The sequence below is a fragment of the Lygodium microphyllum genome, chromosome 22, assembly GCF_053477565.2.
Source record: "Lygodium microphyllum isolate KBCC chromosome 22, Lygodium_microphyllum_v1.1.10, whole genome shotgun sequence".
NCBI classification, from domain to species: domain Eukaryota; kingdom Viridiplantae; phylum Streptophyta; class Polypodiopsida; order Schizaeales; family Lygodiaceae; genus Lygodium; species Lygodium microphyllum.
The window spans coordinates 79760672-79904850 of NC_141156.1; the positions used below are offsets into that span (position 1 = coordinate 79760672).

The following is a 144179-nucleotide window of genomic DNA, read 5'->3' on the forward strand; positions in this document are numbered from 1 at the left end:
GATAAGAAATACACGATCGAACATCCATAGGGGGAGGTGCCTCCCCTCCAAATTAGCTTGGAGAGCATGCAAGTGGCACTTGGGCATTTTTCCTAGCATAGATAGGATAATTCATAAGACAAATGGATATTGGAGCTTGGCCATAGTAGGAACCTCCTCATTGGTGACCCTACCACTGAGGAGGATCAACTGAGTGTTAGAGTAGGTAATAGCTCAAACTTATATGAACAAACCACGTGAACATAGGGTATCCCACTAAGTGATACACCTACCAAGACTTGTACCCACAAGCTCACACTTGTAAGCCCAAGTTTTAGCACTAAGTCATCACTTTTGGGATGCTAACCTTGATTTTACAAATGGTACGAGAAAGCTTTTATTAATATGGGACTAAGCTATTCAACCTTTAGAGAAAGTTCATTTGTATGAGGCATGTTCAACCTTTAGGGCTGCAATCAAAGTTTGTAGTTTTTGAGTTGGATACACTTAAGATTCTCTAGCAATGTATACCATTTTTGATTACTTTCGTGCTTATTTGGACTACCAACCTATTTGTTGATGCAAACACTTGTGACCATCTCTATAGATATGTTCATGCAAGTTTTTCGATCAAATGAATGATTGAAAAGTATGACTTTGATAAATAAAATAATAGTTGTGAGCATGGAGAGGTATGAATTTGCATATATGATGAATGAAGTGGCTCATGAATAGTTCCCACATAATAGCATATAAATCATTACATACAAATATTTTCATAATAGTACAAGAATCATTGCAAATAAATATTTTCATGTTGAAGTGGACCACTAATAGTTAGTATATGAATCATTATAGACAAATATTTTCATATTGAAGTTGAGGTATAATCATGTCGGTGTACCTTAGAATCAAGATCTTCAAGAATTCTATTAACCACTACAATAAAATAATTAGTTACACTTTCTTTATTGCTATCATCCCTAATTGTTGCAGCATAAAAGTAGAGACTTAATTTGCTTCTCAAGACAAATGATTGCGTAGACGACCATGAAGGCCACTTCCACTCCTTAAAATCTATGAAGTACTATCTTGACCATGACTACTCAATAACTTTCAAACATATATTTTGCATAAGGAACCGATTTGTATTTAGTCCAATGTGAAGCAAAATGTGGGATGATTCTATTCATTCCATCAATGAGTGTGACCTTTAAAAGGAAAATGGAGAATATTGATTTAAAAAATGGTATGAAAGGTCTTACATGAATTTAAAGCTCTTGAAGGTTTTATGCCCAAGACATTCAACATATTGCCATGGTTAACTTTGTTATTAGGACTCAAGGAAGTGAATAACAATACATGCATCTTTCATTGTTTATGATGAAGTGATGAAATGGAATATCTTATTGATTGTTTAAGAATATGTAAGTATTGCCCTTTTGCAACACAAAATGCAAATATTAGGAGTATCCTTGAAAAGGTAACACAAAGAGTGTGGAAAGCTTGCCAACATATTTGTCCAATCCAGGGTCATTTGTTTGGAATGACATGTGCATGCTAATACATCATGTTACATTTGATTCTAAGATACGCGATGAAGAGGATTTGGCATTCCAATAGGTTGAAACTTTGGGCATGTTTTATGCAATTAAATTCCATTGCTATGCTTATTTTCACAATAAGACTCTCATTTCGATGTGAATTTCACTAGGTCTTGTTTTCAAGGCCAATTCCACTATATCTTGTGCATAATCTCATTAGTTGAAAAGTCACTAGCTAGATAGAGTAATGCATTTGCCATCTATAGAGAGGGCCAAGTTAATTCAATTGCAGTATTTGCGATGTTATGACATCCCCTATAAGTTGTCAAATCTGTCTACATTGGTGCATCCCAATTAGTCATGATATACATATGCAAATTTTTTCAATTGTGGTATTTGCGATGTTATGACATTGACTATACAAAATTATATTACATTACCTATACAAAATTATATCATTTTACTCAAACAAAACAATCATGATCTATTGACACACGACATGTAATATAACACCAATGTGAATAAAAGGTGCGATATTTTTAAATGCAAAAGAACACTATGTGGTATTGTTAGATTCAAAATATAACAACAAAGTATCAAAAAAGAAAGTGCGCAATAAAAATCTAAACTCACTAGTTGATGTGATCAAGATATAAGTCATCCTAGTAGGTGCAACTTAAACAAGAAGTTTTAGTTATTTTCCATGGTGGGAAGGTTTATGTTATTCCCATGTAATATTACCGATTATTATGAGCTTTGGTGAGGAAGTAACTCTATAGTGTGTATGTTGTAGCAAGGGATGACAGATATTGATTGTTCTTGATCTCATTGCAACATTTGATGTGGTAGCCACCTTGTAGATGCTCACAATGATTGCCTAAATTCTCAATGCTTCAAATATGAGAATGCTCATGATGTTGTTTGAATTGCTAGTGCTTTAGGGGCGAGGATACTCAGGCTTGTTACCATCATGCTTACGGATGCCCAAGGGATGAAAAAGCAACCACTTAGGTGGAGCGGAGGATTGGATGATGGCATGTGCTATGCATTCCCATATCTAGTGTGGACATAGTTGGATTGTGTGACGTGCTCCAACTGGACAATGATATCTTGTTTACAATGGGGAGTTCCTTGCTAGCTTGTTTAGGACGGGAGTTCCTTGCCTACACCTCATTTGCAAAGAGATGCGAATAGCTAGATGCTAGGCCAGTGAAAGCTCTCACATTTTTCTTTAAAGAAAAACTTTTCTTTTCAGTGTTGGTTCACCTTTTTAGTTTGGGGGTGCGAATCTGTTAATGATGAGGTAGGTCATTTTTCTCGCCTTATGTTTGGGTAGAGGTTAGGCATGGACCCAATTGTGTGTAAGCACTAGTAGAGGGTGGGCATGGACATGATTGTGTGTAAGCACTAGTAGAGGGTGGCATGGACATGAGTGTGTAAGCACTAGTAGAGCGATTGTGTGTAACCACCGCCCGATGCAGAAAATTGTCGAGAACTTCTTGCGATAGATCATAGAATTCCACGCGAGACCGATGCGAATGCGAGTTTAGGTTCGATTTACGCGAGTGGGGATGGGGCATGCAAACGAGAGTGTGTTTTTGAACCGGAAAGAAGAATCATGAAACACAACGAAACAAAGCAAGTGATCAAAGTGAAAGGAGGAGGAGGAGGAGTGATGATGGTGTACTTGGGGTGTACCCCTTCCCAAACCGCCAAACGCTTTTTAACAGCAGAAACGAAAAAAAAAGGGGATAAAAGAGCGAGAGCGCGAGAGAGAGAGAGAGAGAGAGAGGGAGAAAGCCTTACTGCAAAGAACCTGCTCTCATCAGGAATCAGCGCGCCGTATCCACACGCCCGCAGCAGAAGAAGGAGCTTACTTTACATCGCGGCTATGGCGACGCTCGCCGCAGCAGCAGCTGTATCGGCCCCCCGCTCAAAGACGTGCTGAAGCTTGCGTTTATTGAGGCCCTCGGAGATCTGAGGAAGAAAAAGAAGGAAAGAAACATTTCATATTACGGCTTTTGGCGACTTTTCACCCCCGCTGTTCGTGACCTTTGTCATAAAGAAAGGAGGAAGGAGACGAGGGAGTCTTTCTTTGTGTATTTTTGCTTTCCTCTCCCTCTTTTTCTGCCATCTCCTCTCTCTCTCTCTCTCTCTCTCTCTCTCTTTGTTTTTTTCTTTCTTTTTTCTTTGTTGCTTTTTCCTATCCCTCCCAGGTCGACTCCCCCTCCTGCTGCGCCTCTCCTGGTTTCCTCCGAAGACGCGCCAATTTCTCTCTCCCTTCTGACAATGAATGATTGCTAGGGTTGAACGTTTCTGCGACCCTTCTCCAAGGAAGCAGCAGCTCCTTCATCGTTTCCTTCCTCCCGATTGTCGCCTTCTGCAGATTTTCTCCAGATCTTTATCAGGGAAAGGAAAACGCTTCCATGCAGGGATTGTGATCGAGGCTTGCGGCATTGGATCTGCGTCTCGTATTCTGTTTGACTTTCAGGGGACCTTTGCCGTTTATTCTTGAACTTACTTGAGGTGCAATCACGAATCAGGTCAAAGACCTCGAAAGCGAGAGGCATAACTTACTTGCAATAGCGAGATAGAAGGTCGAGATCTCCCAAAACTTTCTGCATGACGCCTTGAATTGCAAAGTTGACATCCCCCCGCAGCTCAGTTGCCTCGCATGAAAAGAGGGAGAGAAAAGGCGAACAGGGAGTGTAAGAGCTCTTCATTTAATCAATAAAAAGAGAAGCTAACATGACAGTAGCAACAGAGGCGAGAGTTGGATTGTGGTTTTCAAGCCTTGGACTTAGACAAATGTACCCGAGCATTGCTTGTTTCAGCAGGACAGAAGAGTGTCTTCTTCGAAGCGGTGTGCCATCTAAGCAGGATTGCAGGTGCATATTCTCTTGCAGCATGCAAGGTGCAGCACTTGGGAGTTTTTGAGGTTGTGTAATTGAAGCCTAGTAGCACAGGGCAAGGCAGCAGGGCAGACGAAAGCAACAATGGAATCAAGGAAAGGCTCCTTTTCGGATTTGAAAAATGAGAAGAAAATGTATCCTGTGGCAGCTTCTGACTACAGGCTCATGGAGGAGATTGGTAGAGGAGTAAGTGCTGTTGTCTACCGTGCAAAGTGTATACCCCTTGGAGAATATGTTGCAATAAAGTCTTTAGACTTGGAAAGGTGCAATAGCAGCTTGGTACGGAACAATCTCTTCCTCTCTCATCATATTGTGAGCTTTACAAAGTTTTTCTTCCTGCCCTTTGCATGCGTGTGCATGTCTGCTATTTTCAGTATAAGCCTGTAGGATGTTTTCCTGCTTGACAACAAAACAGTTTTTGATTTCATCAAAGTTCTATTTTTCCTGCAAGATCAGTATTATGCGATTATAGGACATTTGAAAGTGTCTTATCAAGCAGCTTGTTTCCTTTTCAAGTAGTGGATCGTGATGGTAGATCATTGGCAGCGACTACCTGTGTTTGGAATATGGGTCGATCTATTGTGTAAAAAGCTGCATGAATATTGACTTCGTCAGGAAAGTCATCATTTTTGTAGGGTAAAGCCTATGTAAGCTTGCAACTTCGTTGGAAGAACTTTTTGAAGTGGGGTTTGTAGAGCACTTCTTAGTTGGTTTAGGTAGACGGTACATAATTTTAGAAAGGATCAGTCAAAGTTGCAATTTTATTTGAAGCTTTAATGTGAACTTGAACTTGGAAAGTTCCTTGGTGGATTATTATACATGTGTTCACCACCTCTAAGTTGGATGTATTGATGCACCAACTGCCAACTTGCTCCTTGTATGTGAATTGAATGCATAGGTCATTATCCTAAATGGAATCTATTGAATATGTATTGTAAATGTTTCTCCTCTTTGGCTAGAAGTCCAAAAGGTGAAATATGATATTACGTGCAGAAGCCTTGACCGGATCTGCATAGTAAACCTGATTCAGTTTAAGATCATTGTAACATGTTTTGACTTTCAACTGCTGAAAATGAATAGAATGAGAGCAGAGAATCAACACTGTATGGTGTTTACTGCAATTGACAAAATGCAGCATATGGATGCAAAATACATCTAGTTGGCGATGTCCCAGTCAATTTGAGCTAGCAATAACTGAAATGGAAGAGACTGAGGTAACAGCAAATGCAGAGGACAAAAAGTCAGAAGATGACTCGACCAGTGAAAGCAATGCTAAATCCTTTCGGAAGCTGCACTTAAGATGCAATAATACATCTGCAGACAGCGGCAATTTGAATTAGGAGCAAGCAAGCTTTCTTCTCTCACATACTAGTGCAGAAGTGCATATGGATACTTGAATCAGACAAATGAATAGTTGATTTTTCAGTCCCACAGATTACAGTGGATTCATCCTAAGGCCTAGCAATGAAGATAGATCTTAACAGTGGGTACCATCAAGTATGATCTTGGAGATAGATAATCATGGCTATTTGTAAACCGAGGGCTTCATATATGTGAGGCCTTTTGAGCTCAATAGTCTGCCAAATAACCTCAATAATAGATGATGAGGCTGTTGTCATTGTAAAGTGTTCTTCAGTTTTGTATGTTTTAGTGTCCTCAGGAGCAAGTGCAGTGGGACATAGAAAAGTACAACAGTGGTATAATTGAAAAATGTCTCTATTGACTTATGATGTTTGTTCATTCTTGGCGTTGTGTCAAGCTCTTAGCACCCATGTTGACTGATTCTGGCATTTCAACCCCTCATAGGCTTGGAGATCAGAACCGTTGGAGGAACCCAAATGTCATTAAGACACTTACACTTATGCTAATTTGTAGGAGTCTTCAGTATCATGAGTGCATGCCAATATGCCTTAAGCTAAATACCCATTTTATGTGAGTTCACTTTGTAGCTCATGTAGCTGCGTTCAAGTGTCTTAGCTTGCCAATATCATTGGAAATTGGCTGTCCCTTTTGTTAGAGCATTATTTCAAAGGTAAAATGGTTCATATCAACGATAGACTTGGAAGCTGGAAGCATTGTAGTAGAGCCACGAGAGAAAGGATACACTGCCAATAGGCCATTTCAATGCTTTGTACATGATGCTTGGATCTTTTACCTGGACAAAATGTATGCATTTGTATGGAATGCGGCGATTGTAGACTAACCCTTTCTCTTTCTCTTGTTTTGTTGATTTTGGCTAGGAAGATTTCCACAGTGCCTATTGGGTTTATCTCCAGTGTGTTTGTGGGAACCTTGTGAAGTCTGATGTAAGATTAAAGACTCAGATACTACATTTGAGACTGCTTGACAACCATTCTAGTTAGCCATAAGTAGATGTGATTTGTTAAGAGTATCAAAATGCCTCATTATAAGAAGGTGGATTGCTAGAGCGGCTTGGATGATGAAGGCATTAGTAGTGGCAAATGCAATTGGCTATTGGCACACTAGTTCTTATATTGGCAAGTATTGTTCCAAACTTGGCAATTGGAAGCATGCATACTCTAACCATGGTTATAGCTCAATTTGACAATATCATGTACCTCAAGTGTAATTCATAAGACAGCTATCTCATCAAGCATGGGTGAGTACAAGAAGAGTAAAGTAGGAAAGCACAAGATAGAAGGCCTACAGGCAATTTCAAGGTAATATTTTGATTTTTTGAAATAAAATCGTCCCTTTTTGGATTGTGGGCATCAGGTTCCTTGGGTTTATAAAACCTTCTTTTGTAAGTTGTACATGTGTGTACCAACTTTGTGAGTCGGCCGCCCAACTGTGAATTTGGTTTAGTTGTTAATATCCAGTAGTAGTGCATATATATCATAGGAGTCTCAATAGCAAGTATATTGGCAACTGTAGTTCCTTGGGTCAAGTCATAAAAGATCATTGAAGGACTTCCAAATGCGTAAAGCATATTTGTGACTAGGGAGTGGAAGGATCTCCCTCTTGAATATCAAGTAATACTATAGACCTTGCCTTTGGTGCACACAAATGAGCTCTTTTACTAGTACGCTTTAACCCAAAAGCTTCAAGGCAAAGCTGCAGAACCCAAGATGAATCGCTAAGTCACCCTTTTCCATTTTCTTCACTTATACGGATGAATAGTTGGGAAACTTAACTAGATGGGAATGTGAAAGTTTATGTCAAACCTTTCTTTCCTTGCATACCAATATCAGCATTGGAATAATTCTTTCCTTGCGTACCAATATCTGCATTGGAATAAGAACTTTGTTAAGCTCTTTTGCGAATAGTGCACCTCATTAGATATATCCTTAGGTACCTCACCTTTAAAAGTTCCAAGTAGGTTCACATGAAAAGCAATGTGAATGCTCCAATGATCCAATAGCTTTAACCTGTAAGCTACCTCATTGATCTTTTTCAAACTTTTATAAGGACCATAACACTTTGTCCGAATTTTCGTTATAGCTGCTCTTTTTTCTCTTTTTCTTGAGTCTTGCCTTCTCAAATCTCAAGAGCAGTGAATACCCAATCGCCTAGCTCAAAAACCAATGAGTGCCTATGATGATCTGTAGCTCTTTTCTATTTTCTCTGAGTTTTCTAGTGTAACAACTTGACCTTCTTATAATATTTTTCCCAAATCTCCATGCATCTTTCAGTCTTAAATATCTTATTCTTTGTGCATAGAATGAGCAGTACCTTCTTTCCCCTCTTTGTGTTTCAGAGGGTAGCTTGCCAATTGAGCTGTGAACAATATTGTTATAAACAAATTCCACTAATGGAGGATAGTGCTGCCACTTCTACTCATCATCCAAAATACAACACTTGAAAAGATCCAACATTGCTGAATTTGCAATCTTGGATTGTCTGTTTGTCTATGGATGAAAGCTTGAAGATGTTTTCATATTCTCGAACAATTTTATCAATCTTGGATTGTGGTCACTTATAACAAAGGAAGGCACCCCATGATACAAAAAGATGTTCGCCATGAAGAACTTCACCATTTGCTTTGCAGTGATCTTATTGTTATTCTAAGTCTGAATCAATAAAGGCTGAAGTACCCTTGGAGTATTTTGCCTCTCAAACTTCACCTTGTGGCAAATAATGCATGATTGACAAATGGATCGCTCGTCAGCATTCTTCCTCAAAGTAAACCAACAAAACAAAGGCCTCTAAAGCTTTCTTTGTCGCCTCAACGCCCCACATGGCTTGAATATAGAAGTACACGTGGATAAGGGAGCATTCACACCAGATCTATAGAGGAACATGATAAGTGTAACAACCCCCCCTCGAGTGAATGATGTGTCCCTACATAGGACAACTTGGTAGATTCGTTTACAAAAGCTCTCTCTAGAGAGATGTTTGAAGCCTTTCGCAAGGCTCTAGGCTTGATACCATTTGGGGATTGATCTGCCTATTCCTTGTATATGAATAGCCCACATACACACACACCTTCACCGTGAACAAGTGAACAACAAGAGCTAGAAGATAAAAAGTGCTCATGGATAAGGGAGTGTTCACAACACAAGAAATACAAAGGAACACGATAAGTGTAACAAACCCCCCTCAAGTGAACGATGTTGTAAACACATTTGCGAAGTTGTCTTGTGTAGGGACATAAACTAAGTCAATCTTCCTTGCATGGAGCCTCTCTCTAACACAATGATAATGCACCTCAATGTGCTTGGTGCAAGCATGAAATATTGGATTCCTTGCAACTGTCATGGCACTTTGACTGCAAGTATAGATAGGGGTGGGTGACTGTTATCTCTCCTGACCAAAAGGTGTCTGAGCCATACACATCCCAATGTAGTTGTAAATGTTGCCTTGTATTCAGCTTCACAACTAGATGTGGCCATTGTAGATAGCTTATTGCTCAGCCAAGAAATACATTAATCATAAAGCATGAAACAATTACTACTAGTGCTTAATGGACACCGATGTGTCAAAACAACTAGCCCAATCACTATCTGTGAATGCATCAAGCAAAGAGAAAGTGTGCCAATGTTTGAGTCCCTTTCAGATAGTGAAAGACACATTTGATTGCTTCCCAGTGTGTAGTACTAGGGTTATGCATAAAGTGTGTCAACCGAGAGACCCCAAACTGAATATTTGGGCATGTATTGCACAAATACAATAGACAACCAATAGCTTGCTGATAAAGAGAAGCATCAAATGGATCTCTTGCATCCTTAAGTGTAAACATGTGGCGTGTCTCAATTGGAGTAGAGATAGACTTGTAGTCTTGCATTTGAAAATGCTCAAGGAATCTCTCAATGTACTTAGATTGCCGCAAAATAATCCTTCTCTCAATTGCAGTAAATTGCATGTCAAGATAGTAGTGCAAGTGGCCAAGATCCGTGACATCAAAAGTATGCTATAATTCAGCTTTAAGGTTGCAACGTGTGTCTCATGAGGTCTAGTCAACAACATATCATTCACATAATGAATGAAAATCATGAGGTTATCTCCATCTTTGTAGTGATAAAGTATGCTTTTAGTGTGTGAATTACTAAAGCCGAGAGCAATCAAATATGCATGTATCTTTTTGTACCATCCCCTAGGTGCCCTCATGGTAGCATTGATCGCTACAAGGCACGCCTTGTTACCCAAGGGTATGCCCAAGAGCATGGGATTGATAATGATGAGATGTTTGCATCCACTTTACGTATGACCACCATTCGCAATGTTGTTCCCTTGGCTGCCCATTTTGATTTGCATGTGCATCAGTTGGAAGTGAAGATTGCTTTTTTGAATGGTGATTTTCATGAGGAGGTTTATCTCACACTACCTCCTACTTTTGTTTAGAAAGGGTGAGAGAGCAACGTGTGTCAATTGCATTGCCATTCTTATGGATAGAGTTCATCTTTGGTTGCATAACTGCCATCCAATGCTCATTCTCTAAAGCATTATGTAAAGAAAAAGGTTCCTCGTTGCATGTAGTAGCTACAAGTGACCGCGTAACCAAGTTACGTGTGTATGGTGATTGGGTTTGCTAGTTCTACCGAGAAGTGGAATGGGTTGTTTGCTATCTCGTAATGTATCTAACAGCCATCTAGGGATTGTTTTAGCTTCCCAAATAGTAGCCCTCACATTTGCCACTTCATTGTCAACAATGCCTTGATCTGGGGTTGTCCATGTTTGATAGCCATCTAGGGATTGTTTTAGCTTTCCGAATAGTAGCCCTCTCATTTGCCACTTCATTGTCAACAATGCCTTGATCTAGGGTTGTCCATGTTTGATGGATAGGACAATCTGTGCCATCGCGTACGACTCGTCCGATTATGTATAATGGTATCACTACATCAGTCAATTGCGATTCAAACTAGCTGTGTGGTGACCATTTCTCGTGCCTTTTTGTCCCATTTTCATCACTAGCTCTCTTCACTACCACTTAGTCTCCAACTCCTCAATTCTATATTCTCTCTCTCTCTCTCTCTCTCGCATGTGACCATTTCATGTGTCTTTTTGTCCCATTTTCATTACTGGCTCTCTCTTCTCTACCACTTAGTCTCCTCCAACAACTCTATTCTATTCTCTCTCTCTCTCTCTAACTAACCTTCCCTCAAATCCCCCCCTCCCCCTCCCCCCCAAAAAAAAAAAAAAAAAAAAAACACCTAAAAGAAAAAAAAAGACACACATACAATACCCCAATTCCAAAACACACAACCTATCCATGGCCATACCTATTTGTCATATACTCATTCTCTCTCTCTCTTACTCTTTCCTTCTCTTTTTGCTTCACACTTTTCCTTCCTCACCAACTCCGAATCCTAAAATACTCTCTCTCTATGAAAGTCTCTCCCTCTCCTCCATCTCATTCATCCTTTGTGGTATCCACTCACTTGACTCTTAAGCTTCCCACACTCTCTACTTCCTCAAGCACTCATGTCCTCAAGCTCTCTACTCTCTCAAGCATTTTCTACTTCCTTAACATCTCTACCTTTCCTACTCCCTCAAGCTCGCTCCACTCTCTTAACCTCTCTTACCCTTTGTAATCTCTACTTCCTTAACCTCTCTACCCTTCTACTTCCCCAATCACTCCACCCTCTATCTTCTTAAGTCTCCAAATCCACCCTCTCTAGTCTCTAGTCTCTACTTTTAAGCTTTGCCTCTCTCCCTTCCCCTCTCTTCATACACCGAATCATCAATGGCAACCCCTCTTCATGAGGCCTTTGCTTTTGTTGTGCCTACTTTAAGTTAGTGAATGAGAAATCCAACACTTGCTAGTGGGAGTGTAAGAATTGTGTAAAAGATCCAAACGTCATCTATCACTGGTTGGCTTATTCACATATATAAATTGGGAGGGGAGGCCACAACAAGTCCTGGCATTATCGATAATGTCTACCAAGAATGTTGTTAGAAATACTTGCCATTGAAGCGGTGTAAAGGTGTTTCAAGGGCAAGTGAGGAGGTAGTGTCTCTCGATCATGAGGTCTTGGATGCAGAAAAGTTTCCTCTCTAATTGTCTTTGTTTTCTTTGTTGGAGGGGCCTTCTCTATCCCAATGAGGAATAGCCATTCAAGTTGTGTACCTAGGCTAAAGAGGCAAGCCATACTTATCCAACCAACGGGCCAGGTATCTAGTCTTTTCTCTTTTTTTAAAAAGAGGCAAAGCTAAGCTGAAATAGAGATTGCATGCATCATAATTGAGTGCAATCTTTCTTTTAACATTATTAAAGTGGATCGATGGAAGTGGATAGTGAAAGCCATTGTCGTCATCAGTCCATATGAGAGATTGTACGGTGTTACATATCATGACATATGTATAAAGAAACCTGAGGAGGAGAGAGAGAGGATTAATAAGTCACTTGAGCTTGTGCGTGCGGGTTGAGGGATGCTCTATTCTATTCAATGGATGGAGTGACTCTTTAGAAAAAAGGTTATTATTAACATCTTTATCTCTTGCCCACTTGGTATGTGATTCGGGTTTTTTACAAACCGGATTTCTACCACAAAATTTGACCAAAATCCCTATCAAGAGCCTTATCCATAGCTTAAACCCTACATCTTATCACTTTAGGTTTACTCTTTAAGCACTAGGTATGCTACATTGGTTCTCGCTTATGATAACTCTAACAAGTGGTGGGAAAACAAGTTCTTAGGAGGGATATCAATGTAAAGGGTAAACGGGATGGGCTATCTTAGTGAAGGTGCAAATGGATTATACCTAGGGGTTGAAGAACTAACCTCCAACTACACTTGGATTTCACTTACATCACTAAGATTTGGGATCTATCACCATCATTAGAGAACCCCTCACCCTTATACACAAGTCAATATCCACATCATGGTGTCATTTGGATCTTACACAAAAGCTTATAAGCGTGTATAAGGAATTAATGTTAAAGCAGCTTTTGAAAGTTGTTTTTAATAATTTTAATAAATCCCAGGGAAAATCGAATTTCAGGAAAATTTCCGCATTGCCCGACCAGTTTCGACCTGCTGGTCTACAAAGTTACAGAAGAATTTTTTTTCAAAATTTTCACCAATTTGAAGTTACGAAGGCATAAACTGTTGGCTGAAGGCAATTTTTTTCTCTCTTTCACCCTTATCACATTAACTTCCCATTTTATTATTCTTGTAATTATATTATAATAATGTGCTTTGGGCATCCATCTCTTGTAATTTAGCTCACTTTCTCTAACTTGTCTACCACCACCCTTGGCTTCTTGCATGATGATCAAGGTGGGGACTTGTCCCACCCACTATTCTTCATATTATCAAAGATGCCATACATAATCTAGGATTATGTTAATCAAGAAGATTAGCTTTAATCTAATCCCTCATGGAGCCTATATAAGGTGCCTATGGAGATGTAAAGAAAGACATTATCACAAGCACATGAGAACACTCTAGATCACCAAGCCTAAAGGGGAGCCACTAAGAACACATTATGCAACACTCTCATGGTAGTTCATCTCTTTGAGATAAGCTATAAGCGAGTCTCTTTTTTTTATATAGCATTCCATGAATACATAATGATAAGCTTCCTCTACCTCTTCTCCTTTTGTCTTCCTTTCTTCTCATCTCTTTTCCTCTCTCATATTCTAATACGACGTCTAGATCATATGGTGTCAAGATCATATGTACTCTTTTCTAATTCTCCCTCTACATTGATACTTGAACTTATTAAGTAAGACTTGTCATATGCTCTATTGGTGGGGAATCCTTATTTTCTCATGTTAGGAAGAAATTAGGAGCCATCACCTCTCTTAACCTTTCATCATCTTCATTTCCCTTAAGATGGGCTACAAATTTTCTCTTGTGATGTTGTGTTTGGTTTTTTCCATTCACTTAGGAAAGGGATGTCCTAGCCCATTCTTCCTTTGGCTAGGTGATGCCCTTCTTTAGCTCTCTTAGTGAGAATTGGAGGTTGGGTGGGTAAGAGAAAACCCACTCATCTTTTCAGCTCTGAGTATGTATTTTGTATGAGTGGTGGATACCGGCACAAGGGAAAGAATAACCATGGGCTCCTTTATGTATCAATACATACAAGAAGCCATCATTGAGGTAATTGATTTATTTACTTGCAACTTTTCGAATTTATTAATTTATTCACTTGTAAATTTTCAAATTTATTGATTCTAACTTGTGATCTTTTAGGTTGGTTTGTAAAATATTGTGCAAGTTGTCATGGAAAATACCTCTAATTGTGCCTCTATGGGATGGAAACTTGAGGCTAAGTTTCCATCCATAGTATGGACACCATGCGCTACAGATTGCGAAAGATATAGGTAAGTTGAAGTTGGTGAAGAGGATTGTGGATGATGCTTGCACAACCATTGGTTTCATCAATATTAAGGTCCAAGTTCTTACCATTTATTGCTCTACTCGGACTTGAAGTTGAAGAAGCCTTTGAAGATACGCTTTGTGGCCAAGTGGCATCTCTATGATATTCACAACAAGCTCCAAACAATGATTGTGTTCAATGAATTCAAGGAGTGGCTTGAAGGATTGACCACATCGAGTCAAGTAGGAGTGGAGGGCGTTGAACGGTTTTTCTTAGATGTGAGGGGCATTGCCATTGTCGTCACTCTTATATACAAGGTGCTTTGCATGAGTAATATAGAGAGGTCTACTACCGGTCTCCTCTATCATCTTATGGTGAAGGCAATAGCGGATATACAAGTGTTGACTATCTTGAATGGGGAGGCTATAAAAAAATGCTCCAAACGCAAAAAAGCATGATGTTGATTGTATGAGACAAAGCATAGACTGATAAACTCAAAGCATAGTTAGGGTAACTCACAGACATTGAATACAATGAATAATAAAGTGAATGAATAATGAATATTGTGTTCTCATGTAACAAACACACTATGTAGTAAATACGGAACCTCGAACTCTTGTATCTTTGGGATCAAGGCAGAGGTTATAAATTGTAGAGTATGTTGTACTTTGAACGGATCCCTAATCACAGCAAAGGCAGCCTTTGAGTGTTGAACATCAGCAAATGCAGCCAAGAAAGGTTGGATTTGATGTAGATGGTAGTGCAAGAGAGAGAAAGACTAAAAATGCAGGTACTTGAGGAGAGAAAAACTAGGTGACAGTTGTTAGGTGCAAATGCAATAGACAGAGCTGAGAAAATATCAAGAGCAACAGTCAGAAATTGCAAACATAGCATTCAGAGGAGAGAGAAGATGACGATGACATCTGCAGTTAGTTGATGGCGACAGCTCGTGGAACCTGACGACAGCTGCAAACATACGAGGAAGGCTAGAATCAGGCGCTAAATGGTAGCAGGTGGCTTTTGGAAGCTGTGATTGTGATGTCCTTTGCGAATGGGTTGTGGGTAGCAGAGTTATGGCCCTTGAAACTTGTAAAAACGAGATTAAGGGAGAGTGGTGGACTGCATGTCTATTTATGGAAAGTTTGGGACACCCAAATTAGAGTTTTGCATGTGGGACACAGTAACTCTGTAGGATCATGTTTAAAAAGAAAATGTTTTCTTCATTAATTAATCATGTTTTGGAGATGTTTAAGTCAAGCTAATGCATTTTTAGCTCAATATCCCTTGAAGCCCAAAATTGAGCTGTGAGAAATAAGTCCTTGACATAAATTTGCTTGTACCGTGAGGCATCCCACCCCAAAGCAACCAGAGCATTGGGCAAAGGGTGTACGTCGGCTGCCTAGTGACCTACCAAGACTACAAAGGCGACGGTTATCTTACCAAGGGAGCCCAAGTGATCACCTCAGAGAGGCTAGGGCATCGGACCAAGGGTGCATGTTGGCTGCCCAAGGGCCTACTAAGTCTTGCAAAGGTCGATGGAATCAACAATGAACTTTTTGGTCTTTTAAAAAAAGGGCCGTTGGTGTGATTTTTTAAAAATAAAAAATTTAGCATTAAGTGATGGTTTCAAATTAATTTTCGTCCTATCCAATCATTGTGTTCCAAGTACGGGAAAATAAGGATGGATAGTGTGATGACCTTTAAAAAAAAGCAAAACAATCCCACACACTACTAGGATAAAGTGTATAGGGATACTTGGGTGTGTGTGTGCGCCAATCATATGGAGAATATGTGGAGAGAAAGGCAAAACGGAAAAGCAAGACAAACAAAGCTAGCATGCAAGCATAGGAAAAATAGCACCTTCAGAGACTGCCATGTGCAATGCCATGATTATGGTTGACGGCCACTTCAAGGGTGACTGAAAAGGGATAAATGCACACAGATGCATGTTTACATTAACCGAATGTTGATGCATGGGATAATGCAAAGGAGGATGTAAATATTCATGCTCATGTAGAATGCGATGCAATGGTGCCACTTGGACAATGCCCTCACAGGGGAATTGTTCACTTACCCAAGCGTCCTTTTACAATCATGTCATCTTGATAGTGCGGATGAAGTTATAAATGTCCATAATATATAATACATAATAAATTAATGTTTGAAAGTAAAATTTTGTAAACATTTGTTAAGAGCAAAGCAATGTGGAAGTGAATGACCAAAACATAGAGTGAACAAAAAGAGAAGAGAGAGAGAGAAAGAGATAGTAAAACACAAAAAATCTATAGTAAAGAATGCTGTACAAGAATGCAGAAATATACATGGATCTAGAGAGAATGTTTGCGTATGTCTCCACCTCGAAGATCTCAGTCTTCGTTGGTTTCGAGGGTAGTCTCCATGGTTTGCAGCCTGAAATTTGGGAGTAAAACGGTGTTGGACTGTAAAAGGCAACGCCAATAAATAGAATAGTAGAAATGATGAGAAATACCAAGTCGGCTGCATTAAATGCAACTGACTGATAGCAATGCTATCCGACCAGCCTATTCGACCTGACTACCATGTGTCACCTGCTTCTGCTGTGCTTGCTATGTGTCATCTACTCCGATTGCTCCTGCTGCTCCTGCCTGTCCAAGGAATGACCAGCTGTCCATCTCTATCATCCACTCTTAGATCCTAGACACGGCAGAAGGCTAAGGGATCTAGAGTGCCGTCAGAGTAAAGCTTGGGGAAGTGCCTTGGTAAACAAGTTTGCAAGATTGTCCGTTGTCTTGCAATAGACCAAGGAAATGGTCTCATCTAGGATCTTTTCCTGAATGAAATGGTTGTGGATCTCAATATGCTTCGTTCGAGCATGAAACACAGGATTCCTAGCCAAGGCAATGCAACTCTCATTGTTGCATTGAAGAACAATAGGACCTATCTGTGGGCAGCCAAGCTCCTCCAAGAGCCTGCGAAGCCACACTGTCTCACAGGTAGTAGAAGACGCTACCCGATACTCCACCTCAGTCTCAAAGAGAGGGCAACCGTGGGTCGCTTCTTGCTGCTCCATGAAACAGCGCCAGCACCAGAGGTAAAGTAATAACTGGTTGTGGACCTCCAATGATCCACATTGCTAGTCCAATTTGAATCACTCCATCCTGTAAGTACCAAGTCTGTAGCACCTGTGCCAACGGAATAATAGATCCCAAGATGAGGAGTCCCTTGTAAGAACCACAAAATCCTTTAAGCAGTCTGCCAATGTACCACCTTGGGTTCACTCATGAACTCAACCAGCACATCTATAGCATAACATAAGTCAACACAAGTATTAAGAAGCCAGATCAAGGAGCTAACCAACTGCCTATAACGGGTAGCATCTGCCAAAGGAGAATCGGAAAGAGTTGTAGCCTTTCAATTCAGGTCCATAGGAGTTGTAAGAGACTTGCATCCCTCCATTTCACATGTTGTCAAGAGCTTCTAGACATACCCTTGGTGGGAAATAAAGATCCCCCTCGTAGTCTAAAATATCTCATGACCTAGAAAGAAGTGAAGAAGTCCCATATCCGTCATCTCAAACTTATCATGAAGTGTTGCCTTTGTTTGCGCGGCCATCTGAGTATGGTCACCCATCACAATCAAGTCGTCCATATAAAGGACAAACAATACATGACCTCTACCTGAGGTGTGTACATAAAGCTGGGGGTCGAATGCCGATACCCCAAATTCTCCTGGAGAAAGGAGTCAATTTTCTCATTCCAAGCATGGAGAGCCTGCTTAAGGCCATAGAGAGCCTTTCTCAACCTGTATACCTTACCATTAGAAGAACCGAAACTTGGAGGTTGCTCAACATAGATCTCCTCCTTTAACTCCCCATTCAAGGAGGCAAACTTCACATCCAGTTGATAGACCGATCATCTCGTATGGCTAGTGAAGGCAAAAATGGCACGAATAGTGGCCATTCGAGCTGTAGGAGCAAAAGTATCATGGAAATCAATGTTTGGACGTTGTGCAAAACCTTTAGCAATAAGGCGGGCCTTGTGCTTGTTTGACATGCCATCATTGCAGTACTTGGTTTTGAAGACCCATTTGACTCCAATGATCTTATGAGGAGGCTTAGGCACAAGATACCAAGTGCCATTCCTCTCAATTGACTCCAACTCTTGCTCCATCGCCTTCCGTCAATGATCATGCTCTAAAGCCTCCTTCACGGAGGTGGGCTCCCGATCCTGCATGATACGAGTCATCAAACAGTAATTAGTATAAACAAGCTCGGTGTGGTGTGCTTGGTTTCTTCGAGAACGCCACGGGCCATCTTGCGGTTGCCACTCCTCGGGGGCCTCCTGAATCCTTGCATCACGAAGAGTGTCACGAGCCCAACGAGGAGGAGGTCGGATTGTCGCTCTTTATCTGTTGAAGTTTCAGGAAGGTCCACCGACGGCGGGTGAGCAATTGGTGAATCTGATGGCTGAGAACTAAACTCCCCATCTGAAGAAGAGTCCTTAAGAGACACATGCTCTAGAGGAATAGCCATTGGCGCCAGGCTATCATTGGAATCTCCAAGAACAGGTTGTTTCTCAACCCCCTCTGAGGTTGGAACTTCCATGAGTCTAACATCACGCCTCGTGTACACATCCGCTTAACGGGATCATACAATCAATAGCCTTGAGATTGCGAGCTGTAACCCACAAATACTCGTGTTTTGGAAGCTGCTTCAAATTTTTCATGTCGTGTCTTCGGGATGTGAACATAGGCATCACACCCAAAAACCTTGAAATAAGAAACATTTGGCTTAGATCCAAAGTATGCCTTATATGGAGTCATTGTAACCAGCCTTCCTTCCGTGGATGGGTGGTAAATCCTTGATTACAACTTAATTACAACAGAAAACAATTAATGCAAATTTGAAAATACAAATTTACCTATTGATCTTGGACAATGTACACCCGATTGGCCCCAAAATTGGTGCCCCTTTTGGTATTTCTTTAGCTTTATTGAAGGAAAAGTTGATTCACAATGGGATTCTCTCGATCCCCTTCGCAATCCAAACTCCTCTTGCTGTCCAAAGTGACCGGCAAGTCTTCAATCTATTTTGCCCCTTGAGTTGGGCACTTAATTTGCCTTCATCCACTTCATAGACGATGGAAGGTCTTCATCCACTTCATAGACAATGGAAATGCCCCAAATTCAATGGTTGGTTAGTCCTCCACTTGAATTTAGTTGAAATTCACCTTCAGCCGTGTTGAATCCAAGCCTTGGAGCTTCCAATTTTTGGCATGCTTCCCAAGGTTGTTGCTAAATCCTAATTTTTGCTGTAAATTAGGGTTTACAGCAGAGAAATTTGCAATTTCTCAACCTCTAAGGGTCCAAATGCTGAGATCTCTAAAGGAAGGTTATGAAATGACTGGGAGATGAGAGAGAAAGCTGTAGAGAGAGAAAATTCAGAGTTTTGTCTCTAAGAATGACTGAAAATCAGTCAAATGTAGCTGCTGCCTTGCCACAACAGCTTGTAGATGCAAAGAAGTGAAAAAAATCAGTCATTTACTGTTGCTGCCCTGTCTCAACAACTTGTAGATGCTATTGATTGGTCTTTTGCCCTTGGCTGCCTCAAAAGGTCCTCCAATGGCTGCAAATCAGACTAGTAGCATCTCCTCCCTCTCTCTTGCAGGCTATATACACTAAAAATGCCTCTCCAATCTCTAAAGACGTTTTTTAGTCTTGTATGGGCATTTTTGACAAGTGGCAGTCTTCCCAAATGGTTTTTCCAGCATTAGCCATAATAAAATATTAATTTTCAGTCTTTAAATACTGAAAATTAATCTAATAATTATTTCGGTGCCTTGAAAAAGGATCTGATTGGCCAATAATTAAATTGGCTAGGAAACTTCCATTCCCGAGTGTCTCTGTGCCATCTTTGACCATTAGATTGGCATTAGGTATCATTAAACGCCACTTCTCTAGTGTCATTAATTAACACTTATGGCCAAATGAATGACCTAGGCCAACAATTGGCACCAGATATCACCATGTACATGTGCGGCATAACTTATAGCAACTTTTGCCTTGACATCTCATGATTTTTTTCGGGTCGCGGGCTCGTAAATTTACTCTAACCCCAATACACCTCACATGTGTAAGATTTACTTAACCATGTGATTAAAAATTAATCCACATATTAAGTGAGGTTTCAAAAATACATATCCTCATGACAATCATACCAACAACAATGGAAGTAGAGGAAAGATTAAGGATGTGAAGTGCAGTAGCCACAGCCTCAGCCCATAGACATTGAGGTGTTTGACTGTGCTCCATCCTGGTATGGGCCATCTAGATCACATTGCGATTCTTCTGCTCCAATATGCCATTCTCTTGAGGGGTTTTTGTATTGGCAAACTCTTAGTGAATACCACGATTTGCAAAAAAATGAGCAAGCTCATTAGAAACAAATTCTCCACCCTCCGATCGTAAGATCTTTAGCTTCCGGCCCGATTGGTTCTTCTCAAAGAGCAACCGATCCTTAAAGTTGAAGAAAGCCTTCGATTTCAGCTTTAGAAAATAACCCCATGGCATCTTGCTGTAATCATCCACAATTAGCATGAAATACAAGCTTCCTCTAAGAGACTCCCTTCTCATTGGTCCACAGAGATTGGTAGAAACAAGCTCCAAGGGTGCTGAAGATCGTCTCGATGCCTTCCTAGGAACAACATCATGAGTTTGCTTTCCACAGATATAGGATACACAAGGCTGCTGGCTCACCACAATATCTGGCAAACCTTGAACAAGCTGTTCCTTTGACGCCTTTCGAAGGTAATCATAATTGAGGTGGCCAAACCGAGCATGCCAAAGCTTGGATTGAGTTTGGAAGGTAAGAAGAAGAGAAGTCAAGGTAGAAGAAGACTGCAACTTGTAGACTCCATTCTTCTCGTAATTTGAAGAAAGAACTTGTCTCGGTCCACAATCAAGAATCCGAAAAGAATCCACATCAAATTCGATTAAAAGGCGAAGGGCATAAATCTTGTGCATAAAAAAGAGATGGTATGCCAAGGCCGGCACATAAAGCACCTCGGATGTATGAGTACCACCTCGTCCATTTGGAATAAGAGGCATGTCTCCCCGTCCCTGTATAGGAATATACGAACTGTCACCAATGAGAATCTGGCCATGCAAAGGTTGCAAATGAGTAACACTTGCTAAAGGAGTCATGTTTCGTGAGGCACCACTGTCAACAATCCACTTCCGAGTACATGGGGCCGTCAACGCAGCATCAAAAGTCGTTAGGGTAGAATCCTCAACCACCTTCAAGTGAAGGAAAGCAGCTGATGAGGGAGCAGCCACTGCTCTGGAATCCTTTGAAGATTTCTCCTTCTTCTCCTTCTCCTTTTTCTCCTTGTCGAGGCAATCCTTCTTCTAGTGACCTGTTTTGCCATAGATGTGACAAGTAGACTCATTTTCTTTGTTCTCTTGGATTTGTCCTCCTCCTTTTGGTCCTTCCCCTTCTTATGAGAGAATTGACCAACCAAGGCCTCATATTGAGAAGCATTGGTCCCTTTCAATTGCTCCTCTTGGTCCAAGACCATAGGAGCCAACTCTTCCCACCAAAGAGTCTTAGATCGCCTTGAAGCAATCTAGGCGGAATAAAAACCACTGAAATGGGGCGGTAATTGTGGAAGAAGTGTTATTGCCACATCTTCAGAAGTGATTACCTTCCCTATGTTCTGAACTCGCATCTTTTGCCTTAGCTTGTTGATATGCTCCCACATAGAAGATGACTTATTAACACTCATGGTCCGCATTTGCACTTCCAAAGAAACTCGCTTCATGACGGTCATCCGATTGTACATCTGTTCAAGCTCTAGCCATAGTCTCTCATGCCACTGTCAAATGCTCAATATGAGAGAGAACATTTGTAGTACATGAGAGAAATAAAAATAAGCGAATGTGAGCATTGAGTTTATCCCAATATGCATGAGCCTTTGCCAACTCCACCTTATCAGTGGAAGAGAGTCTGGACTCATCTTGCGAAGAAGGACGATGAATAGCCTTCGTAACAAGCTCTGCCAAATCATAGGACTCCAAAATGACAAGCATCATTACACGCCAGATGCGGTAATTCTCGCCATTGAGCTTTTGATCTAATGAAAGAGTTGGTAAGGCGGGTATCTTTCAATCCATGATCACCTGAAACTCTTTCTCGACCTTAGAAGACATCTTCACCTACAATGCCTGCATAAAACACAAAAAGCATCCCCCTTGGACTTTGAGAATACAACTTGCTAGGGCATTTGACCGCTCGTCCCACTTCTCCTAGAGGTGATGAAAATATAAAATTTACACTTGAAGGCCCAAAACACAGACTTCTTTCTCCTCTAACAGCAAAAACCAACAACAACTTCAGCAAATCCTCTCCTTTCTCACATGCCCACGCTCACCTCAGCCTTGTTTTGATGCATAACCCTCTTGCTCTCACTCGAATGCTGAAAATGCAGCCTTGTGTCACGCTGAAATCTCCTCTTTATATGGGTCCACCCTACGTTAGCATTTCAATGCTTTGATACCATATTAGAGTGAAGCAATGCGGAAGCGAATGACCAAGACAAAGAATGAACAGAGAGAGAGAGAAAAAGAGAGTGAAACACATAAAATCTGCAGTGAAGAATGCTGTATAAGGATGCATAAATATACATGGGTATAGAGAGAATGTCTGCGTATGTCTCCACCTCGAAGATCTCAGTCTCTGTCAATCCCAAGGGCAATCTCCATAGTTTGCAGCCTGAAAAATAACAGGTTGGCTGCATTAAATGCAGTTGACCGATAACATGGTTGTCCAACTAGCCTGTCCGACCTGACTACTGTTAAGAAGACTGCTAGGGTTTGCACTGAGGACACACAGAGTGTAGACCACGACAGAAACACAAAGACACAGACACAGACACAGAGGGCAAAACTCAAACCCTAAACGCAAAACTCAAAACTCAAACACAAAAACTCAAACACAAACAGAAGAAGGGAGAGAGAGAACACAACTCTGAAGTGAATGAATGCTGTAAATGAATGTAAGAGTGTACAGTGTGCTCAAGGGACAGCAATATCGGAGTGTGACGTCCACCAAAGACGGATCCCAAGTCTGTGACCACTATTCGGAGTGCAGGAGTGCTAAATAGTGAATGGCAGCAGACTGGTCACCAAAACACAGCAGTCTGGAGGCTGGGAACTGGTAAACGTAGGAGTGTACCATCGATCGGGGGCTGGAAATTGTGCACAGTCTGCTGTAAACAGCAGGCTGAAATAGTGTCTGAGGGTGTCAAGGCCTGCAATGCTAAAAACACAGGCTGGCTGACCCTGAGATGATGGACAGCAGGCTGAACAACAGTCTGGGACAGTTTGGAGCAGTCGCCAATTGTTGAGAGCTGTTGCCTACGTCAATGGACACGTTGAAGATGATGTGGCTGCAGTTGATGATGGCTGGACAGCAGATGAAGGCGGGCTGCAGGCTGGAAACTGGGCGCCAACAACAGTAGAGGGTGTGTGGGCTGGTGTAACCTGCAAAACAAGGATGATGCTGAATGGGGGCAGCCTATCTATTTATAGATGTGTAAGGGCGCCCCAAAAATTAGGGTTTCCACTAAACTTTCTCGAACCGCTTCTCGTTTTAGGGTTTCCATTGAACTCTCTCGAACCGCTCCCCGTTTTAGGGTTTTACTCTAAAAGAGCATTTTTAGTGTGTTTTGGGGCTGTTTAAGAGGCTAATTAGCAAGTAATGCATATTTTAGCTCAACATCCCCTCTCAGGCCTAAAATTGAGCCGAAAGGTTAGGCCAGCCATTGTGATGTTGATGTACCCCAGGGCGTCCCATCCCAAAGCAGCCAAGGCATCGGACAAAGGGTGCATGTCGGCTCCCCAGTGGCCTACCAAGACTACAGAGGCTATGGTTATCTTACCAAGGGAATCCAAGTAGTCACCCCAGAGAAGACAGGGCATCGGACAAAGGGTGCACGTTGGCTGCCCCGTGGCGTACCAAGCCCTAGAAAGACAAATGGAACTACATGGAACTTTTGTGTTTTTTTTTTCTTTGAATAAGTGTGGTAAATTTTATGGGATGCGGCTGATTGAGTAATAGTGACCCAGAAGACGGGAGTAGGGAGGGTATACCCAACACATCACAAAGCAGTACAAGCTAACCCATCCACTCAGGGTGTCGATGACAAGGAAAAGTAGGTGATGAGGTATCCATGTGATGAAGAAGGATGGTGGTGTGGTAACAACAGCCGCCGGTGGAAACAGCTTAGGATTCGCTCAAGTGGTACTCTGCACAATGAGATGCAAAGTATGCTACATGCTGAAGAATGCTCATGCAGCAGGTGCCACTTGGACAGTGTCGCTCATGGGAAAATTGTTCACTTGGCCAACGCCCCAGTACAAAGATGATGAAATCATGCAATGCAAAGGGTAAGGTACAACAGGGGGGAGAAGCCGATGCTGAAGACAAAGTGCTGAAGCCTGTAGAATACCAAGAAGGGTAGGAACCCCCTCTCAACCTGGAAACAGCTTAGGATCCGCTCAAGTGGTGCTCTGCACAATGAGATGCAAAGTATGCTACATGCTGAAGAATGCTCATGCAGCAGGTGCCACTTGGACAGTGTCCCTCGTGGGAAAATTGTTCACTTGGCCAACGCCCCAGTACAAAGATGATGAAATCATGCAATGCAAAGGGTAAGGTACAATAGGGGAGAGAAGCCGATGCTGAAGACAAAGTGCTGAAGCCTGTAGAATACCAAGAAGGGTAGGAACCCCCTCTCAACCTGGATGTAGATGCCGAAGAAGGAAGAGGAGCCTGATGTCGGTCTTCTGTGGTGCCGAGAACCATAAGGAATGAAGAGGAGGAGGAAGCATCCCAGCTGGAAGAGCTAGGTAGAAGTCACCGCCATGATAGAATCAAGAGAGATGCTGCACGATCTGCCTCGGGAGGGGAAGTCTCCATGCTGGTAGAAGAGCAAAACTTCAAGGATGATGAAACCATGAAGGAATGGCGCACATCCCAAGTCTCCAGCCCAGGTAGGATTGGGCAAACCTGCATGTTAGCCCTACACTGAAAACAAAATCTGCAAAGGAGATCAAAGTCTGCAATCACAGAGGTCAGTAGTGAGATGCTCCAAAAACAAAACAAAACAAAAATAAAAAGCTAACTGAAGGAACAAGTGCAAAGATGCAAATGTGTATGTGTGTGTGAGTAAATGCAGTGGAAGACTTAAAATGTAGAGATAAAAATCCTATGGGCCCGACTCTAAGAGTGCGAAAACATGAGGAACCCAAGGAGGTGGGATGGGAACACGGGGAGCAGAAGATGGGAATCCTTGCGTAGGTGTAACCCAAGGAGAGTGTGAAGACGCACCATAAGCTGAGGATGGAAACCCTTGCGTATGAGTGGTCATGGGAGATGTGAAGCTGGGGATAGTGAGGGGGATGCCCATCATTGTCGACCCAGGAGTGATGGGTGTGCTCATTTGCTGAAAGGTGAGAGGCACTGTGTTAAAGGGTGGCATTCCCCCTAACGAAGTACCATGGTGCAAAGAGGTAGAGAATGGGGTGGAGAAGGAAAAGGTGCTAGGAGCGGAGATGGGTAGATCCAACCCCTAGGGTGTGTGATGCAGATGTGGAGTATAATCCAAGATTTTGGAAAGATGATGAGAGATGATCAAGGTGTGATATAGAAGAGGGTGGGATGGGAGGGAAGTGAGAAGTGTGTGTCATATGCTCAAATGAAAGAGAAGCTGTAGATGTACCTGAATTTCGTCTGCTTCGTGAGCCCCCTCTATTGAAGTTCACATACGCAAAGCCATCCGGATCCTGTACCTCAAAAGAAAAAACAAGTGAGGGTTTTGATTCATGCAACACAAAAGAATTGTACAAACCTGACATTGGACCTGGCGGAGATGATGAAGATGGATCGCCATACGTTCTGAATGCCGTATGTCCTCCATGATCGAAGAGGTGGCCAACCTCACCAACTGGTCCAAATGTGGTAGCAAAACTGGTAGGAGGGGTGTAAACATCACCGTACTTGTTGCGATAGTACTCCTCAAAGTCCTCCTTTGCCATGTTAGTGAAATTTGGTGAAGGTGGAGTGTCGTCCTCCTCACCGAGTCCATAATGCCGTCTCAGGGCCTCCAATGATGGAGAAGCCTAATAAGACATCATAGGAACTGGAGAAGGTGTCTGGGACATTATGATTCGGTTACGAGTCGTATTGTGTGCCTTGCACAAAGACTAGCTCTCAACAATATCTACAGGATACTCTTTACAATAGCACTGGCCTGATACCATGTTAAGAAGACTGCTAGGGTTCGCATTGAGGACACACAGAGTATACAACCACGACAGAAACACAAAGACACAGACACAGACATAGAGGGCAAAACTCAAACCCTAAACGCAAAACTCAAAACTCAAACACAAAAACTCAAACACAAACAGAAGAAGGGAGAGAGAGAACACAACTCTGAAGTGAATGAATGCTGTAAATGAATGTAAGAGTGTACAGTGTGCTCAAGGGCAGAGCAATGTCAGAGTGTGACGTCCATCGAAGACGGATCCCAAGTCTGTGACCACCAGTTGGAGTATAGGAGTGCTGAATAGTGAATGGCAGCAGGCTGGTCACCAAAACGTAGCAATTTGGAGGCTGGAAATTGGTAAAAGCAGTGTACCACTGATCGGGGGCTGGAAACTGTGCACAGTCTGCTGTAAACAGCAGGCTGAAACAGTGTCTGAGAGTGTTAGGGCCTGCAATGCTGAAAACGCAGGCTGGCTGACCGTGGAGATGATGGACAGCAGGCTGAACAGCAGTCTGGGACAGTTTGGAGCAGTCGCCAGCAGCTGAGAGTTGTCGCCTACAGCAATGAACAGGCTGAAGTTGATGTGGCTGCAGTCGATGATGGCTGGATAGCAGATGGAGGCGGGCTGCAGGCTGGAAACTGGGCACCAACAGCAGTAGAGGGTGTGTGGGCTGGTGTAACCCGCAAAACAAGGATGATGCTGAATGGGGGCAGCCTGTCTATTTATAGATGTGGAAGGGCATCCCAAAAATTAGGGTTTCCACTAAACTTTCTCAAACCACTCCCCGTTTTAGGGTTTCCACTGAACTCTCTTGGACCGCTCCCCATTTTAGGGTTTTACTCTAAAATAGCATTTTTAGTGTGTTTTGGGGCTGTTTAAGAGGCTAATCAGCAAGTAATGCATATTTTAGCTCAACAACTACCACGTATCATTTGGCCTTCTCTCTTCTCACGTACCTCTAGACTCATTTTAGTGCTTGCCTCTTGATTGCGTCATTCATCAAGGGGTTGGCTCCAACCATTTAGTCTGTACTCAACAGAATAGAATCAGAGGGGGGCTTCAATCTTTGGAGGATTCTCTAGCCAATATCTCTTCTACTTCCTTCTTTTCAACATCTCTGAATTCAGCTTTCAAACCACTACAGAGGGGGAGATATTCCGTTTTGAAAGTATCAAAACTAATTCTTCTTAGGATCGTTGTTGTGCCATCGTCATAATAATGTCAGCTTCTGATGGTTTCAACAGTGTATGTTGTAAAGAACACTCTGTCTACCAACTCCTGCTACGCCTGCTGCACTTGACGGCACAAACTCTAGGCGGATGGTACCTAGCTCAACTTGCTCTCTGGTGAAATAGTAGTGAACCGCTATATGCTGTGTTCGAGGGGAGATTATAGAATTCATCGCAAGGGCAATGACACTTTGGTTGTCATAGTAGCTAACTATAGGCGACTTGCAAGGAAACTGAAGTGCAGTCAACAAGTTCCTTAGATAGATGGCCTCTGTTGTGCCATCGAAGAGAGCCCGATCCTCTTCCTCGACCGCGGAAGTTGCTATTGTCTCCTGCTTACGACTAGGCCAAGATATGGGTGTTGTGCCTAAGGTGTAGAGGTAGCCTCCATAAGAACGTTGGGTGTTAGGATCTCCCGCCCAGTCAAAATCATGTACCCTTACAAGTATAAACCATGACTATAGGTTACTCCATCATTATAGATATACCTTAAATATCTTAACATACGAAGATAAGCAATCCAATGAGACATTCTAGGTGTATTAAAATGTTGACTAAGCAAACTAATTGAGAATGTAAGATTTGGCCTAGTATGAATCAACCAAAGTAATTTCCCTACAATAGAATGATAGGTATGAGCATTGAAAGGTGAACTTGAAGTATCCTTACGCAAATGGATAGTGGGATCTAGAGGCGTGGCCATTGGCCTTGTCTAATCGGTGCAATAGTGTTCCGCCAACTGTAGGACGTACTTTTGCTATGACAAAAAAATACTTTTCTCAGATCTAACCATCTCCATCCCCAAGAAATAAGACAACGATCCTAAGTTTGTCATCTCAAAGGTAGTGCAAATGTGTGCCTTAATTTTTGCGAGAGCTACAGAATCTAAGCCAGTGAGTAGTATATCATCAACATAAAGTAGGATATAGCTGACCCTTGTGCTAGTGATGCGCACGTATAGATTTGGATGATAGGGGGTAGAATGGTATCCATGAGTTTGTAAGAACTTGTCCAACTTGTGGTACCAAGACCTTGGCACTTGCTTCAAACCATAAAGAGCTTTTCGCAAGCGAAATACCTTGTCAGTTCGCCGGTTTGCGGCGCAAGAAAAGCCGGGAGGTTGCTCCACATAGACTTTCTCCTCTAAATAACCATTCAGAAAGGCACTTTTGATGTCCAGTTGATAGATCGGCCAACCGTGGTAAGCAGCGAGTGCAATCAACATACGAAATGGTGTCAGCTAAGTAGTAGGTGTGAAGGTTTCTTTATAGTCAATGCCGTGCTTTTGCTTGAAACCTTGCACTACAAGGCGAGCCGTGTATTTGTTTAAAGTACCATCAGCCTTTAGCTTGGTCTGAAAAATCCACTTTGTTTCGATGTCCTTTTTGTGATGAGGACGATCCACTAGGGTCCAAGTCTCATTCTGGTCAATACTATCCAGCTCCTTTTCCATGGCCTCATGCCGTAGAGGGTCCTAGAGAGCGAGCCTCATGGTAACTGTCCGGCTCAGAATATGCAATGTAATCAACTATAAACAACGATGCATATGAAGCATGAGGGGCAAGGTGAGTAAATCTTTCGGGGCTCTCTAGAGTGAGATCCGGTGGAAGGATTCCCGAATCCCGCATGGTCTATTGGTATCAGCGAGGTAATGGGTCTCGGGGAGGAGAACTGGGAGTTGAAGTATATGCAGGAATGTCAGGAGCGGGCAGTAGACCTGGCTTAGTAGGCACAATATGAAACGATGTGAGCGAGACGAGGACGAAGAGTCCAATTCCCTCTCATCAAAGATGACATCCCTCCTAATGATCACCTTGTTTGTCTGAGAATCAATTAAACTATTGACTTTCGCTTCACAAAAATAGCCCACAAAAATCAAGAGATCAGCGTGAGGGGTGAGCTTTCCTATCTTGTCATCAAGAGTGTGCGTATAAGCACAACTACTGAAAACTCTAAAGTGAGAAATAACAGGTTGAGAGCCAAAGAATGCCTTGTACGAAGTCTTTTTAGGGTCTGCCACAGTCGCACATCGGTTGTGTATGTATATTGAAGTGTTAATAGCCTCAACCCAAAGGTGCTCAAGGAGCTTTGCTGCGAACAATATAGAGTGTTCCATGTTTAGGACAATCCAGTTCCTATGCTCTACGACTTCATTTTGTGCAAGGAAGTTGGTAGATGTGAGCTGGTGTGCAATGCCCTGCTCCTTTAGAAACTCACAAAACTCGTGGGAGGTAAACTTGCTACTAGAATCACTCCTCATAGTATCCACACGACGACCAGTCTGTAGTACCTCAGTACTGAAGTAAGTAAAGGTATCGGAATTGTGCTTGAGGAAGTACACCCACATGTATTTGGAAAAATCATCCACTATTAAAAAAAAAAGTATAGTGTGCCATTTAAGGCGGCAGTGGATGTAGGACTACAAAAGATCTACATGAATGAGCTGAACGGGTTCAACAACTCAAGTGAGAGACTATTGAGGAAAAGGTGTATGATGTTGCTTACGTAGTTGACATGCTTTACAGACCTCTCGAGATAGTTTTAGGTGTGGAAGGCCCTCAACCATTTCTTGATGCGACAACTCATAAAGAGAGCTGTAGCCAAGATGTCTGAAGTGAAATGCCAAAAGATGCTCTGAGTTTGTAGGCTCCCGTGTAGTGGCCAAAGCTTGGAAGCGATGGAACTTTGAACCATCAGCAATTGGCTCGGTAAGAAAGCGGATCATATGGTGAAGGCCATTAGGCTGTGCCTTGTTGCGAGCAATCATTAAACTAATCTGAGAGTCTAGGATCTCGACTGTGGTCGTTAAGAAGAAAACTGCTTGCCCGAATTGGCAAAGTTGCTGAACGGACAAGAAGTTCACTCCAAGTTGGGGGACATGATAGATATCATCCAATGAAGCGAGATCTTGACCCAAGTTAGTGAAAAACTAACGTGACTTGGGGCCTGAATCGTGATCAAGAAGTTATTTTCTACACGGATACTCTCAGCTGCAGGGGCTCGGGAAATAAAAATGTTCGCTTTAGGAGTCATGTGATGAGTAGCTTCATTGTCCACAAGCCCAACAAGTATTAATGTACTTGGCTGTGATGAGTGGGCCTTTGCAAGCACCTCATCAAGAGGCAATTCACAGATGTGAATGAGACTCGCATCCGATGTCCCTAAGGAGACAATGTGGGCCTCTGTAGACCAATCAGACAAACCCTTTGGAGTTGACTAGTTCACCGATTGTGATGATGGACCGGTGGCAGTGTGGGTCTGGCCTCTCCACTGCCTCTAGTGAGGGTTGCCACCACCTTGCTTCCCTTGTTGGGGGTTACCCGACAAGGATGCAGGGGTCTGATTCTTGGATTTGGGCTATGTTTTAGATACATTCTACCATTCCGGTTTAAGTGTGGATTGATTGTTTGCTTAGGATTCACTAGCCCTATTTTGATTTTGATTTTGATTTTGTTTTGAGTTTTGTGTGCCCTTGCCTTGTTGCCCCCTTTGAGAATATGCAACAAGAGTCCTCTCTATTGAGGAAGTGTTATGAAGTTGATTGAACAATCATGTATAAGTCAACGACGGTGGATACTCAAACTCATAAAATGTGGGCATTTGAGGCTGTGAAATCACCTCCTGTACAAAACGGAAATATTTTCTTAGCAGCTTGTTAAGGAATAAGGTAACCTAATCATCAGAGGACTTAGGAGCCCAAGTGGTTGAGAACTCGGCAAGGAGATACCGATACTCAGCCAACTTGACTTTCCAGTCATCCTTGTCGGTGATTTTGAAATTTTGGAGCTCATAATCCAAATTGATGTGTTAGGGGTTAGTCAAGTGTATCCAATGCTCGGATGCTAAGTCGAAATGTTGAAGTTGAGAGTGAAATGCAGGCAACAAGCCCTGTATCAACTCGACAATAGTGGAGGCATTACAAGCCTTCCATAAGCGGACGATTTCGTATGGAATAAGGATGGGATCAGGTTGGGGTTCCAACCCTTGCACTTGTGAGAGTGCGCAACGGAAGAAGAAACACAAACACAGAGGGAGAGAAAGAGAAAGCAGAAAATGAATGAAGAAAATCTGCACTGACTGAAATGAATGCTGAATACATTGAAATGGACTGATCAGTCCCTGCATGCAGCCCGAAGCGTCAGTGTGGGCACCAGATCAGGCTGATGATGATGGCAGCACCGAAGATGGAGGAAGATGACGGAGTCGAGTGTGCACCTGCCAAAGAAGGAGGGAAGATGATAATACAACTGACTGGCAAGTGGGAAATGGCTATAAATAGCCAAAAAACCCAAAAACTGGCCGACCTGAAATTTGAGGCCATAAATATGTCCGACCAGCATTTAATGCTGATCCGACCAACATTTAATGCTGGTAAAAATGCCAGGAATGCTCAGAAAAATCCCGGAAAGGATGGACAATGTCCGGCAGGTGAGGCAGGCTGAAGAATGCAGAAACTGCCCTGGGAAATGCACATAAAATCCCGACTGGAGGAGAAAATGCACTGAAATGCAATAAACTGAGTGCTCTAGAATGAGCTACCTCCTTCGTCAAAACAAGTGATAGACAAGTCAGAGCTCCTAAAGTCCTTGTTTGACTCAGACTGAGGCTCACAGGTAGGAGATGACAAGGCATGACAAACATGACTGCTAACACCCCCTCTCAGATCCTGGATGTGGCGGAAGGCCAAGGGAGAAACGGATCCTGGGGTGGCAAGAGGAATGCCAAGGTCGATGAAGTCCGTCAATGAAGATTGCCGATGAAGAAACTCCTTGCGATCCTGGGAAGCCCCCTCTAAAACAGTAGGGGCCAGGAAATCCACAGCAGCATCACCGAGATCGTCCCCCTTTGAAAGGGATGGGGGGTACGAGGGAACCACCAGAGGAGAGGGTGGGGGATGGGAAGGAACCTGTGGAAAAGAGGGTGCACAAGTGGAAACTGGTGTAGCAATAGACAACTGCCTCGGAGGTCCCTGCATAAGAGAAGGGGAATGGAGCCTATAAAGCCCGCTCTCCTGCCAGCCTGTTGCAATAACAGCCCCTGTAGAAGAATCCTCAATACAAACGGCCTGCTCGGTGAAGACAACCCGGGTACCAAGCCTAGTAAGGCCATAGACTGAGAGGAGTGGAAAGCCCAAGTCAAGAACATAAAGAGCCTGGGAAAGGGAGCTCGACGCGCGGTCGGGAAATAAAGGCAAAGTGCCAACACCACAAATAGGCACCGAAACAATGTCACCAATAGTGACTGAACCCTCAGAAGGGCATAGATCCTGCAACAAATCACCTCGAGGAGTCATATGACTAGAAGCTCCACTATCAACCAGCCAATGCCTCTTAGAAGATGAGGCAACCACTGAAGAGGGCTCCTCCAAGTCAACAATATGAAGGAACACTAACTCATGGGTAACCGCTGGAGTAGAGGTAGAAGGCTCAGATGTTTTAGCTCCATCCTTCGCTCCTGGACGAAGGTGAGGGTACTTCTTCCAACATTTCTCCTTTGGATGTGTCCCCTTCCCACAGTATGGGCATTTAGGCTTCTCCGAGTCCGAGTCAGAACCTGAAGAACTCTCCTGTCTTTTAGCGTGTGACTTCCCTTTCTTTTGTGTCCCCCCTCTCGAACTTGCAACAAAAGCTTTAATGGAGGTGGATCCACTGGCTACCTCTTTGGCGCACTCGTCATGCTCCAAAACAAGCGGGGCAAGCTCCTCCCATAGAAGCTTCTCACGGGTCCTCGATGTAAGAAGGCTGGTGTAGAAGACATCAAAACGGGGAGATGGCAGCTAAGTCAAAAGAATCATGGCCATATCCTCGGAAGAGATCATCCTGCGAAGGGACACAAGCTCATCCCTTATGTCTTCCAACTTGTTGATATGATCCTTCATGGAAGACGAATCATCAACAACGAGCATCCGTAATTTCTTCTCGAGAGTAATCCGATGGGCAAAAGTCTTCTGATGGTACAAAGAAGCAAGCTTTGTCCACACTTCTGCTGCTTTTTGCAACCTGCGCACATGCACTAGGACAGAATCCTGTAAGCTCATAAAGAGGAAAGATCGAGCTCGTGAGTTGAGCCGATCCCATAAGGCCGCACGATCCATCGATGATCCAACGGTGGGATCCTCCACTGGACGGAAAATAGGGTGGGTAACAAACTCCCAAAGATCAAAGGTATCAAGGATACACTCCACCTTACACGACCAAAGCGAGTACTTGGAACCATCAAGCCGGTCTTCTTTGGGCAAAGAAGGGAGTACAGGCACCTGTATAGAGGGTGCCATGGAAGGCATCTGAAGGCCAGTAGAACGAGCCTTCTATGAAACATGGAGAGAACGGGGAATAGAGGGATCTCGGTCAAATAGGCTAGGTGACCTCCGGTCATCGCGTGAACTCACACGAAAGTCTCTCCGTCTCTCAGAGGAAGGAATAGAGACCTCATACTCTGAATCAACAAAGAACTGGTGATAAGACATCTTCATATATATCTGCAATCACCAAACAATTTGCAACCAACAGACAATCAAGATGGAGCCGCCTATGTCAAAAAAAGACCAAGAAGATGCTGTCGTGTGCGAGAGGAGAGAGAATGCTGCCGCCTAGAGAGAAAAACTGCCGCCTATCCTCCAGATGACGACGCCTCCTCCTTTGCTGATGTTGACCACCTCCTGTTGGCTGTGTTTGATGCAAACACAGGCTGCAAACACCTAGAAAACTGTCGCCTACTCCTCCTGATGCTGCAAAACAACAAAACGCAGGTATGGAAGGTTGCGTTTCAGCCTGGACAGCACCGCCAAGGGCTGGAAAGGAGGGAAGAAAGGCTGCACTTGATGGTGTCCTCCTCTGCAATGGAAGCTCTCCTCTGTGCTCTCAGTTAGGCGATGATACCATGTGAGAGTGCGCAATGGAAGAAGAAACACAAACACAGAGGGAGAGACAGAGAAAGCAGAAAATGAAGGAAGAAAATCTGCACTGACTGAAATGAATGCTGAATACATTGAAATGGACTGATCAGTCCCTGCACGCAGCTTGAAGCATCAGTGAGGGCACTAGATTAGGCTGATGATGACGGCAGCACCGAAGACGGAGGAAGATGACGGAGTTGGAGTGTGCACCTGCCAAAGGAGGGAAGATGATAATACAACTGCCTGCCAAGTGGGAAATGGCTATAAATAGCCAAAAAACCCAAAAACTGGCCGACCTGAAATTTAAGGCCATAAATATGTCCGACCAGCATTTAATGCTGGTAAAAATGCCAGGAATGCTCAGAAAAATCCCGGAAAGGGTGGACAATGTCCCGCAGGTGAGGCAGGCTGAAGAATGTAGAAACTGCCCCTGGAAATGCACATAAAATCCTGACTGGAGGAGAAAATGCACTGAAATGCAATAAATTGAGTGCTCTAGAATGAGCTACCTCCTTCGTCAAAACAAGTGATAGACAAGTCAGAGCTCCTAAAGTCCTCGTCTGACTCAGACTGAGGCTCACAGGGAGGAGATGACAAGGCATGACAAACATGACTGCTAATAACACTAAATCCCATAGGTTCTGAGAGTCTAAGACATGCCTCATCAAATTCGACCAAGTGGTGTAGTTTGACCCATTGACACGAGTCTTATCATTAAATGCATGCTTGGCGGATGGGGAACTGAAACCATGAGGTGTTTGGGAAGATGGATAGATGAGATAAGATGGTGGTGGTGGTGGATAAGAAGTAGGAGGGGGTAAAGGTAGATAGGCAGAAATAGTCTGCTGATGTCCAATGAGTGCCAATTGCTGTGGAGGTACCAAAACAGACATAGGTCCGTACGATACCATAGGTGTAGGTGGAGGCATTAGGACTTGATAGCCTTGTCTAAGTGTTAGTTGGGGCCCTACAAATTGATTGGATGATCCACTAGATAATGCCATAGAGGGAAATTGCGATACCAAACGATCCACACTCAAAGAATGCCCTGCAGGGAGAAAACTCGAAAGTGTATGTGTGGGAGGATGAGCCTCCGTCACAGGTACACCACCTAGAAACGGGTATGTAGAGGTTCTAAAGATTGTGCCTAAATATGCAGAACCCCTTAGTGTTGTGTGTGGTAGTGGATAATGTGGTGCACTTAATGGAGGCTGAAAAAAATGCGCAATGGAAGATGAGGGATGGATGGGTGGGAGCCCAAATGGATTTGTGATAGATGTTGTTGTGGGAAACATTGTAGGTTCCTTTTGTCCATTAAATGCACTAGATAAAGATGCACCTGCTCCATATTGACCATGAGAAATAAAATCATTGGAAGGAAAAGGAAGGGTAGGAATACTTATAAGTTCTTCTTTTAACTTCTTACCTAGTTTTGAGTTCATGAAGAAATACTTGTCTTTCTCATTACTCACAAACCTAAGCTTGTTTTGAAGAGTCTCTTCTTGATGAGTATCTCCCGATCCAACAAAAAATACAGAATCGGTTGACATAGAATTTGAAATAATAGGGTTCAAGCTTGGCATTGGGAAAAGGAAATAATGTGGAAGTGATGTGTGATTTGTGCCATGTTCCATTTGTGGATGGCCGGTCCATAGTGGAGATTCTGAAGGTCCTACAAGATCATTAGTTCTGTGCACCGAATCTAAAGGAGAAAACTTAGGCTTACCTTCAACCTCCTACTGAGCCCTATGCATAACGATGAGATCATACTCGGCGGTAGAAATTTGATTTGGTATGTGGACTCCATGGTAGTCTGATGGTTCTCTGTCCATGTTAGATTTGGATAGTAGCAAGCTGGGAGGCCCACTCTTGATTGTTTCTGTCCATGTTTGGCTGTGGAGATTGAAGCGGTGTTGTGAATGTGTTTGAAGTCATCAGACCCTTGTGTTGTTCTTGCTTTTACGAATGAGCTTTCCGATCAAAGGCTAAGGTTTCTCACGCTTTGATACCATATGAAGAAATGCTCTAAACGCAAAAAGGCATGAAACTAATTGTACGACAAAGCACAGACAGATAAACTCAAAACACAGTTAGGGTTAGGGTTGGGGTAACTCAGAGACAGTGAACACAATGAATTTAAGTGAATGAATAATGAATATACAGTGCTCATGTTCAAACACACTATGCTGTGAATAGTAAACCTTGAACTCTCGTATCTCTGGGATTAAGATAGAGGTTATGAGCTGTAGAGTATGCTGTACTCCGAATGGATCCCGAATCATAGCAAAGGCAGCCTTTGAGTGTTGAACACCAACAAACGCAGCAAAGGAAGGCTAGATCTGATGCAAACGGCAATGAGGAGAGATAGACTAAAAACGTAGGTACTTGAGGAGAGAAAAACTGGGTGATAGTTGTTGGGTGCAAATGCAGCAGGTAGATGTGAGAGAATGTCAGGGTGGCAGCCAAAAACTGCAAACACAACATTTAAAGGAGAGAGAAGATGAAGACGACAACTGCTAATTGTAGGCGACAACACCTCGCTGATGGTGAGAGCTGCAAACATGTGAGAAAGGCTAGAATTAGGCGCCAAATGGTAGCAGGTGGCTAGTGGAAGCTTTGATTGCGATGTCCTCTACGAACAGTGTGTGGGCAGCAGAGTTATGGCCCTTGAAACCTGCAAAAACGAGATTAAGGGAGAGTGGTGGGCGGCATGCCTATTTATAGAAAGTTTGGGCGCCCAAATTAGGGTTTTGTATATGGGACACAGTCTCTCTCTAGGTTTGCGTTTCTTTTTAAAATAAAAGGTTTTCTTCATTAATTAAGCATGTTTTGGGGCTGTTTATGTCAAGCTAATGCATTTTTAGCTCAACAGAGGCTTCTCCTTCATGGTGATCTTTTTTAATTTCTTTTTCATCATGATTCATGCTCCTTTTAATTTTTAGAATTCACATTGTTTCAGTTTCTCTCTTTTCACCATCCAAGCATGATCTACCCTCCATCTCTCTCTTACACATTTCTAGTGACATATTGGATACCATGACAAAGATAGATGATATTTTCTTTTTGATGAAGAAGAGATGGGAGTGGATGAATTGACGCACATATGTGTTCGTGGCACACTTGCATTTCACATTTAAGAAACCCTCTCTCTTTATGAATACCAATGTCGTCATCGATCATGATGCCTTTCTTCTAAAGGCTTTCGCGGAAGAGCACCATAGTGCCTTCCTCCAAGAGTTCATAAATTATAGTGATCAAAGGGACATCGCTTTTGCTTCCACAATTTGTTGAAAGAGTGATTCATTGGTGAAGCTTTTTTTTTTTTTGGTGAGAGTCGTTTGGTTACAATTGCCCCACCTTCAAAAGGTAGCATTACGCACCCTTGTACAAGTTTGGAACGAAATCTCAAATCTCTTAATTCTTTTAAATGGATTTTAGTTGGAAGTTTGATTTTTGAAGTTTAAACAGTTTTTTTTTCCCAACATGCTTTAGGATTGCTCTTCAGGCGTATGTAAGATGAATTGGTCTACCAATTCTCTCATGCATATCAAAATTTGCAAAACAAACTTAGCATGTAATAGTTGGAGCAACAAATTTATTGTTGCTCCAGTTTATGTATGCTACGTAGCATGCATGAGATGTCTATGGCAAGATAGGTCCATCTTATCTATATACTTGATAGTTTATTCATGAAAGTGAATCATGTAACATGTTAAGAGATGCTTTATTTATTTAGTTATTTATCCACCGGTTGCTTATGGTGATTGTGGGGCCCTTAGGTGCTAATTGAGGTGTGGGAGTGCCTTGAGAGGCACTCCTAGTGTGACACATGAGGATATATCTATCACTACCTTCCATGCATCAAATGTGTATACATCAATATCTCCTTTTCCAAGTAAGCAAAGTGTAGTGGTGAAACTTTGAAGAAACAAGAGAAGCATCATGAATTATCTCATCAATATTTGCAAATTGCTCTATTTTGTCCTTGACACATGTAATGTAGGCTTCCATAGAATCACTCTTTGTTATGTGCTCCATCTCAAATTGTTTGCGCAAATAGGTTACATATGTCTCATTGCACACTTGATACAACGAGGTAAGTTTATCCCAAGCATCCTTGGCTGTTGTGCACGACCTATAGAAACAAGAGAAGCATAATGAATTATCTCATCAATATAAGCAAATTGCTCTATTATGTCCTTGATACGTGTAATGTAGGCTTCCACAGAATCACCCTTTGTTATGTGCTCCATCTCAAGCTGTTTGCGCAAATAGGCTACTTGAGTCTCATTGCATACTTGATACAATGAGGCAAATTTATCCCAAGTATCCTTGGCCGTTCTGTATGACTGAATACGTAGCATAACTTGCCTTTTGCACGAGAGTGCAATCAAAGTATGTGCCTCGGCCTTGTTCTCATCCCATCTCAACTGATCAGCGATGGGAGGTGTAGTAGGCACTAGAGTAGAAGATCCACTAGTGACAGTGGATGAACTATATGAACTTGCAACATTTTGTGTAGTGGGGCTTGTAGGCCCATAGCTGCCAAGAAACTCGTTTCATAAGGTTAGGAAATTCGTTTCATACCTAGGAGTTCACAAACCTATCAAACACCTTTTTTAGATTTCCAACAAGGCCCTATCCTAGAAAATGTGTTTGAACTTTTGTAATCAACATTTGTCATGGATTCATTTGATACTTTGACATGGACATTTACATTGTTTGCAAGTTTCTTTGAGTTGTTGTCTATATGATGCATGTACATATATTAATGACTACTTCTATATTTAAAGCTTTTCATACCTCCCATTTCGGAAACCCTTTGTAGGCTGATTTAGATGGGGCCGAAACTAGTAACACAATATTTTAGGCTTGTGGCTGCTAGTCTGACACACTAGGTTGCCCGTCCTTGCTAGTACCAAGGGAAGCCCTTGATTGATTGTATTACTGCATCCCCGAACAGGCTTCTTGCTTTGTCACATCAGCGTATGTTGTAATGAAGGATCATGAGTTTGTAAAGATATTATGTTACATACCACTTTTTCAACTTACTTTGTCTTATGGTTTTGTTTTCATGTCTATGTTCAATTATTACTTATAGATTTACAGCTTAGTTAGTTATTCATTTTGCAGGATGATATTCGAAGGGAAGCTCAAACAATGAGTTTGATCAGTCATCCTAATGTGGTCAAAGCTTACTGTTCTTTTGTAGTCGACCGAAGTTTGTGGGTTGTCATGCCATACATGGCAGGCGGTTCATGCTTGCATATAATGAAAGCTGCATATCCTGATGGTTTTGAAGAACCAATTATTGCTTCCTTTTTGAAAGAGACCTTGAAGGCCTTAGAGTATCTTCATCATCATGGACATATTCACCGAGATGTCAAGGTTTGGAGCTGCGTTTGTTTGGTACACTTTTTTGCAATTCTCATAACAATGTGATTGCTTAGTTTATCTATGTGATGTCAATCTCTTGTACAGAAAATTTCCAATTTATATCTGTATGAGCAAGTTAATTTCTTTGATGCAGTCTGAGTGCTGTCCCTGTTGAACAGTTTCCTGTAAAAGGAGATGAAATTTGTCTGCTTCCTCAGCATATTGGTCTCTGCTTTGCGTTATACTAATTAGAACACTTTTTTCTGTTTAACATATTTTATCTTGTCAAGGATAGCAGTCATTTAAGATTGGAGATTATGTGGATGTAACTGCTGATATCGGATTTGCAGTATGCATGTTTCTTCCACAGCTTAACGATTGCATAGGGTAATCACCCTTTTAGTTCTAGTTGTAGCCAGTGGGGAAAAGTAGCATGAACAAGCAATCAGTGGCTCATAGATGCTGTTATTGAGTAGTTCTCTATAACAAAGATAGTTATAATTGAATAGATATATTCTACAGCAATCATTGCCATTCTGTATAGTCCATTTGGGATCCTTATGTGGGTGTGAATAGTAGTCCGATGGTAGTGGATGGTTAATTCAGACGAGCTTAATGGCGTATGAGCCACACCTCCATTGTTTTAACTAAGGCTAGTTTACTTTGTTGTAAATTACCATGTGTTGTTTAGTTTATGGATGAAAATCATGAGGTAAATTTTACCCCCTCTGCCACTCTTAAAGAAATAAACCTAAGAGGAGCAGGATCATACTTGAACCAAGATTAGAATGTATTGTATATGGTGTGCTTGCACTCAGAATTACAAGTGTTTGGTGTGATAGTTAACTAGTTGTAGTGTAAATATGACATGTTTAAGCTCTGGATTGTATAATTCTGCTAGGGTGTCTGGAACTTGGGTCCTTCGTTTATTTAGCTGTTTAGTTGATATGATTGAATTGATCGTAGAAAGGGCTTCTTCTATTTGGTAAGTACGTTCTAGTCTATGAACATAGAGAGCTAGAGGCCATTTCCTTGCAGTCTGTCCCTAGACCACAACAATGTGGGTGATGACTAAGATGAGAGCTATGAGATACACATAAAGACAAAAAGGTTTGTCACAGGCATGTAGAAATTACATGGCACAATGGTTTGAATTTGAGCAATGAGTAGAGAACACATAACAAATATGAGAAGAATAGAGACTACTTTAATTTCAAATGAATTGATACAAAGATGGCTCTATCCACCTGTGGGCTTCCAATGTGAAGCTTAGATGGCGATCTAGACAGATGATAGGCAAAAAGCTTAGGGTAGTTGGAAGAACTCTGATTGGGTGAAAGATAGATTAACGATGACTTTAGAGGGGTTTTTTTTTTATAGCTCGAGAAGGTAGTCTGGTCGACAAGTCCGACCATATTATGAACCTTCCCTAGTCAGTGAGGGAATATTTACTTTACCGTCGCGCTGGGGGTGTTGCCCCTAGACTCTCATCAGGGGGGCCACTTCCGCGACCCCTAAACCTCACAATAGGGATCTCTTATAACTCTCACACCCCACAACTTGATGATTTGTGCCTCGAGTTGCTACTAGCATAACTACTCTATCTAACTCAAAGGCTAGATCGACAAACTTCACCTTTTTGCCATCCGGTCACATAGACCTAATCTGACATACAAGTCAAGACCCACCCAATGTTTGTGCTTACACATGGCTTTGCCTCATAATGGGGGCCTTACAACTTATAGCACCATGGATCATTGGTGGCACCTTACGAGGGTAGGGCATTGAGCATATCTAACAAAGCAAGTAGGATTACCTTAGATTGTCATAAAATTATACTTTGAGTTGTTCTGAGGCTTCACATGGTATTGCAAAGTGTTGTGATGAGTGCGCAATGAAGTGCGAGACAGAAATGGAGCAGGAGCAGTGCTGAGAGTGAGATTGAGAGAATTCCAAGACGAGTGTATTGGTTGAGTGATGGTACACAAAGAATGAAATGTATTTATATGTAAGGGTATAAATAAGGACGTGTTCACATTCGTAAGTTTATACACATGGAGATTAAAAAGACTTGACATTTAAAGGGACTTTACACCTAACAACCTTCCACTTAAAGGCTTGTAGTGGTACCTTTAAGCTAGCCAACTCCCACTAATTGGATGCAATGCTCATCCTGAGCCTTTGCAAGACTCTTAGTGAGAACATTTGCAGGATTATCTTGGGATTTAACCTTAGTCAGTGTGACAAGACCATCATCCAAGACCTGTTGAATGAAGTGGTATTGAACATCTATGTGCATTAAACATGGCATTCTTAGCCAGACATACGGCACTCTGGCTATCACAACCAAGCATTGGAGTACGTGAAGAAAAACCAAAATCCTTGACCAAACGACCAATCCAAATAGCTTCCTTAGAAGCTTCTGTGACTGAAATATATTCAGCCTATGTAGTACTCAGTGCTACAAATTTTTGCAACCTTGAACACTGAGAAATAGCCTCACCAGTCAAAGTAAAGACATACCCACTGATAGATTTTCTAGTGTCAAGATCTCTGGCCATGTCCAAATCACAGAATCCTTGTAACTTTTGTGTACCCTTTCCATAGCATATATACTTTTTCCATGTACCTTTTAAGTATCTAAAAATACATTTCACTGCTTTGCAATGTGGCTTGCTAGGGTTAGACATGAATTTACTAACAACTCTCATTGCATGAGCAATGTTAGGATGAGTTGCAACCATGGCATACATCAAAGAACCACAAGCTGATACATAAGATATGCACTTCATAGCAGTAGCAACTGCATCATCTTTTGGGTAATCAGCTTTGCTAAGCTTTGTATGTGGCGGTAAAGGCACACCAAGAGGCTTAGTATCAGCCATACTAAATCTGTCAAGTACTTTACTGATGTACTTGTCCTGTGAGAGAGAAACAACAAGTGTTGCCCTCTATCTCTTTTAACGTGCATACCCAAAATGTGTTCAGTTGCTCCCAAATCTTTCATTGAGAAGGATGAATTCAGCTACCTTTTAAGAGCATTTAAAGTACTCTTATGCTTTCTTGCAATCAGCATGTCATCCACATATAAGACCAACACAATAAAGCTTCCATCATCAGCCTTTTTAGTGTATAAGTAGTGATCTGCATGACTATGTTTAAATCCATGGCTGATCATAAAAGTATCAAACTTTTTATACCACTGTCTAGGGGCTTGTTTCAACCCATATAAGCTGCTTTTCACCTTACAAACTAAATGCTCTTTCCTTGGAATAGCAAAACGTGCGGGCTGTTTCATGTACAGCTCTTCATCCAGGTCACCATGAAGAAAAATAGTCTTCACATCCATCTAACTCTAAATCCAAGGATGCAATGAGAGCAAACAAGATATAGAGCATAGCCATCTTCACCATGGGTGAAAAAACCTCTTGGAAGTCTATGCCTTCCTTCTATGTATTGCCCTTAGCAACCAAACATGCCTTGTACTTGGGCTTCCCATTAATACATTTCCCCTTGTGAACCCATTTATTAGGAATAGCCTATGCCTTCCTTCTGTGTATTGCCCTTAGCAACCAAACATGCCTTGTACTTGGGCTTCCCATCAATACATTTCTCCTTGTGAACCCATTTATTAGGAATAGCTTTTCTATCCTTGGGCAAAGATACAAGCTCCCATGTGTTATTCGCATACGGAGACTTCATCTCTTCCTACATAGCAAGCTCCCACTTTTTCTTGTTTTCGCATGACTGTGCCTCTCTAAATGTTAAAGGCTCACCTTCATCAGTCAATAAAATGCAATCCAAAGATGACTGAAATCTCTGTGGTGGCTGCTTTGTGACACGTGTAGACCTTCTTACCCAACGATTTGTATTGTTAGGCAATGGATGTACATCCTTAGGTATGTGCACACCATCACATGGTGGTTGATTGTCAGCATTTTCCTGCTACTATAACCTGTTTTCAGCATGTTCTTCTTGTTGTCCTATTCCATCTTGTGCATCTATTTGTTGTTCATTATCTTTTGGCTGTAGCACAATAGGTTACTGCTCATTTTCAGCATAAAAGGGAACAGAATCTTCAGCTAATGGTTACTGAATGGTTGGTTGCTCATGCTGAAATTTGATATTCTTGTTGTCAAGGTCACTATGAGTAGCATTTTTCAGCAACTTTGCCTCATTAAACACTACGTCTCGGCTACGTACTATCTTCCTGTCTTGAAGAAAACCAAACTCTATAACCCCTCTCTCCCTCATCTCCATATCCCATGAAGATGCCCTTGATAGAATTCATATCTAGTTTAGTCCTTTAATTTATAAGAACATGCACAAAGGTATCACAACCAAAGATATGCAAATGGTCATATGAAGCAAGTTTGCTAGACTAAACCTCTTCAGGAACGCCATTTTTCAATGCACTATTGGGAGAGCAATTGCATACATGAACTATAGATTTAAGAGCCTCTCCCCAGAACTGTTACAGGAGATTAGCTGTGGATAGTATGCATCTGACTCTCTCACAAAGTGTGCAAGTATATATTTCAGCTACACCATTTGACGTAGGACTCTTAACTTCCTCTTAATGCTATGCATCTCATAAAACTTTTTAAACTCATTAGAAACATACTCTCCCCCATTATCTGTTCTTATGGCTTTTAACTTAAGCCCTCTCTGTATAGTAACAAGGGCATGAAACCTTTTAAAAGCATCCAACACTTTCTTTTTGCTCTTTAACATATATACCCACGACTTTCTACTAAAATCATCAATGCAAGTAACAAAGTACCGTGCATCTCCATGTGAATTAATAGGCATAGTGTACACATTAGAGTATATTAAGTCAAGAGCATTGGACTTTTTAACGGCACAAGAGTAATAAGGAGACTTCACATGTTTTCCATATATGCAATCATTACAAAAGTTGAGACCAGAGCCTGTTACATCAAATCTCCCGAAAGAGGAGAGAATCAAAAGGCCTTTCCGGCTCATATGGTCAAGTCTTTTATGCCAAAGTTCCATCTAATGAATGAACTTCAGCCATAGCCAAAAACTTGCTTTTACAATGCAAATAATACAAAGTCCTCTTTTTGCTGCCTTTAACAATCAGTATAGAGCCCTAGTGGACCTTTCAAGATCCACCATCAAAGGTGGTAAAATATCCTCTTGCATCAAGCTACCCAACTGACAAGAGACTTTTCTTTATGCCACGTACATATCTGACATCTTGCAAAATCAGCTCTTGGTCATTTTCAAGGGCCAAGTGGATAGTATCTACACCCTCTATTTCACATGCATAATTGTTGCCCAAGTAAACCTTTCCTAGGCAACTTGCAGTGTATTCAAAAAATGACTCCAAAGAGGGAGTAACATGAAAAGAGGCACAATTGTTCACTATCCATGATTGGACATGATGAGCTGAAAGTAAGGTATCAATCACCTCCTTTTTGGTGATGTGTATATCACCTCCTGTTGCCATAACATCTACATCATTACATGAGACTACAACAAGTATCTCTCAAGTGTCAGAGAGCTCTTCAATGACCACACTAGATGTAACATTTGCCTTTGCAACTTCTTTTGAGGGAGAGCTGTCATTATCTTTCTTTTTCTTTCCTTGATATTTCTTTCTTTCTTGCTCTTTCTTGTAGTACCGACAATCGGGCTTTTTATGCCCTTTATACCCACATTTATATCAAGTAACATCCTGTTGTTTGCCCTTGCTTTTCCTCCTTCTTTTGCCTTTATTTCTTGCATTACCCCTCTTTTTTGACCTGCCTCTAAGATGATAGGCTGAACCACTGCTTTCTCATTGGACTTTCTTCTGATCTTCTCATTGAGAATAGAGTTCCTAACACCATCAAAGGTTAAAGTAGGGTTGTTGCTTAGTGAAACAACCAAAGACTCCTAGCTATCAGGCAAAATCATCAACAAGAAAATAGCCTTCAATTTATCATTGAAGGGTTGCAACCTAGAGTCTTGCAATTGACTCAAAATCCCTGCGAAAGCACTCAAATGCTCTGATGCTAGCTTAGACTCATCCAACTCCATGCTTACAAGCTTGCGTATATGCACTTGATTTATTGGAGTTGTATTTTCATAAGTGTTCATTAACTTTTTCCGTATGGTATAAACCGTATCAAGACGCTTAATGTTTGTAAGTATATCATTAGATACAACCATTTTAGTGTATGCAATGGCCTTCTTGTTGAGTCTAGCCCAATCCTCATTTGTCATAGCTGCAGGCTTGATTTCCAAGAGAGCATCATCATAGTCCTTGAGAAACAAAATGCCTTGTATCCTGTCCTTCCTCAAGTCAAAGCCAGTGCCGTCAAGCCTCTTGATTTCAAGAAGTGATTTTGTGTCACTGTTGCTAGAAGCATTAGTGGCCATTATTCAGCAAAGTGCCAAGTATCCAATGGTGTATTTTATGATAGTAAATATTAGGCTGAATATTCAGCTAATTTCAGCCCAAAATTTCAGGAGATAAGAGCAAGATTTGATCCAAGTTCATGTACAGTAGTAGAAGGAATGGCTTTCAACAATATAACTGAGATTTAAGTATTAAATCCATGCATACACCACTACAAAGTGACTCCCACTTCAACATATCACCAAAAATACATTTGCAACAATCGCACATCTGCAAATGATCACTAAGACTGCTGCACCATGAATATTCAGCAATATATCAACTCTATGGGAGCTGCCAAACATGTATACTGCATACATATGTGCCCAAAAGCACTTTTGATGCACAGAAACACCAGAATTCTCTGCGATTTCTTCATAATCTCACAAGTGGGAGATAATGAGCTCGAATTTCACTGCCTACAGCACCAAGATTGCTTCAACAATGTCCCCAATGTGCATTTCACACATCAGTTTTGGCAAAATTCACAAAATTCAGAAAAACGCCAAAATTTCATTGACCAATTTGGCCCAATTGCATTAAAATGTGTTCTTGAGAGCATAAAACAAGTAAATTTTGCAAAATTCTGCAAAATTTTGCAAAAGCCCCAAATTTCTCGGGTCCAAAAAGTGCACTAATGTTAGTAAATTTAGCTCAGCTGAGCAAAATTTCATTGATACTTAAAAACCCCAAAATTTTCAAGGCCAATGTACACAATTTCTGTGATTTTTGGGTCCAATGGGCATAAATATGCACAAATCTGGGAGTTGTGTTTATGCGTGTGAATCCCTGTTAATGAGAAAGGGAATAGTCTTCAGGAAATAATGTAAAAAAAATGATGAAAAAGAAGCTGATGAAGCGTGGCACCCGTTGACTTGCCTCATGCCTGCTGGCCTGTTGCGCCACATCAGATCTGTGCTGTCCCCCACTGACCTGCCGCATCAAGCTTGAGCTGTTGTTTGACCTGTTGCTGCGCAGCTGCCCGACCTGTCACCTGCCGTCGTAGCTGCCCAACCTATCACCTGCCATCACAGCTGGTCTCTGTGTGTGCCTGTTGAGTTATGACAGCTGCTGACTGCCTACGCCTGACCAGTTTGGTCAAAACGACAGCTGGCCTGCTGCCGAATGACTGACTGAAAGGCGAACAGTCTGATCCCTCCTTTACTCATGCAGAATTGACTCACAGTGTCCTTGGGAAGTGCGCACACTCTTGCCACAGCTCTGATACTAGTTTATCATGATGAGTGCGCAATGAAGTGCGAGACAGAAATGGAGCACGAGTAGTGCTGAGAGTGAGAGTGAGAGAATCCCAAGATGAGTGTACCAGTTGAGTGATGGTACACAAAGAATGAAATGTATTTATATGTTAGGGTATAAATAAGGGTGTGTTGACACCCGCAAGTTTATACACACGGAGATTAAAGGGACTTTACACTTGGAGGGACTTTACACCCAACACAAAGTGAAGCATAGTTTCTAAAGTTTGTTTTACCTTTTCTTTGTTGTGATTGGACTAAGCTTTCCTCTGCTGAAACACCAAAAAGCAGAGTTGGAAAACTGAGGTTGATGAACCTGTGCCTGAGTCTAGATATACCAAGAAACATGCTTGAAATGAATGTGAAGCAGAAAAGAAAAAGCTCAAACCCTTCTGGAGTTTCGAACCTAAGCGCTTGAAGCTCAGTAATCAGATATAAAGTTCCGAAATTTTGGGATAACAAAAATATTACTTTGTCTCCTTTTCATCAATTTTAATTTCAGGCATTCAAGCAAAACAGTAATATGTGTCTAAAATCTGTTGTTCTGTTGTATGCTTATCTGCTAGTAAGCTGTTTGGTGGTTGTGTTTGACATCTCACATTTACACTTTTTTCTTGGTGCCTGGTATTCATCTAGCAGAAATGATATTCAAGCTAAATTTTGTCTAAAAGTGAAAGCAAGATAGTTCCTTGTATAAAAGCATATTTTTGGTTTAGTGTGTATGCTTCTTGTGCTGTGAGATTGTCAATCCTCAGAAATCATCTTTGTAGGCATCATAATCAAACTGGTTATGAAGTCTATGATCTAAGGTATCTGTACTTCGACTGAAAGGTGTTTGCTTACATGGTTAGAAATGTCTCAATGCAAAAACGTTTTCAGACCATGACTCAAGTGTTTGGTAGATGTTTGGGTTATGTCTTCTTTCTGTTGCTGATTCTTAAACTCTTCTCTATTTTGTAGTTCCATGTAAAACTGGGGTTTATAGGATGGCATGATCATAATTTCATTTTTAGAAAAAGAACTAATAAGTTATTTTTCAGGCAGGGAATATTCTTGTTGATGGAAATGGTGCTGTGAAACTTGGGGACTTTGGTGTTTCTGCTTGCATGTTTGATACTGGTGACAGACAACGATCAAGGAACACTTTCGTTGGAACCCCATGCTGGTGCTTTACTTGTTCCAACTTTTACATGATATTGCCTTGTTTATTTGGAATGTAATTAGCTTTGCTCTAATAGTTGAAATGAGTATGATTGTGAAATGGCTTTGGAGCTTGGATTTTGGAATGCAAAAAGTTGTATTCAGCAATCAAACATGCACAAGGTTTCTGCCATCATATTTCATATTAAGTGATGGCTCCATGGGCTTTTTCATTTTCGTGTATAGGGAGTTTTAAGTGCTGGCTCCCAGGGCTTTTATGTTTTCCGTGTATAGGAGTTCGTCTTTTTGTTCATTCTTCAACACGCCTGAATATTTGCAATTTAGTTAGACATCTTGGTTATTGTCCCAATTGCCTGTGACATTTAACACGCTACAATGAGTGTGATGGAGGATTATGATGGCAAGACGAACATGATACAGGTTGTCATTGGTGACTTATGCGGAGGTAATGGGCAATTTAGGTGGATGTCATGGTTGGCAATGATGAGAAAACGGATTTGCCTGCCCACTTGACCCTTAATGTGTTGGTTGGCAGGGCACCCATTGACCGTAAGCCTCTTCTAAAAGGGAGACCTGCTAATGGAACACATAAGTTGAGTTCAAGTTCCTTTGCACTTGACTCTCTTTTGAAGCCCAAGTCTTTATGAGCAGAGTGACTGCTCATAAAGACTTTAAACAAATTGTACACACTAATTGAATGATTATGGGTCTCTTCCAGAAATCTCTTTATGTTCCTGTACCAATTTTTTTTGTGGGTGTGTTTGTATATACATCCATTAGATGGAACAATCTAGAAGGTGCACACGCTTAAGGCGATAGGATAACTTTGAAGTGCAAGGTAGTATATGTGGTTTGAAGTGCTTTGTAAAAGTGGGCTAGCTGAAGACTCAGTGTCATGACTGATGAGAAAATTAGAGTCACTTTTGAGAAAATCTTTTGTTGCTTCTTTGATGTAAATACTTTACTACAATTGCTATGTGGCGTGATGCATTTGTTTTATGCATCGTCGAAAATGGTTGGAGTGTATTAGTGGGATGGTGAGGTTGGAGACACGAGTCCTTGGGGCAGTGCACTAAACTGATGCTTGTGATTTTGTGGGTAAGATCATTGGGAGAGAGAGGATGAGGCTTGTATGTGCAATTTATGCCTTAAAAGTGCCTTGAAGATATGGAAATGAGGGTGTTGACCTAGATCCAAAGACAATTGCTCATAGAACGGGGATACAATTGATTGTGGGTAGTACTAAAGCAGAGTTTGGACCTCACTTTTAAAGGTTTCTTACAAACGAGAAATATGGAAGATATTGGAGAGGAGGTGCTTGCGAGAGACATAGTATTAGTATTGTTTTGACATAAGCTTTGTAGGGGGTTAGTTGGCTGCTCAAACAAAAGCCTAAGATATAATCACGAACTACTTGGTAAAAGCTATCCTTCAGTTATTTAATGTGAGAGAGGACAGGATCAAAGCTTAGCACAAAAAACCAGTTGACAGTGTGAGAGTGAAGCATGACACCCAATGCAATAGAATAAAAGAGTGTAAACTAAAAGTACAGGGTACAACCCTTAAACCATAGGGTTGAAGGGGGTGTTCACACCCGAATACGGTAAGTGCCTGTAAGTGTGTGTCATAAGCACATACGAAGTAATACCATATGTTTGGGGGGAAAAACCTCTCCTACCGAGAGTAAAAAGTGCCCCAGTGTCCTACTGATTACCTACACTCCTATGTGAGCATAGGCGTAAGTGAGGCGTGAGTGAAATACCCAACAAACCCCCCTGGAGTGAAGAGTGATCATAATCACTAGCCCAATCAGAATCATTGTAAGCATGTAACTGCAGTGGTCCCCCCTTGGCGTAAAGCAATCCAAGAGATCTAGTACCGTGCAAGTAATGAAAGACACGCTTAATAGCTTGCCAATGTGACATGCGTGGCTAATGCATATATCTGCTCAGGGTTGAAACTGCAAACTATATGTCTGGCCAAGTGTTGCATAAGTAAATAAGACATCCAAGTGCTGGAGCATATGTGTGTATATCAAACAAATCACTGTCATCATGTAATGATAGCTTAAGTCCGGTGTATAGACTGGCTTGCAATCTTGTAAGCCAAATCTCTCGAGAAGTTTACCAGTGTATCTTGACTGTGACAACCCAATACCTCTAGCATCATGTATGAACTGAATTGCCCAAGTAATAATTCAAAGACCCCAAGTCTGACATGTCAAAAGTTTGCTGCAAATTTTGTTTAAATGCTGAAATCTGACCAGTATGTGTCCCTGTAAGCAAGAGATCATCAACATATAGACAAATGATTAGTATGGATCCCCCCTCTTTACATACGTAAAGTGTAGACTCAGATGAGCTGTTTATGAACCCTTGGCTAAGCAAAAAAGCATCTATCTTTGCATACCGAGCTCTAGGAGCTTGTTTCAAGCCATATAAAGGTTTTTTCAGCTTGCAAACCAAGTGTTCAGAGCCCTTAATTGCAAAACCAATGGGCTGTTGTACATATACTTTCTCATGAAGTTCCCCATGTACAAATGCAGTTTTAATATCCAACTGATGCACAATCCATCCATAATGAGCAGCCAAAGCAACCATAGACTTGGTGGTCGTCATGCGGGAAGTAGGAGCAAATGTCTCCTCATAGTCAATGCCTTTCTTCTGTGTATAGCCTTTGGCTACAAGCCTTGCCTTGTATTTGTCAATGGATCCATCTGCATTCTGTTTCAGCTTGTAGATCCATTTTGTTCCAATGGCTTTCTTCCCAAATGGCAAAGACACCAAATCCCATGCTTGATTCTTAGTGATAGAATCCAATTCAGCTTTCATTGCTGCCATCCAATGCACACTTTGTTGTGTATCCTCAAAACATTTAGGCTCCTCATCATCAAGGGTGCTTGCTGCCATAACGAACTCCATGGTATGTGCAGTATCATGCATACGAGCTTGCCTTCTAGAACGACCAGCCATGGGTGCATCCAGATGACTATCTTTCATAGTCTGTAAATACCATCTAGGCATTTGTTTTGCCTCCTGACTGTGCATAAGCTCTTGTTGAATTTTAGTTTCATCACTTTGCTGTCAGATCAGCCAATGGTTGATTTTTTGCATTTTCCAAAGAAGCAGCTGGCTGAACATTGAGTTCACTTTACTGAAACTCTAGCTGAATCACCAAATGTAATGGGCAGCAGCCCTTCAAATACATCACGGGCAGCCTGATATGTGTCTAAACCAGCCAAGGACAATTCTGATTTTTCATCAAATAGTACATCCCTACTGACAAACAACTTTTTAGAAACAGGATCATAGAGTCTGTAGCCTTTGCTGTCACTGCTATATCCCACAAGAATGCATTTAACAGCCTTGTTATCAAACTTTTTTCTGAGTACCTTTGGAATATGTGCATATGCAAGGCACCCAAAGGTACGAAAGAGTCCAAGAGAAGGTTTTTGGCTATTCCAAGCCTCAAAAGGTGTAATTTTCTTCAAAGCTTCGGTGGGGCATCTGTTTAAAACATGGCAAGCACACATGATTGCTTCCATCCAAAAACTGTGAGGCAAGCTCTTTGCCTTTAGTATACATCTGGCCATCTCCATGATTGACCGATTCTTCCTCTCTGCAACCCCATTCTGCTGTGGAGTATAAGTAGTAGTGTACTGATGGACAATGCCCTTCTGCTTTAAAAAGAAATTCGGCATAGAGGACATGTATTCCCCCCCTCAATCTAAACGGAGAGTCTTAATTTTACAACTAGACTAGTTTTCAACAAGTGCAATAAAAGCTAAGAATGCATCATACACTTTTGACTTTTTGACCAAAGAGTAGACCCAACAAAATCAAGTAAAGTCATCAATAAAAGTCGCAAAATAGTAACATCCTCCCAATGACTTTGTCTGCACAGGCCCACATACATCTCAATGCACTAACTGCGATTTGGTTGTTGCTCTAAAAGCAACATCATGGGGAAACGAAAAACGATGCATTTTCCCTAAAATACATCCTTTGCACAAGTGCTCAGGAGGTCTCTCTAGTAGAGGTAATCCATCTAGCATCTGCGTACGCTGCAAGAGCTTCAAGCTGCCAAAGTTCACATGCTCCATTCTAGCATGCCATAACTCTACTTGTATAATAGCAAGAGTTAGAGTGGATGTCAAATACGCTGATTGACATTCTTGACTCCTTTTCCTTGGCAACGTGCTTTCTGCACTCAATGATGTAGTGGCATGGCTTCTTGCAATAATGGCATTTGCCCTTTTTGACTTGCGTGCCCGCTTGTTTTTTATCTGCGTGTGATGTGCCAGAAGTCCCAGAACTCTGCGGAGCATTCTTTACTTGGCTACCTTTGCCCTTCTGTCTAGCCATAAAAGCCTGCTCAGAGGCTATAGCATCCACACCACTATTTCTTCTTGTTTGCTCCTCCTCTAGAAGCAAATTGACTAACTGAAGAAAAGTGATTGGCTGTGCGGCAATCCTCATGGTGAGTTTTAAGGCCGTATGAAAAGCCAAGTATGAAGGAGGTAATGAGTTTAAAGTGGTAGATATCATCTATGCATCCGAATAGTACTCATCAACATTCATGAGTTGCTCTCGCAAGTCTTGAATTTTGTTCAAGTGATCCTAAATAGAATCACCTTCATCCATTTTCAATGTTTCTAGCTCTTTCTTTAAGAAAGAGATGTGAGTCTCATTCTTGCCTGCAAACATCTGCTCCAAAGTTAGCCAAGCTTCTCGTGAAGAAGCTGTTGAACGAATGTGGGGGATGATTAATCGCTGAATTGCCAATGCAATCAGCGACAAAGCTTGTGCATCCCGTGTATCCCATGCTTTTTGAGCTGCTATTCTTTGGGGAAATGGCTGAAGTGGAGTAGGCTGAGGTGCCCGCTGTGCACGTCCTCTTGGAGAAAGAGTAGCTGGAGCCACAACTCCAGGTTGAGCTTCTTCTCCACTGACATAATCCCAAAGATTTTTGGCCACAAGTACATTCTTCATCATGAAGGACCAAAGTGGATAGTTATTTCCATCCAATCTGTCCTCTTTGGATACATAGGTGAAGACATCTTCTCCCTAATTTGCCATGATTATCAATTACCAAGAAAAAACAAAAGAGCAATGTTGAAGCAGGACCACACTGGAAATCTGAAAATTTTCAGAAATTGCAGGAAATAACTTTCTGCAATTAGTATATAGAGGTGCACTCTATTAAAACTGTCTTTAATGCACGCAATTCAATGTGCAGTTAGTGTTCAGCAACATTGTACCAGCAAAATCCCCAAAATTTCCTGTCTTAAATTTGTTCAAAACAGTCTTTTTGTGACTGTAACTGCAGTGCATATGCCAATGTCTTTAGAAAACATGAAAGCCCCAAATTTTTTGATGAATGTGTCCAAGAAATTTGCATCCAAAGTGTCCCAGACATGTTTCTGAATGCTGTGCCTGTTGGGTAGGAACCCCTTGCTTTTAGAAATTTATGATGGAATTAAAATTAAAAAAAAAACCTGAAAAATTACGGGTTGACTGGCTGTAGGTGTCAGGTGGATCGACTGGCGCTTTAGACGGGCTGTCTGCGATGACTGATGTGGCGAGGCAGTTTGTTAGGCGGCCGTCTCAAGCAGGTGTCAGGTGGCATGACTGACGGACGGAGTGTGCAGCAGCTGGTGGGATATCGGGCAAGCGGACGAAGATACCATAAGTCTCGGGGGAGGAAATCTCTCCTACCGAGAGTAAAAAGTGCCCTTGTGTCCTACTGAACACCGACACTCCTATGTGAGCGTAGGCGTAAGTGAGATGTGAGTGAAATACCCAACATTTAACTCAACTTGCTTTTCTTTGAAATTAGAAGATGGCTAGTGGGTAATATGTATTATCATAGGTTATAGCGGTCACATATATGACTTGATTAGACATGTGGTACATATATGACTTGATTAGGCATGTGGTTGGGACTCAAGCTTATCAGGGTTATACATATACTCAAAAAGTATCATTGCTTTATACTAGGAGAGAAATTTGCCCAAGGAAGTTTGTCCAAAGTTTTTAGTTTGTGTATGTCTTTTACAAGTCTCAAATTGGGATTTTGATTCCATTTTTCTATTGTACTTTGGAAGAGATGTGATTTGATACCCATATTGGAGGGGTCATTTAAATTTAAGGTGTTCAACTTTGTGACATGTGGGTGGACATCAAGATGTTAGGATTGTAGACTATCTACTAAAAGCTCTTTAGGGGCTTTTAAAGACAAATATCCATGCTTACTTCCCTCAACAAAATGGAGTAGTGGAACAAAGAATGGATCACTAATGGAGATGTCTCGATACATGTCAAAGAGACTTTGCCCAATTCTTTTTGGCTCAATGCTATTCTTTGTGCCACTTATTTTTTGAATAAGTTTTCCACAAGAGCTTTATGCATCGTTACTCCTTATGAGGCATGGATTGGCTCCAAGCCCTCTATCTCTCGTACGAGGACATTTGGTTTATTGGCATATGTTCATGTGCATTGGTGCTTATGGCATGCAAGAAAGAATCCTTATGCTATTAGGATGCTTTTTTCAGACGATCAATAGACGGTGACAATGTAGGTAGAACATGATTTTACCTATCCAAATGACACTTAGGAGCTATCCAACTTGCCTCCAAGCAAGTGCGTAGTAGATACCAAATGGGTTTTCAAAATTATAAGAAAGTTAGATGGTTCCATCGTCAGGTACAAAGTTGCCAAAGGCTATGTCTAGCAACAAGGAATTGACTTTGAGGAGACCTTTGCCCTTACCTCTTGCAATACTACATGAGAAGTATTATTGCCCCTGCTGCCCATTCTCATTGGGAGGTACATTAATTGTACATCAAGATTTTATTTCTCCATGGCTATCTCACATAGTAACATTGGACATGTATTGGGGGATTGGGACGAGAACGGGAATGGGGATAGGAATTTGCATTCCTTGTTACAATGAGAGGGGGCTCTAACATGGGGACATCCGGACATGAGTGAGATGGTAGAGGGACAAGATGAGACTGGGAGGAGATGTTAGAAAATGGCCACCGCATGTTACTAAGCTATCTCACTAAAGAGGTTTATATTTCTTAACCTCTAGGATTTGAGGCTAGAGACTCCAAACACAAAGTTTGTCGTCTCAAGAAGGCTTTGTATAATATAAGAAAGCTCCATGCGCTTGGTAATTATTTTTTTGAGAAAAAAATAATAATTGAATTAATTTTCAGAATTAGTATTCTGAAAATTTAATTTAATTGGGTTGAAAAATTGCTGAAAAATTCAATTAGAAGGGTGCCACATGGCAAAACCTTTCCATGCAAGAGGGCAAAGGGCTGTTAGAGGCTGGTGGAACTTCATTTCAGCATTGTGGAAGTTAGGAGAGGAGGAGAGAGAGCTGTTGCTGTATTTTTCCAGCCACTGGTGATCAGCCCAGCCATTGGAGATCGTGAAAGAGCGGCCTTGAGCTGATTAGGAGGCCATTGGAGTTAGGTGACAGCCCTTGTAGGCTATCTATAGGCAGATGCCAGCCATTTTGGGGCCCACAAGGGCAAGGGATTGCATTGGGTTCTTGTTGATGATGGGCTGCAGTCAACTAGCCATTCGCAGCCAATTTTGTGATGAAACTTTGAAATTTCTCTCTCTCTATTGTTTCAGCCAATCCATAGCTTTCCTCAAGAGATCTCAACCAAATTCAGTGCTAGGAGGGTGGAATTGAAGAATTTATGTTGCTAATTCTAATTTTTAGCAAAAATTAGGGTTTTGCAGCCACCCTAGGAAGAGTGCTCAGAATTCAAGGCCTAGTACTTAAAATTTAGCAGTTGAAATTTGGGGATTTCAGGGAATTTCAAGATGTCAGCTAGCCAATATTAAGTTGGGGGCAGAATTTGTCTTCCAAGGAGCAAATTGAAGGGCAATACCCAAGCAAACCAAGGGGCAAGCTCATTTGAAGACTTGCTGGTTGCTATGGACAGCAAGATGCATTGAAGATGAAAGGAGATTAGGCTGAATCTTTGTGTACTTCAACTTTTAGCTATATAAGTCAAAGAAATACAGCAAGGGGCATCAATTTTAGGGCCAACAAGGTGTTCACTATCCAAAATTAAGTGGTAAAGTGCGTATTTCCAGATTCGTGTATTTTATTGCTTCTTGTAATTAGTGCTTAATCAGGTTATTTATCACCATTGTCAAGAATGAAGGCTGGTTTCACTCGCGTTTTACTCTTTGGGTAGTTGGATGCTTGTGTTTTGATTAGCATTGTGTCCTTGATTCTATTTTGAGAAGTTTGATGACTTTCATTTGTGCATATTATTTGCTCTTCATTTTATGGAGCATCGAGGGGTTTCTAGAAATATGGTACTCATTAATTTTCTCTAGAAATTATCCGATATGGCATCTGTAAGCAACCCTCTTGGCTCTCTTACTGAGCTCATTCTCAAGTCTGCTTGTGCATTTATACATAAGAAACCCTCTTTGCTCTCTTAGTGAGCTCATTCTGAACTTTGAAGTCTTCCTTGTGCGTTTATGTGCATTCAATTATTGATCAAGTTTATACATGAGCCTTTGTATCATCGTCTGCTCTTACTTTATTGGAGATGAAGAGGGACTATTAAATTATTGAGATATTCATACATTATGCACATTGATGGTTCTTTGAATCATTTTCTTCTCTATTGAGCATCAAGAAGGGGTGTTAAAGTATTAACAATGTGTACATTACTCATTGAAGGGCTTTAGATTGGGCTTCTCTAGGGAGGTATTGGTAGGGAGGCCTCTCTTTTTTTGCATGAATGAAGACTCTCAATCTTGTGCATTTTGATTGGAGTTGTGTGGTATAGGCGTATAACAAGCTTGCGTCATGTGTGTGTGCTTAAGCACACAATTAAGGCCACCACCCAAACACACTGCACCTACATGCAAGTGTGTTCTTTTGGCTCACCATCATTCTTGTAAACACCTTGTGGGTGGGCTTTGAATTCATTGGTAACAATTAAATTAAAATGGATGGATTTGATTGGCGAACTATAGTATTTGCTTATTTTCGAGATTTAACAAGTTGAGAAAACAGAAAGAATGAACAATTATCTAGAAGATCATAGCTACGAAGGAATGTATTTTTACTCAATCCCAAGTCCCTTGGGGAGTAGCTTAGCTACAATCAAGTTGAGATTGAGTCGTAGTTCTCACTAGAGAATGATGGAGTGTAGGAATAATGATGGAGAGGTTTGGGGCCAATTTTGGGCTATCTTGAATTGCTGTTATACATGGGTTTACAACCAACAAAATTGATGTGGAATAATGGGAAACAAGCTCTTTTTATAGAAGAAAGGGGAAAGTTAATATAAAAAGAAAAATGGAGTAGCACATGACAAGTATCTAGCCACATGTTGTGAGGTGTGACAAGTGATGGACAGACACATGTGGGATGGAACTGGCTGACAAAACATGGTTAATAGAGGACCCATCAACTACAAGAGGATAGAGGCTGCCAACCTTGGCACCTCGAGCAAGCACAAGTTTTCCACGTGTGATCTTCCAGGTAAAATTCCCAAATGATACATGAAACCCAGCATCATCAAGCTACCCTGCAGACATAAGACTGCGTGTAAGCATAGGTACATGACGTACATCTTGTAACAGAAAAGTACTGCCACTAGAGAACTACAGTCGTACATCCCCAATGCCAACAATAGCAAATGACCTGTCATCACCCAAGTGAATTGAACTAGAGATAGCTCGGTAGGAATGGAACCACTCATTGTGAGAAGTGTTCTGACACTTGGTGTCTTCTTTATGGCTTTGCTTTTTGGGCTGAAAACTATCATGAATAGAAATAATCAAATTCAGTAAGTAGTGCTAAAACACAAAACCTCTATTTTTAGAACGCTATCCCTATTCTTTAGGACTAGAATTTCTAGGCCAATCCGATGCTCCTAAAATTTAGGGACCCTTCCAATATGGGTGTCATATGAAAGCTCTTTCCAAGTAGGTCCACTATGACTTGTGACCACTCATCATTGGTAGCCGGCTCTAATGCACTTTCTAGATATCTAGTAATTACAAAGGAACCAAATTTACTAATCGATTGACTATGCAGCAAATATATTAAAAAGGATACAAGTTTTCTTTATGTTGTGTTGTGATAATTTCACATGTATGTACATGGGTCATGTGCATATCATTTAGAATCTCTACTGTCTATCTTTTATTCATCACATGACACTTGTACTTGTGTTGCTAGAAGATTCTAAATGTTGAGAAATGCTTGTATCCTTAATTTCTGTACAACTCAGTCTAAGCATTATATTCTCTTTAGCTAGCCAAGTGGCAACATGAAAAAACAAAGAAACGTGTACCCATAACAATGTAATTAAGTGAGAGTGGGTGACATGACTTTTAGTGAGGTTGGAATAAAGGTAAGTAGATGACTAGAATGCTTTTTGTTTGGTAAAATTATTGTGTACATTCTAAGAGCATTTACAAGAGTGATCAAACTAGTCCATGTTAAATGCAAACAGAAATACAAAACCTCTGCAACATGGCTCAATGTAGTAAATATGCAAGTATCTTTTTCTTTCTTCATCTGCCTTAATATGTAGTCCAAAAGGTACTTTATGCTAGTGCTAAAGCAAGTGATACCTTGATATTGAGGCATGTTCTCGCAAGTTTGTGTGTGTGTGTGTGCGCGCGCGCGTGTATGTCCACACTGGTCTACTACCCCAAGTCAACTCAACCTAGACGACTATCTATCCATGCTGATCTAGTTTTGTGGCTTGACTGTAAGGTCCACACTAGTCTAGTCTGGTGTTGGTGTGACTCTCTCGCCACCCCCCATGTCAGCCTGCTAATTGTTGCCAGCCCATTGACTCAATGATTTCAAGTTAATTTGACGCTTATGTACTTTAAAGGTGATTTGTATTATTTAAGTGTAAATATGATTAAATGATTATGTTTCTATTTAAGGGTGACCAATGGCCAGAGCACCCTATAATTATACTCGGGTTGCAATTGATGAGATGCCCAAGAGAAATTAAAAGTTTAGTCAGGCAGGTAGATTGACCAGAAAGCTCAGATGACTAAGACTTTTATACTCACATAGTAACATTAACTAAAAGCCCATATAATTCAAGTGTTACCAAGACATGTTGGCTCAATGGTTTCAAATTAATTTGATGCTCATGTATTTTGAAAGGTGATTTGTATTTTTTAAGTGTTTTAAAATATGATTAAATGTTCATATTTCTATTTAAGGGTGGCCAATGGCCAGAAGGCCCTATAATTATACTTGGGTCATCATTGACGAGATGTCTAAGAGTAATTAAAAGTTTAGTCGGATAGTCAGATTGATCAAAAAGCTCAGATGACTAAGACTTTTAAACTCAAATAGTTACATTGACTAGAAGCCCATATAATGAGTGGTTTCAGAAAGTAAAATCAGATGCTCATGATTCAAGAAAGAATGAACCTATACAATGAAGCTCTCTAGAAGCCAAATTTGATGACTCTTAAAATTTAGAAGGTAACTATTTTTGGAAGTAGGCCAAATGAAAATTGTATTCGCATCAAAGGCTTGGGAAGTTTACAAGGAAGAATTTTGTCTTTAGTAACTATCTCAAATTCTTAATCATTTGAGATATTTTTAAAATAGAAGGTTTTGAAGCTTTTTTCTCTAAAAAAGTGGCATGTGACATCTAGAGACACGTGCCATTTTGAAGAGACAAGCGTCCCTACACTTGTCATTTTTAGTAAACACTTGTCTTTCATAGCCTCTACTTTTCACTTTTGAACACCCAAGCTCCACACCTATATAATCAAGATCTCTATTTTCATTTGAAATAAGCTCTCATGTTGAAATTTCAGCCATATGCTTTGTATTCTCCTATCTATCTCTCATCCAAGAAGCACTTTCTACTTAGTTTGATCTAATGCAAGCACTTTAAAAAAAAATCAGCTTGCTATCCCAGTTTGTAGAAATTAGGAGTTAAAAATTCTAATTTTCAGAATTTCAACAAATCAATCATTTTGTATATGGTTTAGGCACTTGGTTCCTGTGGTTTTATTTCAATAAATTCTTGTAAAGGGGGAGGGGCCAATTTCCCTCTTAACGTGGTATCAACTCCTCTCTCTCTCTCTCTCTCTCTCTCTCTCTCCTAATTTTCATGGTGATAATTGATCAAGTTGGTTAAGTTCCAAGTATTGTTGTTCTCACGTTCTTCCCCGCGCTTATAGCATGCATCTACACGTACAGGAGGAGTCCCTCCAGACGACCTATATAGTCCTTTAGAGTGTTCCCTCATCCTCTAGTAGTGGCAACCAACCACACCTACGTATAGTTCACCATCACTTGCAGCCATGATGTGATCCCTTTAGTGAGCAGTCACCCGAGATCCCCTAGATATCACTTCACCAGATTGACAACGAGTGCTTACTTGGATCATCTCCATTGGAGCTTGCAGGAGATGGATCCCCACATATCCTTGGTGGGTTTTACAACACAACTTGTTGGAGCACTTCACACCTCAAGTACCATATATTTTTCCTACCCATGTCCATTCCGCCACTCCAAGTAAGAATGTTCCACATAATAGCTAGTATGGCGAGGAGTGCAAGGAAACCCATCTTCGTCTCCAACAAGGTGAAGTACGAGGGACTTAAACACACAACTAGACATGCTTGACCTTTTGTTTGCTAGTGCAGTGGAAGAAGAGTGTATTTCTATCCAGATTGGAGTAGGAGTTTTACCTACAATTCTTGGGACAGGATAGCAATGAGGTGTGGAAGGCATTCTAGGAGCCTTGAGCCCATAGACCCATCACATCTGGGGACACATAACACATATATGCTACCTTACTATATTAGGTATATGGGCAGCTCTCGTTGCCCGAATCACGAGAGGATAGACCCATGTCATCGATCCTTTTCAGCATAGTGAGGGTTTGCGATGCCATTGATAGACTCTAGAATGGCCGGGCCTAGGACCACGATGGACTAGTAATAGAGTACCTATCACATGCCAGAGATATCCTCCCACCCCTTCTAGCCCACCTATTGAATACGGCCTTGTGTGAAGGCTTCCTTGCTAGTTGGTTAGCTAATACTTTAGTACTAATTCTGAAAGCTAGAGACCCTATGGTTTCTATGAATTATAAGACGGTGGTCATGGTTCGTCACGTGCTAGCCAAGCTTTATGGATTGATACTAGAGCATGAACTAAACAAATGGGTAGAGAAGTACCAATATCGTATATGTGGACAAGTAGAGTATAGGAGGGGCTACTCCGCTCTTGATCATATTCTCACGCTTCGAGTCATCATCAAGGAGAGCAGGGCCAGGGAAGGTGAGTATATTGCTGCTTTATGGATTTGTGTAAGGCCTTTGACATAGTACCATGTGCTAGGCTCATGTAGAGATTGTAGGAGTTGGAGGTTTCAATGGAGATGAGATGGGGGGATACTAGCATTGTATGCATTTGTTATAGGATGGGTACAAGCACGAGGAGGGATTTTAGAAGAGATCTCCAGTGCAATTGAAGTGAAATAGGGATGCGCACTTTCACCTACTATATTTGGCCTTTATATTGATGAGATATTAGACTACATTGATGGACTTGGTGTCAGAAGTGGTGCAGCAATGGAAATATAGACAAGTGTTGAAATAAATTACTGCACACAAGACGGAAGAGAAAGAAAACAAAAGAATACTTCAAAAGAAGAGAACCCAAAGATGTGCTTGGGAAATAGAACATATCTGTATATATATATATATATATATATATATATATATATATATATATATATATATATATATATATATATATATATATATATATGCAAATAAAGTGTGGCTAATTATATTACTTTAGAAAAAACCTAAATACAAGGAAGTGCTCATGCTCAACAAACTAGCTAGAGCTGATGCAAAGTCATAGATATATCAAGTATACAAGCTTCTTAGGACAGTCTAGGGGAGATGGGGGTAAGAAGCCATGGAGGGGGGTGGGGGGGATGTATCGCTATCTGGGGCTGCCTGCTTGCATCATGAAAAACAGGTCTTGGCCGCCCCAGGTGCTCATGAAATGAAAATGAAGCTCTTGTTGAGCTCGAGACTCGCCCTGCACCTGGTCCCATCGGCCACTGAGAAAGTGGATGATGGAGGTCCAGAGCTTTGCTAAAGTCGCTTGTACTGAAAGTCTCTCCCCGCCAAAACCTCCTGACACCGCGCCTTCCAGATATGCCATCTAGTAAGACTCCCTATGATCTCCCATACCTCAGAGTGGTCTACTGTGGGCTCCAGTATCTGGCAGATGGGTAGAGCCCCCAAACTGATCACAGTGCACGACCTTGCCTCAATAATGAATATCGTGTCCTGCATCCCAGCCTCGTACAAAAGGTGACGGCCCTGGCTGATTGCCTGCCAGCAGAAAGTTTCCCGTAAGGTATATCTAAGGTTGGGTGCTATACGGCGGAGGATGCGGCATACTCCTCTCCATAAGAGCTACGCCGCCTCACACGATCAAAGGCAGTGCTTTGGGGACTCCAGAGGTTGTTGTGTGCAGCGTTTACAATCTCCCTGCTACATTTGGGCTAACCAACTCCCCACCGCTAGGTCTCCATGTGCCACTAGCCATAGGAAATACGCTACCCTCCTTGGCCTCCAGCTATCCCATAGGCGGCGCCAGAAGGTTCGTCGGAAAGCCTCCGTGATGCTGTGCTCCGCCCAGTGCATGCTGCGCGACGCCGTACAATCCATGTCCTCTTGCATCGGTACATGCTTGCCAATCTTGGTTGTGTACTACTCCAAGAATCTCGGTGGCTTCTTGGCGAGCGTAGTGGTGGGCCATAGGCACTCTCACGGATCCCACTTCAGCTAGGCCTCCATGTGCCACCAGCCATAGGAAATACAATACCCTCCTTGGCCTCCAACTATCCCATAGGTGGCGCCAGAAGGTCCGTCGGAAAGCCTCCGTGATGCTCTGCTCCGCGTAGTGCATGCTGCGCGACGACGTCCAATCCATGTCCTCTTGCATCGGTACATGTCTGCCAATCCTGGCTGTGTACTACTCCAAGAACCTCGGTGGCTTCTTGGCGACTGTAGTGGTCAGCCATAGGCACTGTTACGGATCCCACTTCAGCTCATCAAGTAGCATGCCCTTCCAAATCTAGAGGCGCCACTCCTTGAGCTCCTCCTAGAAGACATAAGGGTTCAACAGTCATATCTTCCCCTGAAGGCTAACCACCCGAATCCTCCTCCATGGAAGGATAACTATCCCCTCATCTTGCTGCCCTTTGTCAAGGGCCAGACGGCCCTCCTCCTATACGGTGAAGAAAGTCCCATGTGGGGCATCTTCCACTCTACCTGCCACATGTAGGGGGATACCTGTTGGTGAACACCTGAGGGCCCATATCTCCCCGAGGTCTACAGGCTCTCGTCTCAGGGGGGGGGGGAAAGCCACACCAGTGGTATTGCTGCGTCTATCTCTCTTCTCCTCAACTCAACTTCTCTCTGGCAACCTGATGCCCGCTGCAACGTCTCCTCGTTCATCATCCTGTACACCTCCCGCCATGTCCTGATGGTACGAGACGGGCCGGCCTTCCACCCAGCCCACTGGATGTGGGGGCGCTCGCCAATCTGTACCCCCTTCCGATCTCTGACACGGGGGTTTCAGATCACCAACTAGCGGTCTATCTCCTCCTGACAGCCTGGAGGGCTCTGAATTAGGGCCTTACGGAGGCCATGCAACACTCGAAGCAGACTGCGTAGGAAGGGGGATTTGGGGGGGGGGTGATCTAGGTTGTCTTGAAGATCCATCTCAGGGACGGCATCCAATCACCTCCAAGCCTCGATCTACACTCTTGGAGACCCTCCTGCAATAGGACCTTCCAAGTTTGCCCTCCTGGTGTGACGCCACAAACTACTAGCTTGTCTAAGAGAGCCATACTCTGATACTTTGGATCTATGATCCCAAGCCCTCTCTCTGACCGATGTCGGATGATGGTCGCCTATGCCACCTTGGCCCGAGAATCCCTGGAGTCGTCTGACCCGGCCTAGAGGAAGTTCCGCAGTAGGCGGCAAAGCTGCACTATACAAGACAAGGCGAAGCTCCAAGCCTTCGCTGGCAGGACCTGGTTAACCACCAAGGCTCGGCTTGCTAGGGAAAGGCGAGCGGTACTCCAGTAGGTTAGCTTTCTCCAAATAGAGTAAAGGACTGGAAGAAACTGTTGGGTTGGAGTGATGTCGAGTCCCACTTGGAACCCTAGGTAACAGACGGTCTGCCCTTTGCACACCCATCTAAATCCTAAGTGAATGCTGCACTTTGTGCTAGAGTCCAGGTCTGTAAGGAAACCAACCGACTTTTGCTTCTCTTGCAGTACAAAAAGGCCTTAGAGAGGCCATCCTCTCCTGGGCATTTTTGCCCGTCCTGTGCATGGAAAGTCTCCTCTAGTTCCTTCTCTGTGAAGGGGGCTAGGAGGGAGTGTCCCATCTCCTCTGTGACAAGGGACGGGACGTGATCCCAGACTTGTTGTCTACACCATTGTTCTTTAGCTGAAGCTGTCTTCTGTTGGAAAAGGTGTTTGTAGTAGTCGGTAGCAATCTCAATCACATCGTCTGGGCTGGAACGAGTCCTCCTATACTGATCCCGAAGATTGTGTATCTGCACTCATCAGGTGTAGGGCTGGTGCACCTGGAAAAATTCCTTGCACATCGTGTCTCCATTCTGTGCTCAGAAGGCTGCTGAGATATGGAATGAGAACTCCGAGTGCCTGTCCTCTAGGCTGGCCGCTCGTGCGCATAACTCTTGTGCGTGGAGGATGGGATTCCTTGGTGCCTCTTGTAGTAATCTCTACATGGCTGTTAAGTCCCGCCGGAGTGCTCTCTCCTTCTCCTAGCTCTGTTGTCTAGCCTACAAGGCTGCCTCCTAGCAGATACTACTTGACTCGGCTAGGACCTCTGCAACTTCCTCTGCGATCCGGTGCCTTCTGTCCCACTCCCTAGTCCGAATTTGCTCAATCTGTCTCTTCACCTTCTCCCTCCTATAGATCGAGTCGGGGATCCGACAGGATTGTGTGTCTAGGGCAGATGCTAGGGGTTCAAGTCTCAAGAGAACTGGGCAGTGATCGAACAAGGTGGTGCCCGCCAACTGCCCTACCTGGCCTCCGCGAGAGCATCCCCACTCTCCCACATAGAACCTATCTAGCCGCTCCAGCAGGACTCCGCCTAGCCGCTTGTATCCCCAAGAGAAGTCCAGTGACCTCTCCCTCCTGTGGAAAGCTAGGTCTCTCCAAGCATCGCGTGCTCCTATTGCTAGTAGGAAAACCTCCCAAGCCTCTTGCTCTTCCCCAGCCATGCCTTGGTAGTTTTTGCCTTTGTCTTGTTGGTCCTCTAAGGCCTCTAGGTTGTTGAAGTCTCCTCCAACAATCCAGGAGTCCACCATTGGGAGTCCTACTGCGATATCCACCCAGAACATGTTGCATGCCCTAATCTCAGTAGGGGCATAGACATCGAGGACTCCAAGGCATGAGTCCCCAATATCCAATTTGATCCATAGAAACCTCCTTGCCACAATTGTCCTGTGGTCTCGTACACAGGCGGTGAGGCTCGGGCCAATAGAGGTGCATATGCCTCCACTCCTACTGTGGGCACTGATGGCGTGCTCCCAGTAAGTGTGTGAACTACCCGGGAGTACCTTCCCTACCCGCTAGGCCTGGGCGGCAATGAGCTTGTGCTCGTGTAGAAGTAATATGTCGATCCGTCCGACAAGGGTAGCATGCTGCAGCTCTTTCCGAACAATCAACTTCTTGGAACCATGTGCTCCATTATAGTGGAGGTTATTCATATTCTAGGATGTGAGATGTAGACTCATGGAGAAACCTGTGATTGACCGAACAAACATCTGTTCGGTGTGGAAGCTATTGACGAGGAAGAGGAGCTATGAGGCATGCAGATATGCTTTGCTGCTGGCGTGGATGGTGAGTTCCATTTCCCCATGGTAGCCCTCGACCAGGGATAATGGGGGTGATGGACGGGCCTGGTGGTACCACTAGAGCATCTATCAACCAAGTTGAGAGGCGAGATTCTGTGCACTGGTAGAAACGGGCCGTTTGTGCCAGGGGCCACTCGATCACATTCATCGGGGCTCTCCACTGCGGAGGGGCTTGAAAGATAATGCTCAGATGTGGGATCTCGACCCCAGTCCACCAATTAATGTCCATCATGCAACCTAGCAACTGCTGGGAGAAAAGTGCCAGTCCACCTTCTCTCATCCACTGGGAGATGTGATTTGCCACTTGGTTCTTCACCTCCTTCTCTATCTGAGTTGACGTCTAGTCTCCTGTGTGAGATGTCTAAAGGAAGAAGGCATAGTTTGGTCCATCCGGTGGTGCTAGTAGATGGACCTTGCCGCTCCTTGACTTGCGTACCACGAAGATTCCCACCTCTTGGGGTATAGTGGGAATTCCCCGCGCTCCGAAACTCTCAGGTAAGACCGCAATCCACTGCGAAAAAACTCCCGTGGTAGCAGCTGCGTCTGTCTCGTGAAAGTGTGATGGGTGGCATAGACGGAAGAATTGGTGGCTGTGTGGGGAGGGGGGGGGGGGGCTAGACTGCCGGTGAGTGGAGGATGTCGGTGTATGGGGCTCCTCAACTCCTGTGGGGAGGGGAGGGGGGTCACTTGTGTTGGGTGGGGATCAGGGGTATTGGTCGGCGGGAGTGATGGTGGAGAGGGGGAGGATTGAAGGGTGGTGGGATGGTCGAAGGCACATGGCGGGTGTGGGGGGGGGGGCTGGTAGCTTTGGAGGGAGGGGATGTGGACTAGGGTCTGGGGGGGAGCCGTGGGGAGGGGGGGGTTAGGGGGTGGGGGATGTGGGTTCTCGGGTGAGGTGGCTTGTGACGCCTCTGTGGGGGTTGGATGTGTAGGCATGTGGTCTTGTCGAGTGGGGCGAGGAGGGGGAGGGAGCGTGTGGTGTTCTACTGGGGGGGCGACGCTCGCTCTCTTGCTCCTTGCTACCGTGGCTCTGTCTAAGGGGTTGTTGGCTGCGCCCCCCCTTGCCGTCTCTCTCTTTGTCGTCTTTGGACCTGTGCACTTTTGCTGCCAGATGTCCGAAGTCATGGCAACGCAGGCACTGGCCGGGCTGCCTGGTCACAATAACCTGCTGCCTAAAGGAGTGTGCGCTTGCCTCAATCTCTAGAAATTGTGGTATCTTCTTTGTCTCTTTTATTGCCACCTGTACCTTTGGGACTCCTGCGGTTGTCATTGTGTCCGCAAAAGAGGCAGGAAGGACAGTGTTGAAGAGCTGTCCAAAGTCTTCCACAAGGTGGCGATACTCTATCGCTAGATCGGGGAAGAGTAGGGTGACCGGGTGTCTAAGGAAACTGTTGTGGAGTGCGAATGCCTCCACTGTGAAACCACTATACGAAGGGACCATGTAGATGACCCCCTTCGTGGAGACATAGGATGAAGTGGCCACTAACTCATGGGCTACGTTTGTTGAGGTGAGTCATATCATGAAGACCCCTTGCCCCATGAGGATTGCCTCCACGATCTGCGCCGTGCCGATGCGCCGCATGGAGTGAAGCCAATCCCGAAGCTAAGCCCTGCACGGTGAGTGTCCTATGACCTGACCAAAGATCGCTGTTTCTTTTAGCTCCAGCTTTGTGGCACGGACTGCTAAGAGATGTTCCTCAGAGAGGACTACGTGCAAAGTGTTTGACTAGGGGGCACTCGTAGAATGCACCGGCGTCTGACGTGAGGTTTCCACTGCGCGTCCCTTCTGAGAACCTACCAATCACACTGCTGTACTATCGGAGGAGGGGGTGTTGCTGCTGCAAGAGGATGGAGCAATGGTGGGGGGATGTGTGATAGCGAGGACGGGGGGGGGGGGGGGGGGGTCTATTTTTTTGATGGCGGTGGAGGCACCGGACGCCACGGGTGATTGCGTCATATTGGAGCCGCATGGGTGGGGGGACCTGGATCCGTAGAGTGAAGGCCAGCGAGTGCGTGGGGGGTCAGAGTGGCATTGCAGAGTGTGGTGGGCCTGGATCGTCCGCTTGGGGGCAGCGCGGGAGAGATACCAGGGTGGGGAGGGAAGGGGGGTAGTGCGAATGGTTGCAAGTAGGTGGGGTCACCCTGCGAACAGGGTGCAGGTGGGGGGGAAGGGGTGGAGGGGGGGAGTGGGGGAGGGGTGGAGGGGAGGGGGGCAGCATAATGGCGAGGAGGAGGGGCTCAGGGGCATAGCGTGGTAGCACAGCTTGATGCTGAGAAGGGGCAGGCAATGTGATGGCGAGTAGCAGGCAAGAGGGATGGGGGGGGGGGGGGGTGCAATGCCAGTCATCGGGGAGGAGTTCGACGGGATTGCAATGGTAGGGGTGAGGGCAGTGGCGTGTCGGTAGGGAGTGTTTGCTAGTCGCACCTGACTTGACAGATGTAATATTGGAATCCATATACCAAACACAATAACGACGTGTACAAAAGTGAGTCACTGGCTGCATGGACATTGCACAAGCTCCTCTCTCCAATGGGAAGACCACTTGAAGAATGATGATGACCGAATGGGAGGGTGAGGAGCCATAGAATAAATAGGCATAAAATAGAACTAAAATGGTGAGGTTGCTTACTCCTCGTAGTCCTTCCATAAGTGTCCCTTCTTATCATAGTGATAACACTGGGCCTTCGACTTCTTTTTCGTGTCACCTCTCTTTGAAGCTATAAAGGCCTCACTCGAACCTCCATAATGGGACGGAAGCCTCCCCTATAAATGCAAAGATGCCTCACGCTCAAGCAACATTGAGGACATATGTGTAAAGCTCACAGGTGTAGAGGATGTTTGCACCGGCAAAGCATTGGCCACTCCATCAAACTCTGGGGGGAGCTTATAGAGTACCATTCCCACTAGATGTGCCTTTGGAAGGGAAGATTGTATGTATCGAAGCTGGTTCTGTACTTGTGTAACACGGAGCAAAAAGGACTGAATGGTGTCCTTCGGCTCAAATTTCATCTATTGAAGCTATCCATAAAGGGTCACAGCATGCCTGGGGGAAGGTGCCTTGTACATCATCTGAAGCTTTGACCATGCTTCGGGAGATGTTCTGCAATAGGTAATCGTCGACAAAACTTCTTTAAAAATACATCGAAGCAGTGCAGAGTACGCATGTGCATTGTCCGAATCCCATGTAAGCACAACTTTCTCATGGTTGGCCTCATCAAAATCTTTGGGAAGAGGGAAAGGACGTTGAGGCCGAGAAATAGCTCCACATACAATGTACCAAATATGCTTCTGCACAAACCAGGCTTTCATCATAACACTCCAATAAGATAGTCAAGTCCATGTTAACTTATCATTTGTAGAATGGCACGGAGGAGCCATTTGGAGAAGAGAAGAAGAGAAGATAGAGGAAAGAGATAATACGGAGAGGGAATACAGCCAAACCAACAGCAAAGACTTCACAATATGAGAGTTCACATGTAGTGTAACAAAAAATCTGATTAGAAATGAAGGCCAACTGCTACAAAATGAATAAAAACCAGTCAAAAACTGCTAGAAACAGCAAAAACGCCATGTTCAAACAGTCGCGCAGCCATGGTTAGGGGCAGAAAATGAAAAACACAGGCTGGTTGAGCATTTAATGCAGAAAACTGACGATTGCAGGCTGAAAACGTATGTTGCTGGTCTGAAAAACGCAGGCCTGATCAGCAGGGGAGAGAAAGACCTGCAATTAGGACGAAAATCACAGCAAGAATCTAGATCCTGTAATCTGATACCATGTTGGAAGTGGTGCAGCAATGGAAAACAAGTGATGAAATAAACTGGTGAATACAAGACATAAGAGAAAGAAAACAAATGAACATTGCAAAAGAAGAGAACTCAGGGATGTGTTTGGGAAATGGAATCCATATTCCAAACAGGAGAACGGTGCGTACACCAGTGAGTCACTGGTTGTGTGGGCATTGGCACCGGCTCCTCTCTCCAACCGGAAGACCACTTGAAGAATGATGATGACTAAATGGGAGGAGGAGGAGGAGCCGTAGAACAAATCGGCATAAAATAGGCCTAAAATGGCAATTGGTCGGCTAGCATTTAATGCTGGTTGACTTGCATAAAATGCCACAAATGCAACACAAAAACCAGTAAAATAATGCCTGAATAATGACTAGTGTGCTCAACCCAATTGGCATGCACAGATTCACACATGAGCTAACAAATACTCTGTTCACACTTAAGGGGAGGGAGATGGTCTGGGGGGAGTATTGATACCCATATTAATGTATGCTAATGACATATTTTTCATCTCCAGCACATCGGAGGGGTTGCAACACCACCTAGATGCACTATAGGCCTTCTGTCAGGATAGGGATCTCATAGTGATCCTTGGGAAAACCAAGTTTATGGTGTTTAACACTTCCTCCCAGTGGATTTGGCGATTCCCTATTTCACATATGGAGAGAAAATAGTGGAGGTGGTCCAAAGATATGTTTACTTGGTGATTACATTTTTAGGGTTGATGCACACACATATAGTTTTAGGAATCTCGGATGAAGCTCTAGCTTTTCGACACTCTGGTCACACCAACACTTCTGTATGGCCCCTCCATATGGGGATTGAGCCTCTACCACACGAGGAGAGCCAAAGGATTGACCACTACCTAGGGGGGATGAGATATATGAGGGATGGGAGCAAATGGAGAGACCCCTAGTAGCTTAGTCGAGAGGAGTTGAACCACATCATCATGATGGACATTATTCAGCTATATAGCCAGAACATGGATGACACCTACTGAGGATCTAGAGACAAATATGGCTTTCTATTGGAAGCATCTTTTGCACATATCCCTTGATGTCTTTGTTTTTTGCTTGAGATACATGGATGCCCACTTGTCTCATAGTGTGTGATGCACCATTGGATAGCTCCGTACATCTTGACACTAGCTCTGGATCGAGATAGGTAGATACAACACAAACTTCCTTCCCTTGGAGGATTGGATTTGCCAGCTTTGTTAGCTCGAGCGAGAGACAAAGGAGCACTACTTATGCAAATGCCTAGCATACATGAGATCCAAGGGCACTTCCATTGCTTGTTTAGAGTGGGATTTGGGCCACTATCTAGGGTGATGGATTTTGTGGATCAAAGATTTCTCGGGCTCTTCTTATTGGAGCTATGCCACCATAGAGAGCCCTTCTTACGGACTCAGGAGTGGAGACATGGAACCACACATGAGTGCACACTCACGGAGCTCTACAAAGCATTGACTACTCCCTCCACCACAGAGCCCCCATTAGACCTGTTGGCAGCCCCACCACGGGGGACCACACTAGACATAGCCATATAGAGTTGTAGGGCGTGTTGCCCACGCCCCAGTTGCTCCACACCCCCATAGGAGGCACCATTTGCAGATATGGAGGATACTACATTGTCATTGGCCTACCTCACCGCTTTAGCTTCTCTATGCTAGATAGACCCATGAGAGTTATCTTGGGATGAGAGTGCCTCTTGAGCAGCTCCACATTGTATTTGGCTTAGACATCATTTTGTACTCATGAGCTATGTATTGCTTACAGTTTTTTTTCCATTTAGTTAGTCATAGCATCAGATGACAGCTACTTTGGGACTTGGGGGAATTCCCTAACTTTTTAGGTGTAACATTTTGGTCTCATAGGTTGATTTGGCTTTTTGTAGATGTTAATATAACTTTCTTTCTTTCTTCTTCTCTCATTCTTAATCTACCTTATGATTTAGTCCCAAAGGTACTTTGTGTTAGTGCTAAAGCAAGTGACAAGCCACAAAAGTCCTTGATTAATAATCTATTTGTAGGGATAATTGACATGCGTAGTTGGCTTTTTGCTTACTTTATCTGAAAGAACGCTTGTATTGTAACAGTTTAGTTGTGATCTTGAGATCCATGACCACAGCATTTATGAAGACATTAGTTTCAGAAGATGCCCATGAAAGTTTCATTTTAGACCTTATATATATTTTTTTAAATTTCTATTTTTTTGATTTCAGGATGGCACCTGAGGTTATGGAGCAAGTTCATGGGTATGATTTCAAGTAAGCATCATTCTCTCGGAATCTCTGCTTAATTCAATTTTCTTATGTACTTATGGCACTGCATGCAAGTAATTGAAGCGTGGAGTTTCCAAACTTGCGTACTTTTGGATAGTACATAATGGGTTGGTTGTATCAAAGTTTTGTCTTTGCACATGTGGGTAGTATTGTGGGGAGCTGCCACATTGGGGTCTTGTACACTCTATTTTGTCTGTGATGGATAACCTTTGCCCTTCCTTTTTTGCTGGTCGATGACAAAGCAGACAAATTTTGGGTCTTCTTGAAATCTATGAGTGTGACTTTTTGCAGGGCTGATATTTGGTCCTTTGGGATCACAGCCTTGGAGCTAGCACATGGGCATGCCCCCTTCTCGAAGTACCCTCCTATGAAGGTTCTAGATAGTTTTGCCATTTACAGCTCTTGATGTTTAAGTGGGAACTTATTTGCTATCAACGCATGCCAAAAAGAAAAGGATCCGTTGAAGTGTATTTGACTTTGTAATATAGTTTTTAAAAAGCAGTGAAGGTCATCAATGACTGATAAGACATTTTCTTGTTAATGACAGGTACTTTTGATGACCTTACAAAATGCCCCTCCAGGGCTTGACTATGAGAGAGACAAAAGGTTTTCAAAGGTAAATCACTAGTATTATTAACCCTCTTCATGTGATTCATCAAGATGCAAGGCAACTGTTTCAGCTTTTTATTCATCTCTTTGGATTTGGGGGCCCTTTTCTTTTTTTGGGGGGGGGGGGGGGGGGGCGCTTTGGTGTTTGTTCCTTCAGTCATTCAAAGAGATGATAGCAATGTGTTTGGTGAAAGATCCTACAAAACGTCCAAGTGCAGAGAAATTGCTCAAGCACTCTTTCTTCAAGCATGCTCGCTCTGCTGAATACGTTGCTCGAACAATATTGGATCCTCTTCCTCCTCTTTGGGAACGTGTGCATGACTTGAAGGTCTGTGAAACTAATCTTACTATACATGGTCATATATGCCATTATCAGCTCCGGGAATTTCGGTTATCTTGTTTAACATTTTTACAAGTAGCCTCATAATGAATGGATTTGTATTACAGATGAAAGATGCCGCACGTCTAGCTCAAAAGAAAATGCCGTATGGGGAGCAAGAAGAGAGGTCTCAGGTACACCTTTCTTTCAAAGATTTGTATGCTTACTTATATTGTAAGTTTGAAACTGCTCCCTTGATAGTCTTGTTTGCAAATTAACCTTTGAGCTGTCTCTATCAAGAATGAGTACAAGCGAGGTGTTAGCGGCTGGAATTTTGATTTAGAAGACATGAAGGCACAGGCTGCTCTGGTATGATGTTTATAATATCCACATATTGCTTCTCTCTTACTCTTTAAAAAGAATGCATAACATCAGACTATTAGTGCACTATGTTTTCTTGATGCTGACATAATAAACATTCACAAAGCTTGTCAATTTTCTGTGCATCTTCAGGACGATGTTGAAGTTACTGCTGTGAAGGAAGAGCCATTTTTAAAGGAAGGTGAGAAGAAAACCATGGATGCCTTGGAGACAGTTCAGGCAACGTCACCACCACCATCAATCAATCAGGATGCCGAAGCTTGTCCACAGCCTGTAACAATTCATTCCCTCAAAGTGGAAAGCACAACTGATGTTAGTTTTCTTTGTTTAATTTGTATACTTTTCTGGTAAGACCATATGCGAAGTCTTATTCTAGTGAGACCTTGATGTTTCTGTTCTCTTTTGTGCTCACCAGGCTGGTGAACGTGTTACACGTATTCGTTCAGGACCTTTGCCTTCTCCTTCTCCAGCTACATCAAAAATACCTAATGATACCAAGTAATTACTTACCATTTGACATCTTTCAAATTGATGGCAGTGGTTTGTTTTTTCAAAATGCTTAGATGTGTCAGAATGCATTAGATGATTTTCCTGTAGAAATATGGGTGTTTATGACTTTTCTAAGCATACTAATTCAAAAGGTGGAACATAAAAAAGTAGGAGATCATAATATAGAGGAATCTAAGTATGCAGATTAGTATGTTTCTCTAGTTTGAATGCTGGGCAAGGTAGCTATATCCTAGCCCTCTAGCGTGAATGCCCAAACCTAAGAATAAAATGATCTAAGAAGTCCAAAACCCCACAAAACCAGGCACAAATGGTCAAATGGGGCAATACTAGCACAGCTGCTGACTCTGAGAAGGAAAATAACCTATATGGCATTGGGACTAGTATTCTTTAAAAGGACTCATCTTTTGTTACAGAAATTTGTATCAGAGTATAGGTTCAACCAATCGGGAGTTTGTTATTCGTGGGGATTTTAGGTTGCACTCTATAGCATAGATCATATGAAGTTACACTAACAATTAAGGGATATAGAATTGTTTGGTTCCTCAATTTCAGCCCAGCTATTAAGGGATATAGAATTGTTTGGTTCCTCAATTTCAGCCCAGCTTTGTGCTCTCTTACTATTCTGACTATAACTTTCCAAAGTTCTGCACAGGCCTCCACATCCAGGAGTTGGGAAGAAGGAGCCCAAGCATATGTAAGTGGTGTTGGCAACCTGCCTTATGCAGTTTACTGACAATATGAGTTTACGAGCTGCTTGGAAGTTATCCCATTTTCTTACCTAACGACACCCTCGAACAGTATCTAGGTGTTGTCATCTATGATTTCTGCAGGAGTTTAACTTTGAAGCTGAAATGGATGTGCAGTGGACGCTTTGATGTTTTCGAGGATGACCCAGATCAAGACAGTGCAGATTCACCTCATGGGATCAAGAGCTTGCAGCAGCAGAAAGGAGAAGAGAAAGAGACTGTTGCAAAAGATGATGACGAGAAGCATATAATAGGCACAGAAGTAGTTCCTGATGATGAGAAGGAACAGAGAATGGAAGTTGAACAAGCTGATGACAATGTGCATGATCATGAACATTCTCATTCAGTATGCAGTGTTTCGACAGATGAATACACAGATGATGCACATGAAGAAGACAGGTTTGCATCTTGAGTGCATTCTGAAATTCAGATGTGACTCAAAAATTTATGTGTCCTAATTCCTTTGTCCTTCTCGAGCAATGGTTACTTTGATAACATTGTGTATTCTCATGTTGGATGTATGCTAAGTTGGTTGCCTTAAATTCTAATAGAGAAGATTGCAGATGAAACCTCCAGTTATACCTTTTACAACGATTTAGGATGTAATATCCATGATCTGCCTTCACTCTCTTCAATGTCCTGACTGGTGCAGTGTCTCCCTTTACTTGTTTGGTTCAAAAACCTAAGAACTTTCACATTATGCAATTTTGGTAAATTTATGTACCAATACATTGCAAATTTTCACATCATTGAGCTTGTAGGTTTTCCTTTAGAAGGCACGATTGAATGGGGCACAGATGGTTGGAATTTGGCACTAAATACTGTTTTGACAACCTCAATGTGGCCATAAAGAGCCCTCATTCATGAACAGACCAGCTCTTGCGTATTTGTCATGTGGCCTACATGTTGAGATCAAGTCATCTGGTAAGTTTGGGTTCTTGTGTGCCTATGCTATTATGGTGTAGATATTATGAACTGATGGCTGGGTTCAGGCTTAGTAACCTAAATTATTGCCAGTATAAAAAAGGAACAACAAAAACACCAAAGAAAAAAAGGAAGAAAGAAAAGAAAAGAAACCAAACCATGGCGTGCTGCTGGGCCACTACCGCACCAAGCAGTGTTTGGTCAACTTCAATGTGGCCATAAAGAGCCATCCTTTATGAGATGCAAGACTCCCGCAAAGTCCAGTCTGAGCTATGCATGACAGAACCCTTGTTAAGGTCAAGTCACCTTGTGAGTCGGGTTAATGTGCGCCTATGCAATTCTGGGTTTCGTAGATATCATAAGCTGACGGCTGGGTGGACAGTAACTTCAATTGTTGCAAAAGTGTGATTATGCTTTTGGAGGGGGGAAGTCCAAACAGCCTTTTTCTTCTTCTTAAAGAGCCCTTGTTTATGACATGTAAGACTCCCACAAAGTCTGGTCTGAGCTATGCATGGCATGAGCCGTGTTAAGATCGAGTCACCTTGTGAGGGGGAAGTCCAAACAGCCTTTTTCTTCTTCTTAAAGAGCCCTCATTTATGACATGTAGGACTCGCACAAAGTCTGGTCTGAGCTATGCATGGCATGACCCATGTTAAGATCAACTCACCTTGTGAGTTGGGTTATTGTGTGCCTATGCAGTTCTGGGTTTTGTACATATCATGAGCTGATGGATGGGTGGACTCTTAGTAACTTCAATTGTTGCAAGCGTGTGATGCTAAAGGGGGGGCAAAAAATTCCCAACAGCCTTTTTCTTCTTCTTATCCTCTCCCAGAAAAAAAGAAACCTTTTCACACAAGGGCACTAGCCATGATGGATGATGGTTCAAATCCATAATTCACCCTGGACCCATAAAGGATGAGTCTGCTGCAAAGGGAATTCAGTTGGAAAGGGGTCTAGAACCACACCAACTGCTAGCAATGCAGCAAGCATTGGCAAGCCCTTACAAGAAATGTCTGACCCTCCCGCATTTAGGATCCTCAAATCTACAACCTCTGTGTTATATGCTCACATTTTGCCACCTACATACTTTGATAACTGTGGCATGAGCTGCAATTTCAACTTGCCTCTTATTGGGTTGCAGCTCATTGTAATCTTGGAATAACTGTTGATCCATGAATTTCTGTTCACGTAGGTCTGTATTGTTTTTGGCATGGTTTACCTTCTTTCACTAAGGATGCTTGTTATAGAGAGAGGCTGTTTTGCTAGGGTCTGTGACATGTTGCTTCACAAGTATAATTTCAAATTTGTTAATGGGTTTTGATGCAAATGTTTTGACTGTAATAACCAGGGAGTCAAATCTAGTGGAACATACGGTGGAGGAAGAAGCCCGAACACAAGGGCTAAAAGAGAAGCCTCTGAGTGGGCCTCTAATAGCTGGTATGGCTCAGGACAACAGGTCTTCTAATGGGCCTGCGGTGTTGTCAAAGTGTTTGGAAGGTGAGCTTAGTTGATGGTATTTATTTGAATGCATTAGTTTTTGTTCTTGGCACATTGATATAGCCTTGGCATTTGTCTCTATTTGGAGGGAATTTTGTTTGGAAGAAGGAAAGTTGGGCCACATCTTATCTGTCTTTATTTTATCTAGAGTTGGGCTCTGGTGATATTTCTGCCTTACTTTTTTGTGATGATGGGTGTGCATATCACAGCAGATTCAAAAAATCAAAAGGAGTCTTTAGAAGATAAGTTGAAGACACCACTGATTCAGAAAAAAGGACGATTCTCTGTCACATCACATGACATGGAGCTGCAAGAGGCAAGTATTTTTCATCTATTTCTCTTTAGGTTATGCTATTTTCATTTCGTCTTGCTGCTTCCAGTAAACAAGCATGAACCTTATTGGGTTTCCAGGATGCTCAATCTTCAGCTGCTCGGAGGAATGCAAGTGTCCAGGCATGGTTATTAACTCTACTGTCTATTACAAACCAAGTTCTCTATTTCTACTGTTAATAAGAAAAAAAAGAGTATATTGAACTTTGTGAGTTTTGGAGTGCCACTTGTTATTTCTGAAACGAGTGTGTATCCTACCCAGACATCTGTGCTTCACAAATCTTCCAGTGTTGGTGATTGGCTTCCAGAACGGCGTTCAGCGGTATGAGCATATCCAAAATCTCTGCGACTTTTTATCACATAGCACTAAACTTGCCTTCTGAATTTAACGATAAGTCTTCATAGAAATCTGGCATCTTTTAGTCCAAATTTGAAGCACGAATAATATTTCCAATGTTTTAGATGATCTTCATTGATGTGATATGCCTAGAACAAATTCAAGTTTTTTTGGGGCTTGTCATTGGTTGGCTTAAAATTAAGGATCCTGATAAGAGATGTGTAGGATTTGTTGATTCTTTCCAACTGAAAGGCTACATGTTTACCATCCACCGGGACTGTGTAGCTTTGATATTGATTAAGACATGAAAGGAAGCCTGATGTCGAATTGAATTTTGTTATACTATTAAATTTCACTATTGATCAACCCTTGAAAGGGTAACCAATGTCAAATTGAATTTCTTCTATACTTCCCCATCAAACATTGAGCTGACATTACAATCATCTCTCCCTTAGGCAAGGTTTGTTCTTAGAACTCACATGATTACTTCATAGGCTTCCAATATTGTAATCAAGATGATGTACACCAAACCGAGTTCCAGGTACATATACACATGGTTACCATATTAGAGTCCTTAGTCAATATTGACTTGCTTAGGATTTTAGTGCTTACATCTCCATTTATTACTATACTGAGTTGTATTTGAATAGACGTCTCCATGCTGGTCCAATAACGTGAAGTTTAATCAAAGAGGAAAACTGATGTGGGAATGCCAAACTGAAATCCTAAGCAAGTCAATATTGACTTGCTTAGGATTTTAGTGCTTACATCTCCATTTATTACTATAGTGAGTTGTATTTGAATAGACGTCTCCATGATGGTCCAATAACATGAAGCTTAATCAAAGAGGAAAACTGATGTGGGAATGCCAAACTATCCAAGTCTCTATACTCATCATAACCAGCAGATCCATGCAGTGTTACTTTTTTACTCAAACACAAGTAATGAGCATAAGTATCACATGAGACCATAGGGCATGCATAACTGTACTTCAATCAAGATGCTTTTGGTACTTTAGGGCAAGAAGTTTTCCCACTCTCAAAGGGGAGGCAAGCTAAAGCTATGTGGAAAAAGTAAAAACAAGCTAGAGCCTGTCTTTTGCTAGAATCCAAAGATACGTAGGTGGGGAGAGGAGTAAGATTGCGGTTACTGCCATGAGCATTTGAACCAAAGGATATGCTATGCTATATGATCCATTGAACCAGAGGGTCCCATGGGAAAGTGATGGAAACTTAGAAGAGAGCTGAAGGACTCATCTTGCCTATCTTCAAGGGAGACAAAGATTGCTTTAGTGCTGAAGTCTATGGGAGGGGCAGAGAAACATTTGATGGAGAGTGAAGTATGTGGCCCGCTAGAAACATGTGAAAGCAATGACTTTTTGTGGTATCCCCAAGGAAGGTCGTAACTCGACCTCGGGAGGGGAAAAGCCTCCATACTGGTCGAAGAATGTGAAATGCAACCAAAGAGGAAAACCCAAGTCAGAGTGTTGAAACTTGGACCATCTGAGTATCTACCCTGATCAAAACCGGTAGGTCCTTGCAATGTTAATTCTTGACTGAAACACAACCAATGACCATAAGTACCATATGAGACCAGAGGACATGCGCACCTCTTCTTCAACAAAGATATTGGTGCATTAGTGTAAGTCTTCCCCGCCCCAAGGTGGGGCAAGCTAAAGTGTGGAAAAGCTACAAACAAGCTAGAGCTAGCCTTGCTAGAATATGAAGAGATGCAAGTGGGAAGGACAGTAAAGTCGTAGTTAGTGCCAAGGTATTTGGACCAAGGGAGGCGCTATGCCCCATGATCCACTGGATCGAAGGTTCTCATGGGAAAGTCCAAGAGGACTAAAGTCCATTAGAAGGGTGATAGGCCCATCACAAACCCCTTCTGGTATCATGATGGGGATTGGCTAAAGGGATTGTCCAATGACCATATGACCAATGGATGTCCATTGGTTAGTATGAGTGCCTTATGGGTGCGGTGGATAAGCTGTAGATGTAGGAGCATGATCCCCTCTCGGTTGGGAAGGTATGTAGTAGTACTCTTACTTGATGGGCTTGAGGTCCTAGGTGGAGTAGAGGGTGAGGATTTGGGTAGGCTGTCTTTGGTCTTCGAATAAGATTTGTCTTTAAGTGATTCCGTCTTTGGTCTTCGAATAAGATTTGTCTCTAAGTGATTGGTCTTTTGGCAATATTAGCAATACCTATTTTTCTTGAGGATATTTTACCAACCTAGCTTTAATCCACTTTTTTGTTTTTTTTTGGGGGGGGGGGGGGGGGCGAGGGAAGGGGAAGGTACTTTGCTCTTCACTAACCAATTGGTTCTTATTGTTATTCTTCCCACTTTTCGGCTTCCCTTTTTGAGGGTTGGAAATAAGTGTCTCCTTTGAAGTTGGCAACATGAGTTTTCTTGTGAACCTGATCGAAACAACCTTGCATACTGTAATTAGTGTCATTCAAATTCATAGAATGTGGGCAATTGGGGCTATGAGATGATTTGCTATAGCAAATTGAAATGTTTAGGCAGCAACTTATTCATGAACAAAATGACTTGGTCACCATTTGACTTGATGGGCTAGTGATGGCAAATTCGTTGAGTAAATACCCATACTCAGCCAACTGGATTGTCAAGCCATCCCTCTCAACAATCTTGAACTCTTGGAGCTCATGGTGAACATTGATACATTGGATATAATTACAAACACACAGCAGCTGGCTAAATGTGCCCAAAAATGTATAGTCAAAATGTCATAATTCTTTGTCATGAGACTCGGGACACTAGCTTTGGCATTTGTGCTATTCCAAAAGTGGACCATCATGCATGAGGATGAACAAGGTTTAGGTTGTGATTTGAACCCTTGAATAATGTCCCACAAATCTTGTGAGTCCAAAATATGCTACTTTAGATTTTAATCGAGTTGTGTAGTTCAACTCAATGAAGGAAGTCTTGTCATTAAATATATGCTTGGCCATAGTGGAAGAATGGAAGGGTGAGTGAGATATTTGATAATTGGGTGGCATGGTGTAGGCTTGTGATTGATTAGGTGCTACATGTGGGAATGATGTGTGTGACATGGTGACTCCAAGTGTTGGCTCTAGTGTAGGCTCTAGTGTAGGTGCTTGGCTAGTGTGAGGCGCATGTGCTGAAAGGGTGTAGGATGGCCCACTAGGCAATGCTTTATTAGCAAGTTGTATGGCCACTCGAGTGATTGGAGGCAGTTGATACAGGTGGGTTGGATAGCCTTGCATGTAGATCCCCACAGGTGCTTGGTTAAGCACTGGATGAAACTAGCTTTCCTTTTTATAGAAGGGTAGTGGTACCCTGAATAACACTGATTTATAGTAAGAGATACATTCATAAGATAAAATGATGGAGTCCCAAATTCAATAAATTAACACTTTGGGCTAGAATGCCTTCAAGAAATTGAAACGAGCTGAGACCTAATTGGTCCCAAAAATTTTGGCGTCCCCTTGCTGTATTTCATTTCACATTATTCCAATATTTAGTGAGACTCTAGAGGTCTACTATAGGGCCGATTTATACACAACTTTAGAAGACTCAATTTGGGCTTCCTTGGTTGTGGAATCGAGAGGCAAATTGGATTTAAAGGTTACAAGTTATGAAGAACAACAAGATATTCCAAATTTCATAAGAGATTGACTTGGTCAAAAGAGAAAATGGAGACTTCGGTATAAATTCCTTGAGTTTGTGGCAAGGCCCTCCATGTTCTGGAAGATTCTACCATAAAAATGGCCAAAAGTGCCCAAAAAGAAATGCACTAATGTACCCTCCATCTAAAGTGCCTAGAGCACATAAAATGATAGACAAAGACAATATTAGAGCTCCTAATGCTCTTGTCTGACTTAGGTTAAGGCTCACAGGTAGAAGATGACCACACCAAGCACACAACTACTAACAAAAGATTACGCTTCTCATTAGATTGTCTACCTAAGACATGTACACATTAGCATATCCTCTATATCCTTCACGGTTTTATATGTTTTTTCAGTTTGCCCAATTAGATTGTTGATGGGAGACATATGCATGTAGTAGACCCTCCTTGGTCTAATTTGTTTCTTTGGACTGCCTATTGGTTTAAGGATGTTTTGTAGACAACATAGACAATGCGGTCTTCAATTTTTGGAAGACTTTGCCAAGGTTTATAAAGATACTTGACAAAGAGACTAGCCAACTCATGGCTTTTAAGAGTCGTCTTTGTTGAAGTAAATCAAGCCATTTTCATTGAATAGTTAATCATGATTGAGATTTCTCATGCCCTTGATTTGCTTCACTTTTTATCAGGGATTTATAGAGAATGTAACGTATACAAGACTCAACCAAAGCCTTACATGTGTGTGTAGTAGAAATATTGGCAAACCAAGGCCAAAGTTCTATATATGCTAGGATGTCTTGACTTCCACATTAGATGTGGTGTGACATACTTATAAGATGTTCTTGCTGATGTCCTCATTAGTGGGTACACACACTTTGCCATGTTTAAATAATAAACCATTTTTGATGGAAGGAAGTAGAGGAAGTGAGGATGGGAGGGTCAGTCGATGACGAAGAATCACCTGTAAGAGAACCATCAATAGGATCCTCAGAGGTCGCATCCTCATCGAAGATCACACCCTTGCTCACCTCAAGCTTCCATGCTATTGGGTTGTAGAGTTTATAGCCCTTCTTGGTAGTGCTATAGCCCACGAAAATGAGCTTCCTAGATTTTGAGTCAAGCTTCGTCTTTCTCTTCTCGTTGTCCATATGGACAAAAACATCACATCCAAAGATGCAGAAATGAGATATAGAGTGCTTTTGACCAAAGAAAGCCTCATAAGAAGTCATGTCTTGTAACATAGAAGTTAGGGAGCGGTTGTAGACGTGAGCTGTGGTAGCCATTGCCTCACCCCAAAGGGTATGAGGAAGACCGTGAGGCTTCAACATCGATCAGGCCATTTCGAGCATCAACCGATTTGCATGCTCCACCACACCATTCTTCAAATGTGTGTTCAAATGTGAATGTCTTGATCCTTGCAAAATTGAGAAAAGAGGTTAGAAGTAAACTCTCCACCATGATTTGCTCGTATGCCACGCAATTTGAAAGTTGTTTGTGTCTCTACAAATACCTTTCACTTGTAGAAACAGGAGTACGCGTTGCTCTTGTATTCCTGAGAATAAGGCCACTTATAACAACTGAAGTCGTCTATAATCAACATCAAATACTTAGCCTTCCCAAGAGAGGCCGTGCCCATAGGTCCGCAAAGGTTGGTGTGAACCAACTCAAGTGGGGTAGAAGCCCTCCTAGTGGTAACTTGAGGATGTGGTTGCCTATGCTGCTTGCCCCTCAAACAACTAGGGCACAAAGTGTGAATAGGAGGGAAATTAAAAAGTCCCTCCATCTTCTTTTGAGAAGCCCATCGAATAGCATCAAAGTTGAGATGACCATAACGAGGATGCTAAAGAAGCACAAGCTTGTGGGTGGACCTCATGGCTAAGGCTTTGAGTGTGTAAAGCCCACCCTCCTAGGATCGTGTCCAAAGAATGACACCTGTAGATTCATCCTTCACTATCATGACATCCTGTGTATAGACCATGCGAGCACCAAGCTATGTAAGACCATGAACAGGCAAGAGGATAAAATCTAAATCCGATACATAGAGAACTTTGGTTGAAGAAGATTGCTTGTTTGGGAATAAAGGAATAGTCTCCACTCCTCAAGTGGGAACGGTAGAGTTGTCACCAATGGTGACTATGCCCCCTCCAACACTCAAGTCCCGAAGCCAATCCTGTCTGTAGGCCATGTGAAAAGAGGCCCCACTGTCAACGAGCCAAGGCTTCTCGTGAGCGGAAGAAGCAAGAGTTGTATCCTCCTCGGCAAATACATGTACAAATACCGACTCTGTTGTTGCACGGGCAGCCTTTGTATCCTTTGAATCCTTCTCCTTTGACTTCAAATGGAGTTACTTTTGCCAACACTTCTCCTCCGGATGAGTGCCCTTCCCATAGTGTGGGTACTTGGGCGTCTTCTCCTTCTTCTCATCCTTCTTGTCCTCTTGCTTCTTATTCTTGGCCTGCACCTTCTTCTTCCCTCTACTTGCAATAAATGCCTTGGTGGAGCTAGAACCACTGGCTCCAACCTCTTTGAGTCACTCTTCATGCTCCAAGGCAAGCAGTGAAAGATCCTTTTGTAAGTGTCTCGCAGATCCTCGATGTGATAAGGTTGGTGTAGAAGACATTGAACCGAGGAGATGGCAACTAAGTCAAAAGGATCATAGCCATGCCTTCAAAGGTTGTGCTGCCTATGGAGGACATGGTGCTTGATGCTCTGTCACAGGAGGCCACCCAGCCACCTAATGTTTTGGATAAAGGTAAACAACAGGTCTTGGGTTTGGATTCCCATAGCAATGATTAGCTAGAGGCATGTCACAAAGAAAGAATTCCGTGCGCACGTATATGCGCAGGAAGGAAATGTTCTCTTCACAGCATGTTGCGCGTACTATGGTTCCTTCTGCTCCCCGTAATCAGTCTACGAGGAAAGTATATACAGATAGTCCAAAGGGCCCACCTGCTAAGTTGGTGTTTGATACTAGAGGTAATGTGATTACACTCTGGGATCGTTGTTATCCCCGTTTCACTCCCAAGGTAGTGGATATTCCATCTACCTCTAAAGCGGGCCGTCAGAATTCTTTTGCAGTGTTAGCTGATTTTCTGGATGAAGGTATCCTTGACATTCTAGCAGAAAAGGTTAAATCGAGGCAAGCGGTGTCTCGTTCCTGATTTTCTTTTTGAAGATATATGAAGATAGCCACGTGGAATGTGCGAGGCATTTGTTCTCGCCATAAGTAACATGCCATGTGGACTGTCTTGCATGAGAATCAGTGGGATGTCTTGTGTGCAGTTGAGTATAAGAGTCACGGTGAAGCAGGAAAAGTTGTGGATTGCCATGGGTTTCACTTGTTTTATGCAGGGACACATGCTATGCACTATTCTGGCGTGCTTATGATTGTCCATGAGAAATACCAGCCTGTTCTTATTAAAAATGATGTACAGGGCCGCTTTGTGGTAATCGAAGTTTTATTTGAAGGAGAGATCTTATGGTTGCTGGGCCTCTATGCTCTGAATGACCCTTCATCCCGACGGGATCTTTGGAAGACTTTGCAGAGCTACATGTCACTTGGCGGAAGGGGTTTTTTGATGGGGGATTTCAATGTGTGTATTGACTCTTCTCAGTCCACTTCAGGGCATTCGATGATGGATGCTCCGGAAAGTCGGGTGATGGATGCTCTTGAGATACTCAAGCAAGATCTATGGTCTTGGCTCCACCCTTTTTCTACAGGGTTTACTTTTCATTCCTCACAATATGCAACTACATGGTCGCGGTTGGACGGAATGTATATCATGCAAGATGATGGTTTTCTTCCTGAGATGCTGAAAATGAAAGTCTTGCAGCAATATGCCTTGTCGGACCATCTCCCTCTCCAGCTTGAGATACTTGCACAACCCATTGCACCTTTTATGCAGTTGCTGGATAGACTCCCTTTACGCTTCAACTCGTCTTATTTGAAGGATCTAATCTTTCAGGGCTATATGTAGCAATTGATTGAGAGGTTTTTATTGGACTTCGCCTCTGAGGGCTCGGCTTCCTTTGAACGATTGCTCTCTAATGTACAGTGGGTTGCTCGGCAGTATGGGATCCATCATGCCTCTATTTGTCGGCGGTGTCGACACGCAGCGGAGGACTTATTGGCGTTGGTTTGTTCGCTGCTGGTGGACACCCCAGATGATGAATTTCTGTTGTCACTGGCGATGCGTTTGGCTGATCTTATTAAAGAATTTCAGTTGAAATCTTATTAGCAGGCCAAATTGCACAACTTGATTGACAATTTGCAAGATAGTGCTTGTCAGACTCATAAGTTCTTTCGCGCCTTGCATGTTTCTCTTGCTCGAGAAAATATGACTAGACTCCAGGATTCAGAAGGTCGAATGGTCATTGATCCGCAGATCATTGTCAATATGTGCAGGAATTATTTTCTGGATCTTCTTGGTTTTTCTCCGTCGCCTTCTGTCCAGGTTACGCATGCATGCTTAGTCTTCTATGATCTGGTCCGCCATCAGGTTTCACTTAATATGCAAACTACGTTGGAGGCAGATATTTGTGAGGAGGAGGTTATGGATGTTTTGTTACACCTGCCTAAGGATAAAAGTCCTGGTTGGGATGGTCTCACCAATGAATTCTTTGAGAGCTCGGCTACCCAACTGGTGAAGCCATTGGCGGCTATGTTTTAGTAGGTTTGGGAAACAAGGGTCATGCCTTCCTCATGGAAAGAAGGCCTTATCAAACTGCTTCCAAAGGTTCCTTCGCCGTCAATGTTGCAACATTGGAGACTAATTTCTTTGATGGGTTCGATGTATAAAATCTTTTCCAAAGTGCTGGCGAATTGGCTCCACAAGCACCTTCCAGGTATTGTGCATCCTCTTCAATATGGTTTCATTAAGGGCCGCAACATTCTGCATAATATCTTAAATGTGCAAATGGCTATTGACTATGCAAGGCACTCCGGCCAGGAAGTGGTATTGATTCAATTGGATCTCGAAAAGGCTGTTGACTATTTAGACTGGTCTTTCATTGCAAAACTTATGTTTGCTATGGGTTTTGGTATTCGGATGTCCCAATTGATCTACACCATTAGTGCTGCGGCTTCTTCGTGAGTTATGCTCAATGGTGGTGTTACAGAGCCATTTGTCCTTGCACACTCGGTGAGACAGGGTTGCCCTTTGAGTCCTCTCTTCTTTGCCCTGGCGACCCACCCAGTTTTTTCAATGTTATCTTCAATGGCAGCTTCTACTCAGCTGGCCGGATTGCCTTTTCCTTTGGAAAGCACTTCATTAGCCAATCTTTGGCTGATAATAGCTTTATGATTTTACGTGCGGACAAGGACAACATTTGCAAGGCATTAGATGTTTGGATGCTCTTTGGTCATGCTTTTGGTCTTCATATCAATGCCTTCAAATCAGCCATTCTCAGTTGCACGAAGTCTGATTTACAGTCATTGGGCTGGCATGGTTAGGTGGTTCCCCGTGGTTCCATTGTCAGGCATCTTGGGTACCCGTTGGGTGTTGATGTTCGGCCAAAGCAACTACTGGAGTGGATTTCGCAGAAACTGGCAGCTAAGTTTATGTATTGGAAGTCGCAAGCGTGGCCCTTCCATGTCCGCCTCAAAGTGGCTGAGACAATTATGCTGCCAATGCTCACATATTTCTTGCCATTGCTGCCGTGGACTCCTACTACTTTGAAGGCTCTCACTCGCCCCATTCGTTTCATGTTATGGAAGAAGGATTCATTGCACGCAGGTATTTCGTGGATTTCGTGGTCACATACATGTATCCCCAAACGCTTGGGTGGTGGGGCTATTTTGGATGCCGAAACTCATATGCTGGCACTTCGTTGGTCTCTTTTTGGCGCCATGTGTGTGGATCATCACCCATGGGCCATTATAATCCGTTATTTTCTTGAGGACAGCGGGCTTCGGCATGGCAATACTCAACTTCGGAGCTCCTGGTGGCATGCCCTTAATGCAGACTCTCGGTTTTCCGGTCCGTCCTCCGCTCTGTTACTGCATTTGGTCGGCTCCTGGAAAGTGGTGCTCCAAAAAGTGCGTTGGCATCCAGCGGAGGACCGCTTGCATACTAACTCTTTTCAACTGGAATTGTTGGCAGTCTTGAGATTACTTTCATGGGAAGACAAACATGAGCTTAGACGAAAATTTAACCGCATGGCCCGTTTGGGTGTGACTTCAGTGGTGGATGCCACCTTTGCCAATCGTAATGTCTTCACATCGTTTCATACTGCCAGGAGACTTTTCAGAATCCCGCGTGGATACCGTGATTTATGGGAACAGCTTTTGTTAGTACTTTAGAGTAGGCAGCCCTTTCCTGCCTTTGCTGTGGATCGTCCTTGGCAGGATTGGGCCCTTGCAGGTCGATTGAGTATGGAAAAGGCCTCTGCTAATCAAGTGTATCATCTTCCGATTAAAGATCATCAGTGGCTGGGTGTTAAAGCTAATACTGTATGGGGATTGCGGAAATCTCAGTCATGGTGGAAGGCAATTGTGATGGAGGGCTGGTTGAATAAGACACCTTTCAAATGTAAGGTCTTTCTTTGGCGGGTGATGATTGGTGGTCTTCCTCTTGCCTCGGCCCTTTCCAAGCGTCGAATCTCGAACGGCAATTGTTTCTTCTGTACCACTACTATGGAATCGGCCCGACATCGATTTATTTCTTGCCCGCTCGCTAAGAATATCTGGTCGCTCTTGTCACAGGTTTGGCGCGCAGTGGTGGGGTTCTCACTAACCCCTTTCGATTGGGTTTTTGTGCGCCCAAAATACCCCACAACGCCACAGTTGCATATGAAGATCTTATTCCACTTTTTTCGATACTGGGGATGCTGGCACAATTGGACCACTCGGAATGCGTTTCTTTTTGATTCGGCCTCTAATGTACCGAGACACATTGCCAGGCTTAAAGGTCTCTTGCATTGGCAGATGGATCTCATTCAGCAGTTGGACTTGCTCCCTTTGGAGGACTTACTTCCCTAGCATATGGCAATTTCCTCTGCGTCTTTGCCATGACTCGTGTAACTTTTTCGTGGCTTCGTACTGGGATTTTACACCGTTGGCTTAGAGCCCTCGTGTATCTTGTAATCATGTAAACTTGTACCTTTTTTTCGTAATTAATACAATTACCTTTTACGAAAAAGGAAAAAAAAAGAGAGAGAGAGTGAGAGAGCAGAAGATGAAGGAAGAATACTGCACTAATTGAAGAAGAATGCTTATACAATGGGGATGGATTGATCAGTCTTTACACGTAGGCCAAAGTATCAGTGAGGGCACCAGATCAGGCTGATGTCAATGGCAACACCATGCATGGAGTATGTACTTGCAAATAGAAGACTGAAGATTGAAGAGTGTGTGTGTCTATCAAGTGGGGGGTGTGGCTATAAATAGCAAGAAGACAAAATCTGGCCGACTTGCACCTATAGGGGCCATAAATGCTGGTCGACCAGCAATAAATGCTGGTCACTTAAAAAAAATGCCAAAGACAATAGGGGAGGCCCGAAGAAAATCCTAGATGACTGTGGAAAGCAGAAACTGGCCTAGGAATGCACACAAGAGGCTGACAACTAAAGAAAATGCACCTAAATTGCCAGAGCTCCTATGTCTTTATTAGACTTTGGCAGGAGCTCACAACCACGAGATGACAGACTGACATCACTAACGTAGGCTGGCTAACAGAAACCCCCATGACGCACAACTCATGTACATTTGGGGCCCACAATGGTTCCACTCATGTGGAAGAGCTGGGCATGTTGGAGGAACGCACAAGCTGTTAATGATGATCTGGAGCTTCCTAGCGATGAAAGGGTCTGCTTTGTTGGTGAGAAGACACTAGGGTGTGAAACTTGGCACCTCCTGGTGGATAGGGGTGCCGGGGAGGGGGAGGGGCAGGGGTCAAGGAGGAGATAAGAGTGTGGGGTAAGTGGTTTTGTGGTTGGTTGCACTGTTGGGAAATAGCCCCTCCCAAAGTGCCCATTCCTGTTTTGGGGCTGCTGAGGGATGGCTTGGTGCCTACTGTGGTGATGTTGGATTCTAGTGAATCCATCGTTATCCAGGTGAGGCTTGGTCGCACGATTTTTCTTGTGGAGAGTGGGCTTACGCACAGGCAGTGCTGCAGTCACAGCAGGCGGGCCACTAGCGACTGCAGCGCAGCAGGCACATGGAAGGCACAGCAGGTGGACTAGCAGGCGGGTCTGCAGGCGCAGTGAGTAGTGACAGCAGGCATGTGTGAGGTGACAAGGGGTAGGAGAAATGGGTTGTGACAAGAGGGGAATGAAGGGGTGTGGAGGTGGCAGCACAGCTCATGAGGGGGAGGGGATTGGCAAATGTGAAGTTTGGGGGCAACTTGCTCAGCATGAAGCATCTAGAACGGAATGTCAAATATTTATGTTAGTCTTGTTAGTCTTGTGAAACCACCTCTTATAGATCCATCCTCTTAACAGATCCATGACCCAACATCAAAAGCAATTGTTTGTTGGAGTTGTTTGTCACAATGGGATTGACATCCTCATTTGCAAAGCTAGCAGTCCCTGGTGCCATTTCCTGAAAGCAGTTCAGAAAACCAGTAATTTAGAAATCTAATTAATGGCAAATTTCTCAGTAACCAAGGAAGCGTTCTTATTAGCATTGAGGAGCCATACAAGGACAATTCATTTGTGTCAATGCAGTAAAGTGTACTAACTAAACTACCCTAAATATACAACAGACCTATTCAGATGAGTTGTCCACATGCATCTAGGTGTTGAATCATTTAAATGCAAGATGAGACACAATATCTTTGAGTTGTAGACATGTGCTTCAATTTCAAAGCTACTGTATATCTTTTCAATATACTTCCATGTCATGACATCTTGTGTTAGTGATCACAGGCTCTTCCTCCTGTTTCTTCTCAGTTGGCCACAATACCGTTATCTTCTGGACTAAGTGCTTCAACTGTGATTCCACAGCTGCAAAATTTGTTCAATCAGACAACTATTCAACAGGTTCGTAAACTTGGTTGCTTGTGGAGTTGGACTTGGAGGCTGTAACTGTATAACTGGTTTTCAGAATGAGTTTAAATTTAAGGGGCAAGGCTGATCCAGTTTTTCTCTTCACAGGAGTTAATTGTCAACTTGATGAACAACATCAACCCATCTGATCATTCTCTTGGTAAAGTACATCATTTTCAATTACTCTCACACTATATTATCTGTTCACTTTATAGATATACAGTACTGCATTTCTTGGCACAATCATGAGATGGTGCATTTTCTTTACAGTAGTGGAAATAATACTTTTTTAAAAGACCAATGGCTTATGTGAAGCTTTTGTGCCTTTCTGTGGCTTTGTACAATCTAGTGAAGTGGCAATACATGTCCAACTAATGTCTTTGAGAAGTAATGTAGGTAATGAAGTATGCCAAAATCTGAATATCATGTGGGCTCTGTCACGGTCCAAATAGACTTGAAATAGCCCTGTTTTGTGCAGCAGTTATAAATTATACAAATATTGGAATAGAGCCAGGTGGGAAGAGTGCTCTCCTACATTCTGAAGTATATGGTAATGTACATCAGTAACAAAGTGTACAAATGGTGTAAAAGATCCAGATGGGAAGAGTACTTTCCTGCACTTGGAAAGTGTTGCATAGATCTGCTGCTCTGCCACCTAGGCTCTGAAGAGCACTGGTGTGGTCCTGCCCTGTCCATCTGCTAGATCTCAGCCTTCCAGCCAAATGGAGCTGCTATGCAATGCTCTGACCTGCTGTTAACCTGTCATGGATGTGCATGCTAGAAGCATCCAGGCATCCAATCTGCACTGATACTCCTACCTAAATATCTGAAGAAATGGCCCTTTTTCTGGACCTGGTCCTCCATGCCTGATGGTTAGCACTCTACTCCTGCTCACTTGGCATTAATTATCTAGTCCCTCCTGTCCCTAATTTGCATGCATGAGTCCATGCCATTATCTGTCCAGGTGGTGGTAGCTGTGTGCATTTCGTGGGTGCTAGGGCACATTAAGCAGGGTGCTCTTTGGGCAGCTGGGTGGCACCTTTTGGGGCTGGTTGGTTCATTTCATATGGCCAACCCAATTTCTCTATGGTGGCACTCCATAACATATTTATATGGCTCTTCTTCTCTACTCATTCGTCTCATCAGTGCATCCTGTTTGTGAGAGGTGAGAGGGAGACTGGAGGCGCTACTGGCCATCACATGTGCTGTTACTCGTGTGGTTTGTACTGATCATTCTCATGCTTTGAGTTACTGATTTCATCACCCGGATTTGATTCATTCTGAGTTCTTGTGTTCTTCTCTCACTGCTCATTCTCTCAGTATTCAACTTGTGTTTTCTTGCTTCCGGTCATTTGCTCATTCTCACATGGTATTAGACAAGTAGCTTGCTGCTTCTGGTGCTTTTTTCTGCTGTACTGACTTGATTTCAGGTCTCCAACTGCTGCGTTTTCCTGTCCTGGAGCTGTTCTACCTTGCATTTTTCTCTTTCCTACCCTTATTTGTAGAGGGGCATCTTTCCTACCCTCTGGTTGGGGCAGACAACCTATTTTCCTGCTCTGTCCAGGAGTCCTTACCTGTGCTTTGGGCTGGCTTACTGTCGTTTGGACTGGAACTACTGTTGCCAAGCCTGGACTTGCTGTTGCCTGTTGCTCTTGATCTCCTGGATCTTGTGCTTTTGCACTGGACCTTCTTCTTGGACTGTGGTAACCTGTGTTTTTGCTGATCTGATCATCTACACACTTGCTTTTTTGCTTTTTCAGCTGCAGAGAGGGTCCTCTTTGATTTTGTGTTCCTCATCATAGAGAAAAATGAAGAAGCTGATGAAGAAGACAACACTCAAGATGAAGATGACAATGAAGAAGATATACCGTCTTCATCCCCGGCCGCGCCCTCCTTTGCTCCTCCCCTCCCCTTCTCCATCTTCTCCAGGTCCTCCATCTCCCCTTGTGTCGCCATTCGCCAGCCCCACTTGTGCCTCGCCGCATCTCCTGCTTTTCCTCCTCCTCCTCCTTCCCTTGCCCGTCTTGCCCGCTTCCTTCTACCCCTCCTCCTTGCACGAGGCTCCATCACCCATAGGGCTGTCATGCCCTATGGTCAGCTCTAGACCATCTAGTTGAGCGGATGGATTCCATTTAGTCCTTTCTTCTCTGAGTAGTGTCCCTTCGAGACCAACTTCGCAACATGCAGGCTGCCCTTCTTGAAGCATGTTTGGTGGAGATGGTGCTTCTCGAGCTCCCCTCTTGAGTTTGATGGCATGGCCAAGGCCTTGAGGGCTTAGGCCTCATTGGATCCGGTAGCTTTCAGCATATCACCTTCATGTTGCTGGAGCATGAATATGCTCTTAGGCTGTAGGGGAGATTGCCTACTCGAGCTCAAAGCAGCTATGAGACAACTCTTCTAGTTGGAGAGAGGGGTGATGAGAGGAAATGGAAGTGCTTCTCTAGTAAGAAGGGGCACCTCCAAAGGATTACAAGAAGATAGTGGCTTTGCAAAAGTAGTATATTCTTCATTCTTTGTGCACCATTGCAATTTGGTACACTCATCTCTGCATTCTCTCTCTCTCTCTCTCTCTCTCTCTCTCACAACACTACTGCTCCACTCGTCTCACACTCCCATTGTGCACTCTTCCCCTTCAAACTAGTATCAGAGCTGTGGCTAAGGTGTGTGCGCTTCCCAAAGTCTATGTGTGTCAGCGTCAGCTCCTTTGTGTGAAGAAATGTCACATTCATAGCTTCCAGGAAGTTGACAGGTTAGGGGCATGCAACAACAGGTCAAGCGATTGTTTCTAGGTGAAAGGTGAGAAGGATCGAAGCTTGTACTCGAGAGCTATGGCAAGAGAGCAAGAGCAAGAAAGAGAGAGACAAGAAATGGGAACTCCAATAGTCACAATGTGTGACCGAGCCTTCCTTTATTCAAACTATCACTAAAAGAATAAAGAATAAAGAATAAAGTGACGGTGACGGGCGCCCGCCACCTGCAGTGTGCAATGGCGGTGACTGTTAGTGTAGTAATACACAGGCGGCTAGGCGAAGGCGCTTTTACCCCCAACAACCTCCCACTCAAAGGCGAATCTGTCCTAGTGAGGAGTGAAAAAAAAAAAAAGATAGTACAACATGTGCACATGTACAACAGGATGAGAAAAGACGTCATCTCATCCCACACCCATCAACCTCCTGAGAAAGGCAAAGCGCTCAAAAGAGAGGCTTTTTGTGAGCAGATCTGCCGGATTCTGGTCAGTCGAGATTTTGACAAGGTCAAGAGACTTGTCCTCAACGACCCCACGTATGAAGTGATACCTCACCTCAATGTGTTTCGTCTTCGCATGGAAGACCGGATTCTTGGCTAATTGAATAGCACTCATAAAATCCGAATGCAGTGTAGGGATAGCATCAATACTAAGGTCAGCAACCAAACGACCCAACCAAATGGCCTCCTCGCAAGCCTCAATGGCTGCAACATACTTGGCCTTTGTAGTAGAAAGGGCCGTGCATTTCTGCACCTTGGACATCCAAGAAACAACACCTTCAACATAGGTGAAGACATAGCCGGAAGTGGACTTTCTACTATCTACATGTCCTGCATGATCAGAGTTGGTGTACCCCACGACTCCTGTATCCTGGCTGCCATAGCATATGCACATATCTGCAGTGCCTTTCAGGTACCTCATGATACCCTTCACGGCATCCCAATGCTTCTTGCCAAGTGTGGCCATATAGCGTGCCACAACACCAACTGCAAAGGCAATATCTGGTCGAGTGGCAATCATGGCATACATAAGACTGCCCACTGCAGATGCATAGGGAATCTTGGCCATCTTGGCCCTCTCCTCATCTGTCTGCGGACAATCAGCCTGTGATACCTTCACATAAGAAGGCAATGGACAGCCAATAGGTTTTACGTCCTGCATGTGGAAGCGCTCAAGGACTTTATGAATGTACTCCCTCTGTGACAAGTAGAGGAGTTCCTTATGCCTGTCGCATCTAATGTGCATACCAAGTATGTGAGCGGCCTATCCCAGATCTTTCATCTCAAAGCTCTTCTTGAGCTGAGCCTTAAGAGCATCTAGCTCATCATGAGCATTCCTTGCTATCAGCATATCATGAGTTGGTGTACCCCACGACTCCTGTATCCTGGTTGCCATAGCATATGCACATATCTGCAGTGCCTTTCAGGTACCTCATGATACCCTTCACGGCATCCCAATGCTTCTTGCCAAGTGTAGCCATATAGCGTGCCACAACACCAACTGCAAAGGCAATATCTGGTCGAGTGGCGATCATGGCATACATAAGACTGCCCACTGCAGATGCATAGGGAATCTTGGCCATCTTGGCCCTCTCCTCATCTGTCTGCGGACAATCAGCCTGTGATACCTTCACATAAGAAGGCAATGGACAGCCAATAGGTTTTACGTCCTGCATGTGGAAGCGCTCAAGGACTTTATGAATGTACTCCCTCTGTGACAAGTAGAGGAGTTCCTTATGCCTGTCGCGTCTAATGTGCATACCAAGTATGTGAGCGGCCTGTCCCAGATCTTTCATCTCAAAGCTCTTCTTGAGCTGAGCCTTAAGAGCATCTAGCTCATCATGAGCATTCCTTGCTATCAGCATATCATCCACTTAGAGTACCAAAATCAATAAAGAACCATCACGGGCTTTCTTCGTGTAAAGACACGGATCCATAGCACTCCTACTGTAGCCCTGTGACTGCATAAAGGCATCAAACTTAAGATACCATTTCCTAGGTGCCTGCTTTAAGTTATAAAGACTTTTCTTCAATTTGCACACTAGGTGCTCTTTGTCAGGTTCTGCAAAGCCCTTAGGCTGCTCCATATAAATCTCATCATGCAAGTCCCCATGTAAAAAAGCCATCTTGACATCCATCTGGCATAAATCCAAGTCAAGCTGAGCAACCAAAGCCAAGACTAAGCGCATGGTGGTCATCTTAACCATAGGAGAAAAGACCTCATCAAAGTTCACACTATGCTCTTGCTTAAAACCCTTTGCTACCAGTCTAGCCTTGTATGCTGGCTTGGGGTATCCAGGGGTACTTTTTAGCTTGTACACCCACTTGTATGGCAATGCCTTCTTGCCCTCAGGCGAGGTAACTAAATCCTAAGTCTCATTCTTATGCAAGGAGTCTATCTCAGACTGCATAGCCCTCTCCCAGGAGTGACTGTCACCTGCGGATAGCCTCATCATAGGTGAAAGGCCCTTCTGCATCTGTAACCAAGACATAATGCATCGAGGGCTGAAATCTATCAGGTGGATGTCTGTCTCTAGTAGACCGTCTCACGGCAGGCTCTGCTGCTTGCCTAGCTGCTTGTCCAACACAATGACCATGAGCATGTGCTGCAGCTGTAGGTTGTCCAACTGGCTGTGCGGGAGCTCTCGGATCCTCCTGAAATATGACCCTGCGGATCTCAACAACTCTCTTAGGTTGCCGATGTATCTTGTCTTCATGGAAGACTACATCATGACTGCAGATGACTTTTTGCGCTTGCGGATCCCAGAGACGGTAACCCAACTCGCCTGCATCCCCATAACCAAGGAAAATGCATTTGACACTCTTAGGATCCAACTTACTTCTCTTGTCCCTGGGCACATGGCAAAATGTCTCACATCCAAAGACATGGAGATGCGTATAAGAGGGAGGTTTTCCAGTCCATACCTTCTCTGCAACCTGGAAATCCAGACCACTAGAAGGTGATCTATTTATAACATGCACAGCTGTACTAACTGCCTCAGCCCAAAAGCTCTGTGGTAGGCTTGCATAGCTAAGCATAATGCATACATGCTCCTGGATGGTTTTATTCATCCGCTTAGCTAAACCATTTAGGGGGAGGGGTGTAGGGGGCGGTCAACTGACGCTTAATACCCCTCTCATCACATAACTGCTCAAAAGTACGTGAGACATACTCACTCCCATTATTTGTTCTTAGGCATTTTAGCCTATATCCAGACTGGTTCTCAACCAATGCAAGCCATCTTTGAAACACAACCAAGACATCAGATTTCAGCTTAATGGGATAAGCCCAAACTTTTTGTGAAAAATCGTCCATGAACGTAACAAAATACTTTGTATCACCCATAGACTGACAAGGCATGGGTCCACAGACATCCGAATATACCAATGCCAAGGGCTCACTTATGCGTGGCCTACCAGACTTCTTATGCATAGACCTAGTCTGCCTGCCATAAAGACAATGTTTACATGAATCAAAACATGCATAATCAAGGGACGGTAAGTATTGCAAATCAGAAAGCATTTTCATTCCCTTCAAAGACATATGGCCCAAACGGGCATGCCAAAGAGATACATGTGGGATAGAACCCACAGACATAACATGATCAAGGGAAGAAGAGGATACAATCAAGGGATAGAGGTTGCCAGCCTTGGCACCTCTCGCAATCACAAGTCTGCCATGAGTGATCTTCCATGCAGAGTCTCCAAAAGATACATGATAACCTGCGTCATCAAACTGTCCAGCTGACAGGAGACTGCGTGTAAAGCAGGTATATGACGTACATTCTGCATAACAAAACTGCTACCAGAAGGAAACTGCAGCCTAACATCACCAATGCCCACAATATCAAGAGAGCTGTCATCACCCAAGTGCACAGAACCCAAAACAGTATGGTATGAATGAAACCACTCCCGGCAAGGTGTTACATAAAAGGATGCACTTGAGCCCAAGAGCCAACACTGTGCATATATAGAGTGTATCTCTGTCATCTGCGAAGCACTAGAAGAAGGTGCAAGGATATAATCATCATCAACATTCTCAGGCTGCATAACATTGATCTCTTTAATTTTAACACTGGACTTTGCAGGCACTATGCTGCGATCAGAAGACTTATCTTGCACTTTGTCTTTCTCCTTATCTTTGCGCAATTCATAGCATTGTGGCCTAATATGGTCCTTTTTCCCACAATGGTGACAAGTAACATGTGCATTCCTGCCACGAGATTTGCTACGTGACTTCCCACGAGACTTAGACCGAGATTTTTGAGAATCCCGTCCACGGCCACTGCCACTGCCATACTTTCCATATCCATCATTCCTGCCTCTAACTGTCATAGCATGCGACACACGAGAGGCATCCAAATTCTTACAGTTAACCTCTTCCTACAAAAGAGCACTCTTAATATCAGATAATTTCAAGGTAGCAGTAGAGGCACATAATGCAGTGCGGAATACATCCCATGACTCATTAAGAGTACCAAGCAAGAAAAGAGGAGTGACATCCTTTGCAAAAGTAATGTCTTGCGAAGTCAAGTTCTTGAGTATAGCATGGAACTGGCTCAAGTGAGCAGACATAGTTACATTCTCCTTCATGCGCAGATCCATAAGCTGCTTCAGCCAATACATCTGACTCATTGGACTTTTCTTGTCATAGAGATTCTTGATTTTATCCCACAACTGCTATGCACTCTGTTCTTCCTCAAATACATTGTAATGAACCTGTTCTGTGAGAGATAATACAATAGTGGACTTGCATAACTCATGAAGCTCAAGCCATTCCTCATCTAGCATAGTTGCAGGCAGATGCCTGCTCAACCTCGATGGTTTGATTTGTGATTTCTGCACCAACACCTACCAAATCTGGCTCTTCCAATAAGAGTAATTCGTACCATCAAGCTTAGTGATGTTGAAAATAGCATGATCACTGGACGAACTCACCATAATGCAGGCTGGAAGACTATAGACAGTTTAAAACTGCTTGCTGTTTATTGCAGAAAATGACAAAAAAATCACCAAAATCGAGAGAAAATGGCGAGAAAAGTGTAACCAAAGCTGCTGTTGCCCACCAAGTACTAGTGAAAGTACATAATTTCAGAATATTTCAGTATGAAAAATCCATGCCAGTCCGGAGTTATATGCTTGCTGTAATAAATGACAGCAGGGTACTGTGAGAAGCAATTGCTGACCAAATCACTGCACCAAGTCAAGAAATGACAGCCAAGACATGACCAGCCATAAACGTTGTCACCAAAGCATCCGTCAGTGAGTAGGCATACCCCCTGGATAATAGGGCAAAGTATACATAACACTGGCAAGACCTGACACCAGTAGGTGTATGCTCACAAGAGTGCAAAGCCCAAGCTCAGGTCAAAAGTAACTCCAAGATATCAGTGCGTGAACCATGCATCATTTAAGTGTAAGAGATCCCAAAGTCTCAAGTATTTGCAAAATGCTCAAAATAGCATAAACCTCCTGCTCAATGTCAGTCAATCAAAAGGTGGATAAACGAGCTCAACAGCTCAATCAAACCAAGTTAGAGTACCAAAGACAGGTAACCAAGACAATGCCTCAATAGCATCCCAAGAGCATGACGGCTAAAAAGCAACTGTAGGTAGCATCCATGAGCAAGACATACAACCCAATAAATATCTCTGACAACCAAAGTGACATCCAATACAAAATTCCGGAATAGCAAATGAGAATCCAAGCCAAGTCTTTAGAGAGCACTGAAGCTCAACAAGTACATGATGGTACACTGTGCCAAGACAAATGCATGAAGCCGTAGGTGTCGGGTAAGCATGTACCCAAAGAGCATGTAACTGTCAAAGCACTGACCACTGTCAAGCATAAACCAATGTCAATAAGTGCGGGCTGAAATAAGCTCAAGTTTTCAAAAGCATCTGGATCCAATGACAAGCTCGAAGTCGTCCGTCGATGATCAATACATCATATTATAACCCAAGACATACATCCATAATCAATAGGCATATGTCAAAGCATGAAAGATAGCTTCAGCCCAAGAGTATTCAGCATGCATTTACTGCTATAAATTGAGTATTTCCAGCCCTACAATCAGGCCAAAATCATAGCATTATATGTAGCTTCAATCCCCTAATCAATCGACATCAGTAGAAGCATCACATAAGCCATAGATATACAAATACATGCTGTCTCAGACTTGAAATCTGTTGCAGAATATTCTATAATCAGAATTTGGTAAATTTGACATCACCATCGCGTCCAGAGCGTGCCAAAACCCCAACTTAGACTCTTACCTTGCCTGAATCAGATTCCGAATGCCCAAGATATGACAAAAAGAGTGATTTTTGGGTCAGATTTTGAAACATGCGCAAAAATTACGTAAACTGGCTGGGGGGGGGTCTGCTGTCCCACGTGTCAACAATGGGGCCCAAGGGGGGCACAAATGGGGGCCAAAGAAGGCCTACACCAAGCCTCAGCAAGCCTTGATAGGCTGGAAGCAAGATCCAGGTGAAGGAAGCTCCAAGAGGTGTGAGCTATAGCTGCCCATAACCTGTGAAAACCCTATTTACTTAGACGTGTGGACTCAATGTCAATGCCCTAATGGTGCCTCAATAGGCCGGAAAGAAGCTCGGGAAGACGGGGAGTGACGGGAGCTCAAGAGAATGAGCTATGGCTGCCGGCAAGGAGACCCAATGCGAGTGGAAAGTCAATGGGAAGCTGAGAATGCCACAAGCCAAGCTCAGGAGTCAGGAAACCGTGCTCTGATACCAGTTGGAAGGTGAGAAGGATCGAAGCTTGCACCCAAGAGCTATGGCGGGAGAGCAAGAGCAAGAAAGAGAGAGAGAAGAAATGGGAACTCCAACAGTCACAATGTATGACCAGGCCTTCCTTTATTCAAACTGTCACTAAAAGAATAAAGAATAAAGTGAAGGTGACAGGCGCCCGCCACCTGCAGTGTGCAATGGCGGTGACTGTCAGTGGAGTAATACACGGGCGGCTAGGCGGAGGCGCGTTTACCCCCAACACTAGGTAAGCATAGCTCAGACAGAGATCAATGTAGGTCACGTCGGTGAGTCGCAGGCAGCGCAACAGCACACAGGCAAAATCGGCGTAGACGAATCAGGGGTTTGGTCAACGGCTGAGCACACAACGTTTTTCTAGGGACATTTTATCATTTTTAAAAGTATTTTTGCAATCATGCCTCTTGTTCACTGATAGGGGTTCGTGCGTATAAGCACAGTTCAGAGATTTGTGTAGATTTGTGCGTGAAATTTGGGCTTTTTTTTCAGATTTGATGGAGTTCATGCATAATAGTGACATTTGACCTAGAAATTGCAAACATTGTGCACATTGGCTCTGAAAAGTTGGGGCTTTTCATGTATCAGTGAAATTTTGCTCAGCTGGCTGAATTTATTGACGTGGGTGCACTTTTGGACCCAAGAAATTGGGGCTTTTGCAAAATTTTGTGAAATTTTGCTAAATTTGTTCGTTTCATACTCTCAGGAACACATATTAATGCAATTGGGGCAGATTGGTTAGTGAAATTTTGGGGATTTTGTTGAAAGTTCTGGATTTTCACAAAATTGATATGTGCACTTTGGGGACATTGCTGAAGCAATCTTGGTGATGTAAGTAGTGTAATTTGAATCTTTTATCTCCCACTTGTGAGATTTTGGAGAAATTGCAGAGAATTTTTGGGTATTTTGTGTATCAGAAGTTGATTTAGACACATATTTATGCAATATACATGTTAGGGAGCTCCTTTTGAGTTGATGTATCACTGAATATTCATGGTGTAGCAGTCTTAGAGATCATTTGCAGATCTGGGATTGTTGCAGATGTAATTTTTGGTGATATTGCTGAAGTGGGAGTCACTTGGCAGTGATGTATGCATGTAATGTATGCTGAAGTTTCAGTTATATTTCTGAAAGTCATTCTCTCTATTGTTGTACTTGTATTTGGGCATTGTTTGGAATACTATGACACTAAATCTTGCTCGTATTTCCTAAAATTTTGGGCTGAAATTAGCTGAATATTTAGCCTGTTGTTTGCTGTCATAAATTACAGCATTGGTCCTTGGTACTTTGCTGATAAATGGCCACTAATGCTTCTAGCAGCAGTGACACTAAATCCCTCCTTGAAATGAAGAGGTTTGATGGCACTAGCTTTGATCTCTAGAAGAACAAGATGCAAGGCATTTTGTTTCTCAAAGATTGTGATGATGCCCTCTTGGAAACTAAGCCTGTAGCTATGGCAAATGAGGATTGGGCCAGACTCAACAAGAAGGCCATTGCATATATTAAAATGGTTGTATCTGATGATGTACTTATAGACATTAAGCGTATTGGTACAACTTATGCTGTGTGGAAAAAGTTAATGGCTACTTATGAAAATACAACTCCAATAAATCAAGTGCATCTCATGCACAAGCTTGTCAACGTGGAGTTGGATGAGTCTAAGCCAGCATTGAGTGCTTTCACTGCGATTTTGAGTCAGTTGAAAGACTTTGGTTTGCAGCTCTTCAATGATAAATTGAAGGCTATTTTCTTGCTGATGACTTTACCTAACAGTAGGGAGACTTTGGTTGTTTCACTTAGCAACAACATTGCTTTAACCTTTGATGGTGCTAGGGGCTCTATTCTCAATGAGGAGGTCAGAAGAAAGTTTAGTGGAGAAAGCAGTGGTTCAGCCTATCATCTTAGAGGTAGGTGAGAGAAGAGGGATAATGCAACAAATAAAGGCAAAAGTAGAAGTAAAAGCAATGGCAAATAGTAGAATGTTATTTGCTATTAGTGTGAGCGTAAAGGGCATAAAAGCCAGAATGCTGGTATTACAAAAAAAAAACAAGAAAGAAAGAAACAAGAAGAAAGAAAAAGAAGAATGACAAGAAAGATGATGACAACTTAAATGTTGTATCTAGTGTGGTCATTGAAGAGCTCTCTAATACTGGAGAGATACTTGTTGCAGCCTCATGCAATGATGTAGACATTATGGAAGTAGTAGGTGATATGCCTATCACTAAAAAGGAGGTAATTGATGCCTTACTTTCAGCTCATGATGGGCTGTCCCAATCATGGATAGTGGATAGCAGTGTCTCTTTTAATGTTACTCTTAATGTTACTCTCTCATTGGAGTCATTTTTTGAATACACTGTAGTTTGTCTAGGCAAAGTTTACATGGGCAATAACTATGCATGTGAAATAGAGGGTGTAGGTACTATTCATTTGGTTCTTGAAAATGGCCAAGAGCTGATTTTACAGGATGCCAGATATGTACTTGGCATAAAGAAAAGTCTCTTGTTAGTTGGGTAGCTTGATGCACTAGGGTATTTTACTACCTTTGGTGGTGGATCTTGGAAGACCCACAAGGGCTCTATGCTGATTTTTAAAGGCCGCAAAAAGAGGACTTTGTATTATTTGCATTGTAAAGCATTACCTGGTAAGTTCTTGGTTGTGGTGGTTAAAGTTAATTCACAGATGGAACTTTGGCACAAAAGACTTTGCCATATGAGCTAAAGGGCCTTTTGATTCTCTCCTCTTTAGAAAGATTTGATGTAAAAGATTCTGGTCTCGAATTTTGTAATGATTGTATATATGGAAGACATGTGAAGTCTCCTTATTAGTTAGTACAATTTAATGTGTACACTGTACTTGTTAATTCATATGGGGATGCACGGTACTTTGCCACTTTTATTGATGATTTCAGTAGAAAGTCATGGGCGTATATATTAAAGAGCAAAAAGGAAGCGTTGGATGCTTTTCTAAGGTTTCATGCTTTTGTTACCACACAGAAAGAACTTAAGTTAAAAGCTATAAGAACGGATAATGGGTGTGAGTATGTTTCTAATGAGTTCAAAAAGTTTTGTGAGATGCATGGCATTAAGAGGGAATCGACAATCCCTTATAATCCTGCATCAAATGGTGTGGTTGAAAGATATAATCGCCTAGACAGCATGGAGCCTTGGCCTAGGATTTTCCTTTCATCTAAAAGTAGCCACTTGTAGTGGAGAAATATCGTATCATAGTTGACATGGATCTAGAGGCCCTATAGGATGGGTAGTTATATGTGTGTGTGTGTGTAAATGTAGAGATGAGTGTACTAGATTGTGATGGTACACAAAGAATAAAGAATGTATTTATACGTTAGGATACAAATAAGGGTGTGTTCACACCTGTACGACTTTACACGGAGACGAAGGGACTTTACACCCAACAACCTCCTACTTACAGGCCCAAAGTGGTACCTTTAAGCTAACCAACTCCCTTTAATTGGATGCAATGCTCATGTTGAGTCTTTGCAAGACTCTTAACGAGAACATCTGCATGGTTATCTTGGGTTTTAATCTTAGTCAATGTGACAAGACCATCATCCAAGACCTATCGAATAAAGTGGTACTGAGCATCTATATGTTTGGTACGTGCATGGAACATGGTATTCTTGGCCAAACATATTGCACTTCGGTTATCACGTCCAAGCACTAGAATACGTGAAGAAAGACCGTCCTTGACTAGATAGCCAAGCCAAATAGCTTCCTTAGAAGCTTCTGTGGCTGAAATATATTTAGCCTCTATAGTACTTAGTGCCACAATTTTCTACAACCTTGAACACCAAGAGATAGCACTACCAGCCAAAGTAAAGACATGCCCACTTGTGGATTTCCTAGTGTCGAGCTTTCTTTCCATACCAATTTTCAAAGGATAGGCCGTACTTTGCTCTTTCCTCTTCTATGAAGGTAGGCAGTGGGCTCGGTCTTGCTACGACATCTTCAAATTCTGTCATAAGCCATGGTTTTCCATTAGTGCTTTTCCACCTAGCTTTAACAAAAGACAAGACTTCATGCTTGGCAGATAAAATCTAAATCACTGAATCCCTGCAACTCTAGTATATCCTTTCCATAGCATATATACTTGTCTTGTGTACCTTTTAAGTATCTGAAAATACATTTCACTACTTCGCAATTTGGCTTGCCAAGGTTAGACATGAATCTACTGACAACTCCCATTGTATGAAGAATGTCAAGGTGAGTTGCAACCATAACATACATTAAAAAGCCACCAGCTGATGCATATGGTATGCCCTTCATGGCACTAGCAGCTGCATCATCCTTTGGGCAATCAGCTTTGCTAAGCTTTGTATGTGGTGGTAAAGGCACACCAAGGGGCTTAGTATCAGCCATATTAAACCTGTAAAGTACTTTGCTTAGCATCAGCTATATTAAACCTGTAAAGTACTTTGCTAATGTACTTGTCTTGTGAGAGAAGAACAAGTACTGCCCTCTATGTCTTTTAACGTGCATGCCCAAAATGTGTTCAACAACTCCTAAATCTTTCATAGAGAAGGTTGAACTTAGCCGCCTTTTAAGAGCACTCAAAGTACTTTTATGCTTTCTTGCAATCAACACGTCATCCACATATAAAACCAGCACAATAAGACTTCCATCATCAACATTTTTAGTGTATAAGCAGTGATTTGCATGACTGCATTTAAAACCATGGTTGAGCATGAAGATATCAAACTTTTTGTACCATTGTCTAGGGGCTTGTTTCAGCCCATATAAGTTGTGTTTCAGCTTACAAACCAAATGCTCTTTTCCTAGAATGTAAAAACCTTCTTCGTTTCATGTACAACTCTTCATCCAAGTCACCATCAAGAAAAGCAGTCTTCGTATCCTTCTGATTCAACTCTAAATCTAAGCATGCAATGAGAGCAAACAAAACAAAGAGTAGTCATCTTCACCACTAGTGAAAAAACCTCTTGGAAGTCTATTCCTTCCTTCTATGTATAGCTCTTAGCAACCAACCGTGCCTTGTACTTGGGTTTCCCATCAATACATTTCACTTTGTAAACCCATTTATTAGGAATAGCTTTCCTATCCTTGGGCAAAGGTATAAGCTCCCAAATGTTATTTGCATACAGAGATTTCATCTCTTCCTATATAGCAAGCTCCCACTTTCTCTTGTTTTCATACGACTCTACCTCTCTAAATGTCAGAGGCTCACCCTCATCAGTCAACAAAATGCAATCCAAAGATGGCTGAAACCTCTATGGCTACCTTCTAACATGTGTAGACCTCCTTACCCAATGATCTATATTGTCCAGCAATGGGCCTACATCCTCAGGTATGTGTACATCACCACTAAGTCGTTGATATTCAGCATTTTTGTGCTGCATCAGTCAACAAAATACAATCCAAAGATGGCTGAAACTTTTGTGGCTGCCTTCTAACACACATAGACCTTCTTATCCAATGATCTGTATTGAAGCAATGGGCTACATTCTTAGGTACGTGCACATCATCACCAAGTTGCTAATATTCATAATTTTTGTGCTGTTGTAACCTGTTTTCAGCATGTTCTTCTTGCTGTCCTATTCCATTTTGTGCATCTATTTGCTGTCCATTATCTTCTAGTTGTAGCACAATGGGTTGCTTCTCATTTTCAGCATCAAAAGGGACAGAATCTTCGGCTAACTGCTGCTGAATTGCTGGCTGTTTATGTTGAAATTTGACCTTCTTTCTGTCAAGGTCACCTTGTGTAGCATGTTTCAGCAACTTTGCCTCATTAAATACTACATCTCGGCTACATACTATCTTCCTGCCTAGAGGAAGCCAAACTATATAACCCATCTCTCCCTCATCTCCATATCCCATAAAGATGCCGTTGATGGATTTCATATCTAATTTGGTCCTCTCATCCATAGGTACATGTACAAAGGCATCACAACCAAAGACATGCAAATGGTCATATGAAGTAGGTTTGCCAGACCAAACCTCTTCAGAAATGCCATTTTCCAATGTACGATTCGGAGAGCGATTGCATACATGAACTGCAGGCTTCTTTCAAACTTTAACTAATTCTAGGATGTGACACTATCCCTATGAGGCTGTATACATGGATCAAAAGCCATGGACTTTGAATTGTCCTCGTTGCTGTTATTGTGGCTTCTTGAATCTAATAGGGAGTTACATGAATCCTTTTGAGAGAACCCATCTATGAGTTCTTGCCCTTCCCCTTCTGTTGAGGACACTTATGAGAACCATCTAACTTCTTATCAGCTTCTCTCCAAAGAGTTTTCAACTTTCATACTCATGCCCTTGTTTGCATGTGAACCACCTTGACTTGTGGTTAGCTACCCTGTTTGTAGAGTCCTAACTTTCATGATCATGCAAATCTAGCTAATACTTTTGAGGTATTAATGCTTTCTATTTTTCTCATGAGCTTGAGATGCTTGAATTCTTATCTAGATTCTAGACACCGAAACAAGTCATATAAGTAGAAGTGTGTGCTATTCGTCTTCTAACACGTTGTTGGGGCCCATCATGACTTGTGAACTCTAAATGCATTATTTAATCTGAATATCAATTGATTTATATGGGCATAGGATTTGTTCATGTTATGAGAAAAGGAAAGATCAAAAGAATTTTGGCTACATTCTTCATATAGCTAAATTAGCTTGTTGGATGATATAGTTAGTAGCATGGTGGATGCAAATGTGTTATCAATGGATGCATCATCACTTGTGGTAATCAACCTGCAAAGACAAATAGAAGTACATTAGGACGGAGGATTGGGGGTGTCACATTTGTTTGAAGAAACTACGATTCTTGTAGAAGATATGTACAGAATGTATCCTTGGGGAATCTAGAAGTGGCCTATTTCCAACCACTACAAGCAGAAGTACATTAGAAACAAAGATTAGGAAGCAAAGAAAATATTTCCAAATATGCTAATCTTTTCTTCTTAACAATTATGGTTGAGATTTTGTGAGACACATGACTAGAGAACAAGTCCATGTCTCAAGAACATGTAAAAATATAAACACTAAAGAGAACTAAATCTAGTCAATGTATATGTATCAAGTCCATGTCTCAATGTATATGAAAAAATATAAACACTGAAGAGAATAAGTCCATGTCTCAAGTATATGTGAAAATATAAACATTAAATAGAACTAAATCTAGTCAATGCCTAGTCCCTATCTAGCATGCTATCGAGCAAAATTATCTAGAGTAACGAGTTATCTACAACTAACTCCATCTAGTGGGTATGATGGGACATAATATATTATTTGTAGAGAGATATATGTAGGGGTGTGGATTTGGAGGTTCCATAGCAGGCAACAAGATGCTAGAGAGGGGCAAAGACTAGGAGGTGGGAGATTGCTACAATTCCCTCAGATCGTCAAGGCAAGCTCATGTGCTATGGTAGGCCTGGAGGATTTACCTAGCTGCTAGATATTGGAGCCTTCAGCATCATGATCAGAGCTTTGAGAGATCATTGGAAGCCTCACAAGGTGGCACATCTGTAAGGCACACTGCTAGATGATTTTCAGGAATGAGAACCTCTCGGTATATGCTACTTTGTGAGAGCTGTGGCGGTCCATGATCCACTCACTCTGTGACTGCTGGGAGCAGCTACAAGGTGACTCTTGGCACCGGTAGGAGCTTTGGCAGCAGGTCATTCACACTGTGTGGCTATGGCCTGTTTTTCATGTCATAGATGGGCTGCTTTGGATGGCTCCACATTCCCCCTCCATGGCTTCTCCCCTGGCCTTGCACGGTCCCCCCTCATCACAAAAGATCCCCTTGAGAGGCTTGTTTATATGAGTGATTTCTTGTTTATAGACAACTCTGGCCAGATTAGCGACCACATGTATTGCTTTGTAAAATTCTTTTGAGTAATATGATTAGCTACCCTTTTTTTTTTGGAAAAAAAAGTTCTTTGTAGGGGCTTATGAGTGAGTAGGGCCCTCATTTTTACTCTTTTATTGTATGCTCTCTAATCTCTCCTCATAGCTCTATCATGTTGTGTCTTGACTTTGGGCAATCTATACTTGATGTGGGTATTTGGGGGAGTTGGGTTTGTAGATATCTTGTTGAGCAAGTAAAATTACCATGTATGTGGGCATAATTTAACTCCACAAAAACAGCCCCAAAAAAGTCATTGATGGAAAAAACATTTTATTTTTTATAATAGGACAAATGGCCAGAAATGTCATATAACAGGACATGTTGTGGGCATTGCACTTTCATCCTTGTTCATTATCATTCTCATCCAGCCATTGGCCATTATTCCTTGTCATCCTTGCAGCCACGTATGTATCAGGAGCTGCCACCCATTATCTGGATGTTGCTGCCCTGTCCAATTGCTGCTGCCCTGCCACTTGAGGCTGCCACCAAATGCCATCCTGCCCAGAAGTGGTGTTGCAATCAAAGACATGATCATCTCCAGCCTGCCTGGTGAGGAGGGACTGTGACCATCAACTGCCCCACCTTCACCAATCAAATTGGGCTGTGTTTCAGCTTGCACATCTGTGTTTTTGCTTCCTAGAGTCCACCCTGACATCTTGCTACGAGGAATGTCATACCAAGGCTCAAGATTGTCCTCCTAAGAAACCTTAGCAAACTGCTATGATTGTCTCCACTCTTGATGGACAGTCTAGTGGGGCTACACCTATTGCTGTTGCCCCATTTGCTCCTTTTGCTCCAGTGGCCATTGGACATGTAGCACACGGAGAATCCTAGTGGCTTGTATCTTGTAGTACTCCTGAAGAATTAGTTGATTGGTCTACTAGCTCCTCTCTCATTGCACTCTTTGCATCCATTTTGGGGTTTGCTCCTGCACCCCATGCTAGCATACTTCTCGACCTTGTCAGTTTCATTAGCAGATACATGTTGATGGACATACACGATGGTGGCTACATCCTTAGTCTTTCCTTCTTCAGTCTTTCGTTGCATTCACTTATCCATACACACTCATTGCATTGTTATTTCATATAGCTCTCATTTTATGTTTTGTTTTGCTTTGGAGCATCTCACTACTTGCCTCTATTTTGCAAATTCTGATCTCTTTTGCAAGGTTTTGCATTTCAGTGTTGGGCTAACATGCTGCTCTTCCTCCTTCAGCATTGACATCTAGGGTAGAGAGGGTGTTTCTACCCTTTCATGATATTCTGTAGGACTCAACATTTATCTTCAATATATCCCCCCCGCGTAAACCCCTTCTTTTTTGCATTGCATGATTTCATCATCTTTGTAAAAGGCACTTGGGCTAAGATACAAGAAAAGATGTACAAACTCAGCAAACTAAACCATCCTGCTAGTGTCGATCACTTTGGCAATTCAAAACATCTATGTCATAGCCATCCTCCAAGGTTTTCTGCAAGTAGATGTGTAGTGTCACAACACTAGTATTTTTCTTGTGCTAACCCTTAGTTCCCACTCTTTACATTTCATCTCAATTTGGATGTTTTTGTCCTCAAAAGCAAAGGACAAGACTTATTACATGGGTTTTTCCAAGTGGATCTATTGCATTATGGCTGGTGGGTCGAATGATAGTGTTATCTTTAACATTGACCAGTTGGATGGCACCAACTACATGTGAACTTGTGGGCAATAAACTCACCACCACTATCACTACTTATACAGCCGATACGACGCCCCGTCTAATTATGCACCAAAAGCTTTCATAATGAGAAGTAGGTGAATGTGTCAGATTTGTGCTTTAGAAAGTGTACCCACATGTATGTGGAAAAATCATCCACTATCAAAAAGTAGAGTGCACCATTAAGGGTGACAGTGCATATTGGTCTACAAGATCAACATGAATCAATTGTAGGGGCAGCTCAGCTCTATGTGAGGTTTATTGAGGGAGTGTAGTGTGGTGTTGTCTCTCGAGTTGACAAGCTAGACAGACAGCCTCAGATACTTTAAGGTATGGAAGGTCCTCAACCATTTGATGGTATGATAGCTCATAGAGCGAGTCACACCCAAGGTGTCCAAAGATGCCAAAGGTACTCATTGTTTGTAGGATTTTTTCTGGTGGCTAAATCTTGAAAGTAGTGGAACTCAGTCCTTCGCTATCAATTGGAAAAGAAATTGAGTCATCATTTAAAGGCCATTAGATTGTGCCTTGCTGCGAGCAATCTCTAAACTAGTCCGAGAGTGTATGACCTCAACTGTGGTTGCAATAAAAAAAGTGCTCGCCTAATTGGCAAAGTTGTTGAATGGATAAAAGGTTCACCCCAAGTTGTGGACATAATATATATCCTTTGGCAAAGTGAGATCTTGGCCCTTATCGGTATCAAACTTGACGTGACCTAGACCATGGATCTTGATGGAGGAGTTAACACATCGGACATTCTTGGTTGCATGGGCTCTGGAGACAAAAATGTCGTGGATGGGGGGCCATATTATGATCGTTCGAGTAGAGTGAGTCTCTACGGTCACCTAGTCAGGAGGTAACTCAAAGCTCATAGCCTCTAATGTCTCCATGGAGACAAGGTGGGCCTCATGTCTAGCAAACCAGTCACACATACCCTCTAGAGTTGAGAATGATACGTGCTTTGATGGTCAACCGATGACAGTGTGCATCTGGCCTTGCTACTACCCATGATTTTGCTTGCCACCACCTTGCCTTCCCTGTAAGGGGTTACCCTATTGAGGGGCAAGGGTGTGAGTTTTCTGTTTGAATTGTGTGCCTCTTGCCTTTGATTGACACTTGTGAAAATGGCAAGCCTTTTGAGAGTGTTGAAAATACTTGTTCTTCTTTGGTACATTTGGTCATCGGGGTTTTAAGAATGACTTGGAGTTCCCTTGTGACTCACTATCTTGGTTTTGGTTTTGCGTTTTCTTGCCTTGCCCTTGCTACCCCTTGTGAGAAGAAACAATGAGAGCCCCCTTTGTGGAGGATGCACTATGAAAGTGGTTAAACAGCTGAGCATAACGCAATAGTTGATACTCAAATTCATAGAGCATAGACATGGTAGACTGTGACATCACTTACTACACAAAATGGAAGTATTTTCTAAGTTAGTCATCAAGGGTTTTAGGAGCCCTTGTAGTGGAGAATTCAACTAGAGAAGGTGTTGACACTCAAGAAACTTGACCTTAAGGTCATCCCTGTTTTAGTGATTTTTAAATTTTGAAGCTCTGTTTATAGATGGCTAGGTCCTCCCAAATTAGGGTTTGGTCACAGAGACTTCTCAAGGAATGCATATCTTTCAAGTTTGGTAATTTAATTAATTAAGCATGTTTTGGGGCTATTTAATATGGCGAATCAGCATATAATACATTTTTAGCTCAACACTCCCCTACTTGGTAATCTCTACGTCCGCCGCAAAACCCCCCCCCCCCCCCCCCCCCCCCCCCCAAAACACACACACACACCGCGCTAGTGTGACCCTCACCCTCCCTTTGTCGAGCTCCCACAGACAGGGAGGAACATGATCATCAGGCCAGGCACATGTGTTTGAGGATATCAATGCTATAGTAGCAGCCTATGGATCATGTTTTGGACTATATTACAAGTCCCATATGTGGCCTAGACCTTGCTTCTCATTCACTTATAACAATGTAAGGATCTCGATGCTAATTATACTGTCGTCCATTTCTATCTTTGGCCTCAATGGCGCTAAGGTGAAGATGTGGTCAATGATGTGGCTCTCAGCCATCTACTTAACTCACTCTAGAGAGTAGAACCATAAATCTTCGGCCAACGTATGACCTATCATAACTGTCATGTAGTTGCTGGGCTCTGTAGGATCTCTTGCCTTACACAGTATTGGTAGACCAAGTAAGGGAACCCCTCACATAGGGTTCTATTAAACATGACTGACACTAAGGGGGCCAATAGGTCTCTTGTATGTGGGAACTGCACACCCATCAATCCATTTTGATGTCTGCTTTGCCATTCTGCAGCTGGTTGATTGCTCTCCTCACCATTCTACTTTGGCAAAGGATGTAGTATTGGGCTCAGGCTGGGGGCCATGCACACAGTAAAGGGAATGGGCATGTGTGCGCTTAACATCAGGTGAGGTGATGGGGATTACATGCTGTTGATGCATTCCACCTGATCCTTTTTTTCATCACAAGCTGTAAATATAGAGGGCGAATCCTGTATTGTGGTCTCAAAATTGACAATATACCTGTGTGGAGGTTCAGCAGACTGGCTTTTGTAACTATTGAGGAAACCCTCTTTGGGTAAGGATCGGTTTAAACAAGATGACATAAATGTGCACGTATGCTTTTGCATGGTCATGGTGCTAAATGCGCACATCTATGTTTGTGCATAGACATGCTGCTGAAAATTATCAGCTGCTGATGCATTCCACCTCTTCCTTTCCTGCATCGCAAGCTGTAAGTAGAGGGCCAATCCTGTATCTTGGTCCCAAGAGTGGTCCCAAGATTGACAATATACCTGCGTGGAAGATTCAGCACACTGGCTTTTGCAACTATCCAGGACACACTCTTCGGGTGAAGGATCAGCTTACACAGACTCACATTAATGCACATGTGCAGTTGGGCAATAGACACATCACTAGTGCACACACAAAAACTGTTCAAGTATCTTTTATGGGTCCTTTTGCTCTGGTGCTTTGAAATTTTGAGCCGTAGAAAATAGAGTGGTATTTTGCCAATGCCATTTACCCCAATGTGGATATGTTCATTTTTCAGGTAATCGGCCAACTGGTCTTGGTAGTAAAAATCCATCTTGGAGTACGTCTCTGAATTCCTTGGACTCATTGGTGAGCAAGAGACATGCCACTATGGATGCATTAATCTGATTCACTCAATTTTATGTATGTTGGATCATTGACTTTGTCTTGAGATTTGTAGGGAGAGCTGACTGAACGAGAAAGGGATTTATTAGCACAGGTTGCAGAATTGCAGAGCAGGTACACGAGTCTTTGTAAAATATGGTGAAGGTATGGAGATTAATGGAAAGTCTTTCTAAGGTCTCCTGTTTGCAGAGTGACAACATTGGTTGATGAATTACAAGCTGTCAAGCTGCGGAATGTCCAGGTATCAAAACATGTCAAACTATAAAATTTATCATTTTTCATTTGCCATTTTGAAGAACCATCTATGTCTTGATTCTGATCTCAGCTTGAACGGCAATTGAATGCAATATTCAACAAAGAGGAGGAAGAGAGGATACGAAGAGAAGAGGCAGCAAGAGATGATGGATGAGTTGATGGGGGTTTGTGGCATTGAATATATATCCTATCAGTGGTAACCATTTATGTTACTCATTCGATGTGGATTGCTATCTCATAGTGATGGGTGCTAGCTACTGCAACAAATTCTTTCAATAAAGCAAGATCCATCATTTCAAGATGGCAAATACAAGAAACGAGGTTAGCAAGCAGCAGTTTGTGTCAGCGCAGTAGAGAGCTAGCCAAGCATATTGATATTTGGCACCATATTCAAGCCTCAGAGGCTGACATCAAATATGTGAAGCTTGGAATGATATAGATCAAAGGCACATCCTCACAAATGGTCACATGCGCGCAGAAGGTGCAAATTTTGGCAAGCAGTGACTGCTGTCGATACAACTGTAATTTTATTCATTCAAGGGAAATATTTTTCCTATTATGTATTATATAAGGGTAACCAGTTTTTCTAGGAAGGATTTATTATTTGTGTATTGAGCTTCATAAGTTCTTTTCGAATATATTGAGCAATCAGGTGGTGTTTTCTGTTTACCTGGAATCTGATTTGTTTGGTTTTGTGTCTTCTAAGTCCTCCCTCCAATTCAAAAAAGTAGGTTTGCTTTTTGACTTGAACACCAAAAACTGGTTTTCAGGTGATTTCTAGTTTTCAAAACCAGTCCCTGGATTGTAAAACACTTACTCCCTCCATTAATATACCATTTTAGAACTTGCTGTTCCCTCGATGATTCCCTCCCGTCTCCATTCAGAATCTTTTTCGAAATATCTTTCCCTTTCGTGGGCCCATCAATATGGATTGGTTTTCAATTTTTGACACTTCCTGATTGAAAACCTCTTCTGTCTTGAAAATCGAAAACCAGCTCGCATGAATAGCTCCAAAGTTGTGCTTTTTCTTTGCACTTAGTACATTAATAATAATAATTTCCAGCTATTTGCTATATAGATTTATGCTTCTTTTTCATCACCTTGTTTTGCATGTTCCCCCCCAAAGAGACTCCTACTATGGGAAGCACCTTTGCCACAGCCTCAATAAATCTGACAGCATATGCGTGTGCATATCCATGATATCACCTTGTAAAGCCTAAACTCTGTAAGTCTTCTCACTGATACAGCCAAGAAAGTTAAACCACTCATAACTCCGAACTTGACAAAGAGAACAATTTCATTTGTCACACACACACACACATTTTTGAAGCGTGTATTTTATAACAATGATAAAAACATTGCGATATTAGCTAATTTCCATTCAATTGTGTGCAATCTTAAAAATACAATTGAAGCCACAAAAAAATACGCACAAGCATTCTTACACTAACATTCCCAAATATTGAAGCCACAAAAAAAGTTTGAATTCAACTTAAGGTCTACCCATATAGCATATATGGCTCACCGTGGATGTGTTTGAGGGAGTTGCCTTAGATATGGGTTTTGAGATTGGTAGGTGCTTTTTTGTGCGAGTATCTTGTATTGCTTCTCACTCAAAGTAATGGTTGATTCTCTTAGCTCCAAAAAGCCTTAAGAAGCTCCTAGGCTTGACTATTGGTAGAGATGATGTCAATGATAATGCATGTAAGTTTTGGGGGAATAAAGTTGATAATGATAATGGTGAGTATAGGAGACAAGCTTACTCCCCTTTCCTTTTTGAACTCTTGGCTCCTTTTTCACTTTTTTCATTTTTTATTTTTTATTTTTTGAAATTCTCTCTAATACGTGCCCCTCTCTCTCTCTCTCTCTCTCTCTCTCTCTCTCTCTCTCTCTCTCAAACCTCTTGTCAAGTCTCCCTCACAAGCCCTCTTACTTCTTAGCATCCTCTCGTCAACCCTCTTATTAGCCCTCTTGTTAGCTTACCAATCCGTCACATTGCGTTTCACGGTCTGCCATATCATCTATTGGTGTGCCATCGCCATCGCATAATCAATCATTGAGTAGCGGAGATATAGGAAACACATACTCAAAGCACAAAGATGATAAATCGAAACAAGAGTGTTGAGACTAGTTGGATAATGCTTGAAGCTAGAATGCTTTCATTTTTTTGTGACTTTTGCCTTAATGAATCACAAGGGAGGTTATTTATAGGCTCAAATAGTGGAAATGTTCATGAGAGTGACGAGTGAGTGCTCATCTTTTAGCGGGTGTTGATGCAGAGGGCATTTAGTTGCTTGTGCGTTTGGAATAAGGCATGTCTTAGTGCTTTAGGGAATACTGTACAAATGTCAAGGTGGTTGCCTTGATAAAATGTTAGCTATAGTATTTTGGATATCCGGTAAAATGTTGGAAAGTGACATCAAGAGCATAAAAAAAGAGGGACCTTCGTAGTAGGCGTTTATTGCTTATTTCATTTGGGGCCTTTTTTGTAAGATAGTTGGGTACATACTTCAAATATGTTCGGATGATGAAATGAACAAATTCCACGAAGATGTAGAAATCTTTTCTGGCTTTACTCAGTGCTAAAATTTTTCGCTGATATGATGGACAATTTTGTTGTGTGCTATTGAATATTCATGATGCATACTGGCAAGGTTGTAGGGTTGATGGCGATGTGGAATCTTCTTTGTAGAGACTAGTATCCTAGTCGAAATCAAAGGCATGTGTAAATGATCAGGGGTAAACTAGTAGGTAGACGAAGAGGAGGAAGTCGTTTATTATAGCCTTTATGTTTTGTACAGCTAGTGTATGAAGGGGTTTTCAATGGAATTGATCTTTTCGAAGAAGAGGATAAAGATCTTTGGAATATAAAGCTATATTGGGTGTAGAAGAATTTACTCAATTTAAACACCCAAGAAAATGTTGTAGTTGTTTTACACTGGGGAATTTCTCTAGCATAGTTAAGATTTTTGTCAAAACGTGATCTTGTAATTTGATGGTACCTTGTTGAAGATATTGGCAAATTCATCTTCATGAATTTTGTTGGGAAAAGTATCATTCCCGCATCATCCACTGCTTGGGCAAATTCATGAAGATGATTAATATATTCCTTAATAGTCTTCGAGAAGCATCAATATATACCTAACAAAAAGGTAATTTAGAAAGCACAGAATCAGTCCAACCTTGAAACAATGCAGGAGTAGTTTTAATGCCAAAGGCTAATATTGTCCACTGATAATATCCTTGAGAAACACAAACATGTTTTATATCGATCGTCATACTTCAAAGGAAGTTACCAAAAACATGATTTAAGATCAAGTTTGCTGAAGATGTTAGCTTTCTTGAGCCTTTTAATCTACAAATCCTTTAGTGGTATAGGGTGACCATGTTCTATTAGATATTTGTTTAGTGGCTTATAGTTAATCAACATGCACTATTTTTCTCTTTTTTATTCAAAGTATTTATTTACATAAAAAGCTTGGCATGCCCAAGGGGAGGTAGTAGGTTTAATCAAACCTTTTTCAAGAAGAGTTTGAATCTCTTCTTTGCATAGAGAAGTCTTCTTCCTTCATACCAGAATGAACAACTTTAGCAAGAATGACATAAGGATGTAAAGGAAGAGTAATAGCATAAGAAGACATTTTTCCCTTATACATTAGAGGATCTTCATGCATGAAAGATTGAGCGGTAATCTTTTGATGGTTAAGGCATTTATTTTATGTACCTGGGAGGTAGTAGCCTTGATTTGGTTAACATGTCTTGTAGGACTTTCCTGTATAGAGCTTTGAAGGTCTTGTAGGATAGTAGTTGTTCCTTGTGCTGGCTCCTTTTGTTCTTTAAGCATTCTCTTGTGAACCTTGCATAGAGAGTGTAACTCCTATTGCATATGGGTAAAAGCTTGTAGTATGTCCATGCATGCTTGTTGAGTAGTAGAAGTTGTAGTAGACAAATAATATAGCAGTTGTGTAGCAATATGGGGGTGATGCATTTGGTCAAAGAGTATATGGAATAAACATATTAGCTTGTCCTTTTGTTTCAGGACTTAAGAGTTCCTGGTTTAGGTAAGTCATATGGATCAGTGAAAAATTATTGACGTACGTTATCTTTCTTTTTCTTTTTAGAAGATCTAGTACTAGTATTAGAAGTATCATAATCAAATGTGGATTGTTGTGGTTGTTTGCCCTTGTGCCTTTTGGAAGATTCTCCTTGTATAATAGGTTTAAAAAACAAATTTTCTTTACGCCTTGAGAAATGAATTGCATGTGCATTGACTGGCTTAAAAGTATCAAGAATGAACGGTGTAATCCTTAGAAACATCTATAGAACTATCTGTGTCTATAGTATCTATATCATTTGTATTATTTTCTGAAGAAGTATCTGAGTCAGCAGTATACCAAGAGGTATTACTTTCAATGTCACTGTCAGAAGAGGAATGACTTTTGGAGTGACTTTCAAAGTCTAAATAATAATCTTCGGAAGAAGAGGAAGAAGAACTATTACTAAGATAATGCAAGTTTATCTTAGCAGCATTTTTTTTGTGTCTTAGCATTATTCTTTTTTGGACACTTGTTGACCAGATGTCAAGAACTCCCACATATATAGCATTTGAGTTCTTTCTTTGATTCTTGTTCATTCTTCTGAGAATGGAAAAAATGTCTAGAATGTCTTTGAGACTTACCATAGCCATGTTTGTGATAATGTCGATGTGATTTTTTGGATTGGTAAGTTTGATCTTGTTTGTTGAAGTAAAACTTGTGATCCTTATGATGGTGATAAGAGTGATGATGCTGATTAGAACCATTATAGCTTGAAGTACTACAAGTACATTGTTTGCATCCAAAGTCAACATCATATTTGATATACTGACCGTGAAAATTTCTAGTTGAGTTGGGTCATTTTTTGGTGATGACAGACTTCTTTAATTGTCTGCTCAATAGTCTAGATAATTTGACCCACGCTTTGAAGTCTCTATTTTCGACCTTCAATTTTTTTAATTGGTAAAAAGGGATAGGCTCAGGAAAAGAACATACCAAATGTTCTTTCATGCTGTTATCATGGGCGTCTAATCCTTCATAAAGAAGCTCTCTCATATAGATGAGGTATTCCTTATACTGTCTTGGGTTGCAGAGTTTTAATCTGAAAAAAGCTTCACGAGCCTCCAAGACATCATCCAATTTGTTTCCTACTAGTTCTCCAAGCAGAAGTTTAAAAAATAGTTGAACTGGATGTCGGCATGTTGTGTAATTGCTAATTTGACTTGTGGATGAATAGAAATCCACCATTGTTTGAGTCCACTGACAAAACCATGAGTCATGGCATTTAAAAGATCAATTCTGTTGGTTTGAGGTTTATCTACTATCTTTTTCCCAACATAAGCATACATCATATAGATTAGAAGTTTTATCTCTTTTGGAGATTTACCATCTATAGACCATATTGGGAAAGAACCAACCTTTTCTGGAACACCAATCTTCTTGTAGAAGTTTGTATAAGAAAGTTTAGAGTATGATGATGATGCATTGAGGGGTACAGTAGAGGGTTTCACAATATTTACAGAAAGAGGAGGTCGTGTACTTACAGTAGTTGTTGTATGTGCATTTAAAATAGCCTGAAGTATTGTGTTTGGAGAAACACTTGCTTTGTGAGGATTATAATTGGAAAATCCTCATCCACTTTATTGTCACCATCTTTATCTGAAGAGGAGAGTGTGTATGCAGCTTGCCTTTGAAAAGCAGCTTGATCTCGGTAGTACCATGCAAGAAGCTCGTTGGAAGGAATATGAGGATGATGTTGTTCAATACTTTCTCCCATCATTCGTGAATCAATATGGGCTTCAATATGGCGTTGTAGATCTTCCTTGTGTTGATCTTTAGGGTCAATACATAAAGGCATTTGATCAAGGACTTGATTTGTTTCTCTTTGTCTTTTGATTCTCGCAAGATCATACTCATCAATATGATAAAAAACAATTTGATAATCCTGGTCAGACTAATCAAGAAACATAAACTTAAGATATTCTGACAAATCTTCAGCAGTATCTCTTGGTTGTAAAGGCATCTGATACAAACTGGGTTGTTGAATAGGACTTTTACCTTTGAGTACATCCAGTAAAGAAGGACAATAGATATGATGAATTTCCTTCAAGATATCATCTGGATCTTCTCACAATAAAGATTTATCTCGGGCACAGAAGAAGTAGAGGGTATATAAGAGGGTGATGAGACATTAGATGTATCTTCTTCTGGAGTGATAAGCATTTTGTCTTTGTCTTTTGCACTTATTGGACAAACTTGGTGCATATTTAGTGTGCCTGATGAAGGGGATACAAAATAAGAACTTCAAACTTTTTGGACTCGTTTTGTAGAGAAAGTAGTCCAATCTGGTGTAGAAGTTGTTGCAAGCAATGAAGAAGTTGTGGATGATTGTAGAGTAGAAATAGTTGCAGAAGTATCGGCAGACAACGAGCTTGGTATTTGGGCTTGTGATCACAAAGTTGTTGTAAGGTATCAACCTTCTCAATTAAGCTTGTGAGAGCTAAATGAGTCCAATTAGCAACTTGTAATTCTGTTGTCCAAGAAGCAGCATCTTGGGGCCTTAAATATGGGACAACCTTATATTTATGATGCTCATACTCAAATTCCTAAATGACATTGATTATAGTAGAAGAAGAAGCGTGTTCGATGAGTTTTTTACAATGTTGACAGATTCCATGAATAACCTGATTATGCTGACAAGGATGTGTATGGAATTTTAAGATATTAGCTCTTTGTGAAGGAGAAACCTTCAATTGAGGTTGTGGACGAGTCCTGGTCATTACTGTATTTCCTGGAACTGGAAGTTCAGGAGTATTGTGATGTGGCAGGTGGAGAGTCTTGCCTTTTATATTTTGAACTTTGATAATCTGGGGAGGCAAAAGTTCTTTTTTCTTCAGAGGAGATATCCATTTGCCACTCATGAGGTAGATCAATTTTAGACCAATTAACACAATCAAGAAGAAAGCGTGTGTGCTTTCATCTGATTTCATTATGATAATTTGACCTTTATCTTTAGAAGAGTTGATTCCCTCAACTACTCTGGGAATAGATAAAGACAAGCATCTAAAAACCATTCTATATTGTATAGCTAAATGGATAGTTGAGGCTTTCATTCGTCGTAGAACCATTGTACTAATATGTAACATTAGGAGTTCAACTAAATAAGGATCATCCATAGCAATAACATAATTGGGACAGAGTTCGAGGAACATTTGACAAAGGGGATACAACAGCTCTGACTATCATATCTTGTAAGGAAAGGTGTCTAGTATCAAGAATAGCAGCCATACATGAAACATTAAGACCACGGCAGAAAAGAGGGATTATGCCTATTGCAATATAGCCTAAATATAAATAGGGATAATATTTCTTTTGTTGATGTTTTTGGATTTTGGGTAATACTAAGGCTAGTAAATTTACACGTTGTTCCTCAACTAATGTGTCTCCAACAGTTAAAATTCCCTAATCTTCTATATACACATTAGAAGCCTTAAACTTGAACAACTGGTTCTCACCATCTATATGTGCAACACCAATGTCATAGTATCCACTTGGAACTCAGATGTGCTTCATCCACAATGATTGTAGAATTTCCCAAAGACTTGTAGCACTCAGAGAGAGTCTTGAATGCAAAACTAAACATATTGCCAACATTCTTAGAAGAAGCCATGAGGATTTACAAAACTTTGAGCAGAAACGCTCAAACATGGCACAAGAACGGCTCAATAGCCTGAGTGCCTTAAAATGAGCAAAGCCTCACACGTCACTAACTACCTTACTTCTCTCAAGATGGTATATCTTAATGGCTCTGATACCAAAACACAGAGTATGCAGCGGAGGTATGGGAAACACAGACTCAAAGCACAAAGTTGATCAACCGAAATAGAGTGTTGAGACCAGTTGGATAATTCTTGAAGCTAGAATGCTTTCATTTCTTTGTGGCTTTTGCCTTAATGAATTATAAGGGAGGCTATTTATAGGCTCAAATAGTGGAAACACTCATGAGAGTGACAAGAGTGAGTGCGCATCTTTTAGTGGGTGCTGATGCAGGGGGCATTTAGTTGCTTGTGCGTTTGGAATAAAGGCATGTCTTAGTGCTTTAGGGAATATTGTACAAATATCAAGGTGGTTGCCTGATAAAAGGTCAGCTATATTATTTTGGATAACCGAGATATGTTGGAAATTATCTCTGCTGTTAGTCCTAGTTTTTGGTCAACTTTTTCTTTAATGTCATGACTTGTCTAACACAAAATAGCATGCCAGACCTATCACCGTTATCAATCTTGATCTATAGCATCCCAAAGATATGATGGGGTCCCCCAAGAAGAGCTAAATATCCCCAATGTCTAGCAGTTGCTAAAGAGGGGATTCTCACATGAAGAAAAGGGCCTAGAGGCACTCGAAGATGTGTGCAAAATGCAAGATCAAGATATGGGAAATATCAAAGAGATGACAACAATGTGATGAGGCCATACAACAAATTAGGGTCTCAATGCAAGAATTGATAGCTGTGTGATGGCCTGCCTCATGATGAGGGTTGCGCTCCTACCTTCCTTTTGTATGGCCGTCCTTGAAGATATAAACAACAATCGCTTCACCAAGTGTAGTCACCCCTTCCTATCAACACCACCCCTAAATGTACACATTAACATAAAAGGCTACTTATAGAGCAGATCCTCCCTTACCAAGTCTCTTAGGTCTCGTAATGTAGCCCCGAAAGAGTATCATGATGACATCTAGCATGATTCCTCCTAATATAGAAGCAAAAAAGAAAAACAAAACCAAAAAAGGAAAGGAGAGAAAAAGAAAGAAAGCAAGAAAAAAAGATGAAGCACAAGAAAAGGAAGAAATGGAATTCTCATGTACCATCAGAGTGCCACAGACACTATCTAGGGATTCTCAAGTTATGTACATCTAGGGGCCTTGGTCGATTGGCTCCGTGCCTAAACCTTTAGCCCTTTCCGCTCCCCTAGTTCACACGCTTAGGTCACATCAAGGTTAGAACACACATAAGGAGTTGCACTCACATATGGTTAGACTTGTCTCCCTAAGGCACGCCCACAACACCTTCCCTTGTACATGAGAATGGGGTCCTCAAGTGTGGAACAACACCACGGGCTTGCCTGACCGAACTCCCAGTTCCAATGCATGAATACTATGCAATGACGGTGAGGTAGACACACCCCCAGGTAGTGCATTTCCTGTTCCTTTTCAAGTACATTTGATAATCCATGATCAACCATCGACCTCGTAGGCCCCCATCACCTACTCAATCTATCTTGTGTCTTCGCAAGCTCTCATCCATTTTATTATGATTTTTCTCCACCCCCACCAATCTCCCCAAAGCCCATCATTGACTCACGTGGTAAACCTTTGACCACTCGAGCCCTCACCAACAAGTGCCATGAACAGGCACTCAACTAGAAGGGGGTAATGTTAACCCCAGTGCAAAGAAAACAAAAAATAAAGTGAAAGAAAATTAAAAAGATGCAGGACAAAGCAGAAAAGATGGCTCAACGGAAAAAATAGGAGGAAAAAGGACCAAAAGTGCAAGAAGCAAATTTAAAATTCCAAGGCAAGTGCAAAAGGGAAACGACGCATCTTAAATATAAAAGCGTGCCCTAAATTCTTGAAAAAGAGCGCAAAGCTCCTTGTTGTGCAATTTGTAAATGAAGATGGGCATGGGTGAGGGAGCAATGTAAATAGAAATGGAATAGGTAAAGAGAACCTAGATTAAAATGGCCAGTCATGTAAAAAGGGATGGGCACCCAAAGAGTAGGGCATGTATAAAAGGCAAAAAGCGAATGAAGAAGCTCATTCTTGTGTGTGGCCAAAACTAGCTCTCTTCTTCTTACTTGTGCTTGTGCTTGAGAGAGGGAGTATGAGGGAGTAAGGCAGTGAGTGTGTGAGGGTGAGGGACTGTGGTGGAGAAGCTCTCCATCTTCTCCTCTCTTCTTCTTCTCTTCTCTTGTCTCACGTGTGGCAATGGAGTTTGGAGCTTAGAGCTTGAGAATCAAGCTTGCTTGAGCTCGCACCTTGGATTGTGGAGCTACGGGAGAGCTCGTGGGAGGAGGCAACTCGATCGAGCATGAAGGTAAGCTCACTATACTCGTAGGTGTGAGAGTGCGCACAGCTATGTGAGAGCTAGCCATTGCACTAAGCTTGAAATGCTTGAAACAATAAGCGGTCCGTGGATCTTGGAGGTTGAGCGTGAGCTCCCATAATTATGGTATACCATAAGAAAATAGATGGCTGATAAATGACAGCTACAACATGGTCTTTAACACTCAAAACATACAAAGGATATAAAGCACTAGATTCTAGCCCTTTGGTGATAACAAGAGATCCCTTTCAAAACTTCCACACATGATCACCAAATATCACTCTATAACCAAAATAATCAAGCTCTCCTATAATAATCAAAGTTTTTGTCAAGTCTGAAACACGCTATACATTTTACAAGACAAAAGAAAAACCATTGGATCCCCAATGCCAACAATGTTGCATGCATAGTTGTTTCCAAGGCAAATGCACCTCTTTATCCAATATTGTAAGTAGAAAACCACTCCTCATGTGGAGTAATATAAAACGATGCTCTAGAATCCATTATTCAATAGTGAGACATACCATTATCCATGGTAACCAAAAATGCATCACCAAAAGAGGATACAACAAGGTCTTACCATCATCATTGCCACATATAGTAATCTCCTCAATCTTTGCCTTACCATCATCATTGCCACATATATTAATCTCCTCAATCTTTGCCTTTCTTTTCTCTTTGTCATCATCCTGATTTTCCCTCTTACCTTTTTGTTTATTCTTTCACTTGAAGCAATCATTTTTTATGTGTCTTCTTGTGACATTGTACATCCTTTTTATAGCGTACTTGCCTCTTGAGAAGAGTCCCCCCTTGCATTTGACCTTCCTCTCACCACAAGTACATTGGAGCTCTTTGATCCTGCAGTATTCTTTCTACTCACCTATTTTGGGAGAAGATTTCTCTCAACATCAGCACTCGTAGTACTAGCTATGGGTGCAAAGTTACTAATGGCAATCCTGAAAGTATCCTAACTATCAAGCAAGGTGATGAACAAGAACATGGGCTTTATTAAATCACAAAAGACAATCTTTTGAGATGGCAATTGGTTGAAAATAGTTTAAACTCATTGAGATGATTAGACATCGAAGCCCCCTCCTCCATGCAAAGATCAATGAGTTTTTCAGCCAATAAATGTGTGAGGCTATACTTTCTTTTTCATATGGATTACCAAGATTTTTCCATACATCATATGTAACCGTAGTGTCTTTCACATTAAAATACACAAACTTTGAGGTGTCAACATGATGGTGGAGCATGTTATCTCATCTAATTTCTTCCATATATATACATCCATATGTTTAAGCTTAATCCCGTCCATATCTTTAAGCTTAATCCCACTACATTTCATTGGTTCACTTTTCTAGACCAATACATTGTAGATTTGCTCTTTCCATTGTAGTCTTGGGGTTTACAAATCATGACATTTCCTTTCTCATCAATAGGTGTTAAAATAAACTTCCAGTCCTTAGCTCCTCCAAAGCGAGGGTTTTTTGGCAAGTTAGTAAATTTTTACTAATCACTTTTGGTCCTCAATTTTTATTTGATGCTTGTGTATCCCTATCTCTGATAGGGCTCTCTTAGTGCTTTTACATGTTGTAATGACTTCTATCTTCGATTGCATTCTATATGAAAAGTAAATATACCATTTCCTTTGTAATCTTAAAAAAAGCATGCAACCACAAATATAAATACGATCCAATGGAATGTTGAAGATAGGCTTTCATGTGGGATCTTGTTTATCACATATGGGTGCAATATTTTTACTCTTTGCCAATTCTTCTTAACATCATTCCCTTCCACCCTCTCTATCAAGTAGTATAGGCATGGAAATCTTGCATTTGCACCATTGGAGATTCCACAAATTCCAAATATGCATTTCAAAGCTTTCAAGTATCTTGCAAGATGTCATCCAACCATATATTCACCATATCCTCGACCAAGAGTATCTTGCCATGCTCTTAGTGATCAATGATGTTGGGAACACTTGTGCATGCCAAAAAAGGTGTAGCATCTCAAACATTACCTTGGGAACTTCAAAAGTAGTAAGCCACCTCCTACTAGTTGTTGAATTTAGAGTTGATATGTAGTGATGAAGTCATGATAGTTCTTAATAGTTGTTTCCTAGAACACAATATTAGTGAGTTTGGGAATCTCCCAATTCCCATTTTTTGAATACTAAAAAGGTGGTACTCGGATAACATGCCCATAAGTTTCTCAAAACCATATGATATGACCTATCATTGGAAAGCGCTTGAAAAATGGAATCTATTGAGCTATAGAGCGCTTGATTTGGAGTTATAGTGTTCAAGTTATGACAAATCCAAAGATTTGACCACGTGTCCCAAACTTATGGAAAATTCCCATATTCCCCAATATGGTGTTCTAGGTTCTAACCAAGCAATCCATTAGCACCATTATACATATATTTTGGAAATTTTATTATTCTAGGGGATGCATGAGGGTTATTGGTCAAGGAATCAATTGGATAGATTACTCCATCCACCCACAAGTCTACATGCTTCAATGTCATATTTGTGTAGCTTTGTAGAACTTGAGGATTAATAAGGCATGCCGTGTCCTCTTGAAAAAATGTTCAAAACCTACCTCAATGTGTAGATCCTTCTTTCCTCTTTTCATATTGTCTATTGGTTGTGAGATCAAGTTGCAAAGATGTCAATTGAGCTACACAATTGTGTTGAATGAATGTTTAGTTTGTCAAGGTAGACTACAGAGGCACACAAGGCTATCAATAGAAATGGGATAGTTGAGTGTGTGAAATCAAATTGCACAAACTAATTAACTACATAGACTAGATATTATTAATTGCATGTGAGCTAAAATTAGAAATATGTCAATGGAGTTAAACAATTTAACTCAATGAATATAGTTTGAATGAATAAAGAGAATAATGCAAGAGAGGTAAAATAAAGTCGTATAGTTTAGTGTTGAATATACATAGAGAAGACGATGCAATTGATCTCTAAGAGAAGTGGAATGGAGTTGAAGATCTCAAAGAGAAGGGACATCCAAGTATTTTCGAAAGTTAAAAATTTAATTTAACCTCCAAATATATTTCTAAAAAATAAGAAATTTAGAAAATAGTTTTAGTGCTCAACTGAAAGCTAACATACAAAAATCCCTTAAAAATATTTTTAGAAGCTCTTAAAAGTATTTTAAATTTCTATTTAAAAATGAGCTATACAACACCTACTAATCATTTTGCATTGACAACCAAGCATCAAAATCCCATATTTAATGTCTTTATGAGTCTTGGTTTAAAAAGGGCTATTTAATGAGGAGAGAGAATGAATGTAAGCAAACATTTTATGGATAATATTAAAAAGAAAAAATAGATTGAAAAGTAGAGAGAGCAAGGGATTATTTTACCATTATTCTCTCCAGTTTTCCTTATTTAAGGAGGAGAGGAGGGGGCAAAAATGCCTAAAAGAGAGTTCATTTTTTCCCTAATGTTTATGGAACAAATCAAGATAATGATTGCTTGTAGGGATGACTCGTTTTAACTTTTGGTTGGTATGGCACATATAGATTATCCAAGCAATGTGTTACCCTCCTTATTAGCTAGTTGACTTACATCTTACATGAGCTCCCTTTTGTGCCTATGAACACACAAACTTAGAAACACTTATAATATGTGTACTACTAGTGTTCTTGCTTATATGGCACACATTCTTTCAAATTTTCACACACACATATACCCACCCCCACCCACAACCATTAGACTTGTAGGATGCATAAAAATTATTCCTTAGCTTTGCTTTGGATGCACTCTAGTAGTCACATGAATGATAAAGATGATCTCTTTTACCGAGTTCAAACTATTGTCTTGTATACACACACCTCCCTCATGAGCACCTCTTTTTCCAAAATCTCGTAAGCACCAAATGTTGGCATCACCTTGTTATGATGAAGGATATAGCCCTCAATATGTGCATAATAATCAAGCCTTCCCTTGTTTGCCCATTCTAATTGGACAAATTCAATCACCATAAAAGGCATTGATGAGTAGCAAGAATATTGGCAATAAAGATATCTTTAGTGATTTGAGCCCTTTCATAATAGGCTTTAATCTCATCTAAATAGAGGTTCCTAGTTGCACCTCACACCCTGCACCACTTTCATCTAATCTTTTCTTAGAAACACAAGAGTATGATTGATGCCAGGAGGCATATTTCACGGTGGATTCGATGTTGAGATATCGAGCTCCACTCGTGATATGCCAGGGTGACCGTTGTGCATTTATGTCACCGACTTATCAGTTGTAGATGCGGTTGGTACACCGCCCATGAATAATAGCTAAATGACAGCTATCCTTATCTACTCTAGTTCGTGGCTCAGTAAGTATGCCACCTTAGTTAGTTGTCTTTGGTTTGAGACCCATATATAGGGTTCTTCTATTTCTTTGTAAGAGACTTCTTTTTGGCTTACACAACTAAGAAGAGGAAAACTGTTTTCAGCCTCCACCTTTGTGTGTATTCCCCCATTGTGCAAGCAAGAAAGCTACAAGTGAGACTCCTTCCTTCTCTCCCACAATCTTGACATGGTATCAGAGCCTTGTTCGTGGTAAGGAGCTCAAGAAAGCAAGCCAAGCTCGCGGTGTTCTGGTAAGAGGAGCAGTGTTGCTTTCATTTTCTATTTTGGGAGCAGATCTCTGCAGGTAGCACAGCCGAAAATTGCAAGAGTGCATTGTCTTAGGTTGAGACACCCTTCGCGGTGAAGCAAGAGGGCAATATATGCTACGGGCAAGGGCTTTAGCCCTTGGCGACCCTGTTTTTTTTATTTGAGGCCATTTCCGGGCCTGTTTTGGAGGCGGAAGTTTTCTGCACGCACTCAGGAAAAGGCCCAGTTTTATGTTGTGCAGCCACTGTTCTATAGGTCGGTGAAAAGTTACTGTAGAAATTGCATTGTATGCTTGTGCGCAGAGACATTGGGAGTTACAGAATCATCCTTGGTTCCTGTATATGCAAAATTGTCACTAGGAAGTAACTGTGTGGTTAAATACCACTTTCGCCAGTTTTGCAGATTTGCCCTTGTGAGGGTGAAGCTGTGTTTTTTGCAGTGACAGAATTTTTTGCAGTATTCTGTAATGGCGTCTGATTCTCTTTCACAGATTGTAACTGAAAAGCTTGACAAGAACAACTTCCAAGCATGGAAGTTTAGAATGACGAATTTCCTTATGGAAAAAGGATATTGGGAATTTGTTACAGGAAATGAAGAAGAACCAGTTCTTCCTGATGTTCCCAATCAACAGCAAATGCAAGCATTTAAAGCATGGCATGAGAGAGCCAAGAAAGTTATGTATTGGCTGCCTATCAGCATTTCAGACTCTATGATTGTGCATATTCAGGATGCAAGTACGCCAAAGGAGGCATGGGATACTTTGTCAAAAATGTATAGCACAAATACGCAAGCCAGGAAAATGCAGCTCAAGCAAGAATTGCATAATGTGCAAAGAGAAAATATGAGCATCAATGACTACCACATGAATGTGAAGAAGATTGCAGATGCACTTGCTTCCATTGGGTCGCCAGTGGAAGATGATGATTTAGTTTCTGTGACCTTGAATGGTCTAGGAAAGGATTATGCACAGTTTCGAACATCCATTTCAGTTCGTGAAAGATTTTCTGATTTTGAGGAGTTGATTGCTCTTCTAATTTCTGAGGAGCAGAGAAATGGTGGTGCATCTTCTTCAAGAGAAACTTCAAAAGAAGCTGTCTTCTACTCAAATGCTGGAAGAGGTAGAGGCAGAGGTAGAGGAGGCCGATCTGGAGGCCGTGGTAGAAATCAAAATATGCAGCAAACTCAAGAAAACCAGTCTTATGGAGGAGGACGTGGTAACTCTAGAGGCAAGGGGAGCCAAAGAGGTCGTGGTGGATGGCAAAGAGGCCAAAATGCAAACAGTAATGTTGAATGCTACTACTGTGGTAAAATGGGTCATATGGCTAAAGACTGCTATAAAAAGCAGAATGACATCATGAATGGAAAACTGCAATAAGGAAATTATGCATCTTCTAGTAGACAGGGTGATGACAGAAATGAGCATTTGTTTATGGTGCAGCACATGAATAATTCTGTGACAAGTGCAGAAGAAAGCAACGATGTATGGTATGTTGACTCAGGTGCATCAAACCACATGACAGGTCATGCAGAATGGATGGAGGATGCAAGGAAAATGGAAAAACCAGGATTTGTGGAGATTGGTGATGATACTGCACATCCTATTGTGCAGATTGGAAAAATTCCTTTGTCTATGCAGGATGGGAAAAAGAAATACCTGTCCGATGTATTTCATGTCCCGAATATCACCAAGAATCTGGTTTCTGTTGGTCAAATGGTTGAGTAGGGCTTGCAGGTCAGATTTAATCCTCATGGATGCTTTGTTGAGGATATGAAAAATAAAGGTCGCTTGATAGCAAAAGGAAAGAAGAAGAGCAGAATGTTTACGTTGGATACAGACATGTCTGAATTGAGTGCAGCAATGTTTGCACATGGGACCGGTGTAGTTGCAGATATTGATATCTGGCATAAACGCATTGGTCATGTTAATGTACAGCGACTTAAATCAATGCAGGCCCAAAATATTGTTGCAAGATTGCCTAAATTCAAGGTTGCAGAAATGCATAAGGTATGTGAAGCCTGCCAATTTGGAAAACAGGCAAGGAAACCATTTCCTAGACATGTTCAAGAGAGTAAGAAGCCATTGGAATTAATCCACTTTGATGTGTGGACTACTAAAGCTGCATCTCTTGGAGGCTGTCATTATTTTGTCACTTTTATTGATGACTATAGCAAAAAAGTTTGGGTGTATTTTATGAAAAAGAAAAGTGAAGTTTTTGGGCATTTCAAAACTCTTAAAGCTATGGTTGAAAAAGAAACAAGCCTGCAAATAAAATGCCTAAGGTCAGATGGAGGGGGAGAGTACCTCTCAAATGAGTTTGCAAGGTTCCTGTAGGAGCATGGCATAAAGCAGCAATATTCATGCAGTCATACTCCACAACAAAATGGAATTGCAGAAAGGAAAAACAGGCATATTGGAGAGGTATCTCGTGCCATGCTCAACGAAAAAGACTTGCTAGATTTTTATTGGGCTGAGGCAGTTGCTACAACAGTCTACATAATGAACAGGACTCCCACTACAGCAATAAATGGCATGACTCCAGAGGAGAGGTATACTGGTAGGAAACCAGATATTTCTCATTTGAAGATTTTTTGCTGCATTGCCTATGTACATGTGCCAGATGAGTTGAGATCCAAGTTGGATCCAAAAGCTGAGAAGTGCATCTTTATTGGTTACTCTCTGCAGCAGCAGAAAGGGTATAGATGCTATAACCCTTCTACTCGTAAGTTTACAGTGAGCAGAGATGTTGTTTTTGATGAGATGAGTAGCTGGTATAAACCAGTAAATGTGATTGATGATGTAGATGCACAAAATGGTAATGCTGCACAGAATTCACAGCAGCAGTCACAAAATATTAGTGGACCTGGAGTGTCCTCTAGTAGTGGTTCATATTCTTCGCCATGGACAGGCAGATTGAGATCAGGAGAATCTCCTCAAAACAATGCAGATAGTGGTATGCAGGTTTCACGAAAAGGAAAAGAGAAGGTAGATCAGCTCATGTTTGATGCGAATGCAGGTCACTCTTATGTGGATGGTGAATCCAGTGGCTCAGAACAGAGCATTGATGATGAGTTGGGTATTCCTTCTATTGTTACACTTGGAGTAAGGAAGACCAGGGATATTTTGAGAGCACCTGGGAGTGAACCTACTTTGTGCAGGTCTACCAGAGCTAGGTATCCTGTGGATAGGCTGAAATATGATGGATTTACAGCCATTCACTATGCATATATGGTCAAAGTGATACATGAACCAGAACCCACTTCTTTTGAGCAAGCTATGGGAAAAGAAAAATGGGAGAAAGCCATGGATGAAGAAATGGATGCCTTGGACGCAAATGCTACATGGGAGTTAGTACATTTGCCTAAAGGTAAGAATGTAATTGGCTGTAAGTGGGTTTATAAGGTGAAGCACAATGCAAATGGTTCTGTGAATAGATACAAGGCAAGGTTAGTAGTCAAGGGGTATGCACAAACATATGGCATTGACTATGAAGAAACATTCAGTCCGGTTGCAAGGATGGCAACCGTAAGAGCAGTCATTGCTATGGCTGCATCAAAGGGATGGTCTTTACATCAGATGGATGTAAAGAATGCCTTCTTGCATGGTGATTTGCAAGAAGAGGTCTATATGGAGCAGCCACCAGGTTATGTGCATGCTGTTCATCCTGAGTTTGTTTGCAGGTTGAAGAAAGCCTTGTATGGCTTGAAGCAAGCACCTAGAGCATGGTCTGACAAGATAGGATAGTATCTTGTCACTATTGGCTTTCAAATTTCCAAGGCAGATTTCTCACTTTATGTGAGAAAAACAGAGAAAGGTATTATGCTACTTGTCATTTATGTTGATGATTTGATTATGACAGGTGACAGTGATGAAGATATCCTTCATGTGAAAATGCTATTGAAGCAGAAGTTTGAGATGAAGGATTTGGGAGAGCTGCGTTATTTCTTGGGCATTGAGGTGATTAGATCACCAAGTGGGATACAACTCTTGCAGAGGCAGTATGGATTGGACATGCTGTCCAAATATGGGATGACATGCTGTAAGCCTATTTCAGTTCCTTTGGAGCAGAATGTGAAGCTGAGCACAGATGCAGGTGAGCTTATGGAAGACCCTACTATGTACAGACGCATAGTAGGAAGTTTGATTTATATGACTATTACTAGGCCAGATTTGAGCTATGCTGTTGGATTGGTAAGTCAGTTTATGCAGGCTCCAAGGAAACCGCATTTGGATGCGGCTAGATGCATACTCAGGTATGTGAAGTCCACATTGCAGTATGCACTATTTTATGAGACTGGGGTTCAGATACAGCTGCATGGATACATTGATGCTGATTGGACTGGTAGTATTTCTGATAGACGATCTACCAGTGGATATGTGTTCTCTTTTGGGAGTGCTGCAGTCACTTGGAGCAGCAAGAAATAGCCTACAGTTGCCTTGTCGAGCACAGAGGCCGAGTACAGGGGTGCAGCAATGGCTGCATGTGAGGTAGCTTGGTTGCATAAGCTATTTTATGATATGCATCAGCCTACAGATGGGCCAATTGTCATTTATTGTGACAACATGAGCAGTATACACTTGGCAAATAACCCAGTCTATCATGCTAGAACAAAGCACATTGAGGTGCATTATCACTATGTGCGGGAGAGGGTTTTACTAGGTCTTATTGATCTAGTTTATGTCAGCACAGAGGATCAGGTAGCTGACATATTTACGAAGGCATTGGGCACAGAGAAGCTGCGCAAGTTCAGAGACCTGCTTGGCCGAGCTCCACTCGTGATATGCCAGGGTGACCGTTGTACATTTATGTCACCGACTTGTCAGTTGTAGATGCGGTTGGTACACCGCCCATGAATAGTAGCTAGATGACAACTATCCTTATCTACTCTAGTTCGTGGCTCAGTTAGTATGCCACCTTAGTTAGTTGTCTTTGGTTTGAGACCCATATATAGGGTTCTTCTATTTCTTTGTAAGAGACTTCTTTTTGGCTTACACAACTAAGAAGAGGAAAACTGTTTTCAGCCTCCACCTTTGTGTGTATTCCCCCATTGTGCAAGCAAGAAAGCTACAAGTGAGACTCCTTCCTTCTCTCCCACAATCTTGACAATTCCGTGCCACGGTGGATTCCGTGAGGTTTTACGGTGGATTCTGTAAACTTTGATAACCGGGGCTCATACACAAAGTGGATTCTTTGTGCGAGAAGTTGATGGGGACGCCTATCCTTTTTGGGCATTTCATTAATTTAGTGTGTACTTGGGTGATTCCATAGCGGGTGATTCCGTAAAATACATATTAAATTAATAAACGTTTATGAGTTTAGAGTGCGCATTCGTAATAAATTAAGGTTAGGATTGATTTCTAACCAGTTGATTTATTTATGTAGCTGAAGACTACTAGGTATTCACTTTTGTCAATTTAATTGTATTATTTTACTAACGATTGTGAATGCTTCAGTTGATGTGTAGATATAGCAGCAGTGGCGGAGGAAAGCATTGGAGGATAGCGAGTATTCGAGTTATCACTTATATTTTGATGGGCGCATACCTTAGGCATAGCGCCTATATTTTGTCGTGCCTATTTATTGAGGCATTGTATATTTATTTATTATTTTGTATGCGCATGGATGCACGATTATGATATTTGTATTTGGACATTGTATTGGGTGTGCCTGACTCTTTGGGCGCCCGCCCATTAGCTTTATTTCTATTTTGTGCTAAAGCAAACTCAAAAGCCAAAAGCGTGCTATTTTGTAATTTGGGCTATTATTTGAGCTTGAAGATGATTAATACATAAAATACATGTGTTGTGGAGTGCTCACACAAGGCATGGAGGGAGATTGCACCCAATTGGTCTCTTGTTCATGTCGTGCATGCTTTTTACCTTGAGTTTCGTGCAAAAAGTAGAGTTCTTTTGTTCTTGGGGACCTTCCGGCATTCACTATGCAAGCATACGGCATCCGGTCTGCGCACTAGTGGTATCAGAGCAAAGCTGAGATCGAGAGCTTCCAATCGCTATCCATCTTGTGTAAAGGCGGAGCTCCTGGAACGATCGAGCTCTACGGTCAATCTCATCATGAACGGTCGATATGGGCGGATTCTTGGCGGTCAAGAACCTCTGTTTCCAGCCTCTGATCGCGAAGGACTGGCCTGCAATGGCAGAGGACCACTCCTACATCCTCTTCTTCAAGTCGTCAACAAACAGAGAGATAAGTCTTCAAAATCCATAAGCTTAAAAGCTTAAGTAAGCTTAATAAGCTTAATAAGCTTAGTATAAACTTAAAGAAGCTTATAAATTATAATCGTTGAAGAACGGCGGCAGTGCAGGGCGGCGAAAATTCTGCCGAGGACATATTCATGTCCTAAAAATCGCCGACTATTAAAGAAGCTAAAAGCTTCTTAGTAAACTAAGTTTACTAAGGCTCCCCAACTCTTCAAGATCAAAGTTACTTATCCTGCAAGTTCTGTTAGTCAACAGTCACGTAAATCTATCAAGTTGATCAAGTTTCATAAGTCTGCAACTCTGCAAGTCAATCAAGTCACCTGAAGTCAGAACTGACTTGTGTTCAAAACTCCTAGAAGGACTGTTCCTGCACAGAAGCACCAAACTGCAAAGTTGTTCTCTGGAAGGTACTGTTCGCATACGCAGACTTGCTGAACCAGTTTCAGCACACGCAGAAGGTCAAAACATAGATTTTTCAAAGATTGCAAATCCCGCAATAGCCAAAGACAAAGATTGTGAAAGGCACACACAAAAATATATAAGCCTTGTACACCCGATCTTGAGCTATGCTCATCCCGCTAATTGGATTTTGAGAGTGTGAGGTCTTTTGAAGTTTTGCAGGATGATGGAACCACATATGGATGATTTAATGGCTGAAGGCGATCTACCTGAACCTACGATGGAGCAAAAGCTGGATTTAATTATGATGCAGTTGGATGAAGAACGACAAGCTAGGCAAGCATTGCAAGTTCAATTGGCTAATTTACAGAGATCGACTACTACTGACAAAGAGGAACCACAATTTGAATATCTTATCTGACGTACCATCGACGCGACACTCGAAGCTCAATCCATCCACAAAGAAACAAAGATAAGTAAAAGAAATTTCAAATTACGTACTTTCAATGGCACTCGAGATGGAAAAACTGTTCTTGCATTCATCAGTTAGTTTGATGATTACTTTCATGAGGAAACATACGCAGAAAAAGATAAAATCAAGTGTGTCACTAATCATTTAGTGGATAGAGCATCTCTTTGGTGGACCGTGGTTCGTAAGAGCATAGATTGTCCCACTACCTGGGAGAATTTCAAGAAGAAATTTATGCAGAATTTCCTTCCTCCACAATTCCATGAAAAAGCCATAAAGCAATGGGACCTTCTTCAGCAAAGAGATCGTGAGTCTATTCCTCAGTACACCGAACGCTTTTGGAATGCATTACTCCAGTTACGCATGCTTGAAGACGTACCTGAAGCGACTCACAAGCGCAAGTATATGTCTGGATTACTTAGGCATTACTACGCTGAAGTCAATATGTTCAAGCCTGCAACTCTTGAAGACGCAATTTCTTTAGCTCATGACACTGAAGACAAGCTTCGAGGAAGAGACAAGCGTCCACGGCAATTTCAAGCCAATGGTAACTATGGATCTAAGCAATTCAATTCAAATTTTAGAAGATTTAATCAAGGTCGTTTTCCTTCATCATCTTTCCGTAAGACTTGGGCAAAACCATCTGCTTTACCATCAAATACCAATCAAAACCCCAAGCAAATTCCACAGCCAAATCCTAATATTCCTAGACTTCCTGCCATTGCAAACAATGTATCTAAAGCCAAACCTATAGTGTGTTACAAATGCCACCAACCTGGACATCTAGCAACCAATTGCCAATCGAAGAAGCCACCTGTCCATATCAACTATCTTGGAGCAATGGAAAATGACGAACATGAAGAAATGCCTAATTTCATGGAAGATGAAGACGACGTTACCACTCATTCGAATACTTTGTCAGGTATGCCAACTCCACATTCTTTATTGACAATGAAATGTTTAGTGCATGGAAAAGAGAAGATTATTTTGCATGATGATGGTAGTACTCATGATTTTATTTCTGTAAAGTTAGTGAAAGAATTGAAATTACAAACTGTTCCTACGCATTATCGCATTAAAGCAGCATTCTTAGGCACAAGGTATAATGGAACACAAGAGGTGCATGATTTAGAAATTCAAATTGGTGAATACACTGAAAGAAGGAATTTTCTAGTTGTACCATTACAGTCCAGTGATATTATTTTGGGTATCCCTTGGCATCATCAGCATAATCCTGATATAGATTATTCCATACATTCAATTAATATTCATTTTTAAGGAAAACATATTACATTGTATGGTATGCATGCATCTAATACTTTTCCACTGCTTTCTCATACTCAAGCTAAACGTGCATTACGCAAAAGTAGTAAATCTTATCTAATTTGGGTGAATGAACTGCAAGTTAAAGAAAAACATATGCACCCTAGGCATAAAGAATTTCTTGCACAATTTAAAGACTGTTTTGCAGAAGATCTACCACTTGGTTTACCTCCTTCACGTCCAGAAGACCACAAAATAGATTTAATTCCTGGTACACAACCACCTTGTAAAGCACCATATAGGCATAACCAGATAGAGCAGAAAGAAATTCAAAATCAAGTTGAGGAATTACTAAATAGAGAATTGATTAGACCTAGTAGTTCTCCATTTGGTGCACCCGTTTTGTTGGTAAATAAGAAGAATAATACTTATCGTATGTGCATTGACTATTGAGCTTTAAATAAGATCACTGTAAAGAATAGATATCCAATTCCTAGAGTCAATGACCTTATGGATAAACTGCAAGGTTCTGCCATATTTAGTAAAATAGATCTTAAATCTGGTTATCATCAGGTGAGATTAGATAAGTCTGACATATTCAAGACTGCATTTAGAACACAATTTGGTCATTATGAACTTTTAGTGATGCATTTTGGATTGACTAATGCACCTGCTACATTTAGTAGAATGATGAACCGTATATTTTTGAAATATCAGCATTGTGTTATTGTATTCTTTGATGATATCTTGGTGTTTAGTTAAAATGAGAAAGAACATTATGAACATCAGTCCTTGGTTTTCAAGTTGTTGAAAGATAATCAACTGTATGCTAATCTGGAAAAGAGTGAGTTCTTTAAAATAGAAATTGAATATTTAGGTCATATTGTATCATCAGATGGTATTAAAGTTGACCCTAAGAATATAGAAGCAATATTGAACTGGCCTATACCTAAAAATGTGCATGAGTTACGATCTTTCCTAGGTCTTGCTAGTTTTTACAGGAAATTTGTGCGAAATTTTTCATTACTTGCTTTGCCTTTGACTAAACTTTTAAAGAAAGGTATTGTTTATCATTGGTCTGATAATCAACAGAAATCCTTTGACTTATTGAAACATGCATTAACCCATGCTCCTGTATTACAACTACCTGATTTTAATAGACCATTCTTTTTAGTAGTTATTGATGCTAGCGGATCTGGAATAGGAGCCGTACTTATGCAAGATAATCATCCCATAGCTTATTCTAGTTGTAAACTGAAACCCTCCGAACTTAAATATTCCACATATGATAAAGAATTATTAGCTGTGGTACAAGCTTTAAGACAATGGAAGCACTACTTAATGGGTTCTGAGTTTATGATTAAGACTGATCAACAAAGTATTAGACATTTAATTAGCCAACCCCAAATATCTGACCGACATATCAAATGGGCAGCCTTTATTTAGAGTTTTCATCCGATTATCCAATATCAACCAGGTAAAGAAAATGTAGTGGCCGATGCATTAAGTAGAAGGCCCACCATTCATAATATTTCTGTAATATCATTTGATTCTCTAACTCTTATGAAAGATACTTATCATCAAGTCATTACTTTTCATGCTGATTGGAATAAATTAGTTGGAAATAACTGGATTCCTATTGATTCACTGTCCTATAATGATGGATTCATGTTTTATGAAAAGAGATTATGTGTTACAGTTCCATTTAGATCTTTTGTTTTGAATGAGATTCATTGTCCTCCATACCAAGGTCATAGAGGTATCATATCTACTTTACGTACATTAACTGAAGATTTTTATTGGCCATATATGGACACTGATGTATCTAACTTTGTTTCTGAATGTTTGATTTGTCAAAGAGTTAAGAGACATCATGGTAAACAGTATGGATTACTTATGCCTTTATCTATTCCATCAAGACCATGGGAACAGATTTCTATGGATTTTATTACTGGTTTACCTAATACTAAAGCTAACCATGACATGATTTGGACTGTAGTAGATAGGTTTAGTAAACAAGCATATTTCATTCCATGTAAGAAAACTTTAACAGCATCTCAGGCAGCACAATTGTTTTTGAAAACTGTTTTCACTAATCATGGATTACCAAAAGTTATTATTTATGATCGTGATTCTAGATTTTGTAACAACTTTTGGATTACTTTGTTTGCTAACCTAGGAACAAAAATTGATTTTTCATCTGCATTTCATCCTGAAACTAATGGACAAACAGAAGCCACTAACAGTACTATTCTAGATCTTTTACGTGCTTACACTATTTCTAAACCACAGACATGGGACACACATTTGTATTTACTACAGTTTGCATATAACAATACACCACACACATCTACAAAGAAAGCACCGTTTGAAGTGATTTATGGTTATAGATTGTCTACACATGTTGCATCTTTATCAAATAGAATTCAGAGTGCTGATAATATTGCTACTATGCACGCTACTATTTTTTATGAGGTTAAAGACATGATTGCCAAAGCCCAGCAATCATATATCAAACAAGCCAATAAGAAAAGACAAGCAATGAATTTCAAAGTTGATGATTATGTTTGGTTGAGAATAGAAAAACATAGATTACAAAGTGTAGATAAACATCCAGTTGTGAAATTAGCACCTAGATTTTATGGACCATTTAAGATTATTCACAAAATTAATGACAATGCATTCAAGTTAGAATTACCACCTCATTGGAAAATTCACAACACATTTCATATTAGTTTATTACGACCCTTTAGAGGCCAATTACCTGTACACCCTGTTTATGAAAACCCACCATTGTTAGATGAAGAGACTGAAATACTTGAACCTGAAGCTATCATAGATACAGACTTTATGACTACTAGAACTGGCCGAAGATATTCTAGATATTTAGTCAAATTTAAAAACCATCCTGTAGAGGAAGCCCAATGGATGCACGCTAGAGACTTAAATGCTTTTCCCACTCTGTTAGCTCCACATTGAGCTAATAGCAATTGAGGTCAATTGCTATCCCACCCCGGGGATATGATGCCAGGAGGCATATTTCACAGTGGATTCCGTGCCACGATGGATTCCGTGAGGTTTTACGGTGGATTCCGTAAACTTTGATGACCGGGGCTCATACACAAAGTGGATTCTTTGTGCGAGAAGTTGATGGGGACGCCTATCCTTTTCGGGCGTTTCATTAATTTAGTGTGTACATGGGTGATTCCATAGCGGGTGATTCCATAAAATACATATTAAATTAATAAACGTTTATGAGTTTAGAGTGCGCATTCGTAATAAATTAAGGTTAGGATTGATTTCTAACCATTTGATTTATTTATGTAGCTGAAGACTGCTAGGTATTCACTTTTGTCAGTTTAATTGTATTTTTTTACTAACGATTGTGAATGCTTCAGTTGATGTGTAGATATAGCAGCAATGGCGCAGGAAAGCATTGGAGGATAGCGAGTATTCGAGTTATCACTTATATTTTGATGGACGCATACCTTAGGCATAGCGCCTATATTTTGCCACGCCTATTTATTGAGGCATTGGATATTTATTTATTATTTTGTATACGCATGGGCGCACGATTATGATATTTATATTTGGACATTGTATTGGGTATGCCTGACTCTTTGGGCGCCCGCCCATTAGCTTTATTTCTATTTTGTGCTAAAGCAAACTCAAAAGCCAAAAGCGTGTTATTTTGTAATTTGGGCTATTATTTGATCTTGAAGATGATTAATACATAAAATACATGCTTTGTGGAGCGCTCACACAAGGCATGGGGAGAGATTGCACCCAATTGGTCTCTTGTTCATATCGTGCATGCTTTTTACCTTGAGTTTCGTGCAAAAATTAGAGTTCTTTTGTTCTTGGGGACCTTCCGGCATTCACTATGCAAGCATACGGCATCCGATTTGCGCACCAATGATGTAGCTTATATATGTGTTGCTAAGATTTATATGTTTTGAGGACAATGGAATCACCAATGACCACCTATATGAAACAAAAGTTACATCTCCTAACTTTGACTATCTTATTCAAGTTTTATTTCCATTGCATTCTTCTCCTCTTCACGTGTTGCAAGCTACTTCCCTTCTTCCGTGGTCACACGCTACATACTACATTATTTTCCTACGTGTCCTCATCCATTAAGGCTCTAAACAACCTTAATGAAGCATGGGCTATCCAGGCAGTCTTTCTTGCTACTCAATGCACTATGCCGAGTGGGCAGTCTTTCTTGCTACTCAAATGCAATATGTTGGCTAGTCAGTCTTTCTTGCTACTCAAATGCACTATGTTGATTAGGCAATCTTTCTTGTTGCTCATGCTTGAATTCTCTAGCATTTTCAATATGAGAGTTGATGCCACCTTCAATTCTTCCTTTGGAATGTGTACGAATACATATTTTGGTCTTAAATAGAAGCACTTTATGAGTTCCATGCCAGACTCAAGTTGAGGTAGTAGAGTAATGCATAATAATGTCAAACTCAATGCATAGCATAATACTATATTGCTTAATACATCTTCTTGATTGGTTGATTGAAGCTATATGTATGTATGATATAATGCGTGGAATCACCTAATAGATGATCATGAATAAAATGCTTGTTGGGTTGTTCATACTAATTTATTAATAATAATTCAATAGAATAGCTGACAAAAGATTTAGCTTTACTATAAAAATGTTAGGAGTCTCTCATGTAATTTGATAATTCAACAAATCTACTAATGTAAGCTTAAATTAGGTTCCAAGATGGAAGCTTGGACTCATAAACACAATCTTGTGTAGGATCGACAATGACAAGACACTTAACTGAAAGTACAAAGCATCATGAAATTGTATTCATTTCATATGAAAGTGATAGTCAAGTACAATGCTTTATAGAGTTTGGGTTGTTCCACTTTCCTCACTGTGCATATGGAATTCAGGACAGCTCTTCCTAAAGCATACATGATTTGTCTATTTTCTCAACAATTATGTGGGTACAAAATGATTAGGACCCTTATTATTTGTTATATTCACTTATATATGACTATATAGTGTGTATTTAAGAGGTGCCCACCTGATGATTGTGAGACTTTACCCCAATACTTTGTCTACAAGATGGTATATACACACTCCTTTTTTTTTTTTTTGAACTACTATTATGCAAATATGCTAGTTGGGTGCTACCTTCTTTTTGATAGCCCTTAGATACTATATAAGAACTTCATCAAATGTTAAAACATGTTGGATAATAGTAATACTAGGGTATCTTTGTGTTATGGTGATGGGTCTTCAATCATCCTAAACTAGATAGAAACAAGCCTTTGACCCTTATAATCAAAAGGGGGAAAAAAAAAACACACATGCACATGAAGACATATGTGAATTTTACTATTTGACCTAAAGGGATGTATCCACACACATAGATATTATTGGTCCTTGATTATCTTATCCACACTTACACACACACACACATTTTACTACATGATATTATGCAATTAATACATACTATTGGATCTTTCACAAGCTCAACCTCGCTGAACTTGATAGAATGCTTATTGTTTCAAGCACTTCATCCAATTTGGCAATGGCTACTTCTTAGATGGCCTATATATCCTCCACACCCATCAATCTATCCATTCTTCTCCGCCCCAAACCACATAAAAGCAAGAATGAATCAATTAACAAGTGTGTAGTAAACTTATCAACTTACCTTCTCCTCAATGCCATGAAGTGAAAGCTCAATGGTGGCTCTATGATCCATGCAGTGGTAGTCAATTTGCATCTTCTACTCCATTGCTTCCGATCCAATCCACAAGTGCCCAATCCATGAGAGGATATGTGAATAAGAAGAAGAAAGACAATTTAATATCTCCTCTAATTCGCCTCTCACCCAAGAAGGAGAAGAAGAGAAGAGTGCATGCAAGGAAGAAGATTTACCTCTCAAGTCCCTCACTCTCACACTCTGATCCTCTCTCACTCTCAAGATGGAGCATAAGTAGATAGAATAAAAGCAAGAAGAAGAAAGATGCTCTCAAGTTTGCACACCATAAGGATGAGCTTATCCATTCACTTTTTATTCTATAAACATGGAGTTTTGAGTTTGGGCTTCCACTGGACACTTGTCTCTCCTATTTAGCTATTGGTCAATCTTTTGACATTTATGCATACATATTTAGATTACATGCATTGTCAAAAAGGTGAATAAAAGCTAGTACATGCATCCTTGCCAAGCTGCAAGTCTTTCTTCCTAGCAAAAACTATTACAACTTGTATGGGTGCTACACATAGCTCTCAAAATAATATTACAATTAATTTTATGATTGCAAACATTAACAAAAAATTATTGCACACCTTATGCCTTTCGCTTGATTTACACTTCTCTATGCTTCTACTACCTTTTTCCACCTTTGCTAATTTACTCTATCATTCTACTACCTTTGTGTGCCTTTATCGATTTACTCTACCATTCTATTGCCTTTTTCATTTTATGGTTAACATTAACCCCCTACTAGCCGAGTGTCAATACCATGACGCTCTTTGTTGGAGGTAACATATTTTATATTGCACAAAAGACAATGAATGCGGAGACATTTATGTGATCTTTGTGAGGAGAGTAGTGGCTATCATTGAAGCTCGATTTGGAGGTTGATGTTGTTGGGAGATCATTGTAGGGATTGGAGTTATTTTGCACATTGGATGCCAAGAAACAAGTGGTAATGTGGGTTAGATGTAGCTCATGGAATTAGGATCTCTTGATGGGAGGTTGTTTGGAGTCAATTGAATTGGGTACCGCAAAGGATGTTGATGTGAGATAGATGTTGCAAGCCACTACATTCCCTTATGCCTACAAGGGAAAACCTCTTGTACTCTCTTCCTAGGGGAGTATTCATTTATTTGCATGTATAGGATGTATGTATAGACTGGGAGATGCGTCAAACTTGAGGCAAAAGCTAGAGTGTTATCCCACACTTGAGAATCAAAATCATGTGTAGGTTATAGTGCAATTATTATGTAAGTGCACGTGCTTACATAGGCTATTACATAGTTATGAGACAACATGATGGCTTTCGTTTGTGATGAAGTAAAACACCAATTAATGGATAGGTGTTGGGAAGTATTATTGCTAAGAGATAGAGGATTCAATGGGAGATTGAGAGCAATTTGATTGTAGTATGCATGTGTTTCTACATGGCCTAGTTGCCCTTGATTGTTAGCATGATCCATTGAAGTTCTATGGTCTCTACTTTTCACTTGTTCAATATGGGTTCCCCTTATTTCATCCTTGTGATTCCTTACCGAGATCTATTGCTTGCCTATAGTTGCTTCTTATTCTAATCTCCTACAAGTTCTCAATTTGACTAGGAGTGTATTAGTCTCTTATGTGGTTTGTTATTTCTTTATATTATTTGGCACTCACAATTCTTATGTCTCTTGTTTACTTGCCAGA

The 144179-nt window shown here is 41.7% G+C and overlaps 1 protein-coding gene across 6 annotated transcripts; it reads left to right on the top strand.

Annotated features, from left to right (window-relative positions):
- The first annotated feature begins 3293 nt into the window (after positions 1-3293).
- Positions 3294-114298, top strand: LOC148017328 (uncharacterized). Of its 6 annotated transcripts, none has more exons than XM_087663446.1 (23): positions 3294-4714; positions 39725-40000; positions 48670-48794; positions 72777-72821; positions 73128-73209; positions 73384-73452; positions 73603-73773; positions 73893-73958; positions 74065-74133; positions 74278-74457; positions 74561-74643; positions 75308-75349; positions 75519-75800; positions 77674-77822; positions 78032-78138; positions 78234-78275; positions 78415-78474; positions 90968-91081; positions 91196-91247; positions 113268-113338; positions 113430-113488; positions 113564-113615; positions 113700-114298. In XM_087663446.1, exons 1-23 carry the CDS (start codon positions 4520-4522, stop codon positions 113781-113783), a joined length of 2475 nt encoding a protein of 824 aa, XP_087519572.1. In that variant the 5' UTR covers positions 3294-4519; the 3' UTR covers positions 113784-114298. The 6 variants fall into 6 exon arrangements, with proteins under 6 accessions (XP_087519572.1, XP_087519576.1, XP_087519573.1 ...); XM_087663450.1 differs by having other exon boundaries at positions 90992-91081; XM_087663447.1 differs by having other exon boundaries at positions 78035-78138.
- The last annotated feature ends 29881 nt before the right edge of the window (positions 114299-144179 follow it).

Excerpts from the sequence above, each read along its gene's own strand:
- LOC148017328 (XM_087663446.1), top strand. The coding sequence starts at position 4,520 with ATGGAATCAAGGAAAGGCTCCTTTTCGGATTTGAAAAATGAGAAGAAA. Across the intron at positions 48,795-72,776 it reads TTCGTTGGAACCCCATGCTG|GATGGCACCTGAGGTTATGG; the intron begins GTGCTTTACTTG and ends TTTTGATTTCAG. Across the intron at positions 75,801-77,673 it reads GATGCACATGAAGAAGACAG|GGAGTCAAATCTAGTGGAAC; the intron begins GTTTGCATCTTG and ends TGTAATAACCAG.